Genomic DNA, 144,179 nt, shown 5'->3' with positions numbered 1-144,179 from the left:
GGTGATCGTCGAGGGGACACTGAATAGTGCACGGTACATCCAAACCGTCATCAAACCCATCGTTCTACCATTCCTAGACCGGCAAGGGAACTTGCTGTTCCAACAGGACAATGCACGTCCGCATGTATCCCGTGCCACCCAACGTCCTCTAGAAGGTGTAAGTCAACTACCCTGGCCAGCAAGACCTCCGGATCTGTCCCCCATTGAGCATATTTGGGACTGGATGAAGCGTCGTCTCACGCGGTCTGCACGTCCAGCACGAACGCTGGTCCAACTGAGGCGCCAGGTGGAAATGGCATGGCAAGCCGTTCCACAGGACTACATCCAGCATCTCTACGATCGTCTCCATGGGAAAAGAGTGGAGGGGTGATGTTTCTGTCGTCGTGTTGATAGCGGCGCGTTGTGTTGTTTCCTCTTCTGCCGAATGCTATTTCTACATCTACATCTACATTTATACTCCGCAAGCCACCCAACGGTGTGTGGCAGAGGGCACATTACGTGCCACTATCATTACCTTCCTTTCCTGTTCTATTCGCATATGGTTCGCGAGAAGATCGACTGCCAGAAAGCCTCCGTGCGCGCTCGAATCTCTCTAATTTTACATTCGTGATCTCCTCGGGAGGTATAAGTAGGGGGAAGCAATATATTCGATAACTCATCCAGAAACGCACCCTCTTGAAACCAGGCGATCTACATGGCGGTGCAGAGCGACTCTCTTGCAGAGTCTGCCACTTGAGTTTGTTAAACATCTCCGTAGCGCTATCACGCTTACCAAATAACCCTGTGACGAAACGCGCCACTCCTCTTTGGATCTTCTCTATCTCCTCCGTCAACCCGATCTGGTACAAATCCCACAGTGATGAGCAATACTCAAGTATAGGTCGAACGAGTGTTTTGTAAGCCACCTCCTTTGTTGATAGACTACATTTTCTAAGGACTCTCCCAATGAATCTCAAGCTGGTACCCGCATTACCAACAATTAGTTTGGTATGATCATTCCACTTCAGATCGTTCCATACGCACACTCCCAGATATTTTACAGAAGTAACTGCTACCAGTGTTTGTTCTGCTATCATATAATCATACAATAAAGGATCCTTCTTTCTATGTATTCGCAGTACATTACATTTGTCTATGTTAAGGGTCAGTTGGCACTCCCTGTACCAAGTGCCTATCCGCAGCAGATCTTCCTGCATTTCGCTACAATTTTCTAATGCTGCAACTTCTCTGTATACTACAGCATCATCCGCGAAAAGCCGCATGGAACTTCCAACACTATCTACTAGGTGATTTATATTTATTGTGAAAAGCAATGGTCCCACAACACTCCCCTGTGGCACGCCAAAGGTTACTTTAACGTCTGTAGACGTCTCTCCATTGATAACAACATGCTGTGTTCTGTTTGCTAAAGACAGTTGGAAGCAACCTTGGCACCACTACTACTTGTCACTGTGTGTGACAGATTTCATCACCTCCAGACAGTTGTATGGAAGCGTTCGTCAATGTTACAGAGTCGTCCTATAAACATAGGCTGCGATGCCCTACACATTTTTTTTTTAATTTTTCCCCACCAATAAGACAAAAGGACCTCTTTTTATATCTACTACCTCACACATGCTGTGAACAGAACCTTCCGAATATAGTCAACACTGGAACAGTAATCATTCACATGAGTGGAAAATGGGAGAACAATTCTCTTTGAAATAGAGCACAGAAACACTCGTTACCCTGTCACTGTGGAGTATGAGATTAACTGTACCGGTCTTCAACTGTGGATAGCTATTGGAAACGCTCTGCATCACAAACTCCACCACTTACACTATGCAGTGGTTAGTGCACTGGACTCGCCGTCGGGAGGATGGCGGTTCAATCCCGCGTCCGGCCATCCTGATTTAGGTTTTCCGTGGTTTCCCTAAATCGCTCCAGGCAAATGCCGGGATGGTTCCTTAGAAAGGGTACGGCCGACTTCCTTCCCCTGTCCTTCCCGAATCTGATGAGACCGATGACCTCGCTGTTTGGTCTCTTCCTCCAAACAACCCAACCCAGCAACCCAACTCAAAACTCCTCAACCCAGCAGTTACCCTATGTTGTGATATCATCTACATTTTTGTCAATAGTAAACATCGCCTTTGTGTTTTAATTCTACAGACTAGTTTTTTTGTGGGGGCTGTGTAGTTCATACCATGTGATGTTCAACTTTCTGTGAGAGCCAAAGGATCGAAACGTGTTAATGTCAGTTTAGCAGCTGACACTGAAATCGAAGTCACGGTACAAAAACGAAGCGTATGGTGGTGTACAAAGCTGTAGTAATACTGCTTGGATGTGTTACAACCGAATAAACAATGAGTTAAACTGCTTATGAAGGACCAATACAGGAAACCTCTCTGGTGATTGATAGTCTGTTGGATGTGGTCTTCGTCCAGTACAGTCGACAATACTTTGCACGTGTCTGTGCAAGTGACCTTGAGCACTGACCACCTGCTGCATTGGAGCGATGTACATGTAATATGCTCGATGTCAACACAGAGACAGTAGTTGTTTTTGGTATGTGAGAAGAGAGAGACTTGGTACAATCTTGTAGGAGGTTCTGTCACAAGGAGTGGTGTGACCAGTTAAAGTATGCAGATAGTTCTCCCGAAACTACATCGATTTTGCTCATAAAACTAGTAGAAAGTGGATGTACGTGTTCTCGTGGAGTGATGACTGTTTTTATTATTACCGTTATGTTTGCATCTTTACAAAACTGATGTTACCAGAAGTTGTGTGTTATTTCATACTTCATAACCTCTAATTATAAAGCAGGCACCACTTGAATTATAGCTCATTGTGGAACCTAGAAGTGATAGTGTTTTATCCCGACATGTGTGTAGATTTCATGAAAAAGTCTGTGATAGTCAAACTGCTTACAAAACTCGAACTCAAGAATCTGCTGTATGATAGAAACTTTACTGACATGTCAGCAGAGGTGAGCTGTGCTTCAAAAATATCAAATGTAAGCATGCAGACTGTAACTGGTTTTGATGTAGTGGGACAGAGAGAGAGAGAGACACACACACAGTAAAATTTTATAGTAGGTTCTATTAAAAGACAGGCTCCCACGATTTGTTCGGCAACCGCCAGTCTGGTCTAGCACTGCATTGGTAAAACAGGACTTGACTTAGTGTACAAAACAGCAATGTCCTCTTGTTGTTGTCGAACATAAAATGATTGTGTTTCTTCCTGTATCTGAGATAATGACGTGAAAGATTGTATTCCCTCATATTTTTCCATGTGTCATAAGTGTTTGTAAATCATATGTGCATGCTAGTTTACTTACAGACACTGATTTGAACGCGAGAGATGCTCTCAGGTCACGTAGTTTGTCCATGAAGCAGAAAGAAATTGCTTAACATAGACTGTTTTTCCTTGGAGTTTAATTCCTTGCTTTTTCTTTACATCAATGATTGTTTGGAAATAATGAACACATTCTGCAGTGGTTGATAGTCATCGGAAATAATGAACACATTCTGCAGTGGTTGATAGTCATCACAATGACCAGTCATGTGGGAGGATCTCGATGTTACTGGAGCCTCTCACACCTGCCTATACTCGTAATGTTATTGGTGCCTCGCTAGTAACAACTGTGCACGACATAGGCCCGACAACACACGTCAGTTGCGTCCGTTTATCCTTACCGGGTCCATCTCCTGTGCGCTGTACCCTGACGTCACATTCCCGTGCAGAGACATGATGTTGCTCAGTTGTCAGTCTACAAAAATTAGTGGGGCCTAACTGAAGTAGAGCAGTGCTTCAGCACATTATCGGAGCTGTTGGCACTTAGGAAGATGTTAACAGAGCCTCCTCGTTCGTCAATGAGCAAATCCACATTTGCTTAATGACATTATATTTCCTCAATGATATGGCCATCTTCAACACATAAATAGTTCTCCTGATACTGTCCATTTACAGACGTCCGCTCTTACTCATAACTATCCATCTTCCTACTGCATCGTATCCGTCTCGCAATACATCGTTACTTCAAAAATGCTACAATGTCCGACTGACTACTCGCAAAATAAGTGTTGTTTATAAAGGATACTTTAACTGGTGTACGATTCCACACATACAAACATCAAACAAAATCTGTATACGATTATTTACGAAACATTACATAAAGGGCTAACAGATGAGACCACAAGCTTGTCAAGTAACGCACGTGCACAGTCAGTACAGACGTGTAGTTCGAAAGAAAAAATAATATATACGTGAATAGCCCAAGTACTACAAAATCTCTTTTTTGTGAGAATGTGTATGTGACTGTTATTGATAATATGTTACCGAAAATTCATAAGTCTCTCCTTGCAATTTACCATTGTATGTAAGTCATGACAGGAATAGAGCATTATTCGGTTATGAGGTCTGTGTGAAAAAATACCTTAACGCCTTTATGTTTGTTTAATATGGCAGTTACCGCTTATAGACTTCTCCAATTTGTATTTATAGCAATGGAAATTCCTCCTCATTTGCAAGCAAATACTACAAAGTCGGATGATCCATATTCTAAATTGGAATCGCACATCAAATTTGCCTTTCTAAAACCCCACAAGCATAGGCAAACAAACTACCAAAAATGTTATTACAGTTCTCTCCGGTTTTCAAATTGAGATCATATCCACTTATCAGGAAAGTCTTCTCACCTCTTGTCACATTAAGTCTTACATATGTCGTTTAGTATGTCAATAAAAATAACTGTCTATTCTTCAGAATATACAGCGTGATTATATTTAAAGTTAAACTCTCAGTAGAAATATCACTACTGGTCAGAATGACGTCAAATTGCAACGGAATATTATCGGAGAAGCGGGAAAAAGTATGGCAGAAGAAAAATAAATAGTTACAAGATGTAGCAATAGATGGCGCTGTAAGCATCATAATTTAATAGTCGTCGACTACAAATGACAAATGAATCATAGAATAAGGTATAAGGTGTACGTCTGACGTTAAGCAAACTGTACTACTCAGTGTGCATGGATGTACAGGTGTGATACTGTTAGTTACGTACGCCCATCCACCATGGCAAGGTCATATCACATCGGATGGGAAAAAGTGGTTTTTAATTGTCCTGAGGCCAAAAAACGCATAAAAAGCATCAATAACATTGGTTTTTAACTATCCTGAGACCAAAAACGGCATAAAAAGCATCGGTCACATCGGTTTGGTCCTGAGGCCAAAAACCGCATAAAAAGCATCAATCAAAATCAAATCGGATTATCAATTTCCGTGTGACTAGCGCAAAACATGTTCAACATGCTATCCACCGTTTTCTGCAACAAGTTAAAATGGAGACACAGCATGTTCCACAACTGATCGAAGTGTTTCTGGGGTCACGTCAGAATGTGTTGCGCAATGCGTACCTTCAGTGCAGCTAAGTTTGTAATCGGAACACTGAACACAACATCTTTCAGATAGCCCCACTGCCAGAGGTCACACGGATTAAAATCAGGTGATCGGGACGGCCAGGCTGTAAGGAAATGGCGGCTGATAATTCGAGCATTTCTAAAATGGCGCTTCAGCAGCTGCTTAACTGGATTTGCAATGTGCGGAGGTGCACCATCTTGCATAAAAATGATCCTATCCACACATCCATGCTGTTGGAGAGCTGTAATGACGTGGTTGCGCAAAAGACACTCATAGCGCTTACCAGTGACGGTACAGGTAACAGTACTGGAATCACCTGTCTCTTCGAAAAAATATGGCCCTATGATAAATGATGCCGTAAACCCGCACCACACACTGACCGTTTCAGGATGAAGTGGTTCTGGTTGATTTGTGTGTGGATTTTCCATTGGCCATTGTACTGTATCTCCTGGGGTGGTCATGAATTTGAAGTTTGTGAATGCCATGTACTGATAATTATTGTATGCCAAAGAGTAAACAAATGCTAACACAATCATCCGTCGGTTCTTGGTAGAACAACATTATAATAAATGAAAAGTACCAGTTTGCTTTTGTTCCACAATACTACTTTTATTGTGTTAACCGGTTTTCGGCTTACAAGGCCATCTTAAGACATTTACTGAGTCTGAAGATGGCCTTGTAAACCGAAAACCGATTAACACAATAAAAGTAAAATTGTAGAACAAAAGCAAACGTGTGCTTTTCATTTATTGTAAACAAATGCATTGTGTTGCAGTGTATGCCTTGATGAATATTCCATGGACATTCGAGATACTGTGTCTGAACTTTCTATTCTAGTTGAATTCTTCTGTTGTTGGACTCGAAGAAGAAAGAACGATTGTCTAAGGTTCATCTTGCTGTAACAGTATATGTAAGTTGTAAACGAAACCAAAACTATAGTTGTTCATGACTTCAAACTTGTGTATGGTACATAATTATTTGTAAATCTTAACCTTGCTTGTCCTGAGTAGACGTGGTCCTAACGGAATATTGACCACTATTAGGGGCAGTAGGTACTGGGAGATGAAGCAGCTTGCACAGGATAGAGTGGCATGGAGAGCTGCATCAAACCAGTCTCAGGACTGAAGACCACAACAACAACAACTAGAAAATAATTAGTAATTTTCTTTCAGCTCATCTTCGAGTCATGCCGCCATTTAGGACACTAAACTTTCTTTCAGATTGCACAAGCTATGCGGCGGCTACGAATTATTCAATGTATTTCACTTTCAGATTTTCTGAAGGTTGCGGGATAACATCCTAGGCAGATAGGCCCGGTCACAGGATTCTAGTTTTAGTATAAGATTTCATCTGCGAAAGATTATGCTTGGTATCTGATATTGGTATTCTAGACGAAACCACGATCTGGAGTTACGGGTCTTATTACTTAACACTGAACTGACCTACGCAATATTATTTGGTGCTGTAAACACATAAATTTTTACTTTACTTTTGGCATATGTTGAGGGATATCTGTGATAAGGCAAGAGAGAGACAATTAATTATTTATGATCTCGTAACCACCCTGAGTATTGAGCTAGTCTACTGATTGCTGACCAGCGTCGGACTAATGATAATGTTGCGTTATTAATCATTGAGAGGCAGAGTGCATAATTATTTAACAGAACAGTAATCATAGTTTTATTAGAGTTATTTATCTTCTGTTTCTACGTTACTTTATTAAAGGTTATCAAAGCACATTTACAATTTCAAGTCAAAGTGCTTAGGGAGTTAACTGTCATTCACATTACAAAACTAATTTCAAAGGCAACATATATTTAATTGGTAATTCGTACATCTAGCCTCTCTGGCAAAGAAAGAATTACCGCTATTAATATTCAAAATAATAATTATTGCTATATAATTTTTGAATTATGATTAAATTTCACAACACCATATTCGACAACTCTTATGTGTTGACATGTCCTGTCAGATGGACCTGGGCTTCATCTGTCCACAAAATCTTCCACGGTCAATCACTGTCCACTTCCATGTTGTTGTTGTTGTCTTCAGTCCTGAGACTGGTTTGATGCAGCTCTCCATGCTACTCTATCCTGTGCAAGCTGCTTCATCTCCCAGTACCTACTGCAACCTACATCCTTCTGAATCTGCTTAGTGTACTCATCTCTCGGTCTCCCTCTACGATTTTTACCCTCCACGCTGCCCTCCAACGCTAAATTTGTGATCCCTTGATGCCTCAAAACATGTCCTACCAACCGATCCCTTCTTCTAGTCAGTCCACTTCCATGTGAGCAAGAAATTCTAAAGCAAAGGTCTCTCATGCTGGCAGTTCAACAGGAAGTACTCATGCAGATGAGTAATTTTGAATGGATAGCTAAGAAGGATGTTTCGTACGATTTTACGCACCTTGCTCACTGGTATGTCCAATGTTCGGGCAATTCTCTGTGCACTACGCGTTTGCACACCACCACTCGTCTCCTCCTGTATTGCTGTGGCCACTTCTTCCACTGGCGTCGAATCAATTCGTTTCCTCCCTCTACCTGGCTGCACACCAAACGAATCCGTCATTTCGAATTTCCGAATCATTTTCTCCAGACCAACGACAGTCATCGGACCAACACCTTTTTTAAAATCCTTAAGTGTCCGGAACTTTTGCAGAGCGACGTGTGCATAGCCATCATTCTTGTAATACAGTTTTACAAGCAGAGCGCGATCCTGCATTGAGATAGTCGGAGATACCTGCATGGCTGTCTGTGTATCTGGAGTTAGGACATATTTTCGCTACTTTCTACAGGGAAAGGATTTAGAAGTCCAAAAATGCGCTGAAGATACTCATTCATTCTCGATTCGACAAAATTAACAGAAGAAAGTTTGCTTTAGACGTGGGACAAGGACTTTCATTCGAATCAGACGTGTAAACTGGAAAGCCAAGGCGGTGGCTACTAAGAACTGTGCAAGAAGAAGATACCAACTCGAGCTTGGTCTGTTTTATCGCATACAGATTAAACGTCTTACTCTAATACTGTTTATACCAACAGTTTTTTTATTCAGAATATCAGAGGTGAAGAATGTTATGTGGTGGACATGACGTTTATGTTGGTCTGAGAATTATTTTAATCGGTAAACATACCCAAGTACCTGCGATGATAAAGATGTCTGTGCAACGTCCTGCTAATCTCAATAGTCTAATCGTATTTTCAACTATGTTGGTGTACAGCATTTCCAGATTTACTAATTAGGACACTCGTTGTTTTAAAATGTACCAGAGCTTAAAAAATATAATTGTTTACGATTGGTACGAAAAATAACCCAGAAACAACATCACGGTTACTGCTTAGCGCAATGGGGAACTGAAGTCCACAGGACTACTGCCTCCCCACTGACGCCAGGAAGTGCAGACCAGTGACAGCATACTAGCCACGAGTGACCTACATGTTAAATTTCTATCTACTTCAGGTGCATCCTTGGCAGCGCTTTACCTTTCAGTTCTTCGACATGTTGGCGCCATATTAGACACTTGTCAAAATTGACACTTAAGGTCTTGAGTGTACTTGCTGATTGTACAACTCCATCCAGAACGTCAATTCGCCTCAGCTACACTGGGACTCGGCGTCTCATCGCAACGAGAGCTTCGAATTTTCCTACATGGAGACCAGCGGTCATTACGATGCCTGACCACGACAACAGGTTGTCTTGTGAACGAGCGAGATCTCGAGATCTCGCCGAGGACAAGACACTCAAATCTTGCTTTCACATCAGTCTGACCAGCAATGAATAGAAGACTGTGAGAAGGCGGCGGCGTCGTGTTCCAGGTCAGAGTACCGGGTGATGCGCTATCCTGTGGGGCAGCAGGTGGTGGCCGCGGGGAAGGCTGACGTGCTGCTGCAGCCCACCGTCATCACCAGCTCCGACCTCAACGAGATGACTTTCTCCAGGCACATTCTCTCCATCTGGTAAGGAAAGCGTTCTCCGCCGTCCTGTTGTAATTTTCTTGCTCCGAATTCCATCGCATAGCCGGGAATATCAATTATTTTATTTACTTGTTCGTTTGTTCCTGAACTGTCCTCTAGAGCTGAACCGTCCATTAACTCATTTCATTGTCGTTATAAGGATGACAATATTTCTATTGCTACTACCTTTGAAACTATACGTTGTGATTCTAGGCTTATTTCGATAAGAGTATTTCTCTAAAATTCGCTGGAACAAGTGACTACCACTGTCACAGAATTTTATTTTTCGATCTCTGTACTTTCTGGGGAACTAGACGTACAGCTATGTTTCTGTTTCGTTCTTGTATAAACTTTCTATATCCGCTCCATGCTATATGCCAAAAAATATGTCAGATTATCCGACGCTAAGGTTAATTAATCTGTTGAAGCGCCTCCATGCACCCAAATACTTTAATTTAATGAAAGAAATATGGGACGTCAGGCAATGACACGTTCATGTTCGCGTTACATGAACTGAACCATTGAAAATAAGCCTAAGCAAAGTGATAAAAACTCTACAATGTTAAAATGTTCCTACCACCTATTAACAGTGCAAAAAACACTACAGTGTAGTAGCGGAAATCAATATTCATCATCATTGGATTGGTTTTGACTGTATAGCCCTCCATGTTTCTCTGTCTTCTGCGTTCCTCTTCATTCTTTGGTACCCTCATCTGGAACCTTCTTCTGCCCTTCCTACTCTTTCCCGGAACGAAACGTTCAATTGCCTCTACTAGAAGGCAATCTCTTCTTAGATTGTGGCCTATCCAGTTTAGTTTCCTGTTCTTCATCGTCAGCAGCATCCTCCGTTCTTCTCCAACTCTCCGCAGCATTCCTGACTTTAGCAGCCCAGTTGATCTTCTCCACTTTACGCCATATCCACATTTCACAAGTTTCAATTCTCTTCACATCCTGCTTTCTCAAGTCCACGTTTCTGCTCCATAACTGTGCAGCTGGTCCCGGTGGAGGTTCCAGTCCTCCCTCGGGCATGGGTGTGTGTGCTTGTCCGTAGGATAATTTAGGTTAAGTAGTATGTAAGCTTAGAGACTGATGACCTTAGCAGTTAAGTCCCATATGATTTCACACATTTTTCTGCTCTATAGAAGACCACGCTCCATAGTAAGCACCTAACCAGTCGCTTCCTTAATTCCTTGTTTAAAGAACTAGTTAGGAGTCTTCTCTGCTTCTGAGATGCCTCTTTCGCCAGAGCTATTCTTATTTTGATATCTTGCTGGCAATCCATGTCTTCTTTAATCCAACTTCCCATATACTTGAATGCTCTTACCTGTCCTATGATTTCTGACCCCAACTTAACTTGCACTTTTCTTTTCTTTAGGCCTATGACCATGTTTTTGGTTTTCTTTTTATTAATTTTCATACCATATGCTGCACAGGCCCCATTCAGGTCGTTTAGCATTTGAGTCAGTGCCTCTCGATTTTCTGAGAGGATCGCCATGCCATCTGAAAATCTTGTACATTCAATTTTCCACTCACCTACCCTGACGCCTCTTTTCCCATCCAAACAGCTTTCCAGTACTTCCTCCAGATAGATGTTAAATAGGATCGGCGAGAGACAGTAGCCCTGTCCAACACCTCTCCGAGTCTTGCTGTCTTCAGAGATCCCATTGTCTATTCGTACCCGAGCTTTCTGATTCAGGTACAGATTTGCGATCAATCTTCCACTTTACTCTCCGTCCACTCAATATTAAGGCATGGGGAATTAACATATTCGAATGGAACAGTTGCGCACAGTGTATATGCAATAGTATGAAATCCAGTAAACGACAAACGCAATCGAGCTATATCGCATTCGATGTCACTAATAGCGTGTATAACAAGACATCAACGATTCAGGTGGTAGAGGGTGGATCTTAGTTTAAAGGCAGTCGGTTCTTGCTGTGCTAATCAGTTAACCAGTGAGTACGTGCTTTTACTGTAGATAGGAAACAGACACCATTAGTGACAATCCGTGTTGTCTACGTAGACCACGATTGTGACAATGGCACTTAGAAAACAGTTATCATGTGGTGAAAGAGCAAAAATCGTTGCGTGCAAGAAAATGGTGCTTCCTAATCGTCAAATCTCCCAGACGTTTGACCGTTCAAGTACAACGATTGGTAATTTCGTTAGACTGGACGCACGGTGTGCACAGAACACAAAGCAAAGGCAAGATAGAAAGCTACCTGAGGCATCGAAACAATTAATTCTACGCAATGCAATGGCCACAGCTTGCTGCTGATTTACTGTTGCCAGTGACTGTCAGACATGTAAGACAAATTCAGTCAGATGACAAACATCTTGCAGTCAAGAAACGAGTGCAGGAAAATGCGTTAAAACCCAAACATAACATTCTAGTTAGGAATTTGCTGAAACACGTATGTCCTGTACGTCAAAATGGGGTTAAGTGCTCGTCAGTGACGAGAAGAAATTTAATTTAGATGGGCTGAATGGATTTCTGTATTAAATTATTGGTGGTGTGTAGCAGAGCCACGGTCTCCAAGCATGTCTTTGTTCGACAAAATCGCAGGTTTCAGTGTTATTGACTTGATCTGTGAAGAGAGCAGGACTACTATATACGCGTTTTGAAGGTCAAGCCTTCATTTTCAGAATTATTCTACGAGAAATTTCATAGGGCTACTAATATAAAACGTAAACAAGAGCATTAAAAATAATAAAATAACGTGGCTATTTCCTACACAGCCGGGTCTTGTTTGTCAAGACGTACGTCCACATGGCCGTCAACTGATAAAATAGATTAAAATGCCATAGCATACTTTGTTCAAACACAAAAACGTGAGGGAGCTCTTCGTGACTGTAAACACGAAATTAAAGTGCTACTGAAAAAACAAAGATGATGTATAACCATATTGGATAGTCTGGAAATTCAAATTCCGCCATGAACATGAAGCTAACAGTTTGCATCGCCTGTAAGTTATTCATTTAATGTATTATGATTCCTCACGCCGTGTGTGGTAATCTCTACTTGTTCTAATACATTCATCTTCTTGCTCCCTTCTTGTATATGCGAAATTACGAGTTCTTCATCTACTCCCAACATGGGGTGCATGGCAGTTAAGCCGAAAAGCATCACTCTGTGCTTCACACCTTAACTTGCAGGACCTACTAGTTGGACCAACGTAGCTCACATCGCACTTGCTACATTGACCTTTGTAGGCCCCAGTCCTCTTGTATTTGTCGAATTAATGTTGTAACTTCTTCCTCGTTGTTGGTCTTAAATACGGCATCTACTTCATAAGAGTTGAAAATATTTGCCACTTTCCGATGAAGATTACCAAGGTATGGAATTGCTACTATTTTAGTATTTTACACGGCATTCTGCTTTACATTCAAGCATATTTCTTGCGCATTAATGTATCCACGGTGTTTTCGTGATAACCGCTAGCTCTTGCTACGTGTTTTATATGTCTAGCTAAGCATTACTGTCCCAGTTAATATATCTTATCATTGGCACTCTCCCCTATTTTGCGGGAATACTAAACGAGCTGCCCTTCTTTGATATTTTTTGATGTCCACCTCCACTCCTCTCAGATGCAGATCCCACGCATCACAGCAATACTCCAGCAATAGTGTAAGCAGTCTCCTTAGTAGACTTGTCGCATTTCCTTTCTGGCAGTAAATAGCCGTCTTTGGTTTGCTTTTCCCACACTCTATGTGATCGCCCCGAATTTATTCGTGATTGTCATCACTGAGTATCTAGTTGAATTTATAGATTTCAGATTTCTGTGATTTACTAAGTAACAGTGTCAGAAGCGTTTTGAAAATCTAGAAATTGGAATCGGCATGATATTCCTTGTTGACATCATTCATTAGCTCACGTAAATAAGGAACCAGTTGTGCTTTCTGAACCGATACTGGCTGTGTGTCAGTAGATCATTTTCTTCGAGGTATTTCACAATGTTTAAGAGCAGTGTATGTCCCAACGTCCCACTGCAAATTGACGTCAGTTATATAGGTGTACAATTCAGCGGATTATTTCTATTTCCTCGCTTATGTAATTGTGTGACCAATGTAAATTTCCATCTTTAGATATGGAGGTATCATCTCGTGCGTGGTTGCGTACTTACATATGGAGTTATCTCCTGAGTGAACTCGGAAAGGACCATAATTTGTATGTAGTCTGGACTGGAGGACTTGGCTTCATTAAATGAGATAAGTTGATTCGCTGTAATGAGGGTATCTACAATACTGGACATTAAAATTGCTACAACAAGAAGAAATGCAGATGATAAACGGGTATTCATTGGGCAGATCTATAATACTAGAACTGAAATGTAATTACAATTTCACGCAGTTTGGGTGCATAAATCCTGAGAAATCAGTACCCAGAACAACCACCTCTGGCCGTATAACACCACAGTTCATCAAGAATAGTGACTGGCGTATTGTGACGAGTCAGTTGCTCGGACACAATTGACCAGACGCTTCAATTGGTGAGAGATCTGGAGAATGTGCTGGCCACGCCAGCAGTCGAACATTTTCTGTATCCAGAAAGGCCCGTACAGGACCTGCAACATGCGGTCGTGCATTATCCTGCTGAAATGTAGGGTTTTGCAGGTATCGAATGAAAGGTAGAGCCACGGGTGGTATCACATCAAGAAATGTACGTCCACTGTTCAAAGTGCCGTCAATGCGAACAAGAGGTGACTGAGACGTGTAACAAATGGCACCCCATATCGTCACGCCAGGAGATACGCTAGTACGGCGATGACGAATACACGCTTTCAATGTGCGTTCACCGCCATGTCGCCAAACACGGATGCGACCATCATGATGCTGTAAACAGAACCTGACGTTTTGCCATTCGTGCACCCACGTTCGTCTCTGTCTGTGATGCAGAGTCTAGGGTAGCCGCATTCATGGTCTCCGAGCTAATAGTCCATGGTGCTGCAAACGTTGTCGAACTCTTCGTGCAGATGGTTGTTGTCTTGCAAACGTCCCCATCTGTTGAGTCAAGGATCGAGACGTGGCTGCACGATCCGCTACAGCCATTCGGATAAGATGCCTGTCATCTCGACTGCTAGTGTTACGAGGCCGTAGGGATCCAGCACGGCGTTCCGTATTGCCCTCCTGAACCCACCGATTCCATATTCTGCTAACTGTCACTGGATCTCGACCAACGCGAGAAGCTATGTGGCGATACGATAAACAGCAATCGCTATAGGCTACAATCCGACCTTTATCAAAGTCGTAAACGTGATGGTACGCATTTCTCCTCCTTACACGAGGCATCTCAACAACGTTTCACCAGGCAACGCCGGTCAGCTGCTGTATGTGTATGAGAAATCGGTTGGAAACTTTCCTCATGTCAGCACGTTGTAGGAGTCGCCACCGGCGCCAACCGTGTGTGAATTCTCTGATAAGCTAATCATTTGCATATCATAGCTTCTTCTTTCTGTCAGTTAAATTTCGCGTCTGTAGCACGTCATCTTCGTGGTGTAGCAGATTTAATGGCCGGTAATTTAGTTCCAAATTGCTCCTGCCGTTGCAAGGACAAAGTGACACGGACACGGCGCGTGGTTCACGGAGTGCGTCTGTTGTGGTAGGTACGAGCTGTACGTGAAAGCGGCGGAGACCCAGGAGACGTGGCAGGCGTACGTCGGCGCGTGCTCCAGCGGGGCGTGGCTGGCCGCGGCGGCCACTCTGCTGCTGCTGATGCTGGCTCGCCGGCTGTGTCCGCAGGCCGGCGGCGACCGCTCGCTGGGCAGCTGCTTCGTCTCCGTCGTGGGCAGCGTCACGTCGCAAGGTGCGTCTCCCGCTCGCTCACTCACTAGTCACTAGCTCGCTGGTGCTTGGACACTGAAGCGCCAGAGAAACTGCTATTGTCAAATACAGAGATAGCGAAATAGGCAGAATACGGCGCTGCGGTCGGCAACGCCCATTTAAGACAACAAGTGTCTGGTGCCGTTGTTAGATCGGTTACTGCTACCACAGTGGCAGGTTATCAAGATTCAAGTCAGTTTTAATGTGGTGTTATCGTCGTGACACGAGTGATGGGACACAGCATCTCCGAGGTGGCGATGAAACGGGGATTTTTCCAGTACAACCACTTCACAAGCGTGCCGTGAATATCAGGAATCCGGTAAAACATCAAATCTCCGACATCGCTGCTGCCGTAAAAAGATCTGGTAAGAACGGGATCGACGAAGACTGAAGAGAATCGTTCGACGTGACAGAAGTGCAATCCTTCCGCAACAAGTATCAGCGTGCGAAACATTCAAACAAATATCATCAATATCTGCTTGGGGAGCCGAAGGTCCACTAGTGTACCCTTGATGACTGCAGGACACAAGGCTTTATGCCTCGTCTGGGCCTGTCAACAAAAATTGTTCAAATGGCTTTGAGCACTATGGGACTTAACTGCTGTGGTCATCAGTCCCCTAGAACTTAGAACTACTTAAACCTAACTAACCTAAGGACATCACACACATCCATGCCCGAGGCACGACTCGAACCTGCGACCGTAGCGGTTGCGCGGTTCCAGACGCAGGCCGGTGGCCTGTCAACACCTACATCTACATCTGCAACTACATTTATACTCCGCAAGCCACCAAACGGTGTTTGGCGGAAGACACTTTACATGCCACTGTCATTACCTCCCTTTCCTGTTCCAGTCGCGTATGGTTCGCGGGAAGAACGACTGTCGGAAGGCTTCCGTGCGCGCTCGAATCTCTTTCCTTCGTAGGTAAAAGTAGGGGGAAGCAATGTATTCGATACCTCATCCAGGGACGCACCCTCTCGAAATCTGGACAGCAAGCTACATAGCGATGCAGAGCGCCTCTCTTGCAGAGTCTGACACTCGAGTTTGCTAAACATCTCCGTAACGCTATCAGGCTTACCAAATAACCCTGTGACGAAACGCGCCGCTCTTCTTTGGATCTTCTCTATCTCCTCTCTCAACCCCACCTGGTACGAACCCCACACTGATGACCAATACTCAAGTATTGGTCGAGCGAGTGTTTTGTAAGCCACATTTTCTAAAAACTCTCCCAATGAACCTCAACCTTGCACCCGCCTTACCAACAATTATTTTTATATGATCATTCGACTTCAAATCGTTCCGTACGCATACTGCCAGATATTTTACAGAAGTAACTGCTACTAGTGTTTGTTCCGCTATCATATAATCATACAATAAAGGATCCTTCTTTCTATGTATTCGCAATACGTTACATTTGTCTATGCCACTCCCTCAACCAAGTACCTATTCGCCACAGATCTTCCTGCATTTCGCCGCAATTTTCTAATGGTGCAGCTTCTCTGTATACTACAACATCATCCGCGAAAAGCCGCATGGAACTTCCGACACTATCTACTAGAACATTTATATATATTGTGAAAAGCAATGGCCCCATAACACTCCCTTGTGGCACGCCAGAAGTTACTTTAACGTCTGTAGACGTCTCTCCATTGATAACAACATGCTGTGTTCTGTTTGCTAAAAACTCTTCAATCCAGCCACACAGCTGGTCTGATGTTCCGTAGGCTCTTACTTTGTTTATCAGGCGACAGTGCGGAACTGTATCGAACGCCTTCCGGAAGTCAAGGAAAATAGCATCTACCTGGGAGCCTGTATCTAATATTTTCTGCGTCTCATGAACAAATAAAGCGAGTTGGGTCTCACACGATCGCTGTTTCCGAAATCCATGTTGATCCCTATAGAGTATATTCTGGGTTTCCAAAAACGACATGATACGCGAGCAAGAAACATGTTCTAAAATTCTACAACAGATCGACGTCAGAGATATAGGTCTATAGTTTTGCGCATCTGCTCGACGACCCTTCTTGAAGGTTGGGACTACCTTTGGTATTTTCCAATAATTTGGAACCTTCCGTTCCTCTAGAGGCTTGCGGTACACGGCTCTTAGAAGGGGGCCAAGTTCTTTCGCGTACTCTGTGTGGAGTCGAATTGGTATCCCGTCAGGTCCAGTGGACTTTCCTCTGTTCAGTGATTCCAGTTGCTTTTCTATTCCTTGGACACTTATTTCGATGTCAGCCATTTTTTCGTTTGTGCCAGGATTTAGAGAAGGAACTGCAGTGCGGTCTTCCTCTGTGAAACAGCTTTGGAAAAACGTGTTTAGTATTTCAGCTTTACGCGTGTCGTCGTCTGTTTCAGTGCCATCATCATCCCGGAGTGTCTGGATATGCTGTTTCGATCCACTTACTGATTTAACGTAAGACCAGAACTTCCTATGATTTTCTGTCAAGTCGGTGCATAGAATTTTACTTTCGAATTCACTGAACGCTTCACGCATAGCCCTCCTTACGCTAACTTTGACATCGTTTAGGTTCTGTTTGTCTGAGAGGTTTTGGCTGCGTTTAAACTTGCAGTGAAGCTCTCTTTGCTTTCGCAGTAGTTTCCTAACTTTGTTGTTGAACTACAATGGGTTTTTCTCGTCCCTCGCTGTCAAATTTTATCAAGCGGATGGACGTGTACGGGTATGGACACATCTTGAAGCCATGGACCCTGCATGACAGCAGGGGACTGTTCAAGCTTATAGAGGCTATACAGAGGGGTCCAACAAATGTATCCACTGTTTAAAAGTCCATAACTGGCAAAACTAATTAACGGAGTTTTCTCGTCTTTGGTACTGTAATAGTTTGTAGTTTGGGCAATCGCCACACAAGCGTTGTATGGCGTTGTTTTGTTTTGTCATATGACAGTCGCCAGATAGTCAGTATAGTCCAGCGAACTCCCGTCGTGTGTTACAATTCACTCGCTCACCACAGAAGTCTGTGACACAGTGTGCCCGTGAAAATGGAGTGAGTCGCTCAAGTGTTCGGCGAATTTTGAAGACAGCAAAGTGGAAGTGCTACATCCCACGATTGCTACACGCAATGAACGAGGATGACCCAGATCGTAGGATGCAGTACTATGAGTGGTTTACTAATATGGTGAATAACGATGAAGAGTTTGCAGAGATGATTGTGTGGCCTGATGAGGCACAGTTCAAAAAAAAAAATCCGAACGTCCATGTAGACAAAGCCGGAAATTTGCCAGAAGTAAATGTGTGGTGTGTGTTGTCTTACCGGGTCTTGATTGGGCCATTTATCTTTGACGGCACAGTTACCGGTGAGGTGTACCTTCAGAAGCTTTAGACATCCATTTTACGTGCCGTCCGAGACTTGTACCGAGACGGAAGAGTTTACTTTCAACAAGATGGAGCCCCAGCCCACTACCAAAATCGTGTTAGGCTGTATCTCGATGAAAATCTACCAGGAAGATGGATAGGCAGTAGAGGTGCTGTGGAGTATCCAACACGTTCCCCAGACTTAACTCTTCTAGACTTTTACCTGTGGGGAACACTAAAGGACATCGTTTATCGACAAAAGCCACGCATATTGGATGAACTTCGAGAATCCATCGTACATTCATGTCCAAATATCCAACTGAACACTTTGCAGACAGTAGTTTGTGCTGCAGTTCGGCGACATCGTTTGTGTGTGGATGTTAATGGTGACCAGTTCGAACACCTACAGTTGGACTTTAAGCTACACTTTCACCAAAAATGAGACAACTCCGTCCATAAGTTTGCAAGTTATGGACTTTTAAACAGTGGATACATTTTTTTGGGCCCCTCTGTATAATTGTGTGGGGCGTGTGAAGTTGTATGGGACTCCTGGTAAGTCTAGATACGACTTTGACAGGTGACATGTACGCAGCATCCTGTCTGATCACCTGCTTCCACTCATATCCATTGTGGATATCCGGCGGTGTGGGCAATTCTAGCAGGACAATGAGACACATGTCCAGAATTGCTACAGAGTGGCTCCAAGAACAATCTTCTCAGTTTAAACACTTCTGCAGGCCACCAAATTCCCCATATATGACAATTATTGAGCATATCTGTGATGCCCTACAATGTGCTATTCAGAAGAATTCTCCACCCCCTCGTATTCTTAATGTTTTATGGACAACCCAGCACTACTTCAGAAATTAGTCGAGTCCATGCCAAGTTGCGTTGAGACGTTTCTGCCTGCTCGTGGGGGAACTACACGGAATTAGGCTAGTGTACCCGTTTCTTTGGCTCTTAAGTGTCTGCCATCGTTTCCGTATGGCTGTGGGCAGCGTACTACTGCGAAACGATGTATCAGCGTTTCTTTTGCTGTTGTAAGTGGCTCCCAGAAGGAATGACAAAATACTGGGGCAATGGAACTCAAATACACTATCATCACTCTTGCCTCTATAGTATCTTAAAAGAGAAGTATGAGGAGTAAAGTTGTACGTATCACCTGTAAAAATTCAAAATGCGACCTTGAAACTTGATGACCTCTGAGTCTTTCTATATATTTTTACCCTTCAATACAACACAGTTTCCAACTGAACAAGGCGTAATGGGTGTAACTGCAGATATTTCTGTTGATGTAGGGCAGCGTACTGATAAGCATCAAAGCAGTGAAATTTCCTGGAAGACTGTTTGCAGGATCGAGACTCGAATTCGGGACCATTTTCTTTCTGGAAGCATTCTTCAGGCTGTGGCTAAGCCATGTCTCCGCAATATCCTTTCTTCTAGAAGTAGTCTTCCAACTTTCGCAGCAAAGCATCTGTCAAATTCGGAAGGTAGGAGACGAGCTACTGGTGGAAGCAAAGTTGTGAGTTGGAGACCTGAGTCGAGCTTAGGTAGTCACAAGGTAGAGCGCTTCCCCGTGAAAGGCAAAGTCCCGAGCTCGAATCGCGGTCCAGTACACATTTTAATGTGCTGGGAAGTTTCATACCAGCGCATGGACCACAGCAGAGTTAAAATTTCACTTTGGAAATATTATATCAGTGTTTAAATTATTTGCAGATTAATAATTATAGATATTACAAGTCGTTAAGGTTGGGTATTTCCTCCAAGTACATGTCGCAAAAGCAAGCCATTAATGCTTATTTTCCTTTGGTCGACAGGTCAGGTGTTCTAGTGTGGATGCGTCGACGCAAAAGGGTTAGTCTACACCGGCAGACGTTGTCCATTTAGTCAGGCAAAACAGATTAGATCGTAAAGTTTCTGACGTTTTGGTGGGAAGATGTGTTCGAAAAACATCCAACACATTGATGTGTGTACATATTAAGGTACCACATACAAAAAGATCTGCACTTAGACCCGTTACATCCTTGTATGACTTGGGGCAGACTTTTGTCATAGAAATATGCGTTTTGGCTGTTCAGGAAACGTTTCATCTCGAAAATCACGTCGTAGTCAGTCAAGAAATGCCTGCCACGCAATGATTTCTTCATCCAAGGAAAGAGGAAATATCACAGGGTGTCATATAAGGAAATATGGGAGTGGGCCGTAATTTGAAAGCTAAGAAAAGCACATTATGTGGCTGAGACCTGTTCAAAATAAGCTTAGGCGTTTGTGATAGTGCACGTGGTTCTCTCTTCGTATTTCATTAATTACAATAGTATGAACTCTAAATCCCACTGTAATCAGACAGCTCAGATGGATGATGTAGTCATCTGAAAATTTCTGGAAATTGCAGTAACTCCCGTCGTCTCTGTACTTCCAAGCGTCCTCAGGCGTTTTCCCTAATAAACAAAGGAGCTAGTGGGATGGCAGCTAACTGAGCGTAATCTACTCTTTAGAGTGTTAGTCCTTAACTCACGAGATGTAGTCACTCAGCCTGTGTGAAAATTTTCGAATTCACTCTCCAACGTCAGTTGTTGCAGAATGCTTTGTAACGTGCGCGTGGGGCACACAATACTCCTTAAAGCCTGTACTATGGTAAGTAAACGGGCTTCACCTTATGAGAAAGGATTTCCGTATAGATATGGACCGCGTGTACCTGAATGGCGGCAAATCGGACTCACACCCACTCTGTAATAACAATGATCCGTCAAGAAAGTCCGAAATGCAATCACACGTAAGGATGGACCAAAAACAACAATGAAGATACTACCAATTTGATAATAATACGGTCGCCAGCCTAATTAGGCATTAACTGAGTTTCTTCCCTGTACAAGTTGGTGTATATTAATGCAAAACAACACGTAGTAACACTGCATAATATAGTAGAATTTTAGAAACAGAAAATCTATTGTACTGATAGTTTTACGTTCTGTACTGATATAGAAAAACCATGAATGCGTAACACCCCACTATATGTATACTACAAAACTTTATACTGTATATTAATCTGATTAAAATCGGGCATATGTTACCCTAGAAATAGCACTTTTGAGTCACACATAAAATGTCAATTTTGATAAAGATAAAACACTGATAAATTTTGGCTTTTATATTGACTTTAAGAGGGGCAGCAGCCTTTTCAGTAGTTGCAGGGGCAACAATCTGCATGACTGACTGATCTGGCCTTGTAACAATAACCAAAACGGCCTTGCTGTGCTGGTACTGCGAACGGCTGAAAGCAAGGGGAAACTACGGCCGTAATCTTTCCCGAGGGCATGCAGCTTCTCTGTATGATTAAATGATGATGGCGTCCTCTTGGGTAAAATAATCCGGAGGTAAAATAGTCCCCCATTCGGATCTCCGGGCGGGGACTACTCAAGAGGATGTCGTTATCAGGAGAAAGAAAACTGGCGTTCTACGGATCGGAGCGTGGAATGTCAGATCCCTTAATAGGGCAGGTAGGTTAGAAAATTTAAAAAGGGAAATGAACAGGTTAAAGTTAGATATAGTGGGAATTAGTGAAGTTTGGTGGCAGGAGTAACAAGACCTCTGGTCAGGTGACTACAGGGTTATAAACACAGAATCAAATAGGGGTAATGCAGGAGTAGGTTTAATAATGAATAGGAAAATAGGAATGCGGGTAAGCTACTACAAACAGCATAGTGAACGCATTATTGTGGCCAAGATAGATACGAAGCCCACACCTACTACAGTAGTACAAGTTTATATGCCAACTAGCTCTGCAGATGACGAAGAAATTGAAGAAATGTATGATCAAATAAAATAAATTATTCAGATAGTGAAGGGTGACGAAAATTTAATAGTGATGGGGACTGGAATTCGGTAGTAGGAAAAGGGAGAAAAGGAAACGTAGTAGGTAAATATGGACTGGGGCAAATAAATGAAAGAGGAAGCTGCCTGGTAGAATTTTGCACAGAGCACAACTTAATTCAAGAATCATAAAAGAAGGCTGTATACATGGAAGAATCCCGGAGATACTGACAGGTTTCAGATAGATTATATAATGGTACGACAAAGATTTAGGAACCAGGTTTTAAATTGTAAGACATTTCCAGGGGCAGATGTGGACTCTGACCACAATTTATTGGTTATGACATGTAGATTAAAACTAAAGAAACTGCTAAAAGGTGGGAATTTAAGGAGATGGGACCTGGATAAACTAAAAGAACCAGAGGTTGTGCAGAGTTTCAGGGAGAGCATAAGGGAGCAATTGACAGGAATGGGGGAAAGAAATACAGTAGAAGAAGAATGGGAAGCTATGAGGAATGAAGTAGTGAAGGCAGCAGAGGATCAAGTAGGTAAAGACGAGGGCTAGTAGAAATCCTTGGGTAACAGAAGAAATATTGAATTTAATTGATGAAAGGAGAAAATATAAAAATGCAGTAAATTAAGCAGGCAAAAAGGAATACAGATGTCTCAAAAATGAGATCGACAGGAAGTGCAAAATGGCTAAGCAGGGATGGCTAGAGGACAAATGTAAGGATGTAGAGGCTTATCTCACTAGGGGTAATGTAGATGCAGCCTACGGGATAATTAAAGAGACCTTTGGAGATAAGAGAACCACTTGCATGAACATCAAGCGCTCAGATGGAAACCCAGGTCTAAGCAAAGAAGGGAAAGCAGAAAGATGGAAGGAGTACATAGAGGGTCTATACAAGGCCTAGGTACTTGAGGACAATATTTTGGAAATGGAAGAGGATGTAGATGAAGATGAAATGGGAGATACGATACTGCGTGAAGAGTTTGACAGAGCACTGAAAGACCTGAGTCGAAACAAGGCCCCGGGAGTAGACAATATTCCATTGGAACTACTGACGGCCTTGGGAGAGCCAGTCCTAACAAAACTCTACCATCTGGTGAGCAAGATGTATGAGACAGGCGAAATACCCTAAGACTTCAAGAAGAATGTAATAATTCCAATCACAAGGAATGCAGGTGCTGACAGATGTGAAAATTACCGAACTTTCAGTTCAATAAGTGACAGCTGCAAAATACTAACGCGAATTCTGTAATTCTTTACAGACGAATGGATAAACTAGTAGAAGCCGACCTCGGGGAAGATCAGTTTGGATTCCGTCGAAATGTTGGAACACGTGAGGCAATACTGACCCTACGACTTATCTTAGAAGCTAGATTAAGAAAGCGTAAACCTACCTTTCTAGCATTTGTAGACTTAAAGAAAGCTTTTGACAATGTTGATTGGAATACTCTCTTTCAAATTCTGAAGGTAGCAGGGGTAAAATACAGGGAGCGAAAGGCTATTTACAATTTGTACAGAAACCAGATGGCAGTTATAAGAGTCGAGGGACATGAAAGGGAAGCAGTGGTTAGGAAGGGAGTGAGACAGGTTTGTAGTCTCTCCCCGATGTTATTCAATCTGTATATTGAGCAAGCAGTGAAGGAAACAAAAGAAAAATTCGGAGTACGTATTAAAATCCATGGAGAAGAAATCAAAATGTTGAGGTTCTCCGATGACATCGTAATTCTGTCAGAGAAAGCAAAGGACTTGGAAGAGCAGTTAAACGGAATGGATAGTGTCTTGAAAGGAGGATATAAGATGAACATCCACAAAAGCAAAACGAGGATAATGGAATGTGGTCTAATTAAGTCGGTTGATGCTGGGGGAATTAGATTAGGAAATGAGACACTTAAAGTAGTAAATGAGTTTTGCTATTTGGGGAGCAAAATAGCTGATGATGAACGAAGTAGAGAGGATATAAAATGTAGACTGGCAATGGCAAAGAAAGCGTTTCAGAAGAAGAGAAATTTGCTAACATCGAGTATAGATTTAAGTGTCAGAAAGTCATTTCTGAAAGTATTTGTATGGACTGTAGCCATGTATGGAAGTGAAACATGGACGATAAATAGTTTGGACAAGAAAAGAATAGAAGCTTTCGTAAAGTGGTGCTACAGAAGAATGCTGAAGATTAGATGCGTAGATCACATAACTAATGAGGAAGTATTGAACAGGATTGGGGAGAAGAGAAGTTTGTGGCACAACTTGACCAGAAGAAGGGATCGGTTGGTAGGACATGTTCTGAGGCATCAAGGGATCACCAATTTAGTATTGGAGGGCAGCGTGGAGGGTAAAAATCGTAGAGGGAGACCAAGGGATGACCACACTAAGTATATTCAGAAGGATGTAGTTTGCAGTAGGTACTGGGAGATGAAGATGCTTGCACAAGTTAGAGTAGCATTGAGAGCTGCATCAAACCAGTCTCAGGACTGAAGACCACAACAACATTGACTTTAACTTTTGCTGGTCAAACCAATTTAGAACACTTCAGAATTCAAATGAATAAAAGGGGGGGAGGACACTGAAGCTGTATAAAAAAATTTATTACTAAAATTATTATGCGTTCAAGATTTTTCAGTATATGAGTTACTACTCTTTTTTTATTTACTTTTCATTTAAATACCTTTATATCTGTCTCGAAATAATTAAACTTCATTACTATATCAATATTAAAGTGAGCTTTCAACTTCGTTAGACCTTCGTTATTTATTTACTGGTTCATTAACAAAACAGTTCTTTAAACACCATTCTAACATAACTAGGTCTGCAAGTAATTATTATTAACACAAAATTTAATTTTTCATTTCGGGACACTCGGATTGCATAACGTTTGGACAGGACTCTGTCTAGGTTCGTTGTGAGGATAATTAAATGAGGGGAAAGTTCTGGTAAAATTTAGGTTATTATTGAACAGTTCACTCTATGGTCCATACGAATACATTACTAAAACTTTTAACCTGCTGGTATCGTTGCGGCGGTTGGCGGGCGGCGAGATGTCGAGGCACACAGGACACATACAACCACAGCTATGGCTCTTGACGTATCGGCACTTTATTTCTTCTTAGCGTCCCAATACGTTTGCATTTAGTGCCTATGGAATTTTGTCATACTGTGTGGGCGTTGGAACGGCATACCCGAGGCTCAGTGAAGCTACGTTTTCCAGGAGAGCCTCCTCGCTCCAGAAGGTGTTGCTCAAATCAGTGCCAAACTCCAACTACTACTGCTGAGCCCGTTGTTCCGTGCAGTGCCCGCGTGCATTTTCCCGCGCTCGCCTGCCATCCACCTTTTGCCGCTCCCTGACAGGCCGGGTATTCACCCGAGGTTTTACATTCTACATATCCTAACACATTGCTTTCGTATGGACCAGACACACAGTTACAATTTTAAACATCTTACAACAGTCTCAACATTTGTTACATTTCAATTCTATTACAATATTGCGTGACATTTGACATAAACATTGATATTCACATTGAAACATCTTTACAGTTTTCTTAACACAATGACATGAAACAAAAAAAGAAATGAAATCAGAACATCAATTACACTAATTTATCGAAAAATCAGATGGAAAAAAATTACTTATATGTACAATAGTACAACGTCGTTGTTGTTACAGCTTTCATACCATCCTCTACCCTCCTTACATCGACAATCTTACAATGTTTTACTGTCGGTTGTATTATAGCTTTCTTTGTTTGTTGTTGACACGTGTTTTTGTGTTGGGGTTTCCTACGCTGCACCTCGTGAACTACATATCTGTTTTCATTGGTGTAGCAGAAAATTTTTTCGGAGGAATTTGTCGGTTTTCACTATCCTACGATTGATGAAATTGTTAGGAAGATGTCAGCGATTTTTTTGAGTTATCAGTCTCTGGTTTGACGCAGCCCGCAACGAATTCCTCTCTTGTGCCAACCTCTTCATCTCAGAGTAGCACTTGCAACATACTTTCTCAATTATTTGTTGAATGTGCTACAATGTCTTTCTCGTCAACAGTGTTTGCCGTCTACAGCTATTTCTAGTGTTATGGAAGTCATTCTCTGATGTCTTAACAGACGTCCTATCATTCTGTCGCTTCTCAATGTAAGGGTTTTCCATATATCCCTTTCCTCTCCTTACCTTATCAGTTCACCTAATTTTCAACATTCGTCTGTAGCACCACATCTGAAATGCTTCGATTCTCTTGTGTTTCGGTTTTCCAACACTCCATGTTTCATTACCATAAAATGCTGTGCTCCAAGCGTACATTCTCAAAAATTTCCTCCCCAGTTCAAGGCCTATATTTGATACTAGTAGACCTCTCTTCGCCAGGAATGCCCTTTTTACCAGTACTAGTCTACTCCGTCCGTTATTGGCTATTTTGCTGTCTAGGTAATAGAATTCCTTAAATTCATCTACTCTGTGACCATCAACCCTGATATTAAGTTTCTCGCTGTTCTCATTTCTGCTGTTTTCATTACTTCCATGTTTCTTCGATCTATATAGACACTGACAGAGATCGAGAAATAGACAAAAAAGACTACAATTTTTCAGTAGCGAGTGATAACGGTTCTACTACTAAACAAAACGATTAGTGTGAGGAAAATCTGTAGGACAACGGAGATGGGGATCTTTCTGTTTCTGGAATAAATGACTCAGTGTTAGATCAAATCAATTATTTTCAGAGTTTTGGTAAAGAAAATTGTAAATCCCAGCACTGAATGTCAGAGTTGCCGACTTTCTTTTACACCTATCGAGTGCATTTTTTTATGTGCAAGTTTAAAGTCTGGAATTACTTCTACGTGAAAATATACTTGCTACAGGGACGGTATAGTTTTTCGGAACGTGCACGCCACTTCTCTACCCGTTAGTTTATGGGTACTGTTCAAGGAAACCGCACTAAAGTATGCGATTTAGACTGATAAAATGTAAAATACTGAAAGCATACAACCAACAATGGCACTTAAACAACACATAAATAACTGTAAAAATAAATGATATTCTGAAACAAACTCTTCAAAAATGCATAACGCGTTCAAATTCTATACAGCAGTTGTTCATACGATAACACAACACAGTTCTACCCACAGTACTGACATTCAAAGCCAGCATTCAACATAGCAGTATGAACAGACCAAGAATATGCAATTTATGTTAACAAAATTCTTTTAATCTCTAGCCTTGAAATGAATTTCTGTAAACAAGATGTATAATTAAAGTTTCTTATTATGAAAAGAATCCGCTCACGAGGCGGCAGTGCACTTTGACATTACATACGAAACAGATTATAAGATTTACAGCGGTCCAGCTACTCGACAAAATTTATAATCCTAAATCGAGTGAGCAAATTCTTCTTAAGTCCGCCGTGTAGCAAACTGAAAAACGTTCTGACTTCACACACGTTTTCGAAGCAGAGTGCAGACTAGCGCTATGATGGGATATTCCTTTGTACCACCACTACTTAGTTCTGGCCGGCTAGGAGCACGTCCTTCATCTGGTGGTGCGGGCGTCAGACGGTGTCGCCACACGGCCCTCAACTCGCTAGTGAGTGCCAGCTTACATCCCAAGCAAAATTCCGTCCATCCATCCAGCGAAGTCTCTCGTAGCGTTCACATCCGTGTTTATGCAATCTCTTTGCAATTTTTTAAAATTCCGCGATCTTTTCCAGTGTGAAATCCAGCGGAAAGTATCAGTCTAGTCTGCAAAACAAGGGCACAGCGATATATACACACATCAAAAAAATTTTCGCATCACTTCGCTTCCGAGAGTTCAGTAACATGCACAGAAATTTGGAATGGAGATCAACATAAACCTCATTTTTGACCTCTTTATTGCTCATGAGAACCACAAATTGCATGTTGTGCTACCATACAGCGAGACCTCCAGAGATGGTGGTCCAGATTGCTGTACACACCAGTACCTCTGATACCCAGCAGCACATCCTCTTGCATTGATGGATGCCTGTATTCGTTGTGGCATCTGTCCACAAGTTCATCAAGGTACTGTTTGTCCAGATTGTCCCATTCCCCAACGGCGATTCGGCGTAGATCCGTCAGAGTGATTGGTGGATCCCGTCGTCCATCAACAGTCCTTTTCAATCTATCCAAGGCATGTTCGATAGGGTTAATGTCTGGAGAACATTCTGCCCACACTAGATATCCTGAAGGAAGCCATTCACAAGATGTGCACGACGGGGGCACGAATTGTCGCCCATGAAGACGAATGCCTCGCCAATATGGTTACACTATCGGCCGGTGGACGGCGTTCACGTACCGTTCAGGCGCCTGCCATGACCATCAGCGGCGTTTGTCGACTCCACATAATGCCACTCCAAAACAGCAGGGAACCTCCACTTTGCTGCACTCGCTGGGCAGTGTGTTCAAGAAGTTTAGCCTGACCAGGTTGCCTCCAAACATGTCTCCGACGATTGCCTGCTTGAAGGCACATGCGTGATTCCATTCCTAAGCGGTCCATTCGATATGTTGTTGGGCCCTTCTGCACCGCGTTGCATGGTGTCATGGATGCAAAGATGGTCATCGCCATCGACGTCGGGAGTGAAGTTGCGCATCATGTACCCTACTGCGCACAGTTCGAGTCTTAGCTCGACGTCCTGTGGCTGCACGAAAAGCATTATTCAGCAGGCGTTGCTGTCAGGGTTCCTCCGAGTCATAATCCGTAGATAGCGGTCATCCACTGTAGTAGTAGCCCTTGGGTGGCCTGAGCGAGGCATGTCATCGACAGTTTCTGTCTTTGCATCTCCTCCATGTCCGAACAACATCGCTTTGTAATTAAATATACATAATTAAAAAACAGTCCGATTAAAAGAAATCTGCGATAAAGACTGTTTTTTAATTATATATGTTTAATTATAATATATAAGATCACTGATAATATTTAAAAAAATTATTTTAGCATCGCTTTGGTTTACTCCGAGACGCCTGGACACTTCCCTTGCTGAGAGCCCTTCCAGGCACAAACTGACATTGCAGAGTTGATCGAAGAGCGGTATTGACCGTCTAGGCATGGTTGAACTACAGGCAACACGAGCCGTGTACATCCTTCCTGGTGGAATGACTGGAACTGATCGGCCGTCGGACCGCCTCCTGAGCTGAACATCTTGGGCGGGTTTAGTGACATCTCTGAACAGTCTAAGGGACTGTGTCTGTGATACAATATCCACAGTCAATGTCTATCTTCAGGAGTTCTGGAAACCGGCGCGATGAAAAACTTTTTTTGATGTGTGTTTCAAAGATGTGACATGTCGGCTCTGGGCTCTGAAAGATATCATGAAGAATTCATTTTTGCTGGAATAGTAACTGTACAGTGCTTGAAAACCACAAATCCCTACGAATTTCTATAGAGTATTACATATCAAAATATCTGTACTTGGTGGCTTAAAACGAAGGGTAGTTAATCTAAACAGATCATAATAGTGAAATCATATTTTCAGAATAACTTGATCAAATTGAATGATACGTCTTCGTGGGCAGGGGGAATGCTTGCTGTACATGATATACACGTTGCTGTTGAATTATAACTAACACCATTTCCTAGCTCCCTTGAATATTTTTAATTTTGAAAAAAAAACTTTGCAACAACAGGCCTCCTTCGTATGCGTTCACCATATCACATGACGCGTGCTCAAAAGAAAAAGGTGTGAATCAACACTGTGGGTATAATTGAATTCTTTATTAACTAATCGCCAGACGGAAGGGCACAACTGCCCTACTATTTCAGGAGCCGAAGGTTTCCCTGTTCACAGAATTCCTGTATCTCAAGGCGGTCCTATATAGTGTCCTTCAGTTCGTTCAAAAAAATGCTTCAAATGGCTCTGAGCACTATGGAACTTAACATCTGAGGTTGTCAGTCCCCTAGAACTTAGAACTACTTAAACCTAACTAACCTAAGAACATCATACACACCGATGCCCGAGGCAGGATTCGAACCTGCCACCATAGCAGCCCCGCGTTTCCGGACTGAAGCGTCTAGAACCGCTCGGCCACCGCTGCCAGCCCATTCAGTTGGTCATCCTAATTGAAGAGCTTCCCTTTGAGATGATTTTTAACGGACCAAATACATGAAGTCGCAGGGCGACATGCCTGGGCTGTAAGAAGCTCAAGCTGTTCCCACTTGAACTTTGTGTGACTCTGGAGGGAGTGGAGAAGCATTAACGTGGAGCAGAACCACTCGTTCAGTGTTCATCCCAGTCTGTTTGCTCTTCATGGACTTGATTAGGCTGCAGAGTGTCTCTCACTACATTTCACTGTTAATGGTATTTCCGTACTCGAGGAATTCGATGAGTTTCGAAGTTTGGGCGCCGAAAACGACGGCGAACACCTATCTGCTTAGGGCACAGCTTTGAACTTTTTATTTGGAAGCGTCTATGCATTCCTCCTTTATATTCTGTCCCGCTTTGCCTCTCTCTCGAAGGGATGGCACTAGCTCTCGTCACCGGTGGCGGTCCACTCCAGGAAAGCAGGTTCTTCATCACGTATTGCAGTGCTAGCCCTATTTGCAGTTTCTTTTGCAGTTCGCTGAGCTTCTTCGGAACTCAGTGCGCGTATACGTTCCAGTAACATATCGTGACGTGCACAATTGTCCATACTGTCCCAACACTGTCCCCCCCCCCCCCCCCAACGTCATTAATGAGAACATTGGTATTGTGACACGCCGATTACATCTCACCAGGTCGTTCACCTTGTCGATGAATTTTGCCGTGATTACTGTGTTTGCCTGACCAGGTCTCAGGTCATCACGAATACACTCCCGGCCTCCACGAAAAGAGGCCCTCACTTTCTCACCCACTTCTGCGACACGATGGCCACCATTTGGCGATGAATATCGACCGGTTGAACCTCCTCCGCAGTCAGAAGTCTGCATAGCAGTCGAATTGTGCATTGTGAAGACCATCATGTCCTTACACGCACTGCCGCGTCATATGGGTGGAAAACGCAACTGCCTACTTCTCTCCTGCATCACGCGCCCGCACACGTGCACAACCACGGCAGACACTACATCTGTATCCCTAGAGGTCTCACTGCAATATCCCAAAGCAGCGCATGCAAATTTCAACCTGTTTGGATGTTCATTTCGCACCTTTACATTTGAATACTCCTTATATGTAGTACAGAACCTTCCTTTAGCGGCTTTAAAAAGGGTGCACAACATGTCCGGACGTCACCGCTACGCTCTTGGCGCCAATGCTTGACAGAAAGGTTAGTTGTCTATCTAAAAAGTGATGATGGATGGGGTAAATCCCACTTGCTTGCCCACAGGTTGTCGTGGTTCAAAAACGCCCCCTGGACAGCTTTCCGTGACTCTTCGTCCTCAAATCATTCCATAACATCGTGAAGAGTTTTCGGAAATCCGCTCCTGTGTCGAGTGTGATCAGTTAGCAACAAACCGCGGCAGTCTCAAAAAGTACTCACAATTTTACTTGATAACGGTTGGTTCCTGGCCTTCTTCCGCTAATGGTGAATCGAAGCGATTCTATTGCTTACTCCGCTCCTTTGTCTCTGGGTCATTATTATACATGCAACCTTCATCCCTGGTCATGAGACGGCTAGGAAGTAATTTGGGCTGGCATGACACAGCTGCAAAATTTCCGCTGTTGCCTACATTCGGCGGTGTTTTTGAACTGGTGTGAAGGTATCGCAAGACAAAGACCGAGCGGCTCGTATCAAGTTCAGAATTTTGTGCAAGATGTCGAAAACTGAACTGTGGAGTAATTTTTCCTTTTTCCACTTTAGTGTTGGTTGTGATGAACTGGTCTTCTAACACCATGACTTTCACTTTCTCTGTTCTCCACAGAGAAATGATCTGCTTCTTCATACACTGCTGGCCATTAAAATTGCTACACCACGAAGATGACGTGTTACAGATGCGAAATTTAACCGACAGGAAGAAGATGCAGTGATATGAAAATGACTAGCTTTTCAGAACATTCACACAATGTTGGCGCCGGTGGCGACACCTCCAACGTATTGACATGAGGAATGTTTCCAACCGATTTCTCATACACAAACAGCAGTTGACCGGCGTTGCCTGGTGAAACGTTGCTGTGATGCCTCGTGTAAGGAGGAGAAATGCGTACCATCACGTTTCCGACTCTGATAAAGGTCGGATTGTAGCCTATCGCGACTGTGGTTTATCGTATAGCGACATTGCTGCTCGCGTTGGGCGAGATCCAATGACTGTTAGCAGAATATGGAATCGGTGGGTTCAGGAGGGTAATACGGAACGCCCTGCTGGATCCCAACGGCTTCGTATCACTAGTCTAAGTCGAGATGACAGGCATCTTATCCGCATGGCTGTAACGGATCGTACTGCCACGTCTCGATCACTGAGTCAACAGATGTGGACGTTTGCAAGACAACAACCATCTGCACGAACAGATCGACGACGTTTGCAGCAGCACGGATTATCAGCTCGGAGACCATGGCTGCGGTTACCCTTGACGCTGCATCACAGACAGGAGCGCCTGCTATGGTGTACTCAACTACGAACCTGGGTGCACGAATGGCAAAACGTCATTTTTTCGGACGAATCCAGGTTCTGTTTACAGCATCATGATGGTCGAATCCGTGTTTGGCGACATCACGGTGAGCGCACATTGGAAGCGTATATGTGTCATCGCCATACTGGCGTATTACCCGGCGTGATGGTGTGGAGTGCTATTGGTTAGACGTCTCTGTAACGGCACTTTAAACAGTGGACGTTACATTTCAGATGTGTTACGACTCGTGGCTCTACCTTCATTCGATCCCTGCGAAACCCTACATTTCAGCAGGATAATGCACGACCGCATGTTGCAGGTCATGTACGGGCCTTTCTGGATACAGAAAATGTTCGACTGCTACCCTGGCCAGCACATTCTCCAGATCTCTCACGATTTGAAAAAGTTTGTCCATTGGAGGCCGAGCAACTGACTCGTCACAATACGCCACTTGTGATGAACTGTGGTATCGTGTTGAAGCTGCATGGGCAACTGTACCTGTATACGCCATCCGAGCTCTGTGTGACACAATGTCCAGGCGTATGAAGGCCCTTATTACGGCCAGAGTTGGTTGTTCTGGGTACTGATTTCTCAGGATCTATGCACCCAAATTACGTGAAAGTGTAATCACATGTCAGTTCTAGTATAATATATTTGTCCAATGATTGCCCGTTTATCATCTGCATTTCTTCTTGGTGAAGCAATGGACAATAGTGTACAATGTGTGCTCACCACGGGCGGCACTACGTACTCTGCCACACTTTCTCAAAGTGGCCACAAGTCTGGTAAATAGCTTTTGTGGTAGAGCGTTCCATTGCTCCACCAGCACGATTGACAACTGTTAGATGATCTTTGGTGCATGTTGATGTGCAGCAATATATCCCCCCAACGCATTCTACACTTGTTCGACGGGATTTAAGTTGGGGCAACGGGCAGCCTAGTCCATTTGTGGAATATGCTCTCGTTCAGAGAGCTCCGGCACCGGCGATGTTCGTTGCGATCGCGCATTATCATCAATATAAATGTAGTCAGGGCCGAATGGAACGGTGTGACGATATCGTTGACGGATTAGCGTACTGTGTTGAAAGATTTGTAGGTCATTGAGTCCTTGCAAGATTATAATTCCCCACATAATAACACCTTCTAACTGTAACGTCCCCATAGAAAAATTTATGAATTACTGTGCTGGTAAACCCCTTACGTTACTTGATTTTCAAACAACTGAGCAAAACTGAACGTACTCTGACATTTCTCTCTTTATTTATTCTGACAATCACTAAACTCACACACAATATTTTGTTTAGCGCAACGCAATCTGACCTTCAATAATTCCTACAAAAGAATGGCCCTGACTAACAATAACCTATACCTTTTATGAATCACCTCACAAAAATCTTCGTTACTCAAACTACTGAAATACAGCGTGCGCCAATACTGCCAGCTGAATAAAAGATTCGAACTACTGAAGGCACAAGGCACAAGGCACTAACTACTTACAGGCATAGTTAGCAAATGAAAGATTTTAATAGAGAACAATCAACGTATTTACCTTAATAATGTTCAAAAGTCATCATATTTATATCAGTTCATGATATCCAATACTACAAATTTACTCTTTCTGATGTACACATGTCCAGATCGTCCGCCCTCAAAATTCTGCCATCTCTCTCCCCACATCCACCACAGCTGGTGGCTCACCTCCAACTGCGCAACGCTACGCGCTGTTGACATCCAACTGCACAACACTACAATAGCGAACATTCCAACAATGCCAACCAGCCACAGACTGCACTCAGCACAGCCAGTGATTTTCATACAGAGCGCTACGTGGCGTTACCAACATAAAAACCTAAACAGCCCACTTACAACATGTCCCACTAGAAAGATCATGTTCGACTGTTAAGCGTACCGTCGTATAACACTGTCGAACATGGTCACTTTGGCGGTCAACGTGTACTATGTCGTAGCAGTTTTATCGATCCATACTATATGGCAGTGGCTCACAATGCGAAAATTACTTTTTAAGTTGCGCATGGGGCAAAGTTGTTCACTGGTGAACCCAGGTGGCATATTATTTCGGCAAGCTATAGTGTTGGCACTATCAGTCGATTTTGTACCACAAGAAACATCATAATGTTCAGTAGTGTATACATTCTAGAGCACTTATTTGCCATTTCACCACATTTTGTAGTCACTGTTGAATAAATTGATGTGGTTTTTTTTTTTTTTTTTTTTTTTTTTTTTTTTTTTTTTTTTTTTTTTTTTTTTTTACGAAGGTAGAAATTCCTCTCCTATCCGGGTGCATGAAGGACTTTGACTTCTGATCTAGATGAACTAGAAGTGGCCTGTTACTAGACGGTAACATCTCCAATCTTATCTGCTGTATCGGGGTGTAAAACGGCTACGCTACTGAGGTGCTTCCTACTTGGGTAACAGAAGCCACTGACAGGGGGTAACACCTTCACCCAACGAAACGCGGAAACGCGACTGCAGGTATAGCTACAAGGGTGTCCTAGGTTAGCGGCAACAGTGTCACTGTTTGTCCTCCGTCGTAAATGGAGTTTCACTTCAAAAGTTTTCGAAACTCATCACAGCAGCACACGTGACGGCAACTGCAACAAAGAGGGTTTTGAGACTTCTTGACAAAGCATTAGAGCGCTTGTGGTGGCTGAAAGAAAATATTTATTGTATGAGTTTAAGGAACTATGCAGTAAAAAAAATGTTTTTGCATCTTACAGCTTTATATTTTTGTTTGATGAGGGACTGAATATCTTTACATTATTCGTTACAGTTATTGTAATGCATTAAGATAAAGTAACACTTCGCACAGAATACACATTACATAGAGTTTGAGCTTAATTCGTTTCATACATTGTTGCGTATGAAATGTAGAGAAAGTATCGAAATTGTATTTTACGATAGAGCTGAACTTTATCTATTTCCGCTCTCGAAATATTGGATGGTATGTCTGTCAGATGAGTTGAGAGCAGTTCACATAATTTCATCCATGTGCTTTGGAAATCTTATGGTCATAACAATCGTTGTGTTCTATAAATGGTTCAATATATCTTCAAATTTTTTGGTCAAATGTCCTAGCGTTGCAGAAACTAAACTATCTATAAATTACACAATGGCTCTCTGTTGAGGGTTTTGGCCAACTGAAGAGCGGGAAATGGACAAATGAGCTATCAAATTCATCAGCGTGAGGTATAGTTTAGCAAAACAATATATAGGTAGAATGAGATTTTCACTCTGCAGCGGAGTGTGCGCTGATATGAAACATCCTGGCAGATTAAAACTGTGTGCCCGACTGAGACTCGAATTCGGGACGTTTGCCTTTCGCGGGCAAGTGCTTTTAATATATAAGTAATTGAAGGTATTAAGGGTATTTACGATAAAGTTTATTAGTGATTTGAGGGAAGATTGATATATTCCATGGGCAGCTGCTATGTAAATGAAATGCGAAGATCATCTCTTCAACGGCTATTTTTTTTTTTTGCATAAAAAGTTATGTTGATGTGATATTTAATTGTCAAAAAAGCTTTGAGCCAATTAGTTTGGGAGATTTCGAGAACAGAAGAATGTAGGAAGGCAAATGAAATAACAATTATTTCATGCTTTCTGAATAAACCTTGAAGGAAAATGTTAAAAAAAAAACGATTAATTTTCCTGTGAAACAATTTGTCTTTAAGTGAAAAATAAAGCAGATTAGAGAAGCATTTGTGACGCCCTTGACTGATGCTTGAAATCATACACAGAAAAGAAGCCATATCACATGTTTCTCTAACCGGTTATACTTTTTACTTTTAGACAAATCGTTTCACAAAACATTTTACCAATGTCTTAAACGATTCTTTTAATCTAGATTAGTTGAAACGCTTTACTGGTTTTATGACTTAGCGGCCACGTAAGGAATACTCATCTTTCATCCAGTGATGAGACAGTCAAACGGATCAGTGCTTATCCTCAAATGTTCGACGAACTTGGCAAATGAGCTTCGTAGTTAATGATATAAATTATTATATTTTCCATGATGGTTCCTCCCTTTGCAAATTTCATGGACAGTGCTTTTTTTTCGCGTTTATTTAGCCGCCGCATTCCGAGAAACAGCATTCTATGGTTTATGGGTGACATTATAAGAAACCCTTCCCCATGAACCATGGACCTTGCCGTTTGTGGGGAGGCTTGCGTGCCTCAGCGATACAGAGGGCCGAACCATAGGTGCAACCACAAAGGAGGGGTATCTGTTGAGAGGCCAGACAAACGTGTGCTTCCTGAAGAGTGGCAGCAGCATTTTCAGCAGTTGCACGGGCGACAGTCTGGATGATTGACTGACTTGGCCTTGCAACATTAACCAAAACGACCTTGCTGTGCTGGTACTGCAAAAGGGCTGAAAGCAAGAGGAAACTACGGCCGTAATTTCTCCCGAGGGCATGCAGCTTTACTGTATGGATAAATGATGATGGCGTCTTCTTGAGTAAAATATTCCGGAGGTAAAATAGTCCCCCTTTTGGATCTCCGGGCGGGGACTACTCAAGAGGACGTCGTTATCAGGAAAAAGAAAACTGGCGTTCTACGAATCGGAGCGTGGAATGTCAGATCCCTTAATCGGGCAGGTAGGTTAGAAAATTTAAAAAGGGAAATGGATAGGGTAAAGCTAGATATAGTGGGAATTAGTGAAGTTCGGTGGCAGGAGGAACAAGACTTTTGGTCAGGTGAATACAGGGTTATAAACACAAAATCCAATAGGGGTAATGCAGGAGTAGGTTTAGTAATGAATAAAGAAATAGGAGTGCGGGTAAACTACTACAAACAGCATAGTGAACGCATTATTGTGGCCAAGATAGACACGAAGCCAACGCCTACTACAGTAGTACAAGTTTATATGCCAACTAGCTCTGCAGATGATGCAGAAATTGATGAAATGTATGATGAGATAAGAGAAATTATTCAGGTAGTGAAGGGGGATGAAAATTTAATAGTCATGGGTGACTGGAATTAGTCAGTAGGAAAAGGGAGAGAAGGAACATAGTAGCTGAATATGGATTAGGGCTAAGAAATGAAGCCGCCTGGTAGAGTTTTGCACAGAGCATAACTTAATCATAGCTAGCACTTGGTTCAAGAGTCATGAAAGAAGGCTGTATACGTGGAAGAATCCTGGAGACACTAGAGGGTATCAGATAGATTATATAATGATAAGACAGAGATTTAGGTATCAGGTTTTAAATTGTAGGACATTTCCAGGGGCAGATGTGGACTCTGACCACAACCTATTGGTTATGAACTGTAGATTAAAATTGAAGATACTGCAAAAAAATGGGAATTTAAGAAGGTGAGACCTGGATAAACTGAAGGAACCAGAGGTTGTACAGAGTTTCAGGGAGAGCATAAGGGAACAATTGACAGGAAAGGGGGAAAGAGTTACAGTAGAAGAAGAATGGGTAACTCTGAGGGTAATGAAGGCAGCAGAGGATCAAGTAGGTAAAAAGACGAGCGCTAGTAGAACTCCTTGGGTAACAGAAGAAATATTGAACTTAAGTGACGAAAGGAGAAAATATAAAAAGGCACTAAATGAAGCAGGCAGAAAGGAATACAGACGTCTCAAAAATGAGATCGACAGGAAGTGCAAAATGGCTAAGCAGGGATGGCGAGAGGACAAATGTAAGGATGTAGAGGCTTATCGCACTAGGGGTAAGATAGATGCTGCCTACAGGAAAATTAAAGAGACCTTTGGAGAAAAGAGAACCACTTGTATGAATATCAAGAGCTCATATGGAAACCCAGTTCTAGGCAAAGAAGGGAAAGCAGAAAGGTGGAAGGAGTATATAGAGGGTCTATACAAGGGCGATGTTCTTGAGGACAATATTATGGAAATTGAAGAGGATGTAGATGAAGATGAAATGGGAGATAAATACTGCCTGAAGAGTTTGACAGAGCACTGAAACACCTGAGTCAAAACAAGGCCCGGGAGTGGACAATGTTCCATTAGAACTACTGATGGCCTTGGGAGAGCCAGGCTTGTCAAAACTCTACCATCTGGTGAGCAAGATGTATGAGACAGGCGAAATACCCTCAGACTTCAAGAAGAATATAGTAATTCCAATCACAAAGAAAGCAGGTGTTGACAGATGTAAAAATTACCGAACTATTAGTTTAATAAGTCACAGCTGCAAATACTAACGCGAATTCTTTACAGACGAGTGGAAAAACTGGTAGAAGCCGACCTCGGGGAAGATCAGTTTGGATTCTGTAGAAATATTGGAACACGTGAGGCAATACTGACCTTACGACTTATCTTAGAAGGGAGATTAAGGAAAGGCAAACCTACGTTTCTAGCAATTGTAGACTTACAGAAAGCCTTTCTTAATGTTGACTGGAATACTCTCTTTCAAATTCTAAAGGTGGCAGGGGTATAATACAGGGAGCGAAAGACTGTTTACAATTTGTACAGAAACCAGATGGCAGTTATAAGAGTCGAGGGGCATGAAAGAGAAGCAGTGGCTGGGAAGGGAGTGAGAGAGGGTTGTAGCATATCCCCGATGTTATTCAATCTGTATATTTAGCAAGCAGTACAGGAAACAAAAGAAAAATACGCAGTAGACATTAAAATCCATGGAGAAGAAATAAAAACTTTTAGGTTCGCCGATGACATTGTAATTCTGTGAGAGAGAGCAAGGGACCTGGAAGAGCAGTTGAACGGAATGGACAGTGTCTTGAAAGGAGGATATAAGATGAACATTGACAAAAGCAAAACGAGGATAATGTAATGTAGTCGAATTAAGTCGGGTGATGCTGAGGGAATTATATTAGGAAATGAGACACTTAAAGTAGTAAAGGAGTTTTGCTATTTGGGGAGCAAAATAACTGATGATGATCGAAGTAGAGAAGATATAAATTATAGACTGGCAATGGCAAGGAAAGCGTTTCTGAAGAAGAGTAATTTGTTAACATCGAGTATAGATTTAAGTGTCAGGAAGTCGTTTCTGAAAGTATTTGTATGGAGTGTAGCCATGTATGGTAGTGAAACATGGAAGATAAATAGTTTGGACAAGAAGAGAATAGAAGCTTTCGAAATGTGGTGCTACAGAAGAAAGCTGAAGATTAGATGGGTAGATCACATAACTAATGATGAGAAGAGGAGATGAGGAGATGAGGAGAAGAGATGTATGTGGCACAACTTGAAAAAAGAAGGGACCGATTAGTAGTGAAACGCCCCTTAGAAAAATTATACACGACTGTGCTTAAACTGACACACAATATTTTTAGCGCAGCGCAATCTGACTTCCAAAAATCCGTACAAAAGAATGGCCCTGGCTAACATTAACCTATACGTTTCACAAATCACTTACCTCACAAAAATCTTCGTTACTCAAACTACTGCAATACTGCGAGCGCCACTACTGCCAGCTAGATAAAAGATTCAAACTACGGAAGGCACTAACTACTGATAGCTATAGTTAGCAAATGAAAGATTTTAATAGAGACCAAACAATGTATTTACGTTAGTAGTCATAATATATATATATATATATATATATATATATATATATATATATATATATATATATCAGTTCATGACACCAATTCTTACAAATTTCATAACTCCGCCATCTCTCTCCCCACGTCCACCACTGCTGGCGGCTCACCACTGCTGTTAGCATCCAGCTGCCGCTGCCCAACACTACAATGGCAGACAACAATGCAAACCAGCCACAGACTGCACACGGCACAGCCAGTGATTTTTATACAGAGCGCTACGTGGCGGCGGCGTTACCAATAAAAAAACCTAAACAGCCTACTTACAGTAGGAGATGTTTTGAGGTATCAAGAGATCACAAATTTAGCATTGGAGGGCAGCGTGGAGGGTAAAAATCATAGAGGGAGACCAAGATATGAATTAACTAAGCAGATTCAGGCTAACGTGGGTTGCATTATATACTGGGAGATGAAGAAGCTTGCACAGGATAGGGTTGCATGGAGAGCTGCATCAAACCAGTTTCAGGACTGAAGACCACAACAACAACATAATATAAGAAACATTTTGTTGGCTCTTGCAGCGGAACTTCGTTGCAAACATAACGGGCAACGGAGTATGTCGCACGAAGCTATGTATGTGTGAGAGGAACTAGGAGGCGATTTTTCATTTTTTTTTATTGTTGTTTGGTTGTTGATCACCTGAATTCTGAGTTTTTGTCCAACCAAAGGCATTACTTTTGATGCAAGTAGACTTTAAATGTACAAACGTAAGAAAATCTATGTAATTATTATTGTTATTTTGTAGCTGAAAATGTTCAAATGTGCGTGAATTCCTAAGGAGCCAAAGTGCTGAGGTCATCGCTCCCTGGATTTACGCACTACTTAAACTAACTTACGCTAAGGACAACACACATATCCATGCCCGAGACAGGACTCCAACCTCCGGCGGGAGGGGCAACGCAATCCGTGACATGGTGCCTCAAACCGCGCAGTCACTCCGCGTGTCTTATTTTGTAGTCAACACACCGTTCTTCATCATGATCAATGACAAGAATTCCCTGTTATTATTAATAAATGCGTAAGTTGTTTCTGAATAACAGAAATATGTTCTTTAGCGCTATATGTTAAAGCTGTTTTTGTTTTTACTACAATATCCCTCTGTTTCACGTTACAGATCATTGATTTTCGAATAAAACCTGAATTAAGCATCGAAAACTTCAATTTTTCTATAAATACAGTTTATTTTTAAGTAACAGACAGGAGGATAACTTTGTACAATAAGAAAGTTCCACAACTTACGCAGCTCGTTATATATCATCACGTAGTTTCCAGACGGTTCATCACTCCAAGTTTCTAGTGGAATCAAGGGAAACACTGATCGCATACGTGGACAAAGCGACTGATATGAAGTAAATCCCGATAGGGATGCAACACGCCTAGTGTATAGATAACACAAGCATGTTCATAAAGGCAACTGTAGGAAAAAATTGGGAAAAAATTCGAATTTCCTTTATTGCGTAATGTAGTAGATTGATTCCTTAGGAATAACATCGCAAAGTTTCATAATCCAGTTCTCGCTAGATATATATTAAAAGTTTGCAATGCTCCTCATTTCTATGCTGTGATCCACATCTTCTCTGTGCTGGAAGTTTTTTGTGCGTTAATTTTTCTTTCACACAATCAAAACGAAGTGTAGATGAGTCTAGACGACCGTGAGGAAGATTATCTTTGCTTGTTCCTTTGTTTACAACGTGTTTTTTAATACCATGTGCTACAAACTTATTTCAGTTTTGCATATACCAACTTGTTTTGCTGGAAACGGGTCTTAACAGCGGAAAAGCTATCAGGGGTAACTTAAGTGTGAAAACAATGCAGCAAGCCGTGTGGGCAGTATTTTTTCACAAATTTTCCACAGGTGGTAATCCTCAACGTTCTCTTTGTGACATACCGTGGTGCAAATATCTTCAGGCAGAAGCCAGTGGAAAGGCATACAACAACAAACATAGTTTGCGAATTGTTGTTTTAGAAATTATAAACCCAATTTTCAGGTACCTAGCCCATCCTGTACTGCTGCAAGAATGTGTACATGGGAAAACACAGAATACAAATGAGAGCTACAATGACCTTATGTGTATGCGTTGTCCAAAATAGTATTTGTTTCCTCAATTACTGTAAAAAAAAAGCTGTATGTGATGCCTGTCTAGTGTTCGATAGTGGCAAAGGAGGTAGGATATAGTGCCTGCGGGGACTAGGCTTCCATTCAAGTGCATTCACACTGAAGATACTAAGAAGCCTTGATGAAGCGCGCCTGGACAAAGCTCAGCCAACAGAAGAAAAAAAAATGCAAAAGTGTGCTAGTCAAAGGAAGCAGGAGAAAAGATTACTTCAGGGAGACGAGGAAGAGAATAGAGGTTATGGATGTGGACAGTATTAGAGGTAGATCAATATTGTCAAAAGCTGAAATGAAAACTTCAAATGCGAATTGTTGTAAATGGATTTTTTGGACTGTAATGTACCTTTTCTCAGGAACTTTAAATGCTAAGATCCTGAAATGTGGCAGAGTACTAATTGAATAATCCTGTGCACCACTTTTCTGTTACCTTTTCTCTGAGAAAAGTTCTCCATTAAGCTTTTGGGAAATATAGAGCAGTCCTGGGTAACACAAAACTGAAAAATTAATTTCAAAGTAACTATGACCATAAACAAAAATCTGTTCTACATGTTATATTAGCCTGTTATACTGATGTAAACTGTGATATGCCAGTTATATTGCTTGATTAGTTTACGAGAAAAGGTACAGTATAAAAACAGTGGTAATTAAAAGTTCAAATCTTTGTAAAAGGCAGGTCGATGCACATTTTCAAACAATAATTGCACAGACTATCGATCATTACGTTGTACATAACAGTCTCAAGTTTTACGAGGGTCACTCCAAAAGAAACGCACACAATTTTTTTTAATTCATCTCTTATTCTACATGTTTGAAAGTTTTACAGTGTGTAGATACGTCCTTTAGGAACAATATTGTCATTTCTCCACATAATGTGCATCCCTCTCAACTGCCTTACGCCATCTTGGAATCAGCGCCTGTATATCCGCATGGTAAAATTCTCGAACAACCTGTTTGAGTCACTGTTTGGCAGCGTGCACAAGGGAGTCATCATCTTCAAACCTTGTTCCACAAAGAGAGTCTTTCAGTTTCCCAAAGAGATGATAGTCACAGGGAGCCAGGTCAGGACTGTAAGGCGGGTGTTTCAGTGTCGTCCACCCGAGTTTTGTGATCGATTCCATGGTTTTTTGACTGACATATGGCCGTGCAACAGCAAAACATCCCGCTTTTGCCGATGTGGTCGAACACGACTCAGTCGAGCTGGAAGATTTTTCAGTGTTATCACGTATAGATCAGAATTTATGGTGGTTCCACTTGGCATGATGTCCACAAGCAAGAGTCCTTCAGAATCGAAAAACACCGTAGCCATAACGTTTCCAGCAGTGTGGTTTTGAATTTTTTTTTCTTGGGTGAATTTGCATGATGCCACTCCATTCATTGTCTCTTCGTCTCTGGTGAAACATGATGGAGCCATGTTTTGTCACCTGTCACAATTATCGAAGAAGTTCATTTCCACCATTCTTGTCATGTTCCAAAAGTTCGCTGCATACCGTTTTTCTTTTTTCTTTGTGAGCCAGTATCAACATCCTGGGAACCCACCGGGTACAAACCTTTTATAACGCCAACACTTTCAGTATTCTGCAAACACTTCCTTCCCCTATCCCAACGTAGCGTGACAATTCGTTCGTTGTGATGTGTCTGTCAGCAGTCACCAATTCGTTAACTCTCCGCACATTGTCTGGAGTGTGTGCAGTACGAGGGCTGCCGCTGCGAAGACAATCCTCAATATTGCCGTGCCCGCTTTCGTCACGTAACCTGCTTGCCCACCGACTAACTGTACAGCAGCATCTCCATACACCTTTCTCAACGTCTTGTGGATGTTTTGTTGTGGTTGGCAGGAGAGCCAACCGTGTTACTAAAGGAGGCCGAAATGCACGGGTTTTAACTCACGCAGGCTGGCGTGAGGTCTGGAACATGACAAGGGAATAAGAATTGAGAAAAACGGACGTACCTGGTGGAATACTTAACTTTAATCCATTAATGATTAACGTCGGTCTGGACGGTATATATTTCATAATATCAATAGTACGGATACTGGCGCCTTGCTAGGTCGTAGCAATTAACGCAGCTGAAGGCTGTGCTAATTGTCGTCTCGGTAAATGAGAGCGTAGAAGTCAGTGAACCATCTCTAGCAAAGTCGGCTGTACAACTGGGGCGAGTGCTAGGAAGTCTCTCTAGACCTGCCGTGTGGCGGCGCTCGGTCTGCAGTCACTGATAGTGGCGACACGCCGATCCGACGTATACTACCGGACCGCGGCCGATTTAAAGGTTACCACCTAGCAAGTGTGGTGTCTGGCGGTGACACCACATGTTTCCCACTGTCTCGTTTTCAAGGCACAGGAATTCTATGACAGCGCGTTGCTTCTGACGAACGTCAAGTGTAGCAGCCATCTTGAAGACATGCTGTGGCGGCGCCACTCACGGGAACAGGTTGAACTAAGTTTGAAAACAAGCGGGAAGGATGTATCTACACACTATAAAACTTTCACACATGCAGAATGGAAACTGTATTTTTACAATAATAGTGTGCATTTCTTTCGCAGTGACCCTCGTGCTATTTTAGCAGTAATTTTTTTTTGAGGTTTATATGTTTAAGTGCAGAATACATTTTGCCCTACCTCTGTCCTTAACTGACCGAGGCTACTTGGAAAACTAGGGTAGTCGACGCTTACTTACGATAGTCTTCAGCAGCCTAGGGTAGTTTTACAACTCAAGTTGCTCATGACGTTGACTTAAGTGAAGCCCCAGGTCGCCAGCAGTGGCTTGCTACTTGGTGGCTACATGTCCTACTTTACCTCAAGGCGTCATTTGTATAAAAGACTGAAGCTTCTGTTGGAGGTGCCTGCAAGTGGCCCGCTGCTGGCTTGACGCGCCTGCCCCTCGGCTGCTGGATTTTCTGACCGGCCCTGTGAACGGTGCCGGCAGGGCTGCAGGGCCGCGGCGGCGGGGGCGGGGGCGGCGGCGGGGGCGCCGCGTCGCGGCTGCTGTCTCTGCTGACGCTGGGGGCGGGCCTGCTCCTGAGCGGCGCCTACTCGGCCGTTCTGACCAGCCGCCTCACCGTGATCGTCGCGCCGCTGCCCTTCCGCTCGCTGCACGACCTGCCCGACACCGGCAGCCACGCGCTCTGCGTGCGCAAGAACAACTACGCCTACCTCATGTTCAAGGTCAGTGCGCTCCGCAAGACTAACAGACTGAAGGTAGGACCGCTCTGTGCGAAACTACACTCCAGATGAGCGGCGCGACACGACGGTTGCCAAATACAGGCCGTACGAAATCGTATGAGGCAGAGCGCACTTCGCGGCAACGGTACTGTGTGGCTCAGCACTGCAGGGCAAAGCTGACCAAATGGTCAACTACACTGAAGGGCCAAAGAAACTGGTACAGGCATGCGTACTCAAATACAGAGATATGTAAACAGGCAGAATACGGCGCTTCAGTCGGCATTGCCTATTCAGGGTGGTTCATTGATAGTGACTGGGCCAAATGTCTCACGAAATAAGCGTCAAACGAAAAAACTACAAAGAACGAAACTCGTCTAGTTTGAAGGGGGAAACCAGATGGCGCTATGGTTGGCCCGCTAGATGGCGCAGCCATAGGTCAAACGGATATCAACTGCGTTTTTTTTAGAACGTAAAGAAATATGAATGTTTAAGTCGGACCACTTTTTCCGCTTTGTGATAGATGGCGCTGTAATAGTCACAAACGTGTAAGTACGTGGTATCACGTAACATTCCTCCAATGCGGACGGTATTTGCTTCGTGATACATTACCCGTGTTAAAATGGACCGTTAACCAATTGCGGAAAAGGTCGATATCGTGTTGATGTCTGGCTATTGTGATCAAAATGCCCAAAATGCGTGTGCTATGTATGCTGCTCAGTATCCTGTGTCCGGACCGATCGGCGAATAGTTACGTTATTCAGCCACATCTGAAACGTCAACCACGACCTGCAAAAAATGATGACGCCCAAGTAGGTGTTTTAGCTGGTGTCGCGGATAATCCGCACATCAGTAGCAGACAAATTGCGCGAGAATCGGGAATCTCAAAAACGTCGGTGTTGAGAATGCTAAATCAACATCGATTGCACCCGTACCGTATTTCTATGCACCAGGAATTGCATGGCGACGACTTTGAAAGTCGTGTACAGTTCTGCCACTGGGCACAAGAGAAATTAAGGGACGATGACAGATTTCTTGCACGCGTTCTATTTAGCGACGAAGTGTCATTCACCAACAGCGGTAACTTAAACTAGCATAATATGCACTATTGAGCAACGGAAAATCCATGATGGCTGCGACAAGTGGAACATCAGCGACCTTGGCGGGTTAATGTACGATAAGAAGGATAATTGGCCCCCATTTTATCGATGGCAATCTAAATGGTGCAATGTATGCTGATTTCCTACGTAATGTTCTACCGACGTTACTACAAGAAGTTTCACTGCTTGACAGAATGGCGATGTACTTCCAACATGATGGAAGTCCGGTACATAGCTCGCGTGCGGTTGGAGCGGTATTGAATAGCATATTTCATGACAAGTGGATTGGTCGTCGAAACACCATACTATGGCCAGCACGTTCACCGGATCTGACATCCCCGGATTTATTTCTGTGGGAAAGTTGAAGGATATTTGCTATCGTGATCCACCGACAACGCCTGAAAACAAGCGTCAGCACATTGTCAATGTATGTGCGAACATTACGGAAGGCGAACTACTCGCTGTTGAGAGGAATGTCGTTACACGTATTGCCAAATGTATTGAGGTTGACGGACATCATTTTGACCATTTATTGCATTAATGTGGTATTTACAGGTAATCACGCTGTAACAGCATGCGTTCTCAGAAATGGTAAGTTCACAAAGGTACTTGTATCACACTGGAACAACCGAAATAAAATGTTCAAACGTACCTGCGTTCTGTATTTTAATTTAAAAAACCTACTTGTTACCAACTGTTCGTCTAAAATTGTTAGCCGTATGTTTGTGACTATTACAGAGGCATCTATCACAAAGCGAAAAAGTGGTCCAACTAAAACGAGTGAGTTTGAACGTGATGTTATAGTCGGCGCACAAGCGATGGGAAACAGCATTTCCAAGGTAGCAATGAAGTTGGGATTTTACCGTACGAAAATTTCACTACCGTCCTGCGAATATCAGGAATCCGGTAAAATATCAAATCTCTGATATCGCTACGGCCGGAAAAAGATCCTGCAAGAAAGGGACCAACGACGACTGAAGAGAACCATTCAACGTCACAGAAGTGCCACCGTACCGCAAATCGCTGCAGGTTTCAATGCAGGGTAATCAGCAAGTGTCATCGTGCGAACCATTCAACGAAACATCACCGATGTGGGATTTCGAAGCAGAAGGCCCACTCATGTAGCCTTGATAGTTGCACGACACAAAGCTTTACGCCAACATTGACACTGGGCTATTGATGACTGAAACACATTGCCTGGTCGGACGAGTCTCGTTTCAAATTGTAGAGAGCGGATGGACTGTACGGGTATGGAGACAACCTCATGAATCGATGGACTTTCGATGTCAACAGAGGACCGTTTAGGCTCATGGAGGCTCTCTAATGATGTGTGGCGTGCGCATTTGGACTGATGTGGGACTTCTGAAACGTCTAGATGCGACTCTGACAGGTGACACGTACGTAAGCATCCTGTCTGCACACCAGCATCCTTTCCTGTCCACCGTGCATTCCGATGGACTTCGACAATTCCAGCAGAGCAATGCGACACCCCACATGACCAGAATTGCTGCTGAGTAGCTCCAGGAACACTCTTCTACCGCTGGTCACCAAACTCCCCAGGTATGAACGTCATTGACCATATCTGGGATGTATTGCAATGTGCTGTTCAGAAGAGATCTCAACCCTCTCGTATTCTTACGAATTTATGGACAGCCCTGCAGCAATATTTCGGACAGTAGTCGAGTCCATGCCACATCGTGCTGCGGCACTTCAGCGTGCTCGTGGGGGCTCTACACGATATTAGGCAAGTGTAACAGACTTGATGCTTATTGTTACAGTTTTACTACTTACTGTTTACCATTTCGTTCTGCCAGACCAAACGACCTTGTGCGGAATTGGAACAAACTTTGAGTCCATGTCTTATCTGGCTAGCATTATTCCCATATGAGGAAGGTCTCGAACTGTAACTTTTCAGTCTCTTCATTCTCAGACAACACTGTATTTGTCTGAGAAAACTGTGCAAGGCAAAAGAGACAGATCTTGCGATAGTAAATTCTAAATTCTTGGTACAGTATTCCAACTTCTTCTTCTGAAATTCTATGGGCTCTGTTACGACTGCAGCTGTATACATTCTTTGAGTGGTCATCCAGTTGGGTATCAGAATCACGTCTCATCAAATAGGCTTTGACCGGGAAAACATCGTCTCTTCCTAATTCTTTTGGGTGTGATGTGTTCAAGGTACCTATTTCCAGCTTCGTTCACAAATCTGATCATGGAAAGATACCCGCATCGCTGTTGCCCTGCCTAATAGCCGGCGACGCGTCTTGGAAAGGAAGCACTGAGGCCTAGGCAGGTCGCTGGAGGCAGTTGGCACCACGTCTGCAGCTAATTCCTATACATTTCGGGGAGGGGGTAATGAGCTCTGACGCCACGTTCAATCACATTCCAAATGTGTTCGATCGGGTCCAGATCTGGCGAGTTGGGGGAGGGGGCAACACATCAATCGGACCTCGCCACTGTGTTCCTCGAACCACACCATCACACTCCTGGCCTTGTGACATAACGCATTATCTTCTTGAAAAATGCCATTGCCGTCGGAAGACATGATCATCATAAAGGGGTGTACGTAGTCTGCAACCCGTGTACGGTACTCCTTGACCGTCATGGTGCCTTCCACGAGCTCCACTGGACCCATGGAAGCCTTCGTGAATGCTCCTCAAAGCATAACGGAGCTGCCGCCAGCTTGACCCCTGGAAGACGACATGATGAAGAAGGTTTCGGGATTCACCAGAGCATGTAACAATCTGCCACTGCACCAACGTCGGAATTGCCGACGTCGTGGTGTTAACATTGACGCATGCGAGTGCTGTCGGCTGCGGAGGCTCGCCGTTAGGAGTGTTCGGTGCACTATGTATTCAGAAACACTTGTAATACTCTGCCCAGCATTAGAGTCTGATGTTGTTGCCGCCGAAATTCGCCATATGTACTGTTTTACCACTCTGCGCAACCCACGTCGTCCGACATCTGTAAAGAGGGTTGGCCACACAACCCCACAACATCTGCACGTGGTTTCACCTCCATCCGTCACGTGTTGAAGACCATCACCACTGCACACCTCGAACACCCGACAAGTGACGTGGTTCCCTACATGTTTGTGCCGAGCTTCGGGGCCATCACAGTCTACCCATCGCGCGATCTACACACAGATCTACACACGGACAGTACGGTCACTGATTCTATATGCACCGTGCTTGTGATTTTCAGTGATTCCTTGTCATGTGTCGATGCTGCAGCTGCGATGGCTTTATATCGGTAGTGGGTCGATGGTCATAATGTTCTCGCCGATCAGTATACATAAACTAATAGTCTTCCTCTTCCTCGCATAGCAAAGAAATTGTCACAGCCTTGTGACTCCCATCCAATTTGCACGTAGGTTGCCGGAGGACCTAAAAACCAAATTTGCTAAGCATTGTCGCCCCGTTGCTGCTCATACGCGGCACACTAAACAGAACCACGCAGTACCGCGCCGCTGTGCAAATTCAGCTCAGTGCGATCTTACCTTAAAACTGTCACTATGTCCCACTTGCATGTTGCCTATCTAACAACTTCCACGGACAAGAAAAGTTTTATTTTGAGTATTTCATACAATATTGTACAAATTAAAGCTTCGTAATGTGCTCATTAAGAGATATGATATCACGTTAAAAGTTTAACATTTTAAGTCAATTATTAACGTTAGAATCTGGCGCGAAAATTTTCCAGACTGTTTCCTTACAGTACTTTAGAATGACAATACTTAACGATTCCAACAACTTCTACACGTAAATTCAAACCCTTTCGAAACAGTTTCTATCAAACACCCATATAAAACAATGGCAGGAAAAAGAGAAACTTATTGTTTACTCCACTGAGCTTTCATGTAGTAAAGACTCAGTATTATGCCTAATATGTTATTTGTTACTCAGCTACTGGGAACTCTTATGCGCAGTGCGTTTTCCAGACGGTACCCACATATGAGGGTGAGAGGACTTGACTGATCACGTGACAGAAGTGTCGAAAGAGAAGTGATAGGGGAATCAGAAGTTAAAACATATTTTTATGATTGAAGAGGAACTAAGGCTGATGGGATGGATAACATAACCATCGTAATATGTTAAATCATCGGGAGAAGTCGCGAAAAATCCACTGTCCACGTTGGTTTATATAATGTGAGAGACGGCGACATATCATCAGATTATCGGAAAAAACATCAACCACACAGTTCAGGAAAATGCTAGAGCCGACAAGTGCGAGGATTATGGTAGAATCAGCTTATCAGCTGATGTATCTAAGTTGCTTACAAGAATAACATGCAGAGAAACAGAAAGGGAAACTGAGGCTCTGTTAGATGACATGAAGCAGAGGGTTGATAAGATTGAACAAAAATTAAGATTATGGACATTTTTTAAGACATCAGAGAATAGCTTCCATTGCACTAGACGGAGCTGTAGAAAGTAAAAACTATAGAGGAACACGGAGATTGGAATACATCCAGTAGATGTGACGGACCATTCCAGACCAGTCAGAAGTCTGATGGCCCTCCCCCACCTCCTCAAAAAAATTTATAAATTCTTACCACTGAATGTACCTGTAAAATTGTATCTTTCTACAACATACAGTTGAGTACATACTACGTCGTAGACATTGGGTGAATATCTGGCTTAGGATGTTAACTACTTTGTGAAGTATTCATACATATGAGGGTTTTTTATACCTGTGAGTTCGACTCTTTAAGGAATCCTGAGTTGAGGGGAAGGGGCGGGGTTATTGATGCGGCAATTTGCCGATGTTTTCAGCACCGTCAGAAACTTCTCCGCTTACTGACAGAAACACGCGCCATGTACTTCACCCTGAGAAGTGACAGAACTGAACCACTCCTAAATTCATTCAAATCGTAATATCACCACAAGAAGAACACTGAGATATACCCAATTCGAAATGATTCACTTGTTTCTTTAAGACTAAGAGTTTTTCGTGAAACAAGACACAAATGGGGGTAAATTTTGCTAGTAGTACTTATTTTCTTTTTTCTCCCTTGCCTTTATCCGTAGCGCCGGCATGCTGATTATGGAATGTGGCTTTGAACACGTTAGTGGGCAACCGTATGTCCCGTCTGTCGCCATCTCTGTACGTTCGCCCCCCCCCCCCCCCCTGGCCCTCTAAGGCCGAATTTAGCACCTCGGCTGTCTGTCAAAGAGTGCGAACGGTGTCTAAACCTTTGCGAATCGTGTAACTGATGCAGCAGATGAGTACCAAACCGGTATTTACAGAGTGGTATGTGGGAAGCCCTCTAAAAACCACATCCAAGCTGGCCAGCATACCGGCCTTGTTGCTGTTCTGCCGGGATGATTCGATCCAGGGATGTGCGACTCTCCGAATCCCGGAAGCGGCATGTTACCACCCACGGCTATCCAGGGAGTAAATTTTGATACATCAAAGCTTTAATTTCCGAACTAAATATCTTATATAACAACGATATATATGCATCACCAGCAACGCCCGAGCTACGTTAAAGATTAATTTTTCCATTTACGTTTCGTAGATGTTCAGTATGCCCTCCATCATTACAAACATTCTAATGACAATTAAAGGTGTTCCATTGTTCTGCGAGCACATCAGCAGATAATAAATTCACTTCCACTGCTGTGCAGCGTTACAAAAAATTAAGCAAATGGCTCTGAGCACTATGGGACTTAACTTCTGAGGTCATCAGTCCCCTAGAATTTGTTGTTGTTGTCGTGGTCTTCAGTCCTGGGACTGGTTTGATGCAGCTCTCCATGCTACTCTATCCTGTGCAAGCTTCTTCATCTCCCAGTACTTACTGCAACCTACATCCTTCTGAATATGCTTAGTGTATTCATATCTTGCTCTCCCTCTACGAATTTTACCCTCCATGCTGCCCTCCAATGCTAAATATATGATCCCTTGATGTACTACTAACCGGTCCCTCCTTTTTGTCAAGTTGTGCCACATACTCCTCTTCTCCCCAATTCTGTTCAGTACTTCATCATTAGTTATGTGATCTACCCATCTAATCTTCAGCATTCCTCTGTAGCACCACAATTTTCTCTTCTTCAGAAACGCTTTCCTTGCCATTGCAAGTCTATATTTTATATCCATTCTACTTCGACCATCATCAGTTATTTTACTCCCTAAATAGCAAAACTCCTTTACTACTTTAAGTGTCTCATTTCCCAATCTCATTCCCTCAGCATCACCCGACTTAATTCGGCTACATTCCATTATCCTCATTTTGCTTTTGTTGATGTTAATCTTATATCCTCCTTTCAAGACACTGTCCATTCCGATCAACTGCTCTTCCAAGTCCTTTGCTGTCTCTGACAGAATTACAATGTATCGGCGAACCTCAAAGTTTTTATTTCTTCTCCATGGATTTTAATACCTACTCCGAATTTTTCTTTTGTTCCCTTTACTGCTTGCTCAATATACAGATTGAATAACTTCGGGGAGAGGCTACAACCCTGTCTCTCTCCCTTCCCAACCACTGCTTCCCTTTCATGCCCCTCGATTCTTATAACTGCCACCTGGTAGCAGTACAAATTGTTAATAGCCATTCGCTCCCCGTATTTTACCCTTGCCACCTTTAGAATTTGAAAGAGAGTATTCCAATTAACATTTTCAAAAACCTTCTATAAGTCTACAAATGCTAGAAACGTAGGATTGCCTTTCCTTAATCTTTCTTCTAAGATAAGTCGTAAGGTCAGTATTGCCTCACGTGTTCCAATATTTCTACGGAATCCAAACTGATCTTCCCAGAGGTCGGCTTCTACCAGTTTTTCCATTCGTCTCTAAAGAATTCGCGTTAGTATTTTGCAACTGTGACTTATTAAACTGATTTCTTTGGAATTGGAATTATTATATGAACCATGGACCTTGCCGTTGGTGAGGAGGCTTGCGTGCCTCAGCGATACAGATAGCCGTACCGTAGGTGCAACCACAACGGAGGGGTATCTGTTGAGAGGCCAGACAAACATGTGGTTCTTGAAGAGGGGCAGCAGCCTCTTCAGTACTTGCAGAGGCAATAGTCTGGATGATTGACTGATCTGGCTTAGCAACATTAACCGAAACGGCCTTGCTGTGCTGGTACTGCGAACGGCTGAAAGCAAGGGGAAACTTCAGCCGTAATTTTTCCCGAGGACATGCAGCTTTACTGTATGATTAAATGATGATGGCGTCCTCTTGGGTAAAATATTCCTGAGGTAAAATAGTCCCCCATTCGAATCTCCTGGCGGGGACTATTTAGGAGGATGTCGATATCAGAAGAAAGAAAACTGGCGTTCTACGGATCGGAGCGTGGAATGTCAGATCCCTTAATCGGGCAGGTAGTTTAGAAAATTTAAAAAGGGAAATGGATACGTTAAAGTTAGATATAGTAGGAATTAGTGAAGCTCGGTGGCAGGAGGAACAAGACTTATGGTCAGGTGAATGCAGGGTTATAAATACAAAATCAAATAGGGGTAATGCAGGAGTAGGTTTAATAATGAATAAAAAAAATAGGAGTGCGGGTAAGCTACTACAAACAGCATAGTGAACGCATTACTGTGGCCAAGATAGACACAAAGCCCATGCCTACTACAGTAGTACAAGTTTATATGCCAACTAGCTCTGGAGATGATGAAGAAATTGATGAAATGTATGATGAGATAAAAGAAATTATTCAGGTAGTGAAGGGAGACGAAAATTTAATAGTCATGGGTGACTGGAATTCGTCAGTAGGAAAAGGGAGAGAAGGAAACATAGTAGGTGATTATGGATTGGGGCTTAAAAATGAAAGAGGAAGCCGTCTGGTGGAATTTTGCACAGAGCATAACTTAATCATAGCTAACACTTGGCTCAAGAAGCATAAAAGGAGGTTGTATACATGGAAGAATCCTGGAGATACTAAAAGGTATCAGGTAGATTATATAATGGTAAGACAGAGATTTAGGTATCAGGTTTTAAATTGTAGGACATTTCCAGGGGCAGATGTGGACTCTGACCACAATCTATTGGTTATGACCTGTAGGTTAAAACTGAAGGAACTGCAAAAAGGTGGGAACTTAAGAACATCGGATCTGGATAAGCTGAAAGAACCATAGGTTGTACAGAGTTTCAATTAGAGCATAAGGGATCAATTGACAGCAATGGGGGAAAGAAACACAGTAGAAGAAGAATGGGTAGCACTGAGGGATGAAGTAGTGAAGGCAGCAGAGGATCAAGTAGGTAAAAATACGAGGGCTAGTAGAACTCCTTGGGTAACAGAAGAAATATTGAACTTAACTGACGAAAGGAGAAAATATAAAAATGTACTAAATGAAGCAGGCAGAAAGGGATACAGACGTCTCAAAAATGAGATCGACAGGAAGTGCAAAATGGCTAAGCAGGGATGGCTAGAGGACAAATGTAAAGATGTAGAAGCTTATCTCACTAGGGGTAAGATAGATACAGCCTACAGGAAAATTAAAGAGACCTTTGGAGAGAAGAGAACCACGTGTATGAATATCAAGAGCTCAGATGGCAACCCAGTTGTAAGCAAAGAAGGGAAGGCAGAAAGGTGGAAAGAGTATATAGAAGGTTTATACAAGGGCGATGTGCTTGAGGACAATATTATGGAAATGTAAGAGGATATAGATGAAGACGAAATGGGAGGTAAGATACTGCGTGAAGAGTTTGACAGAGCACTAAAAGACCTGAGTCGAAACAAGGACCCCGGAGTAGAGAACATTCCATTAGAACTACTGACGGCCTTGGGAGAGCCAGTCATGAGAAAACTCTACCAGCTGGTGAGCAAGATGTATGAGACAGGTGAAATACCCTCAGACTTGAAGAAGAATATAACAATTCCAATCCCAAAGAAAGCAGGTGCTGACATATGTGAAAATTACCGAACTATCAGTTTAATAAGTCACAGCTGCAAAATACTAACGCGAATTCTTTACAGACAAATGGAAAAACTGGTAGGTGCGGACCTCGTGGAGGATCAGTTTGGATTCCGTAGAAATGTTGGAACACGTGAGGCAATACTGGCCTTACGACTTATCTTAGAAGAAAGATTAAGAAAAGGCAAACCTACGTTTCTAGCATTTGTAGACTTAGAGAAAGCTTTTGACAATGCTGACTGGAATACTCTCTTTCAAATTCTGAAGGTGGCAGGGGTAAAATACAGGGAGCGAAAGGCTATTTACAATTTGGACAGAAACCAGATGGCAGTCATAAGAGTCGAGAGGCATGAAAGGGAAGCAGTGGTTGGGAAAGGAGTGAGACAGGGTTGTAGCCTCTCCTCGATGTTATTCAATTTGTATATTGAGCAAGCAGTAAAGGAAACAAAAGAAAAATTTGGAGTAGGTATTAAAATTCATGGAGAAGAAGTAAAAACTTTGAGGTTCGCCGATGGCATTTTAATTCTGTCAGGGACGGCAAAGGACTTGGAAGAGCAGTTTAACGGAATGGACAGTGTCTTGAAAAGAGGATATAAGATGAACATCAACAAAAGCAAAACGAGAATAATGGAATGCAGTCAAATGAAACCGGGTGATGCTGAGGGAATTAGATTAGGAAATGAGACACTTAAAGTAGTAAAGGAGTTTTGCTGTTTAGGAAGTAAAATAACTGATGATGGTCGAAGCAGAGACGATATAAAATGTAGACTGGCAATGGCAAGGAAAGCGTTCCTGAAGAAGAGAAAATTGTTAACATCGAATATAGATTTATGTATCAGGAAGTCGTTTCTGAAAGTATTTGTTTGGAGTGTAGCCATGTATGGAAGTGAAACATGGACGATAACTAGTTTGGACAAGAAGAGAATAGAAGCTTTCGAAATGTGGTGCTACAGAAGAATGCTGAGGATTAGATGGGTAGCTCACGTAAGTAATGAGGAGGTATTGAATAGGATTGGGGAGAAGAGCAGGTTCAGAAGGATGTAAGTTGCAGTAGGTACTGGGAGATGAAGCGGCTTGCACAGGATAGAGTAGCATGGAGAGCTGCATCAAACCAGTCTCAGGACTGAAGACAACAACAACAACAACATATTTTTCTGGAAGTCTGAGGGTATTTTTCCTGTTTCATACATCTTGATCACCAGATGGTAGAGTTTTGTCGGGATGGCTCTCCCAAGGCCATCAGTAGTTATGATGGAATGTTGTCTACTCCCAGGGCCCTGTTTCGACCCAGCCCTTTCAGTGCTCTGTCAGACTCTTCGTGCAGTATCGTATCTCCCATTTCATCTTCATCTACATCCTCTTCCATTTCCATAATATTGTCCTCAAGTACATCGCCCTCGTATAGACCCTCGATATACTCCTTCTACCTTTCTGCTTTCCCTTCTTTGCTTAGAACTGGGTTTCCATCTGAGCCCCCTTGAACTTAGAACTACTTAAACCTAACTAACTTAAGGACATCACACACATCCATGCCAGAGACAGAATTCGAACCTGCGACCGTAGCGGTCGCGCCGTTGCAGACTGTAGCGCCTAGAACCGCTCGGCCACTCCGGCCAGCGTAGCGTTACAGTTCGTCATTTTTTTGGAAGGGAAGGCACATCTTTCTCAAATCCCCCCCCCCCCCCCCCCCGAAAAAAATTGCGAAATCAGATGACGTTTGAGGTCAGTGTCGCTCTTTAAGGCCGAACCGTCATTGAGTCAGTTGATTGTTAAATATCAGTGCTGACGTACTCCAAGCTGTCGAAAAATTCAATTCTTTCGGAATGTCGTTGCGGTTGTAGAAAGAGCAAGTTCTCAGTCTGATGCAAGTACGTGATTCCTGTAACCGTCTTTTCCACAGCAGGAAACGGACTGTAAATCTGTTCTGAGCAAAATGAGTAAAACAAGAGCATCTTCATAAGGACATTCACATCCTCGACTATGTCTAGTAGTTATTGTGTTTCCCACATTCTTACTTATTTCCACTGTTGTGTTAAAATCAACTGTTTGTGTGGCTATCGTATTACCCATACCTTTATGTTGCGGCGGTTCAGTTTTCCACTAAAATGTACCATGTTTTGTGGCAGTTATATTTACCATACTTTTATCTTGTGGTGGTTCGCTTTTCCACTAAAATGGAACATTGCCGCATCACTGAACGCTAAAAGTTTAAGGAAACAGTTATATGAGACCTCCATGCCAAAAATGATATCAGAAGGAACTATACGTTGATCATAAAAGAATGGTGAACGTTTATACCTAGTGAAACGTATTTGTATTGAAACACAAACATTGCCAACAAACATGCCAGGTCGACCTATCAGGAATGGGTAACTCTTGAATGGCACAATGTGTTAACTTCAGCGGACTATGTGCAGAACGCTGAACCACAACACGAGGGCGGTTTGCGTATTTCCCCTTATATAAACTACAAGTGTCTCGTAACTGCTAGCGCCCTCGTCGATTCTTTCAGCTGTAGGAGGTCCAGTGCCAGAACCTCAAACAATATCACCTAAAGCAGTCGTAACTGAAATGAACCTGTTTAAACGAAGAAGACAAAACGCCATGTGTTTCTGCCTTTTGACAATGTCAAATGTACGCTCATTAGATTGCGAACGAGCGAGCGATGTAGCCGCACACCGGCGACTTCTATCGACAACTGCACAAACAGACAAAAAAATGGTTCAAATGGCTCTGAGCACTATGGGAATTAACTACTGAGTTCATCAGTCCCCTAAAACGTAGAACTACTTAAACCTAACCAACCTAAGGACATTACTCACATCCATGCCCAAGGCAGGATTCGAACCTGCGACCGTAGCCATCGCGCGGTTCCAGACTGAAACGCCTAGAACCTCTCGGTCACTCTGTCCGGCTCAAACAGCCAGTTTTTAACTTAGTCCAATGGTTTCAACGCTTATGTTAAAATGTAGTCGGTCCTTCTGTTTTCATTCATGTAAAAGAAGTCATCTTGTAAAATCAGATGAAATTTTATGAAATTTTTCTGTACTGCCACGGGCATTCAATAACTAATGTAATACTTCTTTTTCAACGGTCGGTTTCGGTTGAAAAAAATACGGAATTATTTGTGGGACATCGTGGAATATTTCCACTGTAGCTCCTATAGTTTCATGAAGTTGCGCTGTAAATGACCTGCAAATTAACGTCTGTCACGGAGATTCGTTCCAAGCAGGGAGCTTTCATGAAGTTTCTTTTAGCGGTAAACGAGAGCATCGCAGATATCCAGAGGCGCTGGTCGAACGTCTGTGGAGACCTGGCAGTGAATTAAAGTACTGTGCGTCGTTGGGAAAGGAGTCTATCACCATTGCGAAAAGGTAGTACAAACCTGTCATTTCTTCCATGTGCCATGCGGCTGCACACGGCTGTGACTTTTGCTAAACACAGCATTCGCGGTGATCGCTGCACAGCTGGATGTCTCTGTTGGTAGTGCTGACATACGCCAGGGGAGCTCACGAAACTTCGTTGGACTCCTCTTCCTCATCCATCTTACAGCCTGGATCTCGCACCTTGAGACATCCATCTATTTGGCCCAATGAAGGATGCACTCCACGGGAAGCACTTCGTGGATGATAGTGGATGATGTGGGTGGGGGACCCTAAACTGTTTTCTATTCTGTTTTTCTAGACTGTGCGCCCTGTCCATACGACGTACCTGATAATCCCGCGGCGGTCGTACTGTTCTGCTCCACACTGCTGTTGGCTTGCCTGAGATTATCTCTCGAAATAAGCAAGCGGGTTTAGGGGAGCCACTCAACGACAAGTACAACACTGTCCTACGTCTGTTATGAACATCTGTATTCTGAGACGATAAAAGAAAATCGCAGGTTGCACTGTTTACACTCTAAGTCGTAAATGTTTATCCCAATTAACAATCTTCATGATTATCTGTCCACAATATCACTGAGACGAGCGTACGCGTAACCGACACGACGCGGGTGATTGTTGATGATGCGCAAGCCGAATGATCGCACGAAAGTTCTTACGCTCGTCACACATAACAGATATCTGGTAATAGTCCTCCTTGTCACTAGTAGTGATATAACACTGTTCGTAAAGTTAATTTTTCAGTTCTCAGTTCTCACTTGTACGAGCGTGCGCGTAACCGTCGCGGCGCGGCTGATTGTTGATAAATGCGGAAACGCGATGACCGAACGCACGTTCTCACGCTCACAACAAGACACTGGCACTTGACTGCACACTTTTGTGGTAACTAATTTTTTTCTGACTACATTAGTTCATTCTGGGCGACCGAACACGGCGCGGATGATTGATGCTTTACGGTACGACACGCAACGAGAGGATACACAAACACGTTTATCAGCAGCACTGCTCATTTTTACATTACTTCTTGACGCTCTTTGCTCTGAATCATTTGCTTATTTTATCACTTTACTGTAATAACACTTGTAGCAACACTTCAACCTGAATACTAACAATACCTCTGACATGCAGAGCTACACACTACACAACATAACAGTTCCCTGTCCCGTGCTCGACTCTACAGACTCGACTGCCCGCAAAGACACTCCATACGTGTAAACTGTCGTCCTTCTCCCCCCCCCCCCCCCACCTGCCCCCCCCCAAGTAAGGTGGCATAAGGCCTTCACACTGAATGCAGATTATTTTGGAAATCAAGGTTTTGTAGGCAAACCAATGAGGGATAATACGGTGTACTGGAATCCTCAAGAAAACCAGCCTGCTTTCAAAAAAAGGTGTTGCATTACTTAGTGTACACACCTTAAACGTACCGGTAGAAGTAAACTTGTGTCACCCACTTCATACGCAGAAGAACATAGCGCACACTCCGCTGCAGAGTGAAAATCTCACTCTGGATAGCTGATTCAATCATAAGTACATAATACAGGCAATGGAGAGATGCTGACAAATCAAAATTTTACTTTTGCGGCGCCAAAAGTCGCTAAATAGTGGAGCCGCTGATCTGTACTGACACACCAGCTGCACACATACTTCGAAATCAGTGATCTAGTTCGTCCTGAAGGCTTTAGGTAAAAGGTTAAGAAAAAGCTGTCAATTTTGCAGGTCCTAGCGAAACAGTACCTACGTACATACTTTGCTGAAGTACATGACAGCAGCACTAGGGTTTCTTCCCATTGTAGTAGCATATGGACGAAGTAAGGAATGACGGTCTAAACACCTCCAAGTGTGCTGTAAGTAGCCTAGTGTTTTTTCGCTATTAACAATGATGTGACACTAAGGGGGTGAAGTATATTTCAACAATGAGCAGCACAATTAAAGGTTGAGATTTTTGAATATCCATAACTGTCTCCCATTGTAGCGCGCAAGTCTGAAATTTGGCTCTGTAATGGCGCAATATCTTAATGTCCTGTGAAGTAACCCTCGAGTTCGGTGACGTTCCAAACAGCCAGGTGTCGATACATGGGAAAAAAAGCCAGAGCTCAGAGTATCATGTGAGTAGTAAGGTGGGGTAACTTTGTCACATTGATACCACATTTCACTATAATTGTGCCCAACGCCATCGCAGATGTGTCACATGGTGATAAGGTAATCACACTCCCTCTTACCCCGTATTCACCCCTTCCTAAGCGATGGAGTCAGTACCACGACGCCTGCTGTGGAAATCTTATGCGTGACCAAGGAAAATATTTCGGACATCGCACCACACCGAATATACACAAAACTGCCTCCCTAGGTGGCATAAAGCCCCTTCCCTAAAGGTGTTTATTTTCCCACATTTCGGTATTAAAACTGGCAGTTTGTTGAGCTATGTACAACAGGACGGCGTTATTGACAAAGTTTGCCACTGCTGACACCTTCCGGGTGATTCAACGCATTTCTAACGACATTGCGAGGCTGCAAACGTACTGAACGTAACCTCCACCCGGCTCGTGAATTTTTTACATGTCCCTGCACAGAAACCGCTTCCATAGCCAGTGGGTCCGTGTTTTTTTTTTTTGGACGTGAGGCAGTAAGAAACCATCTAGTGAGTGGGCTTAGGCTCTCGATGCTGCAAAATGAGAAATTCAGTTCGAAAGTGGGATGACAACGGCTTCTACGAGGACCTGCTGAAAAGTACTGGCTCCGAATTTTTATGGCACAAGTGTTAAGCATTTTTAAATTAAATAAATTTTATCAACATTATACATCTTTATTCATCACGTCTACATATTTATTTCCCAACATAGTCACCCTGGCGGCGAACACATTTCTCCCAACGAGAGATCAGTTTATTAATACCGTCACTGTAGAATGTTTGACTTAGTTGACGGAGCCAGAACCTCACATCTGCTTACACCACATCATCACTATCAAAGTGAATCCCTCGCAAGGGTTCTTTAAGTTTTAGAGACAAATGAAAATCGGATGATGCCAAGTTGGGATTATATGGAGAATGATTAACGACAGCGAACCGGAGGTATCGGTGTTGCTGCAGCTGTCACAGATCTCGTGTTTGTTCTGGAATTGTCATGCTGAAGGACAGGGCATTCCATGTGTGGACGAACTCGTCGGATCCGAAACGTGATTTCAACTCGCTTTTTCTCTAGCACCGACATGATTACGTTACAGACCGCCATGTCACAGGCCACAAACTGGAGCCGTCTAGCGGCGGTGCTCTGGAAATATGTAGACATGAAGAATACAGATGTAGAATGTTTCTATGTTTGTTAGGTTTAACAAGCGTTAAAAGTTTTCACATAAAAAATTCACTGACCTTCGTTTTCAGCACATCTTAATATTTCAGCTTTGATGAAACAGTACATTAGTGACTTGGCTGGGTACGAGTCGTGGGCTCAGGAAGATGTGTGGCTGCTCCAGGTGAGCTCAGATACCAAAGCAGTCAGTGTGGGGCTGGAGAGGGGTAACTCTAGAGAAGGGAACTTGGCGGTTGCTTGCATGCCTTCAGCTTAGAGGATATACCAGTAATGACGACGTTTAAGGAAGCCTAAAAATATAGCTACACACAACACTTAGAAATTCAATAATAAATGATGTTTTCATGGTAGAGCAAATCTAAATACATCTACTATCTCAGGAGATTGAGGTACATCCGATGAATCACTAATATTTACTATATCTAAGAAACTAAAATAGTTAATAATTTTTATTGACTGAATATTTCCAAAATGAAGCTTAATAATGTATCTTCTAAACACTTCAGAATTTCAACAAACAATGTCACAATTGATAACATTGCACTGTGGCTACCATTCCTGAAAGCGGCACATCTGTATCTATTTTATGTATCGATTTATTACGTTTTTTAACCCGTTTCACTATGAAAATGTTGGTCAGAACATTGTGTTATCCACAGTAACACAGCAACTGAATGCAGCATGGCGTGGCTCATATGTTGTCCTACTTGTGTAATTAACTAATGAATATCTTATTACTTTTTGCCAGTAACTTTATTTAAATGTTGATTATGACTGATATGAAAAATCATTGTATTTTAGAATTGGTCAGTCCCATGTACAAACTGACACCACCAGTGAATAGAACGCAAAAAACGCTTCAACAAAGGAGGACAAAGTTATTGTTTAACGAATATTTAACAAGATTTTACTATCGTTTAAAGTAAATTCGCATGCCTCAGTATTTTGTATTATTTATTTATGACCAAACAATTCTTTACATACATTGTAAATGGTCTGTATGGGACTCAATGTTAATAAGGCTCCATTTATTAAACACTGTAACGATGCATTAGGTTTTTAACACAGAAGGTGGTCAAGCTAAGTAAAGACAAGTCCTTAAAACTCAACAATTCTGTGTATTTTGATGGGAATATACTTTGGCCAATAAGAATCAGGTAGTGCCAGAACGAGACTGAAGTACAGCGCTGAACAGGTTGCTGAAGACGGGCACTTAGTTCTGCGACCTGGAAGAAGGCAGACATGCCTGAGGTAACTTCTGATATTCAGTCGTGAAGATGCTAGATTTTTTGCGTTAAACGGCAGCTTGAGTACTCTAATTTTTGCGGACTTTAACTTCTATCAGTTGTAAATGTGTTCCAGTGGCGAATTTTTGTTTTCTTTACGATTTCATTAGGGAACTAAGAATGGACAGAGCATGAGTTTCTACTCTTAATCTCACATATGTAGACCATACTGAAAACTAAATTATTTTGTGCTGGCGAATATTTCGTGTTTTATGTTCACGGACTGGGGCTTAGTTTTTAAGCATCTTTGATAACTATTTACCTTTTGGGGATTATGCTACCATTTTTCCACCACAGGTAACAGAAATGAACTGCTTTTGAACTAGGTTTTACTTCTCTTGATACAATAATTGTAACTTTCCATATATTTCTATTGTCTAATGGTGTAAACCATCAATTATTGAACATAATCTTCAGGAGTAGCCTACATCAATTTCAGACATTACAATGAATTCCTTTTAATTTATTAATTATTTTATATATATAGTGTGTGTGTACTATATATATATATATATATATATATATATATATATATATATATATAAGAACTTAGTATCTAAAACATACCCATCTCAGATTTCTACATTATGTCAAAATTCCAAAATGATTGATGAAGAACTTTTGGTGATTAACGATATTGAACAAACTAACATTCACATTTTTATAATGTGTCCCCTTTCATTACACTTGTATTACATATATACCATATGCCATTCCAGTAAATACATAAGAACACATGAGTATTGCAATGCACAGTTGAGTCAATATTTCAAAACAACCTTGGAAGAACTTTTTAGAGATTTGAGATTTTGAAGGAAAAAAATCTACATTTTTACATATAGAGAAAATAATTGTTCCTAATCACAAATCTCCAAACGTTTTTGAGCAAATGATTTGAAATTATGACACACCATTGCATTTCAGAAGTATGTCTTTTTATGTAATTATTTTTAATATATGTAGTATATTATTTTTTTATAAATTTATTATTTTAAAATGTTACAAAAATTCAAACACCCCTGTGTTAGAATGCAACATTGCACCAAAATTTCAAAGCAATTGTTCGAGAACTTTAGGAGCTTAGCAATTTTGAACAAATGAACATCTATAATATTATTTATATAGATTCTTTCTCGCTCTGCTGATTTGTGATCTCTTTTCCTAATGGTTGTAGCATGTGGTGCTCCTGGGTAACCATTCAAAACGTTTTAATTAGTTTCAGTTCATTATTTGGCACAACTTGCAGTCTTTTACAAACAAACAAAAATGCAGTGAAGCATCCCCTGTTACCTTATTTTCTAAATAGGGGAACTCTTATTCTTCTTACTCTTCTGAGATACTTCCATTGTTATTAATGTATTAGTTTCTTATTTCTACCATCACAAATTTCGTCATAACAATGCTCACCTGTAATCCATATTCTGTGCTAACAATGTTAAATATTCCATTCCACAGGTTTAATTATCTCTCATAATTGTTATGAATGTTGTGCATTGAGTTTTATTTCTCTTGCACTTTTACTCTTCTCTCGAAATTTTCTTTTATTTCTTTTGCTTTGATTGCTCTTTCGGAAGCACAAACTGAGAGAAAATTGTAATAAACTACAACAATACTGTACATCCTTTTCAAAACGATGTAGACTTTCTTTACATTAATTGCATGTCTTTTAGTCCCACTTGACAAAAGATAGTGGTTGTCATAATGACCTTACGATAGAGATTGATTTCATCATGTCAGTAAATGCTAGGAAGGAATCGCAACATTTTATTATTCTTCATAAAAGCGAACTCAAAAATATGATTGTTAACTTCCCAAGCGGAATTCAGTCATGATGTAATTTGTGGATGAATGGCTGGACGTCATGGTCACATTGGCACAATGCTGGCAGGCCACCACGTCGTCGTTATCAATTGTGGTGACTACCTAGGAGCTGGTGCAGAGCTTGTATCTTCTCCACACATCACATGCGTTCTGTACTCGGTTTGTTCCCAGGCATGGGGGTGCGTCCAGTGTCTCCTCCACCCTCTCCCTCCCAACCCCCGACGGCCATTCCTACCACCAGCACGTCGCTCCCACCGAGGTTCGTGCTCAGAGATGCGTGCTAGCACAGCAGAAAACAGCTGAGACGCCACCAACACGTGTCCCAGAGCGTGAATCTCGGAGGGGGCGACGTATTGGTGGTAGGAAGGTGTGGAGCAAGAGAGGCGGAGTGGAGGAGATGCCAAATGCACGCTCTTGACAAGGCGTACGAAGCGCCATGTCGGTGGACAGAGGGAGGAGCGAGCTCTTGGGCGATCTATTTTCAGTGAGTTCTATGAATACTATGTGGTTGCTTAGCGCGAAAGTGTGGCTGTTTGTCACTGACATCCAAGTGCGAAATTACTAGTCCTTTACAACTGCTCTAACCTGGTTTAATTGGCTGCAGAGGATATATATATATATATATATATATATATATATATATATATATATATATATATGTGTGTGTGTGTGTGTGCACCTGTCCTTTTTTCCCCCTAAGGTAAGTCTTTCAGCTCCTGGGATTGGAACGACTCCTTACCCTCTCACTTAAAACCCACATCCTTTTGTCTTTCCCCCTCCTTCCCTCTGATATGATGAAATCGTTGGTTGCAAAAGCATGAATTTTGTGTGTATGTTTTTTTGTCTATCGACCTGCCAGCCCTTGCGTTTGGTATATATATGTGTGTGTTGGTGTGTAATATAAAGACGGAAAATATTGTTACCAAAACTGTCAAAATGTAGCTTCCTAATTTACTTCAGATTTTTAACAGTTACTCTGTTAAATGTTTAGAAATGTACAGAATATATATATATATATATAATTATATATATATATATATATATATATATATATATATATATATAATTTTACAACTTATTTACTTTACTTCAAGTGGAAAAGCTAAACCTAAAGGAATTAATGTTAGAGTAAGTAATGACCAGTTACAAAGTATTCATATTTTTTTAACTGAATCCAAAATGAGAAAGAGAGATAGAAAACTGTTGGAAATTTACTCACATCATTAGCCACACCTGTTCTGTTAAAATTGTTGAACATCTTATCAAAAAAGAAAATGGTTTCATGAGCACCAAAAGATGAAGGGGGAATTCTTCCTTCGTGGATGACTGAACTACCATATTTAGGTACTGCCAGTACAGTGCTTGGTGGAGTAGCCAAACAGTAAAAATACAACATATGACAAAAATGGCTGTAATGAATTAGAAGAACAAAAAATACATAATTTGTTAATGGGAAAGAAAGAAACTGGAGTAAGAAAATCGAGAATAAAGAAATTTCCAATATTTTAAAAATTTAATAAACTTTTTCAAATTTTTATATAATATCTTGTAAGCAATTACAAATCAAAAATTTTGAGGTATTTTTATGGTTGATGAATTACCAAATATATATGAATTAGATCAAGAAATAGAAATGAAGTTAAACAATTTTGCAAAGAATCACTTAGCATTTTTAAATTAACTAAATATCATATTGATTTTAAAAATAAAAAATTAGCAGGTGTAGATGATTGAATTAATAAAAAAAGATGTAGTGAACAACAATTGTTTAGAAACGTAATTAAATAGTCTTCTTACCACAGCTGAGCAGACACATATTGGAACACAATTTAATGAATATATCAATAATATTGCATAGAAAAAGAACTAAAATATTTCCTTACAAAGACTGAATATAAACTGTTCTGACAGTATTTCATAAAAGAAATAAAAGCTATGAAAGGGCTGTAGAAGATTATCATAAAAAGGTAAACAACATCAATTCATCAGTTAGTTACACTTTAGATGAATGTCATGAAATAGACAATGAGGTTTATGGTAAACAAATAACTTAATTTACATTTATGAGTTATGATGAACAATAAACACATGATTGTGCCTATGTATTTATCTTTCAAAAAGTTGCAGATAAGTATTTATCATTTAATGATATAATAATATAAAACACTCAACAGTAAAAATGAAATCAATACAATTAATTGGAAAATTATTAACAAGTTTCTGCTGTATATAACAGTTAATTATAATATAAAATAGGATATACAATTCTAATTAGAAAACCACAATGAATTTTTGAAAAATCTACTTAGCTAATTGATGAACAGAAATATTTGGAATTGAAAGAATAATTGATTTTAATTCAATAACATTGAAGTGCTTTACATGGAAAGGAAGTTAAAGGTGATTTTTATGAGTGAGATCTACAGGAAACACACTATCCAGAAGTGCATTTTGTTGGATAAGTTTTAAAGAAACAAGAAAATAATGTTCATTTTTAATTCTTGGTTTTAATAATTTGCATAATAGTTGGGTATCAAAAATTAATGTTATAACATAATTCAGAAACTTTAATCTTTTAAACTTTTAATCTTCATACCTGAAAAATTGAGGTTTATCAGTTTTATTCTTTTTCAGTGAATGAGAAAACTATTGAAATCAATATGAACATTATGAAAGTCTAGGTTCATCCAAATCATGCACAATTATACATGAGTTTTTAAGTTATTCAAGTTGATGGTTCAAATTGTTTTAAATTTGATTAAAATGGATTAAAAATAATGGACATCAATGCTATAAAATTATTTGACTTATAATTATAGTAAAGGAAACAATATTTTATTAAAAATCCTTCCATTTCTTCGGTAGTTTTATTAAATATAATCTCATATCATTCTGATAAAAATCATATGGATGGTCATATGTGTAATAACGGTAAAATAAAAAGTAAAGAACCAAATTACTTTATGCTTTAGAAGAATTAAGAGTTTTTTTAAAGATTATAAACAAGCAAACATGGAAAGGAAGTTTATTCATAATTTTTACTCTTAGCTCAAGTTCAAATGATAGTATTTTTTGTTGGTCTGACAAAAATGATGCTGGTGGCGAATTAAAGATACTACCAAGGGCAGAAAAACCGTTAGGCAAATACTGAGATTATAGTATATATAGCTAAATATGAAACTGATTATGAATATGAATTAGAATGACAAAGATATAAAAATCCTGAAGTACCAATATCTTTCTATGATTGACAATGTATAGAGTTCACTCAGTTGACCAGTAAAAATAAGTTTCACTTAGATGTAACAAATCCGTATAATTCAGCAGAGTATGTATACAATATTTTATTATTGTTGTTTCTGTAACAAAGCTAAAAAGAATTAGTTGATTGATTCTTCATTATTTGATAATGTTAAATTCCAGAATATTTATGGAAAAAATACAAGGAATGTAATTTTCCCTCAAGAGATACTTTTTAAGAAGTATATGCTTCATTACATAATTATACATGTGTAACACAAATCAAAGGACATATTGAAATAAAACCATACATTTGCACTACAGAGTATCCTACATGTGTGTTAGAAGTATGATTCATAGATAAAAAGATTATCACAATGTAAAAAACCAGTCTCAAATTATTTGGTACATTCAACCACAAAATTTCTGATGATTATTTAACTTTCACCATTTTTATGGGAACTAGCATCTAACTTATGATATTCAGTATAGAATTTTAACAGTAATTTTTTAAAATATTTATATTATTGTTCATTCAGTGAGAAGTGACATAATAGGTTTTATATTTTTCTTCATTCTCCACAATATCTGAAGAAATCATTGAATAAAAAAAAATCCAGTTTCTCCAGTTATTGGTTGAGAAACGTTTAAAAATATGGTATCAAAAGTAAAACTTTCCCTTCTTGTATTAATGGGTAATTAGAGAAAAGGGAAGAAAATGCCATATGAAAATAGGTGGAGAGGAAATAGAGCCAGTGAATAACTTCAGTTGCTTGGGATATGTAATAATGAATGATATCTTTAATCAACTGAAATTAGGAAAAGAATTGCAATGGCAAAAGAAGGGTTCAAGAGGAAACAGAAATTACTTTGAGGGCTACTAAATAAAGATCTGAGGAAAGGACTTGTATGGTTCCAAGACCTGGACATTGAGAAAGGAAGATGAAAGAAGATGGGAGGCATTAGAGATGTGAATATGGAGAAGAATGGAGAAAGTGAAATGGGAAGACCGAGTAAGTAATGAAGAAGTATTAAGAAGAGTTGGAGGAAAAGAACATGCTGAAAGTCATTAGAAAGAGAAAATGGAGCTGGACTGGACATTGTTTGAGGGACTATTTACTGAAGGAAGGAATGGCGGAGGGAAAAAGGGCAAGAGGAAAAAGGAGATATCAAATGCTGGGCAATGTCCAAGGAGACAAATATTTAGAAATGAAAAGACCGGCTATGGACAGATCAGAGTGGAAGATGCTGCCAGAAGACAGAATACCTACTACAACTACTAATCAATTAATGAGGGAGAAACTTATTAAAATACTATATAAGCACAAATATAATCTTTAAATATTTTTGGAAATAATGAAATTCAGAATTCTTCACTATATATGTTTCCTCATAATTATAATAATATGCTGTATTTCTTACAATCATAGATAAGAGAAAGTTTGATTTTTAATTCCTCTGCAAATATATATTTTTTTCTTTATAAAATTCTGCTATTTCTTTAAGTCATAATAAAAGAGAATTTGTTTTCTTAGTTGCTTCCCAAATATCTATATCTGTTTCTACATGACTAAAAAAATCCCTTATATAAATTCTTTTCCACACATTTACAAAAATCTTAATACCCTCATTATGTATTACACTTCCAAAATCGTCCCATAATTAAAGAGAGTTGAAAAGAAAATTTGCAGACATTAAATTCAACTTGTATCCCTCTTTATTTATTACTTCTTTCAAGAAAAACTTCTTTGTTAAATTTAAATTTGTCCCCCACATTAGCCAAATTTATTATTTCTAATTTACAAGAAAGGAAAATATCACATTTAAAAGAATAGAAAAAGCTTGTGGATATTTGAATACTACATTTGTGGATGAGCTAATATACAATATTAAAATTAATTTGTTTAAAAAAAATGTGAAGTTTATATAATGTGTGAATATTTGAATATTACATTAATGGGAAAGATCATTTATAATGTAAAAATTATTTTTATAAAATTAAAAAAACAAAAATTCAACATTTATTACCATTTTAAAAACCGAATTTATATTTTTTAGTTTAAATACTCTATACCCTAAAACTATTTATTATTATATGTTTCCTTTATAATTTAGTTTCATATTTCCTTCTTCAAAACAAAATCGTGTTTATTAATTAAGTTATTATTTATCTTTGGCAAAATAATTGTAAATTTATTATTAAGCTTCATACAGAACTTTTCACCAAATCTAGTTTTCAAATGGTAAAATCAGCAATATTAAATAAAAAATTTAATTCTAACTCATTAATTTTTTGAAAGAATTAGAATTGTTGAACTTCTTAATAAATGAATCCATTGATATAAAGAAAAATCTTTGAATTTATAAATATTTTATCTATTTATTCCCAAAATTTTATTTTTTGTGCATGGATTTTTTATTCAATATAACATTTAAATTTAATTCATATCCAATCATTCTTTTACTTGCATTATAAATGTTTACTTAAGTAATTTTCAAATCAATTTATATGAAGTTAAATTTATAGTTTTCCTTTTTTATTTAGTTTTTTTCATTGTATTACATTAAATAAATCTTTTTAAAGGAGGTAGGAATGGTTGGTTTGGGTAGAAAAAAGAACGGTAGTGGTTCTTGTTTGACTGAAGCTCGTAACTTCAGTGAATGAAACTTGGAACTTGGATGAGGACTTTTAATGGGTTTCGCAATGAAACTGTGTTGAAAGCTGATAGGAAATCTAAAGAGATTTTCACCAACTGTGACATGGTTATGTATTCAAACAGTGATCCAATACTGTCAAATGTTTTTTATTTCACCCTTGATCACAATATGAATTCTTTAGTTAATGACCACTTTCAGTCCGTATGAGTTGACGATGCCTTTACGGCCTTCTCACTTTAGGACATGGTGTAAAAGAGATCTGAGGATGGTGATAACGGACTGAAACCAGCCATCATCTAAAGAATTCATATTGTGATCAAAGACTATAATAAAAAACATTTAAAGAGATTTTGGTGTGTAGGTAAAGTACACCAGTGGAAAGACAATACCTTCACTGTGCAGTACTAATGCTAGTACTGCCCATGAAACGCCACTAAAACAGTGTTATGAAACACAGTCCTCTGAAATTCCTTCACCAAAGAAGACAAGGTAAATATTCCAGAATTCGAATAAAGAACAGCTGCGAACGTATGTAATTTGGAAGCAGGCAAGCCTTTTGGTCCAAATAATACACCATTTACGTTCCTTTCAGACTAGGGTGATCAATAGCCTCGTACTTAGCAGTTGTGTGCAACTGATCGCTCATCGAAAGATGCACATCGAAAGGCTGGAGAGTTCTACAGGTCACATCAGAGTTCAAGAAAGAAAATAGAAGTAATCTGATGAATTACAGACCAATGTCGTTCACGTCGGTTTATGGCAGGGTTTTGGAACGTCTACCATGTTCATACATTACAAACTACCTCAAAGGTAAGAGTGTGCTGAAACATAGCAAGGATTCGGAAATTTTCTTTCTTGTGAAACACAGATAGATTTTTGTTTGGAAAAAGTAATGAGTGTCACCCACAGGGTATCCCAAATTGATTTTATATTTCTGTGTTTCCAAAAGGCTTTTGACACCACTCCTCACAAGAGACTTCTAATCAAATTTTATGCAAGTGGAGCATCGCTTCAGTTGTGCGACTGAATTTGTGATTTTCTACCAGAAACGTCGCAGTAAGTAGTAATCGATGCAAGGTCATCGATTAATATACGAACGATATATGGCGTTCCACAAGGAAGTTTTATTGGCCCTCTGCTGTTAATAATATATACAAACGATTTAGGAGAAAATGTGAACAGCCTTCTTGCGCTGTTTGCAGATGATGCTGTCATTTACCATCTACTAAAGTCATTATAAGATCAAAAACAACTACAAAATCTTTTAGACACAATATCTGTATGGTGCGAAAAGTGGCAAATGTCTCTGAATACTGTGAGGTCATCCACAATGTACGAAAAGAAATCCATTACATTTCGTTAACGCAACACATCATATAAATTTAAGTGCTGGCAACAAAATTAAATATCAAGGAATAAGAATTAAGATGAACTTATAATGGAACGATCACATAGCTAATATTGTGGGGTAGGCAAACCAAAGACTGTATTTTATTAGAAGAACTCTTAAAAGATGCAACAGTTCTACTAACGAGACTGCCTATTGTTCCATTATCTGTCCACTGCTAGTGTGTTGCTGTGTTGTATAGGAGCCATCAGTCTTCTGACTAATTTGATGAGGCTCACCATGACTTCTTCTAGTGTGCCAACACTTTCATTTCAGAGTAACAGTTGCAATTTACATTCTCAATTATTTGTTAGATGAATTCACTTGAAACTTCCTTTTATTTCTGTCATCGCTCCTCCGGTGTACAGACTAGTATGGGTGAAATTGTAGCTCCCGTTCTTACATCGTTTTTATTCCGAGCACTTCTTTCTTCGACCTCTACTCCTATTGTTCCCTCTTGGTTCTTGTATATATTGTATATTACCAAACTTTTCCTATACCTTGCCCCCATTTTCCTCATATTTTCAACATCTTACAACATCAGTCTTGCTTCCATTATCAAACGAAACGTCAGAATTGCCTTTCCGGTGCGTTTACTTCCCCTAAAGCCAAATTGTTCGGTATCTTACAGTTCCTCAGTTTTCGTTTCCATTCTCTTGTGTATTATTCTTGACAGTAGCTTGGACGCCTCACCTGCTAAGTTGATTGTGAGGTAATTCACGCACTTTTCGGCTCTTGCTGTCTTATGAATCGTGTGGGTGAAGTTTTTCCAAAATAAATTCTACACGCCAGCAGCTGCTTTGTTGCCAGTTTCCCCAATAACTTTAGAAATTCTGATGGAATATTATCCCTTATGTCTTACTTGATCTCAAGTCGTCGAAAGCTCCTTTAAATTCTGATTCTAATACTGGATCACATATCTCTTCCCTGTCGATGCCTTTTTCTTCTTTGATCACGTCATCATACAAGTCTTCCCCCTCATATAGGCCTTCATTGCACACTCTGGAATAATCCCATCTCTCCGCTGGTTTTAACAGTGAGATTCGCACTGTGCTCTTTATTTTACTACCCTTACTTTTAATTTTACCGAAGGTTATTTTGACTTTTCTATGTGCTGAGTCCTTCCGACAATTGATAGTTGCTCGATTTCTTTAGATTTTCCTTGCAGCCATTTTGCCTTAACTTCCCTGCATTTCCTATTTGTTTCAGTAATATGTGACTTGTATTTCTGTTTTCCTGAGCTGCCCTGAATGTCTTTGTACTTCTGTCTTTCATCAGCTGAAGTACTTCTTCTATTACCCATGGTTTCTTTGCAGTTCCCTTCCCTGTATCTACGTTTTTCCCTCCAACTGCTTTGACCGCCCTTTTTAGAGATGTACAGGGTGATTACAATTAAAATTGAACTTTCAAAACGCTGTAGAAATAACACCACTGGCCAGAATATTATCGGAGAAGATGGAAAATAAAAATCAGAAGAAGAAAAATAGTGTGGAAATTGATCAATAACTGGCGCTGTATGTGTCAGAATACGCAAATGAGGACAAATATTATGCGCTCGACCCATTGAAGTTGGTATAAACACGCTGGGCATACTGCTTATCCTCTTTTTGCGTCTGCGACGTCCACCATGACTATCTCAATGCAGGATCACGCTCTGCCTGTAAAGCCTTATTACAAGAATGATGACAGTGCACACATCGCTCTGCAGAAGTTTCGGACACTGTAAGGTTTGTAAAAAGGCGCTGGTCCGATGACTGTCATGGGTCTGGAAAAAATGATTCGGAAATTCGAAAAGACGGGTTCTTTTGCTGTGCAATCTGGTGGAGGAAGGAAACGAATTGATTCAACGTCAGTGGAAGCAGAGGCCACAGCACTGCAGGAGGAGACGAGTGGTGGTGTGCAAACGTTGACTGCACGGAGATTTACCCTAACGCTGCGCATATCCGTGAGCAACGGGCGTAAAATGCTTCTTTGCTATCCATTCAAAATTACCCACGTGCACGAACTGCTTCCTGTTGACCTATCAGCAAGAAAGACCTTTGATTTAGAATTTCTTGCTCGCATGGAAGTGGACAATGATTGGCCGTGGAAGATTTTGTGGACAAGCGAGTCCCACTTCCATATGACAGGATATGTCAATATACAGAGTTGTCGAATATGGGCAACAGAAAATCCACAGGCAAATCAACCAGAACCATTTCACCCTTAAAGATCACTGTGTGATGCCGGTTTACGCCGTCATTTTTCATAGGGCCATATTTTTTTGAAGAATGTAAATACTCTTAATTAAATCAGAGAGTTGTCTTCTATTTTTTGTCCTATGTTTAATTAGACTGGCTGGGTGAGATTAAAATATGTGGACACAAAATAAGCAGTCTTGCATATGCGGATGACTTAGTTGTGATGGCAGATTCGATTGAAAGTTTGCAGAGTAATATTTCAGAGCTAGATCAGAAATTTAAGGACTATGGTATGAAGATAAGCATCTCCAAAACTAAAGTAATGTCAGTGGGAAAGAAATATAAACGGATTGAGTGCGAAATAGGAGAAACAAAATTAGAGCAGGTGGACGGTTTCAAGTACTTAGGATGCATATTCTCACAGGATGGCAACATAGTGAAAGAACCGGAAGGGAGGTGTAGCAAAGCTAATGCAGTAAGCGCTCAGCTACGATCTACTCTCTTCTGCAAGAAGGAAGTCAGTACCAAGACTAAGTTATCCGTGCACCGTTCAATCTTTCGACCAACTTTGTTGTATGGGAGCGAAAGCTGGGTGGATTCAGGTTACCTTACCAACAAGGTTGAGGTTACGGATATGAAAGTAGCTAGGATGATTGCAGGTACTAGCAGATGGGAACAATGACAAGAGGGTGTCCACAATGAGGAAATCAAAGAAAAACTGGCAATGAGCTCTATAGATGTAGCAGTCAGGGCGAACAGGCTTAGATGGTGGGGTCATGTTACACGCATGGGAGAAGCAAGGTTACCCAAGAGACTCATGGGTTCAGCAGTAGAGGGTAGGAGGAGTCGGGGCAGACGAAGGAGAAGGTACCTGGATTCGGTTACGAATTATTTTGAAGTAATAGATTTAACATCAGAAGAGGCACCAATGTTAGCACTGCATAGGGGATCATGGAGGAATTTTATAAGGAGGGCTATGCTCCAGACTGAACGCTGAAAGGCATAATCAGTCTTAAATGATGATGATGCTGATGATGATGGTGCTTCTGGACCGGTTACCTGAACCGTCACTCGTAAGGTCTATCAGTGTCTTGGAAAATGGTACTGAAATGCACGAGGATCCGCAACGAACTGACGCATGGTGCAGGGAATGGCAATTGAATCTCAATGTAGAAAAGTGTAAAGTGCTGCGAATACATAGAGAGAAAGATCCTTTATCATTTAGCTACAATATAGCAGGTCAGCAACTGGAAGCAGTTAATTCCATAAATTATCTGGGAGTAGGCAGTAGGAGCGATTTAAAATGGAATGATCATATAAAGTTGATCGTCGGTAAAGCTGATGCCAGACTGAGATTCATTGGAAGAATCCTAAGGAAATGCAATCCGAAAAGAAAGGAAGTAGGTTACAGTATACTTGTTCGCCCATTACTTGAATATTGCTCACCTGTGTGGGATCCATACCAGATAGTGCTGATGGATCATTTAGTAATCGCAAAAGCGTTACGGAGATGATAGATAAACTCCAGTGGAAGACTCTGCAGGGGAGACGCTCAGTAGCTCGGTACGGGCTTTTGTCAAACTTTCGATAACATACCTTCACCGAGGAGTCAAGCAGTATATTGGTCCCTCCTACGTATATCTCGCGGAGACACCATGAGGATAAAATCAGAGAGACTAGAGCCCACACAGAGGCATATCGACAACCTTTCTTTCCACGAACAATAAGAGACTGGAATAGAAGGGAGAACCGATAGAGGTACTCAAAGTACCCTCCGCCACACACCGTCAGGTGGCTTGCTGAGTATGGATGTAGATGTAGATGTAGAAACACTTCGATTAGTTGTGGAACATGCTTCACGGTTTCAACGTGTTGCAGAAAATGGTGGACAGCATATTGAACATGTTTTCCGCCAGTCAAACGGAAATTATTAATCCGATTTGATTTTGATTGATGTTTTTTATGCCGTTTTTGGCCTCTGGGCAATTAAAAAACGATGTGATTGATGATTTGTATGCGGTTTTTGGCCTCAGGACAATTACAAACCGATTTTTACCATCCTTTGTGATATGACCTACCCATGGTGGATGGGCTTACGTAACTAACAGTATCACATCTGTACACCCATCCACACTGAGTAGGAGAGTTTCTTTAACTTCAAACGTACACTTTAGGTATTGTTGTATGATTAATTTGTCATTTTCATTCAACAAATCTTAAATTATGATGCTTACAACGCCATCTATTGGTACATTTTGTAACTATTTATTTCTCTTCTGCCATACTTTTTCTCCTTCTCAGATAATATTCCGTTGCAATTTGACGTCATTCTGACCAGTGGTGTTATTTCTACCGTGGTTTGGAAGTTTAATTATAATCAACCAGTAGATTCCTCTTCAACTGAACTGTCTACTCAGCTATTCATTATCACGACATTATAGCCTCAGAGAATTTCAAGCGTATTTCTTCGTTCCTTAGTACTTCGGTGTTATTTCTACAGTGGTTTGGAAGTTTAATTATAATCAACCAGTAGATTCCTCTTCAACTGAACTGTCTACTCAGCTATTCATTATCACGACATTATAGCCTCAGAGAATTTCAAGCGTATTTCTTCGTTCCTTAGTACTTCGGTATCCCACCTCTTTGCTCACTGATTGTTCCTGACTAGTCACTGAAACGTCAGCCTACTCTCCATCATTGCTAAATTGTGATCTGAGTCTATGACTGTAGTAACAGATGCAGTAGAAAAAAACATTGGGAAAAAAACAAGTGTCGGAGATCAGTGGAAAAGAGGTAAGAAGCCAGGATGCTGTGGCTGCATAATAAGAAGAGTGAGGACAGGCGGTTAGAAGACAAACAGCGAGAGTTCTACGAACAGAGAAAAGGGCGCATATAACTGGAGTCCTAGAATCTATAGAAGTGGAAAGCAGGAATGGAATGTCAAAGAAGTTGTTTCAGTATAAAAAGAAAAGGAATATAGGTTATCAAAGTGTAAACCTATTCATAAAAGACAAAAATCAAAATGGAAAGAGTATTTCTCAGAAATGTTAAATTCCACTGATCCGCACATAACCTTCAATTACGCAATGTCTGAGAGTCAGAGCGTTAATAATGACCCATGTAAAGCCACAGAACAGGAAGTGATCCAGACCATTCAAAAGCTGAAAAACAAGGCAGTAGGTGAGGACCAGATATCGGCAGAGATGTTAAAAGAAGGCAGAAGCAAACTACACTAAGAAATTGATAACCTTATCACAGTGATAGGGGAAACTGAAACACTGCCTGAAGATTGGAAAAATGCAATAATTTGCCCCACGCACAAGAAAGGAAACAGAATAGAATGTGAAAATTACAGAGGAATCAGTTTGCTGTACATAACATACAAAATCCTATCAATGATAATTCTGGGAAAACTTAAACCTTACGCAGAAAACATTATTCAAGATTACCAGGCTGGGTTTCGAACAAACCGTTCCACAACTGATAATTTGTTTACTATACGACAGATTTTTGAGAAATACTGGGAATTGAACAAAAACAACCACTCTATCTTCATTGAATTCCAGCGAGCCTATAACACCATCCACAGAAGTAGCCCCTACAACACGTAACAAGAATTTAGTATACCCAGTAAAATCATTAGAATGATACCACTGTGCATGGATGGCTACCAGGCAGCAGTGGAGTTCAGAGGATCCATATTCCCCGCCTTTCCAATTAAAACAGGCATAGGACAAGGAGACACTCTTTCATGTGCCCTCTTAAACCTTTCATTAGAGGAAGTGGTTTGGGAGAGTAATTTACATCTATACAACGGTCTCCGATTCGAACACAGTGAAGTAAAACTCCTGGCTTATGCAGATGATATAGTGTTACTGAGTGAAATTGTAGAACAACTGAAAGACATGTACAGATCTCTCAGGCACAATGTCAGCAAAATGGGGATTTTGATTAAGCAAGAGAAAACAGAATATATGGAATCAGGTCGAGTCATAAACCCAAATCCTCACTTTGAAATTGACCAACGTTCTAAATTCAGAAAAGTTCTTCAGTTTAAATACCTTGGATCACGTTTCAACAGTAAAAATATCATAAAAATGGATAGAAACGAAAGAATACCCTCAGGGTCAAGATGTCTATACTCACTAAGCAAACCTACTCAGACGTAAAGCTTTCTTAACCACCTCAAAGATGAAGATACACAACACTATCATCTGCCCCACAGTACTGTACGGTTCAGAAAGCTGGACGCTTACAAAGAATGAAAAAGAAAAACTGGGAAAAGTTATGGGAAAAATCTGGAAACCTGTGTTGTAGAATAGTGTATGGAGAATTCGAAAGAACAATGAACTTTATCAGCTAATGAAGCAACCCACTATCATCCAGAAATTAAAAAGTAGGAGACTACAATGAGCTGGACATGTGGCTAGAATGGAAAACAACAGAATCACCAAAAAGCATATGAAGGAACTCTCCAGGCAACAAGACCATTGGACCGACCTCGTATAAGGTGGAAAAATGACATCGCAGCATTAGGAATTTCCGCAGGGTGGAGAGAGACTGCGAGAGATAGAAGGCGGTAGAAGCAAATAGTTGATGCAGCACGTGGTCTACAGGGTCTGTGAGGGCTGAGGAGAAGAAGAAGAAAAAGAAGAAGAGTTTATGGGTATTGATATCGTATTCTCCTCTAACCAGAAATCTTTGTTTACTTTCCAGTTCACTTAAAAAAAAAAGTTCAAATGTGTGTGAAATAGTATGGGACTTAACTGCTAAGGTCATCAGTCCCTAAGCTTACACACTACTTAACCTAAATTATCCTCAGGACAAACACACACACCCATACCCAAGAGAGGTCTCGAACCTCAGCCGGTCTCAGTTGCACAGTGCATGACTGCAGAGCCTTAGACCGCTCGGCTAATCCTGCGCGGCAGTTCACTTCATTCACCTCCTCTATATATATATATGGGGTATTAGTATTTCCGCTTCCAGATTTTTTATCTTCCCTACCCCATTGACACGCTTTACATTTCACGTCCCGACTCAAAGAACATTTCCCATTCATTGTTACTCAATGTTTTTCTCGTGGTCACCTCCCCTTTGGCAGTCCCCTTCCGGAGACCCGAATAGGGGACTAGTAGGAAACCTTTTGCCAATGAAGAGATCATCGCGACACTTTTTCAGCTGCAGGCCACCTGTACTGTAGGCACATCATTGGTCTTTAACACATTGCCTTCTGCATTTTCACGCCGTTGGTGATTCCTGATTCGTCCGTCTGTTAGGGTCAGTTTCGACCCCAAGCGCAAGAGAGTGCCCTGAAACACAGCCTACTCCTCCACTCTCTCTGAGAAGGGTGTCGGCAGAACGAGTGTCTTCTCATGACGTAAGTCTTCAGCCGCCAAAGATGTTTATTTTCAATAAAAAATAAGTAGCGCTGAGTTTCGATGCCGGGACCAAGGACGTTTTCATCAATAGTCAAAAACTGTAAGCCCAGGCCATAAATTGAACCTGCAGCCTCAACCAGGATGTGGGCTTGTCTGATGACGCGATTGTAGAAGGCACAAGAGTTGATCGGGAAGAGACAGGAGATCCAGTGTTAGAACCAGAATTTAAAACGTCTTTGGAACACTTAATATCAAGAATAGATAATATTCCATTAGAATTGATAAAATCAATTGGAGGAATCGCAACAAAACGACTGTTGTCTTTGCTGTGTAGAATCTATGAGAGTGGCGATATTCCATCAGACGTCATTTACAAAATCATCCAGATTGCAAGAACCGACAAGTGCGATAACTATCGCATAATTAGCTTAACAGCTCCTGTATCCAACCTACCAAGAATAATACACCGAATATAGAAAAGAAAACTGAGAATCTGTGCCGGCCGGGCTGGCCCAGCGGCTCGAGGCGCTACAGTCTGGAACCGTGCGACCGCTACGGCCGCAGATTCAAATTCTGCCTCGGGCATGGGTGTGTGTGATGTCTTTAGGTTAGTTAGGTTTAAGTAGTTCGAAGTTCTAGGGGACTGATGACCTCAGAAGTTAAGTCGCATAGTGCTCAGAGCCATTTGGACCATTTTTTTGAGAATCTGTTAGATGACAACTTGTTACGCTTTAGGAAAGGTAAAGGCACCCGATGTTCGAAATCCTGAGAACAATAGGGGTACGCTGTAGGGAAAGTCGGGTGATAGACAGGTACCAAGAGGGAATAATAAGAGTAGAAGACCAAGAACGACTTGCGCGGATTTAGAATGATGTAATCTTTCACCCTACTGTTTAACCTAGATGTCAAAACAATGCCTAGATGTTAAAACAATGATGGAAATTAAAGAAAGGTTGAAAAATGAGATTAAAATTTAAGGTGAAAGGATATCAGTGGCAAGATTCGCTAATTAGATTGCTATCCACAGTTAGAGTGAAAAAGAATGAGAGAATCTGATGAACGGAATGAACAGTGTAACGAATACAGAACATAGAATATGAGTAAATCGAAGAGACGAAAATAATTAGAAGTAGTACAAATGAGAACAGCGAGAAACTTAACATTTGAATTGGTAATCAAGACGTAGATGACGTTAAGGAATTCTGCTACTTAAGCATCACGGGTAAAAAGGGCTTTCCTGGTCAAGAGAAGTCTACTGGTATAGAACGTAGACCTTAGTTTTAGAAAGAAATTTCGGAAAATATATTGTTGGAGCACAGCTTTGAATGCTAGTGAAAGATGTGCTGAGGGCAAAGTGGAACAGAAGAGAATCCAAGCATTTGAGATGTGGTGGTACAGAAAAATGTTGAAAATTAGGTGGACTGATAAGTAAGAAATAAGGATGTTCTCCGGAAAATGGGCAAGGAAATGAATTATGGAATGATGGAAAGCACTGACAAGAAGAGGGGACAGGATGGTGGGATATGTGTTGAGACTTCAGGGAATCACCTCGGTGGCACTAGAGGTGTGGAGGGTAAGGACTGTAGAGGAAGACAGAGATTGGAATAGGTCCAGCAAATAGTCGAGGACCTACGCTGCCAGTTCTACTCTGAGACGAAAAGTTTGCATTGTGGAGGAATCCGTGGAAGCCCACATCAAACCAGTTATAAGACAGATGAGTCAGAAAAAAAGGTTTATATGGTTCAGTGCTCTTAGATTAAGTCTTCAGTTAGAAATTATGGAATTACCGACGTATTTAAAATGAGATTATAGAGATAGAACGATGCAAGAAGTCATGTAAAAAGATGCCCAGAGACTCTATAAAATGCAATGCACCTGAAGACGGAATTTCAAGGTTCATAATGCCATAGTGCGTTATTTTAGAAAATGACATTGGTGGCTAAATGTGTGATTCACATGTACTCGTAGATTTATCACAAACAACTTGTTCAGATACTGACTTTCGAAAAACTTTTTCCGTGCGTGGACAGTATATCACAAGCAGAATTGTACCAAGTAATTTGACGTTTGAACTGCTCGGTGACGTTAATCGCATGATTTACTTAGTAGAGAATGGCCCGACAAGTCGTCCTGTTTAGGCACTCATTGTAAGTTGTTTTGAGTTTTTATTCCTTACATACATTACGTATTGACTGAAAGTAATATGTGGTCATTGACTGTATTGCAGCTGTAGTTTAGTATTCCTTAGAAATGACACTATAATTCCAGCCACACTGTTGACGAAATCTACTGCTGCACAAATACACGAACAGTAAGGCATACAGGAGTCAAGAGTGGCAGCAGTTAACGGTTTCCTAAGTGGGAAAGCGTGAGAATCCCTCTTTCATCAAGAGTGATTACAGTCTGCTTTTATCTTATAATGTCAAACCGATAAGGAAGTTTAGAGCGCAAAATATTGATGTGATTTCGATGAGAAGTATTAAGGTAAGCGTTATCAAATTTCCATCTAAAATAATCTACGTTTTCAGCCAAACACTCATCTGAATTATTTATTTATTGAGTATGCACCTGCACTAGGACTTCATCGTTACCGTAGCTCCTTTCGGTATACGCAGGTTCTCTGTGAACAAATCGAGGAAACTGTACTCTCTAAAACTTAACACAATAGACAACGTACTGCTTCCAGTAACTGAACTCTGTGCTTTGTGTACGTTCCGTTTAGCGATCTGTAACAATATCATATCGCGTAGTTTAATGCCTGTAATGCAGTAAGCACGATCCTGATAGGCATATGCGACTCACATTATTGATTGTTGACCGGGTGGAATGTTCGTTGTGATGTGATTCATCAGCTTAACGCCACGTAGGTAGTGGAACGTAAGATAAGTTCATCTCCCTTTTAAGACTTCTGCCATATGTCTCTTACGTGTCATGGGTAAATAAAATGAAATACTAACCTCAGCGGACACAATACTGGTGACTTCATGGAGTGTATTGTTGTCGCTTTTTGAGAGCCTTAGGTGGCGTAGAACCACTGCCATCCTGTCATGTGACCCTCCACGGTCTCGTAGGACATGACAGTGACGTGTGTATGTGTCAGATAGCAGAATGGAAAATATTGTGTTTGGCCGTATTTATGTCCTCGCCGTGAAAGAAGCTACTCGATTTGTTCACGTATCAGCGCAGTATGTCCAACATCCCTCCAAGAAATAGTACACCACTTGCACCCAGGTAACACGGCATAAGAGTAATGATCGTTAAAATATGTTACCTGACCGGGACCGGAGACGAATGTCAACAACGGTTTCAAACCCGATAGGAATTTCCGTGATGACAGTCTCGTGAACAGGCATGATGACGGCAGGCTACTTTTATAACGCCTTCCGGATAGCAGTTTGTGTTGAGTACAAAACTTGGCACTTTAGTCTGATGTACCACCTACATGTTAGAGCCAAGCACCATTTCAGTTAGCCAAGAATGAGAGAAGGAACTGACAGAGTATTTGTCGCAGAATTGTTTGCAGTAACTGCTTAAAATCATTTACAGAATCCTCGAAATACATCAAACTGGATAGATGGGTTTTGAACTGTTCTCCCCACGAGTATGGTTCCACCGCCTTAAGCAGTATACTCTCTCGCTAGCCTTGGATCTAAACTGTTCCATTCTGACAACATGATTCTTCATAGTTAATGTCACTGAACTTGTGGTGCAAATATTCTTCGCCTGTAGGTCCTTGTCTGATGACAATGATTGGATAATGCTCGTCAGTCTGGGATCCTTACCAGGTGCAACACACAGATATAGATCCAAAGGAGAACAGCGCGTTTCTTCAGGGGTTCGTTTACCAAATAAGGAAGCATCATAAAGATGCTCAGGAAACGTCAGTGATGGACGCTGCTATAAGAGAGGCGTTTGCATCATTAAGAGCTTTACGTTCGAAGAAGACTCTGACAACACAATACTTCGTCCAAGGTCCATGTCGTTAAATGATCCTGAGACGCCTGGCTTAACCCACAGGACAGGACCAGTAGTTTAAATCGTGGAAAGGGGCCAAAATAAGGGGATGTTAGATACATTTGAACATACAACTTTATTATTTGATCAAAGATTACAAGAACCCCAAAAAATCTTTTTCTTAAACATACAGCTTTAATTTTTGGGATTTAATTACTGGCTGAAAGCCACTTTAATTTAAAAGAAGCTGAAGGCTACTAAGCATAAACAGAAATTTAAAAGGCAAGTCTTATCCTACAACATTTCTTTATTTAGGCTGAAGGCCCAAAGAATCTGAGATTTTCAGAGCAAAAAATTGAAATTCAAAGTCAGCTGAAAGCCCAACACTTAAGGAAACACAACATTAAATTAAAAAAAAAACGGCTGTACATAAGACAGTTCTTAATTGGGCAACACTCAGCCAAAACATAAATTTAAAAGGCAAAGCCTTATCTTAAAACAGTTCTTTAGTTAGAGTAGATGATGGTGGGAACATGTGCCATGCATGGCTCAGGGTTTACTTGGCCTATTTTTTGTTTGTATATCCCTGCAGTGATAATCAAGCATGGCCAACGCTCGAACAGGGAAGCACTTGTGGCTTGTACACTCGAATCACAGCTGGTCTTCAGTGTTGTGCCACAGTGGCGCACTGTGATGGAACAGCCTCTGTGTGCCAAGGTGGGACTTGACGAGGGCTTGGGACTTGTCACGAGTGAGGAACATGTGGTACTACTGGAGGTGGAAGCAGTGGCAGTGTGCACCGTTCTTCTCATGGCAGCATCTACTTCCTCTCCTGTTGCAGATACAGCACTTCCGCAGGGGTTGGAGATTACCTCTGAAGAGGCACCACAGTGGCGCACCTGCTGGAAAGCTGTTCCTGTACAAATGTGTGGCTGTTTGAGGACATTATACAAACCATGTGCGAGGAACACATGCTGTCTGCTCCTTTTTGACTTTCCTCTCTGTGAGGAAGTTCAAGTGGAAGTTTGTGCCCTATTTGGCCTTTAATCCCCTGAAAATCTTTTGATGCTTCTTTCGTGGACTGTATTATTATATTTGGAACTGGCAAGGAGTCCCGATAATGTATTTCTTGCTCTTGTCGATGTGACGCTTTTTCTTTTTCTTCTTACTGGTGACTGAGGACTGTTCCTTGGTGTTGGCTTGATACGTAACGCATTCTGTCTTCAGTTGTTCTCTATAAACCAGAGAAATGGTTACACAATGCAATTGCAAAGTAGTGAAGATAGGGTAGGAATTAATCAGCTCATAATCCTCCCTGGAAAGTCCTATAAGGCCTTCTGGATAGCTAACTGGTTGATCTGGGGGTAGCGATTTTGGATGGTTTGCTGGTACAAAAGGATAGGGATTTTCGTGGTGGGGGTATGTACCATCGCGAAGCGAACTAGCAATCTTCTTCAGTATCGCACTTGCGCTGTACAAGTCCGGAATGGGAGGAATGGTGCTTCTTCCCACTCTTCTTCCTCTTGTGCAGCTGCTTTGCTGTCCTTTTGCTGTATCGTCTCCTCTTCTGCAGGCTCGTCGGTTTGCATGGCCACTGTTGCGAACTCCTTCTCTCGTGCAGGAGTTCTCTGGGTGGCGGTGTCTTCTCTGGTGGCGGAGTCTTCTTTGACTGAGCGAAGTTCCTGCCTCAGCACACCAATATGAAGCCGAGCCTCGCCCAGTTCCGCCAACATGGCCGCCGTCTCTTCCACCATGGCAGATTTTAAGGCAGACATGGGTTCTTGTACAGCATCCTTTAGACGCCTGGAGACAAAGTCTTCTATACAAGAGACCACCTCTTCATGTGTGGTGGTCACTTGCATCTGCGTCTTCTTCTTGTCGATCCGCGCCAATTCCTCTTGTAAGGGCAGGAACGGGCGTTCGCCGCTTGTGTGCCGCCACAGTTGACGCAGGTACAAGGGGTATCCTTCTCCTTCTTGCAGTCGCGTGTGTCATGTGCTTGCGCACACTTCAAACACGCGACTGCGCCACTGCAGTGTTTGGCGACGTGGCCAAGCTTTTGGTAGCGAAAGGTCTGCGCTGCAGCCCTCTTCTTCTTGCTGCCGCACGTTCCTGCTAGCGTGAGGAGCAACTCCGCTAGGGCTGCAGCTTTGCGTCCCCTTCCGCGTCCTGACATCTCCAGCAGCAACAGTGACACCAGGAACCCGTACCTCTCCGCAGCCTGAGCGGGAATGAGGAACACATGGCGCTGCTGGAGGAGGAGGCGGTGGCGGCGCGCTCCATGCTGCTCAGGGCTGCCAACAGCTCTTTCTCTAGCTGCCACTTACGACCTGTCTACAGGAGTCGGAGCTGGCCTCCCAGGCGGTGCCGCGGTGGCGTGCAGTGCTGGAGCGCCGTCCTTGCGCCAATGTGTGGCGGGACGAGGACGTGGCGCGGGTCATGTGCGAGGAGCACGTGGCTCTACTCGAGGTGGAGGCGGTGGCGGCGCGCGCCATGCTGCTCAGGGCTGCCAACCACTCCCTCTCTCTGCCCAGCTGCCGCCTGCGGCGTGTCGACTCGTTGCGGTACGCGCAGTCCAGTGCCGCGTTTCAGATGCGACGCGGCTTCCGTCTGGCCCCACTCATCAACAACAGGTCCGTTCAGAGGGACGGCGCTTTCCTTAATGTCGAATTAAGTTGTTCTAAGCGAGATGAATTTAACAAACGCTACAGTAATTTCGGTAATACACACAGGAAGTGTTGTAGGGTCGTTACTGTTCACAATATATTGCAATATATACCGTGTATCACGTTTAATAACGACAGCTGACACAAAATCGAAGTATACAGTAATAGAAGCTAGAATATTCCAGTAATCAGGGGATCACTGGTGAGGCATTTCAAGATGTGTTGTTATATCACGACACTGGCGTCAGTATGAAGTACTGGCCTAGTCAGCACATATATTTGAAACATAAACTTCTCAGATAACTCCTAATCTAACTGGACAGAAATTTCACTCATGGTCGATGCGTGGGGAATAGGTCACTTGCATTAGCGAGCGCCACCCCTGATGGTGCACTGTGGGCTACGCACAGATTTGGGATATCCAATGGATGAATGGCGGTGTTCGCAGCTCGTACTCGTACATGTCACTGGATGCCCCACATTCCCACATCATGCAGTTTACTGCTGAAGACGTCTTAAGCCTCTATGTTGGTCAAAATGGGTAGTTATCCCAGAACAAAGCCTGTCATCAGGCTCCAAGATTTTTCTTTTTCTTTTTTCAGTCTTCTGGCTGGTCTGAGATGGTCCGCCACTAATTCCTCTCCTGTGCTAACGTTTTCGTCGCAGAGTACCACCTCCAGCATGCATTCTCAATTATTTACTCGCCTCAGCCTACAATTTCCAGCCTGGGGCTGCACAGAAAGTAAAGTGTACAGTACTCCATTTGATGAGGTCGAAGAACTGAAGCAGCAAATTATATAGTTTTGTGAAGAACAGATCGTATCCCCCTGATAAGACGAGAAATGGAACCTCTCCTTTGACAGATACGAATTTATAGTAAATTTTAATGTGCAATGTGCTGCACTACTACGGTATTTCCAGTTAAGGTAGTCCATGGGGGTTGACCCCAATTAGATGGGGGATAAAAGGAGAAAGATGATGTTTCATACACATTTGTACTAACTAGGATATTACTTCATACTGAAGTCAGTGAGCCGGCCAGAGTGGCCGAGCAGTTCTAGATCTACAGTCTGGAACCGCGTGACTGCTACGGTCGCAGGTTCGAATCCTGCCTCGGGCATGGATGTGTGTGATGTCCTTAGATTAGTTAGGTTTAAGTAGTTCTATGTTCTAGGGGACTGATGACCTCAGAAGGTAAGTCCCATAGTGCTCAGAGCCATTTGAAGCATTTTTTTTTTTTTTTTTTTTTTTTTTTTTTGTAGTCAGCGATTCCTCACAACCACACAGAGACCGTTATCCCTCAAATATCAAAGAAACCGGTTTACTTGAATGTTATTGCTTCCAATACCGTATATTCTCACCAGTCTCAGTTTTCGTTTTACCCCAAAAGGTGGAACACCCAGCAAAGACGATGCAGAATGTAATGGAACCCACTGCATGCAAGACACGTAATGTGTATCCACAGGACATGTGTCTTGTAATTGAGAAAGTATGATGATGATCTCTCCATTGGCAAAAAGATTCCGGACTAGTCCCCAGTTTGGATCTTCGGAGGAAACCGCCTTGGGAGAGGTGACCATGAGAAAACTACTGAGAAACCAATGCCAGGATTACGTTCAGCGAGGTTCAAATGGTTCATATGGCTCTAAGCACTATGGGACTTAACATCTAAGGTCATCAGTTCCCTAGACTTAGAACTACATAAACCTAACTAACCTAAGGACATCACACACATCTATGCCCGAGGCAGGATTCGAACCTGCGACCGTAGCTTCAACGCGGTTCCAGACTGAAGCGCCTAGAACCGCTTGGCTACTGCGGCCAGCGCCCTGGACGTGGAATGTCAAAAGTCTGAAGATCGTAGGGGTTAAAAAGGGAAAACGTTTAAATGAGGCTTCTACGAAGAAACACCGATCACAAGAAATGCCATGTGATACGAGCCTGTATTGCGATAAGTCCAGCTCAAATTCATCGTGCAGTACTGTATGCCAGAAGCCGCTTAATAGCATGTGTCAGTGCTCAAGGTCATCGTTTTGAACACTTGGTAAGATAGTCATAACAGTGATCACATGCATCGTATCTGAGTTTAGTGATCGCTTACGTTTGATCCAGTAGTGCTGAAATTTGTGATACCTCTTCTCCTGATGGTGGGACAGTGGTTCGTGGCGCTGTTAGCTTGTTACTATTACATCAAGTTCCAAGGTGCTATTGTTGCATAGTGTTTCGGTGGGGTGCGATTTGGGCTATGTGCTATGCAATTGCGGACACAATTTTGCCAGGAATTTTTTAAACATGGCATAGTTTTCTTTGCGACGGAGCAATGATACCATAACTAAACTTGTAAATATGGTTCTTGGGCAAGACCGACATCTTCAAATGCGGCGCATCTGAATATGTGGGTCAGTTGCGCCGTCGAAATATTGTGGTATTTTCACAGTGACATCCGACCTCTCACCCGAGAACCATGTTTACACCTAGTTCGTCGGGAAAGCCTCAGGCAACACGTAATAGAACTTAATTTACAGCTCAACACAATTCTTGAGAGAAGAACTCAACAAGTGAATTACAACATACAAGACATTTAAAACAATGAAAACGAAATTCATATCGACTTTACCCAGCACATAGGAGGGGATCAATAATAAGTTCCAATAATAGTTTACCATACCTGGCTGGTGGTCACAGACAACAGAATGACAAATTAGCTGTAATTAACCATAAAAAACTAAACTTCGTCCAAACAGGCCATGGAGGCTCAACGGTACCGACCGGGCGCCGTGTCACCCTCAGTCGACAGGCGTCAACTCTTTGAGATATTGACGATGGCTCTGAGCACTATGGGACTTAACTGCTGAGGTAATCAGTCCCCTAGAACTTAGAACTACTTAAACCTAACTAACCTAAGGACATCACACACATCCATGCCCGAGGCAGGATTCGAACCTGCGACCGTAGCAGCATCTCGGTTCCAGACTATAGCGCCTAGAACCGCTCGGCCACTCTGGCCGGCCGCAGATATGGAAGGGCTTGTGGTCAGGCCACCGCTCTCCCGGCCGTATGTCAGTTTACGGAGCCGCTACTTGTTAATCCAGTTGCTCCTCAGTTTTCCTCACAAATACTGAGTGCACCCTGCTTGCCAACAGCGCTCATCAGAACAGATGGTCATACATACAAGTGTCAGCCCAACCCGACAACGCTTAACTTCGGTGATGACAGGAACCGGTATTACCACTGCGGCAAGGACGTTGGCTTGTAACTAAACATCATCATCATTATCATCATCATCACCATCATCATTTAATACTGATTATGCCTTTCAGCGTTCAGTCTGGAGCATAGCTCCCGTTATAAAATTCTTCCATGATCCCCTATTCAGTGCTAACATTGGTTCCTCTTCTGATGTTAAACCTATTACTTCAAAATCATTCTTAACCGAATCCAGGTACCTTCTCCTTCGTCTGCCCCGACTCCTCCTACCCTCTACTGCTGAACCCATGAGTATTTTGGGTAACCTTGCTTCTCCCATGCGTGTAACATGACCCCACCATCTAAGCCTGTTCGCCCTGACTGCTACATCTATAGAGTTCATTCCCAGTTTTTCTTTGATTTCCTCATTGTGGACACCCTCTTGCCATTGTTCCCATCTGCTAGTACCTGCAATCATCCTAGCTATTTTCATATCCGTAACCTCAACCTTATTGATAAGATAACCTGAATCCACCCAGCTTTCGCTCCCATACATAAAAGTTGGTCGAAAGATTCTAGCAGAAGAGAGTAGATCGTAGCGGAGCGCTCACTGCATTAGCTTTGCTACACCTCGCTTCCAGTTCTTTCACTATGTTGCCGTCCTGTGAGAATATGCATCCTAAGTACTTGAAACCGTCCACCTGTTCTAACTTTGTTCCTCCTATTTGGCACTCAATCCGTTTATATTTCTTTCCCACTGACATTACTTTCGTTTTGGAGATGCTAATCTTCATACCATAGTCCTTACATTTCTGATATAGCTCTGAAATATTACTCTGCAAACTTTCAATCGAATCTGCCGTCACAACTAAGTCATCCGAATATGCTAGACTGCTTATTTTGTGTTCACATATATTAATCTCACCCAGCCAGTTTAATTAAACATAGGACAAAAAAATAGAAGACAACTCTCTGATTTAATTAAGAGTATTTACATTAGCACTTAACTACACTCCTGGAAATTGAAATAAGAACACCGTGAATTCATTGTCCCAGGAAGGGGAAACTTTATTGACGCATTCCTGGGGTCAGATACATCACATGATCACACTGACAGAACCACAGGCACATAGACACCGGCAACAGAGCATGCACAATGTCGGCACTAGTACAGTGTATATACACCTTTCGCAGCAATGCAGGCTGCTATTCTCCCATGGAGACGATCGTAGAGATGCTGGATGTAGTCCTGTGGAACGGCTTGCCATGCCATTTCCACCTGGCGCCTCAGTTGGACCAGCGTTCGTGCTGGATGTGCAGACCGCGTGAGACGACGCTTCATCCAGTCCCAAACATGCTCAATGGGGGACAGATCCGGAGATCTTGCTGGCCAGGGTAGTTGACTTACACCTTCTAGAGCACGTTGGGTGGCACGGGATACCTGCGGACGTGCATTGTCCTGTTGGAACAGCAAGTTCCCTTGCCGGTCTAGGAATGGTAGAACGATGGGTTCGATGACGGTTTGGATGTACCGTGCACTATTCAGTGTCCCCTCGACGATCACCAGAGGTGTACGGCCAGTGTAGGAGATCGCTCCCCACACCATGATGCCGGGTGTTGGCCCTGTGTGCCTCAGTCGTATGCAGTCCTGATTGTGGCGCTCACCTGCACGGCGCCAAACACGCATACGACCATCATTGGCACCAAGGCAGAAGCGACTCTCATCGATGAAGACGACACGTCTCCATTCGTCCCTCCATTCACGCCTGTCGCGACACCACTGGAGGCGGGCTGCACGATGTTGGGGCGTGAGCGGAAGACGGCCTAACGGTGTGCGGGACCGTAGCCCAGCTTCATGGAGACGGTTGCGAATGGTCCTCGCCGATACCCCAGGAGCAACAGTGTCCCTAATTTGCTGGGAAGCGGCGGTGCGGTCCTCTACGGCACTGCGTAGGATCCTACGGTCTTGGCGTGCATCCGTGCGTCGCTGCGGTCCGGTCCCAGGTCGACGGGCACGTGCACCTTCCGCCGACCACTGGCGACAACATCGATGTACTGTGGAGACCTCACGCTCCACGTGTTGAGCAATTCGGCGGTACGTCCATCCGGCCTCCCGCATGCCCACTATACGCCTTCGCTCAAAGTCCGTCAACTGCACATACGGTTCACGTCCACGCTGTCGCGGCATGCTACCAGTGTTAAACACTGCGATGGAGCTCCGTATGCCACGGCAAACTGGCTGACACTGATGGCGGCGGTGCACAAATGCTGCGCAGCTAGCGCCATTCGACGGCCAACACCGCGGTTCCTGGTGTGTCCGCTGTGCCGTGCGTGTGATCATTGCCTGTACAGCCCTCTCGCAGTGTCCGGGGCAAGTATGGTGGGTCTGTCACACCGGTGTCAATGTGTTCTTTTTTCCATTTCCAGGAGTGTAAATACGGATTTACGACCAGTCCCGTCACGAACTGGTAACTAAAGCAAAGCTACTATCAACCATCTACAGTACTACCTATGAAAATTTCTCAGTACAATTTTCTGTACAACACGACATACAAAAACAAGATTGATACCACGGCATAAACAAAGTTAGTGACGCTCACACTGTAATAATAACAAGATTACCTTCTGCACATACTAATGAATGAAGCTCACTGTGTATCAATAAGAAACTCAATATCGTTCTCGCTTTTGGAGAAACCATCCGGAATACCAAGCCTGCAAGCACAAAAGAGACGTAAGACGCTGCGCTGTAGCAATCGACCACCCATATATTAAACTAACTGATCATGGAATAAACTCATTGCACATACTCTACACTGTACACTACGCTGCGTCTTTCTAGCGGCGGAAATACTACCAATAACCAAGCAGCGGAAAAACCATGATTTGTGTCCTTGAAAGAAAATCAGAGTTGGATACTATATTGTAATGTCTTAACTCCTTCTGTTACGAAATGGCCAGAATCACGTAATTGGTTACTTGAAGTAGATTTCCAGTTCCTCGGACTCTGGTGTTCTTGGAATGTAATGCTAAACCCTCTGCAGTCTCCCCCACATATCTGGCAGAACAGCTGCGTCAACTGATGCAGTATACACCAGTAGCATCATATTTTCCAGAAGCTACCTTCTCTCCATGAGCAAGTCTTTGGCCAAGATGCTATGGAATAAAAAATGCTGGAGTTCTCTTTTTTCTCCTTACCTTTTTGCCTACGTTTTGTGAAATGGTGCCAAAGTATGATATACTATGTTAACCTATCTCGTATGTACAGTTTAAAGCAGTTTTTTACTAAACATGATTACCCTCAACAAAAAACTATTAGGACCATTATTATTTTGGGAAATTTGGGAAACTAATAATATTCTTGCACACTAGTGGCTTGGTATTTCTCTTACTCGTTCTATGTCCCTCGAAACCAATTGTTAGTGGAAGAAGTTTATTCCTGTAATTAGCAAACAACTCGACTCTTTGCTTCCAGTGCCATCAAACGAGGACTTGATGAGGAACAGTTGTAGCTGTGTTTCATACTTTCTATAAAGCAGGAAAGATATTATTTAGTGTCTTTGAGACATTAATATTGTTTGAGGGTAATCATTAGCTATAACTCTGCTAGGTACATAAGTGTGATTTACAGAGTATCCATCTAGATGCAGATGTACTACGAAACGATAGATAAAGAATACAGCCATTGATCCATGGAAGAAGCCATCCGGGAATCTATATCAAAATACGGAGAAAGTAAGATGAAAATTCTTGGTATAAGGCCTCTCCTGCAAGTGAAAAGTCTGTCGCATTTCTCTGTGTGTGGCATAAAGTGACGCAATATATGGCCTTCACGCACGCTGGTCACCAGATTATTTCACAAGCAGCGTCCTGTTTACGGAAGTGTTGTGTATGCTTAATTGTCACTGTTGAGTGCCAAGTGTCAGCTGATCTGTAGTATAAATTCTGAGAGATATTATCATATGTTTTGTTTGGCGATAAGGGGATAACAAGATATTGGCGCTTTGTATTTGCTGCATGCTATATACGCCTAGAGAGAGAGGGGGGAGGGGGGAGGGGAGAGTACCTAATGGTAACTGAAATTCTGAGGGTCAAGGCCGTGCACAGAACCAAGTGGTAATGTATTCCCAACTTATCATAGTTCCTTTGAAATTTGGTGCAAACGTAATTGTATTTTCTTTCATTAGTATTTTCGTTAACTCGATGCCAAAAGTGTTGAACTCACATTAGCGCTTGTGCCCAACGTCCTCAGTTATTTATTCTCTATTATCCAATCACTGTTTCCCTCAACTTACTACCTCCAGAACAATACAAATTATTCACTAGTGTCATAACACATGTCCTCACTTTGTTCCCCATTTGTCACGTGACCAAAAAATGATCATCAGTCTACAACATTTGAACAACCGGTTAGGAATGGAAGCTGATCATAACGTTAGCTGCCAAGAATATGTCACTTTTGGAAAGAACTAGCGTGTGGACTGCAGACGATGCGACAAGTATCTGCAGTTCACAACGGTCGTGACGGTGGGCAGTAACACGTGACGTCACCTAGTATAATCCTCGATTTTTATCCCGCATAAAATTACAAAAACGACTCTGCACGACGAAACATGTACAGCAAGTCTGGATCATCTTTAGTTACGTTGTGCTATAGATGCGTTAGCTGATTGCTTTAAATCTGTTGTGTAACATTCGAATCGCCATTACAGTTCAAATATCTATGGCTAAAAAGGACTGAAAGGAATTGACAGTGTCTTGAAAGGAGGATATAAGATGAACACACAACAAAAGCAAAACGAGGATAATGGAATGTAGTCGAATTAAGTAGTAAAAGAGTTTTGCTATTTGGGGAGCAAAATAACTGATGATGGTCGAAATAGAGAGGATATAGAATATAGACTGGCAATGGCAAGGAAAGCGTTTCTGAAGAAGAGAAATTTGTTGAAATCGAGTGTAGATTTAAGTGTCAGGAAGTCGTTTGTGAAATTATTTGTATGGAGTGTAGCCATATATGGAAGTGAAACGTGGACGATAAATAGTTTGGACAAGAAGAGAAAAGAAGCTTTCGAAATGAGGTGCTACAGAAGAATGCTGAAGGTTAGATGGGTAGATCATATCACTAATGAGGAGCTACTGAATAGAATTGGAGAGAAGAGAAATTTGTGGCACAGCTTGACTAGAAGAAGGGATCGGTTGGTAGAGCATAGTCTGAGGCATCAAGGGATCACCAATTTAGTATTAGAGGGCAGCATGAAGGGTAAAAATCGTAGAGCGAGACCGAGAGATGAATACACAAAACAGACTCAGAAGGATGTAGGTTGCAGTAGGTACAGGGAAATGAAGAATCTTGCACAAGATAGAGTGGCATGGAGAGCTGCATGAAACCAGTCTCTGGACTGAAGACCACAACAACAACAATGAGGATGTATATTTGTCATAAGTAAGGATTCATCAGGAGAAGCATACATGGAAATGCCGCCAGCACGGTTATCTTCTCAGCTGCCTTGATATCCCTCATGTTTTCCTAAGCTACTCGTAAGCTTTTCTGCAACCACTGCAGGATCCTTTTCAAGGAGGTTAAGAATACTGTAGAAATCTGAGTACCTACAGTCTGCCAGCAGCGCGCCTTCTACAGTAGCATCACGTGCGACTGCTTATCGAGTTTCGATATGTCAGCTGTCAAATGCGACTGAGCACCTGCCTGCCTGCCATAGATAGTTCGTTGTGTTTCACGTTATCCTCCATAGCACGTTATATTGCTCACAGTCAATTTCTATGACATGAGCTAGTGATTAATTTTGTGTTACCTAGATGGTCAGTGGTGACAGGCATTCGACAAAATCTCCGTGGAGTGTAGAGAGGTGATAAAGAGGTAACTGAGGCTAGAAGTTTCGCGACAACCTGGATTGGTTGGACTAGGACAAGGAGCAGTTGCAAACAGAGTCATTCTCCACCCATAGAGTGAGAGATATTCGATTTCCTGTATTGCCTCTCTATTTGGGAATCATACCAATTGCATCTACATGTCATTTATTATTTATTTGTATAACTTATATGGCAATTAAAGACATGCTCATACTCCTTATAATAACAGTCTTTCACACAAAGTTTGGCAGCTGGCCGGCAACTACAGATGCAAACTCGGATTTGTGCACTTAAAGGCGGCAATAAAACTGGCCGTTCAACAGAATTCCAAGTCCAGCCATCAGCACGAACTAGCAACGCTGCTGGATGTTGAAGTTAACTGGAGGAACTATTGTCTTTCACTCGAGGTGTTCTGGTAGTGTACATGCTTCAGCTTCAGTGAAAAATATCGCTCAGTGTATACGAAAAGTCGAAAGTCTATGCCCAGACATTCCCTTACTTTTAAATAGCATTTCACCTGTTCGCCACAGTCACTAGATTAATGGAATATTAAAAACCATATGTTTCACTTGCTAAGTCACCAGTACTAGCAAAAACAAAAAAAATCATTTCTGCGATAATTCTTGTGGCTGACTGTCCAAGTAGAAAAAATTATGGTCAAGGGTTTCCTCTCGATTCAATGGAAACCTTCCACCCCGTCCAATGACTCGTCATACCTTGAGCATGTTTCTGTACTTGCAATGGCGAGCAGGAAATTATTTATTATTGCAGTTTAATTTTCTATATTAAATACTTTTGATAAGAGAGTGAGCATTGCGCTGTAACCACATTGGTGTATTCATTGCTCATGCTGGAAACGACATGGCAAATACTGAAGTATTTAATCTACAATTACTGCAGCCAGTAGTTAACTAAAAATCGTCTTGGTGCATAAGTTCGTGGCGTTTTTATTGGACGTGTTGTTAAGAAGCTTGCTATGAGAGATCAACTGGCCTTTTAAATTTGAGATTATAGTATTGTTCTTGCAGTGACGTACTGATGGCTGTATAGTTGAAGGAAAAGTCGGGCGTTATTTAAGCTGTAAAAAACTGACTATGACATGCAAAAGATCACTTCTGATTTAAAATATGAATGATGGCAACGGAAGCAGCTTATAACGCCACAGCCATCGAAGGCAAACCATCAGAAATAGTTTTCTTTTTGATCTGAACTATTTGCCATATTCACGAAGACCAACGGGCTTCGTTGAAGAACGTTTAAACCCTTTATTCAACGATGGTTCGCGTAGTGTGCCACGTCATTGGCAAAGGTGAAGAACGGGAACCCGCTTAACCCTCGTGCGACATTTGTATTCAATGGGAAAGCTTTAAAAAGTTTGTTACAGGGGCATCACACTCTCCCATTCAAAGAGGAGTAGGCGAATACTGAAGATAATATTTTGCACTGACGACATAAGATGGGTGTTGTGCACGAGGAATAGTTCCCCAGTGGTGTTTCCTTATCACCTGCCTTTTGTTACCAACAACTGAAACGTATTTTGGAAAACGATCGAGATGACTGAGTCAAGCGTTGGGCAATGCTACTTTGAAAAATATAGCTGTCCAGCAACTAAGTATGAAGATCACCCCTCACCAAAATTTTTCTCCTGATCTTGCGCTCTCAAATACTTTCATTTTTCGCGCTTTCTTGAACTACCATTGTTTTCGGGACGAAAATCCTTTGATGACTTCTTTAACTCGAAGTAGATTAACACAGTCATGTAAGACTATTGCTGGATAATATTTTGTTGGTGCCCTTACGATGATAGAATATTTTCATAAAACAAGAGAAATCATGAGCCTTCCGAAAACTTCAAGCTTTAGTAATCAATCAAACAGTGCGTTCACAAAAAACTGAAATTTATGTCGGCAGAAGCAGAAAGATTAACAAGTCAGTGATTTTGCAGTTTCATAATTTTTCCACCGTCACACTTTTACGTAAGGGATAGAGTTTGTATGGTGACTAACAGCGGAGAAGATTTGCTAAGAACATTTGCAGTTACGACAGCAAAAAGCAAAGAGCTACCTATGTATCTAGCTTCTCTGCAAAAATGCGCCGGCCGATGTGGCCGAGCTTTTCTAGGTGCTTCAGTCTGGAACCGCGCGATCGTTACGGTCGCAGGTTCGAATCCTACCTCGGGGATGTATGTATGTGATGTCCTTAGGTTAGTTATATTTAAGTACTTCTAATTTCTATGGGACTGATGACCTCACATGTTTAGTCCCATAGTGAGCAGACCAGTTTGAACCATTTTTGAAAAAATGCAACTAACAGTTCAAAATGGTTCAAATGGCTCTGAGCACTATGGGACTTAACATCTGTGGTCATCAGTCCCCTAGAACTTAGAACTACTTAAACATAACTAACCTAAGCACATCACATACATCCTTGCCCGAGGCAGGATTCGAACCTTGCGATCTTAGTGTTAGCGCAGTGGTTAGTGAATAACCTTGTCATGTTAAGGGTCGAATGTTCGAATCTCTTCACATGCCATGTAATTCTTATATTCCCAAATCTAATCAAAAGAGTTTAATTATTTTTTATTTAATTAATTGACTGAAATTTATTTTTGTTTCTAATTTTCATTTTCTTCATCCCATTGATTTATTTATTTGCTGTCATTTTTCTACCTATCGCCATTTTCCCGTCGGGAGTCTGCTTGCGTAATCTATACTCTGCAACCAAATGCCATTGAGGACTGGTCGTCGGTTGGTAACGCGGCAGCTCGTGTAGACAGTGAGAGGACAGTCGTAGGTAACCAACGATACCAAGAAACTCAAGAAATTGCAGTTTTCTTTTAGCGCTGAAACTGAACTTTCCCGTCTTGTGTTTATTCCTAGAGGTCAGCTTTAATAGCTATGAACGAAGCTTTGGTGATTTTATTTCTGCCGTATATTGTTGACCGCCGTTTTCTCAGAACACGAGGTTGTGGCTAGCTTACTACATAAGTTTAAATCAGGGCTACAAGACTCGTCTCCTGCCGCAGTTCAGTCATTGGTCAGTTAAAATGGGCTGTCGACACAGCATCTCACATTGCCGACATATCGTTTCGCGGCCACTTCCAACATTTATCCGCTTTACACACTAACAGCATTTTTTAAGTGACATGCTGTATTTGTGTGTTACCTACAATCGAGAAGTAGTCAGCGGCCAATGTCGCAACACCCTAGTGACAAATGACAGACGTCAGCTATCAAGTAATTTTAAACGGACTGAAGTTATGTAGGGTTCATTCTGCTGAAGGGCTCAGTGACATCAAATTCTTAAAGCAATATTCTTATAGAAATAAGTGTACATTGTGCGTGCCGCTAAAACAGAAACGAGTCCCAGTACGATCAAGGGAGCTGTATGGTGTGGTGGCTTTCTACCCACAATCCATGAGCAAGGTTCATGTCTTCACCTGAAGGGCGTGCTTTTCAACAAACAGTTTTAATCTGCCAGGAAGTTTCATATCAGCGCACACTCCGCTGCAGAGTGAAAATCTCATTCTGGAAACATCCCCCAGGCTGTGGCTAAGCCATGTCTCCGCAATATCCTTTCTTTCAGGAGTGCTAGTTCTGCAAGTTTCGCAGGAGAGCTTCTGTAAAGTTTGGAAGGTAGGAGACGGATACTGGCAGAAGTAAAGCTGTGAGTACCGGGCGTGAGTCGTGCTTCGGTGGCTCAGATGGTAGAGCACTTGCCCGCGAAAGGCAAAGCTCCCGAGTTCGAGTCTCGGTCGGGCACACAGTTTTAATCTGTCAGGAAGTTTCATATCAGCGCACACTCCGCTGCAGAGTGAAAATCTCATTCTGGAAGAATTGGGAAGTTTCGCCCTATAGAAATTTCTACAACATTTCAGGACATTCGACAATATTCAACAACATTACGAAAATTCGAGTGTATTCGAGAGAATTCCGCAACAATGAATGTTCCGGAACGCTCTACAATGATTCGGGATGTTCTGAAATGTTCGGGAATAGTTTGGAACATTCGGGAAGATTCCAGAATGTTTGGGAACATCTCCGAACATCCTAGATCGTTGTGCAATATTCCATAAAACTCTCGAATGTTGTGGAATGTTCTGGAACACTGTAGACCATTCGAAGCATTTTTGGTGTGTTCTTATATCTGCCACTGTTTGGAGTACCTGTTGGTAGGGGTATAATGCAAGACCCGTCGTGGGGACGAAAATCAGTTTTTTATCAGTGACGAAGGGAGGAAGCGAAAAAGTAGTGCAGTGAGTAAATAAAGACAAACAGTGAAATGTGAGTAGTCAAAGTAATACAGTGATTGAATATAAATCAAAAACAAAGTGTGTACAGTGTGTAAAGTGTACTTAGTGTCAGTCAATACAAAAATTGATTTGATTTACATTTTAGACAATGCCAGTTCTGAAACAAAACAGCGAAAACAAAAAGAACAGTCGGAAAACGAAACAGATGAAGAGAGCGAAGCACGTTTAAGTCCTTTCACTCCCGGGTTCCCGGGTTCGATTCCCGGCGGAGTCAGGGATTTTCTCTCCCTCGTGTGCCGGTCGGGCTGGCCGAGCGGCGCGAGGCGCTACAGTCTGGAACCGCGCGACCGCTACGGCCGCAGATTCGATTCCTGCCTCGGGCATGGGTGTTGTGTGCTGTCCTTAGGTTAGTTAGGTTTAAGTAGTTCGAAGTTCTAGGTGACTGACGACCTCAGAAGTTAAGTCGCATAGTGCTCAGAGCCATTTGAACCATTTTTTTGAAGAATCCATAATTTTGACACAGTCTTTTAATAACACACTGCGAACTCAAGTCAGCCGTGATAATATTGCCCTCCGAGAAGCGCGGACGAGGACCAGTAAACAGCACAACCTAGCAAATGAAGCATCCAAATAGGACCCGACGAAAGAATATAACAAACACAAAGACGTCTTGTTCGTAGAAATGGATAAAATCTACCAATTTTGCAACGCGGCAAAGTTCAGTAGAGAAACACCAGGATTCTGCTGCATGAATGGAAAAATTCTACTACCACCACTCGAAGCACCTGTGCAGAAATTTTTATATTACGTAACCAAGGAAACTCCAGAATCAAAACACTTTCCGCTTCCGAATAACTGTTTTCGGTGTCACTTCGATCAAGATAACAGAGATGAAATAGATTATGTTTTTTTGCATCCAAGCACAAATCTATCACAACATAGGATAATTACTACCACTACAGAAAGAAAACCGTAAATTTCTGCAAGCATATTTAATCGGAAATGAAGAAACAGTACTTGATCAACGATGCACAAATAACAATGGATTGAGACGAGAAGTAGTCTGAGCTGTATAGAGGACCTTACACGACACAGTCAACTGATTCACATACTCAAAACGGCACTAGACAGAATGATTTCTGATGATTATAAAATTCGAGCCGACAAAAGACCACATGGAGAACATGAACGTCAATTTAATGCACCTCAAAGAGATGAAGTCGGCATTACAATTGTGGACAGTGAAAACACAAGCCGTGACTTAATTGTACAACGAAGAGGCGAAGGACTACAATGCATTGTAGAGACATACAGTACATCAGGTGCCCTCCAATATCCATTAATAGTTTTGCATGGGGAGAATGCATATCAATTTAATTTCACACAAAGCCAACCTGAAACAGGCGTAGAAATGAACAAAAAAGTTACATCCAAGGAGTTCTATGCTATGCACTTGATGATCAGCGACAATGAAACGTACAATGACATTCCCAACACTCGTCGTTTATTCCAGCAGTTGCTGACAGATAAGTATGCAAAAATAGAAGGGGAACGGTGACTGATTTACATAAGAATGAATCAGAGGAAACTACTCACGGAAGAATATATCCACCTTCGAGACACAATCGTAAATGACGGTAACATTGACTATACTGGAACAATGGTAATCTTACCCTCATCATACATAGGAAGTCCGAGACACATGCACGAATACACTCTAGGTGCCATGACCTACAAAAGAAACTATGGAAGATCTAACATCTTCATAACATTCACAGGCAACTCGTCGTGGCCAGAAATCAAACAACATCTAAGATACGGACAAGTCCCCATACGTCGCCACGACAAGATAGCCCAAGTTTTCCGATAAAGAAAAAGACATTTATTAAAGTAATCACAAAATAACACTTCTTTGGAAACGTTATATGTTGGATGGACACAATCGAACGCCAAAAACGACGACAGTTTCACGCACACAGTCTCTTATATAGCTACAGGACGCAATACACTTCAAGGATATTGACAAAAACATCCAAGCAGAATTTCCCAGTTCACAGGAAGATCGGGAACTGCACGATATATTAGTGACAAACATGATTCACTGACCATGCAGGTCATTAAACTGCAGTTCGCCATGTATGAGAGATAGGAAACAGAGAAAAATACCCAAAACCATATTTCGACGGCACAAGATCCAGCGTTGATTGCTATCCCAAATACAGAAGACGATCACCCAAAAACGGTGGCTTCATGGCAGAAATCGAATATGAGGCAGCGACGAACTGAAAATAGATAATCAATGGATAGTACCAGATAACAGAATACTTTCCAAAATGTTCCAAGCTCACATAAACGTAGAATACTGCAGTTCAGGGAAATCCATCAAATATGTCTGTACGTATGTGAACAAAGGCGGTGGCATGGTACTATTTCAAACAGTCAAATGCAGCGATAAGAGAACTGATCGACGAGATCCTTGTGTACCAAATGGGAAGATGCATTAACAGTAAGGAAGCAGTGTGGTGGATCTTTGGTTTTCCCATACACGAAAACGAACCAACTGTGCAACATCTTGCAGTACATTTGGGGAATGGACAGAGATATTACTTCACAAAAGACACAGCCAGAAAAACTGAAACAAAACCTCCTCAGAACACAACACTGACAGCTTTTTACCAACTGTGCCAAACGGATCCATTTGCGAAAACATTACTACATGAGTACCTCCCTACCTATTATACGTGGAACACTACAAGAAAAGCTTTCCAACGGCGAAAACAAGGAATTCCAGTAGAACATCATCCAGGAATCTTGAAAACTGGCGCTTTAGGCCGAACAAAGCCGAATGTCTCTGTCTCCGGATGTTGCTGCGCGAAATATGGCGACCAACAAGTTTTACAGATCTCAAGACTGTTGACGATTACCTATGCTAGGCGTATATAGAATCATGCCAATGATCAGGACTACGGGAAAACTATAACCACTAGGAATTAACACGACAAGACTCTTCACACACAGCGTCAGCTGAACAAATGAGAGACTTATTCGCCATAATTTTAACAACATGTAATCCATCCAATCCAAAACAGCTATGGGACTCCTTCAAAGAGATTATGAGTGATGTGATACTGTACCGTATTCGACAACCTCATCCTCAACTGACCATCGAATTCAACAACGTCTTCTTCAATGAAACACTCATCCGCCTAGAAGATAAATGTTTAGCAATAAACAACAAGTCCTTAGTACAACATGGGATGCAAGCACCACGAAAAAATGCTATCACTGTTTTAAACTTCGAAATTAAAAAGGAAAATAGCTACAACATCAACGAACCACTTCAATCAACAAACCACTCCTCAAAGGTTATCATGGATCGGATCGACAACAATACTGGCAGAATTACACTCCTGGAAATGGAAAAAAGAACACATTGACATCGGTGTGTCAGACCCACCATACTTGCTCCGGACACTGCGAGAGGGCTGTACAAGCAATGATCAAACGCACGGCACAGAAGACACACCAGGAACCGCGGTGTTGGCCGTCGAATGGCGCTAGCTGCGCAGCATTTGTGCACCGCCGCCATCAGTGTCAGCCAGTTTGCCGTGGCATACGGAGCTCCATCGCAGTCTTTAACACTGGTAGCATACCGCGACAGCGTGGACGTGAACCATATGTGCAGTTGACGGACTTTGAGCGAGGGCGTACAGTGGGCATGCGGGAGGCCGGGTGGACGTACCGCCGAATTGCTCAACAGGTGGGGCGAGAGGTCTCCACAGTACATCGATGTTGTCGCCAGAGGTCGGCGGAAGGTGCACGTGCCCGTCGACCTGGGACCGGACCGCAGCGACGCACGGATGCACGCCAAGACCGTAGGATCCTACGCAGTGCCGTAGGAGACCGCACCACCACTTCCCAGCAAATTAGGGACACTGTTGCTCCTGGGGTATCGGAGAGGACCATTCGCAACCGTCTCCATGAAGCTGGGCTACGGTCCCGCACACCGTTAGGCCGTCTTCCGCTCACGCCCCAACATCGTGCAGCCCGCCTCCAGTGGTGTCGCGACAGGCGTGAATGGAGGGGCGAATGGAGACGTGTCGTCTTCAGCGATGAGAGTCGCTTCTGCCTTGGTGCCAATGATGGTCGTATGCGTGTTTGGCGCCGTGCAGGTGAGCGCCACAATCAGGACTGCATACGACCGAGGCACACAGGGCCAACACCCGGCATCATGGTGTGGGGAGCGATCTCCTACACTGGCCGTACACTTCTGGTGATCGTCGAGGGGACACTGAATAGAGCACGGTACATCCAAACCGTCATCGAACCCATCGTTCTACCATTCCTAGACCGGCAAGGGAACTTGCTGTTCCAACAGGACAATGCACGTCCGCATGTATCCCGTGCCACCCAACGTGCTCTAGAAGGTGTAAGTCAACTACCCTGGCCAGCAAGATCTCCGGATCTGTCCCCCATTGAGCATGTTTGGGACTGGATGAAGCGTCGTCTCACGCGGTATGCACGTCCAGCACGAACGCTGGTCCAACTGAGGCGCCAGGTGGAAATGGCATGGCAAGCCGTTCCACAGGACTACATCCCGCATCTCTACGATCGTCTCCATGGGAGAATAGCAGCCTGCATTGCTGCGAAAGGTGTATATACACTGTACTAGTGCCGACATTGTGCATGCTCTGTTGCCTGTGTCTATGTGCCTGTGGTTCTGTCAGTGTGATCATGTGATGTATCTGACCCCAGGAATGTCTCAATAAAGTTTCCCCTTCCTGGGACAATGAATTCACGGTGTTCTTATTTCAATTTCCAGGAGTGTATTTACTTCGAGGCACCAGGCGGTACCGGGAAATCGCGTCTAATAAATATGTTGCTGGCGTAAATAACTGTTAGAAAACACATCACACTAGCACTGTCATCTCCCGGCATTGCAGCAACACTTACGGAGGGAGAATGAACTGCTCATTCCGCCTTACAATTACCGTTGAATGTAGCCGAATAACAATTCCCGGTATGTAATATCTCAGGAGCGTCAGGACGGGGTGAACTTCTGAAGCAAGTTAAAATTATTTTCTGGGACGAATGCACAATGGCACATAAAAAAAAACCGCTCGAAGCCACGAACAGAACATCACAAGACTCGCGATGAAACTCTGAAGTGATGGGTGCTTTACTCATACTCTCAGGACATTTTCGACAGATACTCCTAGCTATCAGCTATCGCTAAGTCAACACCAGCAGATGGAATCAATGCACGCTTAAAAAAATAACATCTCTGGCCACACATACAAATACTGCGACAAAAAACAATATGAGAGTGGAACTGTCGAAAGACGAAACAACACCACATTTTGCTCAACAGCTTTTACAAATAGGCTAAGGCTCATAACCTACTTATCAGACTACCTGCCTCATTAAGTTCAACAGTGATTTCTGAAACAAAGCCACTGCTAATAACGAACTCATCGACAAAATTTATTCAAACATTGTTTACGACTGTATCACTCCTGAGTGTTTGTACTTTTGGCAACTAAAATTAATATTGTCGACATTATCAGCTTTAATATTCAAAAGAAAGTTCCAGTTGAAGAGAGAATATACAGACGGTTCGGCTAGATGGTAAACGTGGAAAGAGTGTGAACTTCTCTACAAAATTTCTCTACAAAAAACTCTTTGCAAGTACCAGGAATACCATTACAATGCCTTCGACTTAAAATTAGATCTGCGATCGTACTACTCACAAATCTCAACTCATAAAAACTATGTAGTGGAATAAGGATGATCACTGAACAGCTTTCAAATAACATAATCGAAGCCTAGCTTATGACTGGAAAGTACAAAGGACATACAGTATTTATCCCCAGAATACCACTGATCTCTACTGAACTGTCATTCCAATTTAATATGCTGCTGTTTCCAATCAAATTAGCCTACAGTTTTACAGCTGACAAAACGAAAGGACAAACTTTAAAATATTTCGGGATTAACCTCAAAGACTCCTGCTTCTCTCACGTCCAGCTGTACGTAACTTGCTGTGGGGTAGGAAGTTCGAAAAATTTATGCATATGTAGCCCAGATAACAAAGTGAAAAATGTTGTTTATGAACGAGTATAGTAAATAGTTAGTATCCGATTTCAATAAAACATTTAACCTCTTATGCTTTAACAAGTATTGTAAATGGTTAGAATATTTTTTCAATAAATATTTATCGTTTTATTCCAACTACCACACAACTTCATATCGATTCCCTGAGCGAAGCTGGGTCCCCAGCTAGTATACAAAATGTGTTACTTATTGCTTGGAGTGGCGTTTACACACAGTGCCCTACAGTGTCAACTGAGAGTACTAATACAATGGTACAGATGGGCAGACAGTGCTGGAATGTGCGGAGACTATCCAGATGATGCTTATTCATTATGCGAAGTTTCCACTACTCTTTAACAATGGTTGCTGTCAGCCGGAATGTAACCGAAACATAATTTCTGCGAGTGAAAAGCAGTGCGTGAAGAGCATCAGATCCATCATATGCTAGATAATCACAGCAATATTCCCTATGATTTATCACTTCTAGAGACGATTTAGTTTCTTCTTCAGTAGACCGTCATCTCCTTGTGGTGGCAATAAAATGGCTCTGAGCACTATGGGACTCAACTGCTGTGGTCATCAGTCCCCTAGAACTTAGAACTACTTAAACCTAACTAACCTAAGGACATCACACACATCCATGTCCGAGGCAGGATTCGAACCTGCGACCGTAGCAGTCGCACGGTTCCGGACTGCGCGCCTAGAACCGCGAGACCACCGCGGCCGGCTGGTGGCAATAAAGAAAGATTAACAGACTATCTTACCATAATGTAGATCCACTAGCCCAGCATCTGCACCCCTACTTTGAATTTCTCATAAATTAAAACACCTGGTGAAAAATGCTGTTGTCATACGTATGTCCCAGTGTCTTTCCATGCCATCAGTAATTTCGCCAAAAATGTACAACAATAACAGAAAAAGCAGGGAATTTTTACGCCTTTTGCAACTGCATAAAACGAATCATTTTATCAGGTTTTATTCCATGATGAAGCAGTTGTGCCAAGCGACGTTATTCCTACCAGTAAATAATACAGTAATCAATCGCGAATAATGTTATTGCGTATCCAGATATCGGTTATTGTGTCACCATCTTGAGTGCAGCAAATGCAAGTTAAAACATTAAAACGACCTATATATGCACATTCCATTGGAACTACTGACGGCCTTGGGAGAGCCAGTCCTGACAAAACTCTACCATCTGGTGAGCAAGATGTATGAGACAGGCGAAATGCCCGCAGACTTCAAGAAAAATATAATAATTCCAATCCTAAAGAAAGCAGGTGTTGACAGATGTGAAAATTACCGAACTACCAGTTTAATAAGTCACAGATGCAAAATACTAACGCGAGTTCTTTACAGACGAATGGAAAAACTAGTAGAAGCCGACCTCGGGGAAGATCAGTTTGGATTCCGTAGAAATGTTGGAACACGTGAGGCAATACTGACCCTACGACTTATCTTAGAAGCTAGATTAAGGAAGGGCAAACCTACGGTTCTCGCATTTGTAGACTTAGAGAAAGCTTTTGACAGTGTTGACTGGAATACTCTCTTTCCAATTCTGAAGGTGGCAGGGGTAAAATACAGGGAGCGAAAGGCTATTTATAATTTGTACAGAAACCAGATGGCAGTCATAAGAGTCGAGAGACATGAAAGGGAAGCAGTGGTTGTGAAGGGAGTGAGACAGGGCTGTAGTCTATCCCCGATGTTATTCAATCTGTATATTGAGCAAGCAGTGAAGGAAACAAAAGAAAAATTCGGAGTAGGTATTAAAGTCCACGGAGAAGAAATAAAAACTTTGTGGTTCGCCGATGACATCGTAATTCTGTCAGAGACGGCAAAGGACTTGGAAGAGCAGTTGAACGGAATGCATAGTGTCTTGAAAGGAGGATATAAGATGACCATCAACAAAAGCAAAACGAGGATAATGGAATGTAGTCGAATTAAGTCGGGTGATGTTGAGGGAATTAGATTAGGAAGTGAGACACTTAAAGTAGTAAAGGAGTTTTGCTATTTGGGGAGCAAAATAACTGATGATGGTCGAAGTAGAGAGGATATAAAATGTAGAGTGGCAATGGCAAGGAAAGCGTTTCTGAAGAAGAGAAATTTGTTAACATCGAGTATAGATTTAAGTGTCAGGGAGCCGTTTCTGAAAGTATTTGTATGGAGTGTAGCCGTGTATGGAAGTGAATCATGGACGATAAATATGATTGGACAATAAAAGAGAATAGAAGCTTTCGAAATGTGGTGCTACAGAAGAATGCTGAAGATTAGATGGGTAGATCACATAACTAATAAGGAAGTATTGAATCGGATTGGGGAGAAGTTTGTGGCACAACTTGACCAGAAGAAGGGATCGGTTGGTAGGACATATTCTGAGGCATCAAGGGATCACCAATTTAGTATTGGAGGGCAGTGTGGAGGGTAAAAATCGTAGAGGGATACCAAGAGATGACTACACTAAGCAGATTCAGAAGGATGTAGGTTGCAGTAGGTACTGGGAAAAGAAGAAGCTTGCACAGGATAGAGTAGCATGGAGAGCTGCATCAAACCAGTCTCAGGACTGAAGACCACAACAACAATATATATGCACATAGTCCCAGCTGGACTATTAATATCAAAATCTGATTTAAAAAAACTTATTTCGCATAGCGTTTCAGACTGTGTGGAGCTCTCCCCTATTTTTGCTCCTATTGTTTCGCATCTGACCGTTTGTGAAACACGGTCACATGCATATTGAGTAAAAGGACAATTTTTCATTTACACGTAATCTCTACCGGAGAACCCACTTTGCTGGAACAGTAGACTGAAAAAAAAGTAGTAGTGTTCAATGTTAGCTAATAAGTGGTAACGCTATGGAGAAGCTCCGGTACTCGCTAAACCAAAGGCATTCAGGTGCAAGGGAATTTTCATTGTCCAAGGAAGGACATAAAAATAACTTAAAATGCCTTCTAAAATGTATTTTCATTTTTGTCCACAGTCTTTTTGCTTCATTAAGTTGCGAATCTTTTTGTATACTGTAGGTGCAGCATAAAACGTTTGCATTTTATGTGAAGTAGTGTAATGTGAATTTGCGTTGTATACGAGACGATTTTGTACTATATTATGCATACTTATTTGTTGCTTATATGTATCAAAGTATGTACATGTGTCGAATTATGCGCCGGCCGTGGTGGCCGAGCGGTTCTAGGCGCTTCAGTCCAGAACCGCGCTACTGCTATTGTCGCAGGTTCGAATCCTGCCTCTGGCATGGATGTGTGTATGTCGTTAGGTTTAAGAAGTTCTAAGTTTAGGGGACTGATGATCTCAGCTGTTAAGTCCGATAGTGCTAAGAGCCATTTTGTTGTCGAATTATGCAAATGTACTGTTAAAACTTTACTTACCTATAGAATCCGCTTTGTATTAGCAGAACATCTTGCTTCAATAGGGAAGAGAAGGGTACCAGGTGAAAAATTTTCTTGTCGGATCACAAAAGGATGAACACGCTCCTCTTTAGAAGACTCTGACAGAAAAGTAGGCAACCAGCTGCTTCAATCCTCATTCCGCCTCCGTGACCAAAAATTCTGGCATGCGAACATATTCGGACGTCTTGTGCTGAAATAGGGTAGCATAGAGACAGTGCCAGTCGCAGAGAAATAGACATTAGTGATGGGCGAAAGAAAGTGACAGTTAAAAGAGAGAGCTGGATGGAGATTGTAGCACTGGAAGCAAGAGAAAGAGAAGGCATTGGAAACGTGAAAGACAGATGAGTAGAGACCGTACAGTGGCTTGGGACAGGTGGAGTCTGGACCCCATCAGATTGACAAACTTCAAAACGAAAAAAAAAAATTGAGCATTTTTACCCATCCGCTATAACCATTTGTAAAGTTCCACAGTCTAGTTTTCAAAACCCTCAGAAAACCATCCCCAAGGAAATGTCTGGAGAGGAGACAGTGATGGCTGAAGAGAAAGACAGTAGACTGTAAGTGAGAAAGACAGTACCACTGGAAGAGAAAAATTATAGGACAAAGACAATGGCAGTTGGACAAACTGAAGTGAAAGTGGCGGAGTAGCAGACAATGACAAAGAAGAGCAAAAGAAAGAGATCAAGACAGTAGGAAAGACAGTGAGAGAAATAGGAGACAGTGGGACAGCCTGAGAGGCACATGCTGGAATGTGAAGGCTTCGTCACAAAGAGAGACAGGGTAAAAGGATTTCGAATATTCTGTATTTAAAGAGCACATATATGTTTGCATGCCTAAATTTTTCGGGAGGAAGGCCCAATCAGGATTAAGGCAGCTGGCTCCTCACACTCTGTCAGACTTTTTTAAGGAGAAGCATATTCCTCAAGCCGGCCGCTGTGGCCGAGCGGTTGTAGGCACTTCAGTCCTGATCCACACTGCTGCTTCGCTCTCAGGTTCAAATCCTGCCTCGGGCATGGATGTGTATGATGTCCTTAGGTTATTTAGGTTTAAGTAGTTGTACGTCTAGGGCACCGGTGACAGCAGGTCTTAAGTCCCATAGCGTTTAGAGCCATTTGAATCATTTGAACCATATTCGTCTTCTTTTGTGCTCTGACAGCACCATTTTAATGCTGGTTTTAAAAAAAACTTCCGCAATTTTTCGCAGCCATTCCACGAGTAGAAATTGTGGTATTCTTCCATGTTTTGGCACAAAGACTCACAGATCACTTTCCTTTGTAAACCAGTAGCTGATTTACAGCTTCGAATAATATTTATTCGACCCATGTGACTACACCGCAAATCACACCAAGAAAGTTCGGAGATACTTGGGTAAGCATGGGAGAAGTAAGGTATATCTTAGCCCATCTGGTTAGCTGTGCAGCCAAACGCACTGTTTCCGGGCGGTAAGGCGTGCCAGTCCCCGGCACGAATATGTCCGGCGGATTAGTGTTGAAGTCCGACTTGCTGACCAATCTGTGGATGGTTTTTAAGGCGGTTTTTCATCTGCCACAGCGAATGCGGGCTGGTTCCCCTTACTCCGCCTCTGTTACACTATGTCAGTGATTGCTGCGCAAACATTGTCTCCACTTACGCGTAAATCAAAATACTCTACCAAGAAGACATTGGGGTTACACTCGTCTGGTGTGAGACGTTCAGAGGGGCGTCCACTGGGGGCCGAACCATACAGTAACGCTGGGTTTGGTGTGGGGCGGCGGTGGGGTGAGTGGACGGCTGTAGCCTGTTGTGGGGTTGTATACCACTGAAATCTACTGTGAGGACGAAGTGTCTGCGTCGTTTCTACGCTCCCGGTTCAATACAATACACTACAATACAATGTATATCTTGATCCAAAATACCATGTAACTCATGGCCATTTCTCACTATTACTCACTTGTATTTCTTATCGTATGATTCCATTTGTTAACAGTCACCCAAAGGGAACTTGTATTGCTTACGTGCCTGTCACGAGACTGGATACCGTTCCCACTACGGGCAGCTGAATCAACCTTTGTAACCTGTAGCTAAGTTTAATTTTATTTTGTTTATTTATACATTTATTTTAACTGGCAAGATTAGGGCCTTGAGGCCCTCTGTTACAGTTAATACTCAGATAGAACGAATTTCAGTTTTTACTGAACATTATGGACATACCAAGTGTTATACAGTATTAATGTTAAAAAAATAAATAGAGATTATAACAGTAGTACAAGGGTAATTGTAACAATCAAAAAATAATTATAACAATCAAGAATAGTAATAATAATAATAATAATAATAATAATAATAATAATGACTATGTATATGAAAGTATACATATTTTTTTAATTTTATCCATTGTTTTTCAGTGTTTCGTCCACGACTGTTTTACTTTCGTAAAATGAAGAATAAACCGCCTTCAGTCAAAAATTGCGTTTGTTAACTGCACTATGCATTTCGAGCCTTGGAGGCTCATCTTCAGGTGCTTTTTAGTGATTTACGTCAGGTTTTTTAGTTGTTTGCCTGTTGATATTACGTTTTTGTGTTACAAGATGGTATAACGTAGATTATTTATTAACGCTGTTAAACTTATATCTACAATATACCATGTTGTAACACAAAAATGTAATATCAACAAGCGAACAACTAAAAAACCTGATGTTAATCACTAAAAAACACCTGAAGTTGAGCCTCCAGGGCTCGAAATGCATAGTGCAGTAAATAAACGCAACTTGTGACTGAAGGTGGTTTATTCTTCATTTTAATAAACATATTTTTCTTCTATGAATGTCAGTCCTATTGCTAGTTGGGAATTTTATCGTTATATTCTTGCAGCTTGTGAGTTATTCTCATCGAGCAGAGACATAAGACGATAGAATGAGGTGAAAGAGATGTAGAAGAGGTAGACAGGTTATAGGAAGAGAAATAGAATGGTAAATTTCGAAGCTATGATGGAGAGGAGAAAGAAAAAGATGAGAGGGGCACAACAATGGTGGCTATACCGTCCCTAATATGTAAGTTTTGAGTTCCCTCTTGAATGTTGAGTGGTTCTGGATAAGAAGCAGATCACAGGGGAGCGTGTTACGTAGTCATACGGCTGAGATGGAGAATGACAAGGAAAAAGATTTTGTGTTATGTAAAGGTACAGCCAAGATGCTAGACGTATCCGATCTGGTTTTGCGGTTGTGGAATGATGATAGGTGTTTAATGTGAGAAGATAAGTATTGGGGTCACCAGTGACTAAGAAATCGATGAAGTATGCACACTGTGTGGAGATTGCGTACCTTATCGGACCATATCCAACCTAGCTAGGAGTATGAATTTTACCATCAGCCTTTCAATAAACTTCCATGTCGACGGGGTGCAGTAGCCCTATTCTTCTTTCTTCTGGGTGTTATCATAATTTAAATGTCTTAAAAATTGCACTGAGTAGATGGTTTATGAGTGAAGAGGATGACACAACTTTTTTAGTAGTTTATAACGACTAGAGAGTCCGTGTGTGGGGCAGGATCCTGCGCATGCACGAGGCGGGCGTGCTGCGGCTGCTGCACAGCCGGTGGGTGGGCGGGCTGCAGCTGGTGGGTGCCGGCGGCAGCGTGCAGCGGTCGGGCGTGCCCTGGGCGCACTACGCGGCGCTGCTGCGGCTGTACGGCGCCGCGCTGCTGCTCAGCTGCGCCCTCCTGCTGGCAGAGGTCATCGCGCGGCGGGTCGGCTGTGGGCGCCTGCGGCACGGCTCCAAGCCGAGGCGGGCCCTACTGTCGCTGCCGAGTGCAGACCTCAAGAAACCTGACACGAATAGCTCAAACTATTACTGAAGTGTTTCGGAATGCATACAGTAGTGGAATAGATCATGCATCAGAGGCAAATACGCGTGGAGATTAGTAGCGAAAGAATGTAGAAATTCTTGGTCCACAAGTGTGATTTTAACTATGGGTTACAGAAAAGCTGCAAAAGCGAAGCTGTGCCGAAGAGTTTCAACAGCACAAATAAAACACAGCAACTGAAGATACCAGAAGTAAAACAGACCAAGTGCTTTTAACATTATTCTGACACAGACATTTATCCACATTTTCCTCTGTAATATACATATAAGCAATAGATAGTTAAAATAGTAGCCTACTAAAAATAACAAAAATAAAAATAAAGCAAATTGTAGAAATTCTATAGTGCAACATATTTTCATTTCTGAAATTACAAAAATTTTCCCCGTGGCTTCATCCACATACACATTCGACACATACTGAAACATCTCCACTTGCTACTCTCTGTGTACATCTCATCTTCCCTCTGTCTGTCCACTTCATCCTTCCTCATCTATCTATATCATCATCACTCTTTGTTTCTTCATCGCCTCATCCCCCTCTGTGTCCATTTTCGACTCCCCTTCTCCCTCTGACCATATTTTCCTCACCCCACCTTCTGACCATATCCTCCTTTCCCTCACATTTCCATTTCTGTCTCTCGCACTTCCCCTCCCACCAAGCCACCATACACCTTCCACCTGTCTCATGCATCTCCCCCTCCTTCCCTGTCACTATCCATTATCTCTGTCTATCTCCTCCTTTGCCCATCTCAACCTGTCCCCAGCCATGCTCTTCAGTATGTGTAACCTCTACAATGCTGATAAATAAACCACAACATGGCTGTCATGCAGGGCAGCCTACATCACACACTCGAAAAAACACTTTCTTGCCCCTGACAAGTAGGCTGCCCTGCAGAGCAGCATGGTTTAGCAGGCAGATACTGTTCCCATTCACCATTCCTGTCATGTAGGATAGCCTATATGGCAGGAGCTGAAAACTGAGTTTTTTGCCATATCTACATTTATATGGCAGCAAAGACAATATAAAACCAATAATACCTGTGAGATCTGCTGTTTCTGTGCCAAATTTGCTTCAAATCAGCACAGGGGTACACACATATTATGTGCTTTATATGTATCTAACACACACACACACACACACACACACACACACACACACACACACACACACACACACATATTGATGTCTCTCCTAAGAGTCGTGAGGTGCCTTCTCTCTGGTATTTTGGTAGATAATTTCTATTTTGTTCTCACACTATGTTGTGGGGGACAGCCTAAACATTTACTTCTAGTTATGACTTTCATGTGATGGGAAGTGTAAACTAAAAGCGGTGATTTGTTTCCTGTTACAAACAGAATTACTTTTAAATTGGAATTTTACGTGCGCACTTAATAGAGTGGTCCAAAACTGGTCTAGTCCCATATTCGTTTTATGTGTATTAGGAACTCTAAGAAGAATCGGCAATCCAGCTGCGACTCACCTGATGACTCTTAGGGCTGACACTGACATCACATATGGGCGAGCCAGAAGTTATGCAACACAAAATAAAAAAAATTCAAATCTTTATTAATATTCTTATAACAGCACTAGTGAGTGGAAGGGCCATGAGGAAGTGGGTGTGAAATTCTTCTGAACAACTTCTATTTATTACAATTGTAAACACAGAAAAAATTTAAAGTCCCAAGATTATGAGTAAGGGAAATTGTTAATATAATCCTAGACACAATAAATGATAATGATACTAATATTGATACAGAATTTCAAACAGTTGATTCCAGTGACTTGGGTCAGAGGACATAAAATCTCGCCTGAGCCCTGTGATCATTTTTATGTTAATAATTGGCAACCAATGCTGTACAATCGCAATAAAGTCATGAGATGTTCCATTGACTCTTTTATTAGAACATGTCACGCGTTTCGGGATTACACCCATCTTTAGACATCATAAACTTCAACTCCCCGCTAACCAACCAGGCGTACATCCTTGACAACTCAAAGAAAGGGTTCAATATCATATTACTGTAACTGGGTCAACTGAATGTATATTTGAATGAGTTGAACGGCCAAACTAGTACACTGATTAAATGATTTTGAGAGTGCACCACCTTAAATCACGAAAAACTTAACACTCCATTCATGAACAAGACTCCCACAAAACTTCTATTCCCAATGCAGCCCACACTATGTGTTTGTTTACCAAAAGAACAAATCTTCTTGTATTAAACAGCCCCGGTGCTACAACAAGACCCATTTCTCGCTAAATTACATCGGCCAAGTGTTTCAGCAGCGCCCACCATGTTCCACTACCACCAGGAACCACTTGCAAAAACATAAAGTTCTGTGACAGCGGCTCTGACACCGATACCGACCAAAATGTTAACACGGCGGTGCAGCGAGCGGCCTGCTGCAGGAAGGCGAGCAGACGTATCGACCCTTGCAGACGGACATCTGGGTCACAAGAGAGGTCACGATGTGGCCAGCAAGGACCGGCTGCCTGCAGACGGCTCCGCACTCGCACCGCTTCCGGTGCTGCGACTCAGCGAGTCCAGACGAAGAGGTGCGGGAATTCAAGTCGCCGCTAGTGCTGACGTCTTAATGTCGGCACATCCTCCCCCGCCAAACTGAAGCTCACGGGGAACGGTACCTGGTTGAAATTTGCACTTACGAATTACAATAGTAAGTAGCGAGAAAACAGCTCATCTTAGCCTGTAAATTATAAGGTGTTATCTTCAACGAGGGAAAGCAACATCATGGCCTGAACAGTTGGAGCAAGGTACTACATCCAACTACTACGCTGAGCAACAAATAGTTATAACACTAGTTCCATCAGCAGAAGAACACATTCTTATTTTTCTGCATCCATGAGCACATATGGTTTTACTAGATACATATGGGTTCTAAAAATTGTCCTACTTTGGGAGCTCCTGAGAAGCAAGGTGACGGAGGTGAAGAAGCGCCAAGTTCGGGCAGGTCCCACAAATCTGGGCAAAAGCTTTCCCATAATTGTATCTGCCCCTCGACTTGTTGCCCCAAAGTTCTTCACCTACATCTGATGCCCAGGTCTCAGCGAGATCGGCTGTCTTCCAGCATTATAATGATTTTCCATTTATCAATGGGCTATACTCAAGTTGTCACGGTCGCACTTCCAGTGGACGAGGGTATGAGCAGCACCCATCCTCTCCGGCAGAAAATCATTGTGTGAACGCAAATTCGCGAGTGGCGAATTAGGTTTGAATGTAAACATCAAGCCAGCTGGTGTGAACTTGATGGCCTCGTGCATGGCGGTATTAAAGGCGTACCCTAACCAAGATAAGGAACTATCTCACCGGGTATGACCACTATGATGGAAAACGATCAAGGCCGTCCTCAACTTGCGATTCAAACGTTCCGTCGGCAGTAGGGTGGTCTGAGCTACTCCTACATCGATGCAAAAATTACGGAATGCGGCCGATTTCTTATCAGAAACCAGTGTGCGAAGAATCGCAAAGGTACCAAAAATTCCCTTCCTTTCGAGTAGGAAGCAACTTCTCTAACGTGACCAATATGCTGCTGTAAATTCGAACTATAAATTACTAAATCATGAAGATAATAGTGCAAACACTCAAATTTAAGATCAGAGAACCTCCTATCCAGGGTAGCTGACAGGACTGGTGGCCCCGTAGACAGTCCATAGGGAACCATGTTATACTCGCAAAATGCCCAAGCAGTAGCAAATGTCGTGACAGGTTTGGACTCCTTCGCCAAAGGGACCTTTGTCCTTTGACCTTTGAAATCAAGAGAAACATGAATGCAAATCAGGAAGTGGTACAGATTGGAGGACTACCCTTTTCTTAAGGACTTGATTATCAACAACGAGACACACGCCATTCTGTCACTTGTAGCATAGGAGAGGAATATGGGGATTAATAGGGCCTAATAACTCCTTCATGCAGTAATTCCCCAACCGTATGGTTGCAGCCTCAGAGGAATGTTATTCGTGAAGTCGATCTTATTCTCTGCTTCCTTCACTTCACCTAACCTATCACAGAGCACATCACAAAAATCTTCACATAATTTAATAATCAGACGTCTCTGCTCGGGAGACGAAGGTCTAAGATTGTACACGGCAACGTGCGTGTCCACTGAATTAGTTACATACTTGTGACGCACCAACTAACCATTCACTCCATGTTTAAAGAATTTAAAAACATTTTGGCGATCAAATTCAAAATAAAATCTTTCCTTACTCCACCGTGGAACCAACCCCAACTTACAAATAAAATATGTATCTGGGATAGCTGGCACTGTACGATTATGGCCCACTCTTAACGGAAACCTTAATTAAGTCTTATATTTGACTCTAGTAGATTTCTCTTGACCAGGTATGCTATTTTTGCCAGTGCTAGTCTGCTTTCGATGCCCTCTATGCTCCGTCGGTCATTGGTTATTTTGCTGCCTAGATAGTAGAATTCTTTAACATCATCTACTTCGTGATCATCAATCCTGATGTTACGTTTCTCGCTGTTCTCATTACCTCCGTCTTTCTTCGATTTACTCTCAATCCGTATTCTGTACCTATTAGACTCTTCATTCCATTTACCAGTAATGTAATTCATTTTCACTTTCACTCAGGATAGCAATGTCATCTGCGAATGGTATCATTGATATCTCTTCATTTTGAATTTTGATTCCACTCGTGAACCTTTATTTTACTTCCATCATTGCTTTCTCGATAAACAGATTGAACAGTACGGGTGAAAGACTACACCCTTGTCTGATACTCTTTTTAATCCGAACTCTTCGTCCTTGTTCGTCCACTCTTATTATTCCTTCTTGGCTGTTGTAAATACTGTACATTAGTCGTCTCTCCATATGGCTTAACCACACTTTTCTGAGAATTTCGGACAACTTGCGCCGTTTTACATTGTCGAACGCTTTTTTCAGGTCGACAAATCCTGTGAAGATCCCTTGATTTTTCTTTACTCTTACTTCCATTATCAACAGCAACGTCTGAATTGCCCCTCTGGTGACCTCTCCTTTCATAAAGCCACACTGATTGTCATCTAACACGTCCTCAATATGCTTTTCCATTCTTCTTCACAGCAACTTTGATGCATGAACCGTTAAGCTGATTGTGCGATAGTTCTCGTACTTGTTAGCTATTGCAGCCTTCGGAATTGCGTGGATGATATTTTTCCGAACGTTATATGGTATGCCACCAAACTCAATCATTCCACACACCAACGTGAATAGTCGTTTTGTTGCCACATCACCCAATGATTTTAGGAATTCTGATAGAATGTTGTCTATCCCTTCTGCCTCATTTGATCGTAAGTCCTCCAAAGCTGTTTTAAATTCTGATTCTAATAAGATGCCCTATCTCTTCTAAATTGACTGCTCTCTCTTCTTTTATTACATAAGACAAATCATCCTCTTCATAGAGTCCTTGATCGTACTCCTCCCACTTATCCGTTCTCTCCTCTGCATTTTCTCTCTTAATGTTACCATCATTGTTTTAATTTCATCGAAGGCTGATTTGCATTTCCAATATGCTGAGTCAGTCCTAACGACCATCATCTATTTGTCGATTTCACATTTTTCGTTCAGCCATTTCGTCTCAGCTTCCCTTCGCGGTCATTTTCTTCATCCCTCAGTGACTTTTATTTCTTTATTCCTGAATTTCCCTAAATCGTCGATCAACGAAAGTATTTCTTCTGTTACCCGTGGTTTCTTCGCAGTTACCGTCCTTGCAGCTGTGTTTTTCTTTCCCACTTCTGTTATTACCCTTTTTAGAGATGGTAGTTCCTTTTCAACTTAGTTCCTACTGTGCTATTTTTTATTGCGGTATCTAAAAAAACTAAACTTTGTCGGAACAGGCCATGAAGACCAAACGGTACCGACCGGCCGCCGTGTCACCTTCGGCCCACAGACGTCACTGGATGCAAATACAGAGGGGCATGTGGTCAACACACCGCTCTCACGGCCATATGTCAGTTTACAAGAGCCGTTGCCTCTCAGTCAAGTAGCTCCTCAGTTTCCCTCACAAAGGCTGACTGCACTCCGCTTGCCAATAGCGCTTGGTTGGCGGTTGGTCACCCACCCGAGTGCTAGCCCAGCCCGACAGGGCTAAACTTCGGTGATCTGACGGGAACCGGTGTATCCACTGAGGCAAAGCCGCTGGCAGCTCTATGAATAACTTACAGAACTAAAAGTGTACCTCGTCATTCCGTAGTACTTCCGTATCCGATTTCTTTTCATATCTTCTGCATCACTACTACATTGTGATCTGAATCGCTATAACACACAGAAATATTTGACGGCTACAATGTCAGCGATGAGATATGAAATTAAGTACTTCACACTGTTACAAAACCAATCAGATATATGACGTAAAAACTGTGTATATTAACAGCGCTCTAATTTCAAATCGCTTCTAAATGGCAATGCAGCCTCTAACAATACCACCACTTGCAAAGTAGATTAGAAATCAGTTTAATAATGTTGCTCACGCAGCATATGTTCGCTTTATCGGGCAACAACAAAGTTATTGACTGTGGATGGTATCGTCAGAATGGAAATAATGAGGACACTCATCTTGACTGGATTCCCACGTAGATTTCGTGGAAGTCGTTATGGCCCATCTTGTTGATTCTAGGGTGATTCTACTTTGACTCCTAGAAGATCCAGACCTGTATTTTAGCAATATTTGAAGAATCCCAAGCCGTGAACGATGTGTAAGCTGCCACGACATACAAAGTCGCCATCTGCCCGCTGCCATCCAACGTTCCTCTGAACAACTGTCTGTATATCCTCGACTGCATCTGCAGACTAAGTTTCCTGGTCGACTCCGGATCTATGATCAGCAAGGCACCCCACACTTCTGCTTTGCCTACATCTGAACACTATCTAACATGACAGCTGCTAACGCCTCTTCTCTACCTCGGGCAGAGGCGGATGGGTGAGGCTCAACTGCTCTCTGATGGGCTAATGATGCAAGCTTGTAACAATGCTTCCAGTATACACCCAGCAACAGAATGCACCGAGCTGATTTGTAACCTACTGCCACCATCCGACTACCACAACTCCGCCGTTTCGTCAGGATAGTCTATCTCGTACCGTCATCACTTGCCCCATGCCGATACCCTGCAGCTTCCCTTAACAGAGACCCTCGAAGGCAAAAATGCCACAGGCCACAGGAAGTTCATGTGGACCATAGACATGCAGTGCGCCTTCCAAGCGATCAAGTTGGGTCTGATTCAGGAAGCCAACTTAGTGCCCCTGATTCCAGAAGCACCCCTGTCCACCACGACTGACGTTAGCAATTTAGTGACAGGAGCCGTCATTCAGCATGAGGTCAGCGGGTCAATTCAACTTTTGCACTTCTTCTCCTGTAAGGCGACCTAGGCACAGCATACATGGTCAGCTTGCAACCAGGAGCTACTGGAAATTTATGAGACCGAGAGGTACTTCAGGGAGGTTGCAGAAGACACCGTCTTGTCATTTACATGGGCATTTACTGTAACACGCAGTTCACTACAGATGTCTGTTATATGAATGGTACAGACAACTCAGTCGCTGACAACGTGTTACACATCAGCGCCACCTCAGCCACAATCGAATTTTACAAGCTCATGCAGGCTCAGAAGGAAGATCCTAAGATACAGGACCATTTCAATTATACCTTCTCCGCCCTCATCGTTGAGCCAAAGCTGTTCTCCATAATATGTCCCAGTGATACACATGCCCGTTAGTCTCAGGACGGTTTCACAGAATTATTTACAATCTGTTTCACAATCTTGCCCACCTGATGTGAAACCTATAACTCGCCTTATAACTGAGCGGTACGTTTGGTGCCACGTTAAGCGAGACTGCAAGTTGTAGACGAGAGCCTGTATATTGTGCCAGCGATATATAACCACCCAGCAATCTCAGCCCCCACTAGACGCATTCCAGATACTGAAGGGATGCTTCTAAAACATTCATGTGGATTTGGTCAGCCCCCTTGCCTATGAAGCAACTACTGCTACCTTCTCTCCATTGTTTACCTGGTAACACTCTATGTGAATAGACGCTGCCCCATCCAAGACATAATTGGTGAAACATTTTCCAGAGCTCTCGTGTCCACCTTGTTCGCACATTTTGGCTGGCTTGCCTCTATAACCATGGACCAAGGTAGGCAATGCGAATCTTCATTGTCCGCTGAACTGTGTAAACTATGTGGTTTTGTCTGTTGCGGAACTGCTGCCTACCACTTTCTAGCTAATGGGCTTGTCAAAATGTGGCATTGCATCCTAAAGGTCACTCTTATGTGCCATACTGGTGGCTTGTCCAGCGCACTCCTGTGGGTGCTGCTGGTGCCCACACAGTGCATCACAGTGTGTAAGCAAGACCTCAATGCCTCACTACCTGAGACTTTATATGGCGAGAGCCTATCTGTCCTCAGTGATTTCATCTCTTCTGACTGCCCTCTAAACCAACCTCGCTTCCCACCTTGGTTGATTGAGTACGATTTAACACTGAAAACCTTGATGTTTCCACATCCCCCTCCATAACATTCGTTTGCAATGATCCAGATATGTGCCATCACATCATTCTGTATGATGTTACGGTCCATGCTACATTCCAGGCGCGGTTCGCAGGACCACGTAGTGTTATCTGATACATCCCCAATGCATTTTGCTTAATGGCAAGCCAGCCACGGTCTTAATCAACCGATTGAAAGCCTCCTGTTATCGATGAGGTCCCTGATACAGACTCAAGCCTAGCAGTAGCTTCCCACCTATCCCATACCCTCCTTCTCCTGAAACTGTGTCCCCTCCTTTCCAGACACTACTCGACATCTGCCGCTTCCACCTCGAGGATCTTATCCTCACTGTTACAAAGAAGAAGCTGGCAGTCACAGGGGCCCATAAAGACTTCACGGTCCCACCTGAGCCCCAATATACCATATCTGGGAAGTTCTTACCCTACCTGATAACATCAAACACGCCTCTGAGCATGCACATTTCACTGATGAGGGCTGTCTGACCATCTTTACTACTTGCTCACCCCTCCAGACAGGAAGTTCCACATGGACCCATCCTACACACACATACTAGAGTATGAGTCTTCCTCACCTCCCCCTCCCTTGCCCATTCGCACGGGCTGCACTGTCTACACACCCACGCATTTACGTGACTATCATCTCCAGACCCTACACCATACCACCCTCAACCCTGAGCTTCTGCCCCCGTCGTCGTCTCTACACCATGCTCCACACTGCCAGGGATGCTCTATGGGAAGATTAGCATCACTGGGCAGAGAAATGGACTCGCAGACTTATCTATGATGGTTAACGATAGCAGTTCAGTTCGCTCTGTGACTCGAGTGTTTTATGACTTGTATTCTTTCTTGTATGTATCCAGTGTCTATAAAATGAAGTGTGTTGTGTTCTCTGTAGACTGTGTGGTCTATCATTCGTTATCAGTATGTAACAGAGCTCTACAAGCTCTTACACGACGCAGCATTGCACTGTACACACAGTATGCGAACACCTAATCCTCCTCACTAGCGCGTAACAGCTGCTATGTAGGACGATATAAACTTTTCTCTTAACTTTATAACTCTTCAATAAAGCTTCCAAAAACAGCAGCATCCTGATATAATATACATAAAATGTCTTTAGAATAAAAATGTATACAGGGTGTTTCAAAAATGACCGGTATATTTGAAACGGCAATACAAACTAAACGAGCAGCGATAGAAATACACCGTTTGTTGCAATATGCTTGGGACAACAGTACATCTTCAGGCAGACAAACTTTCGAAATTACAGTAGTTACAATTGTCAACAACAGATGGCGCTGCGGTCTGGGAAACTCTGTAGTACATATCCACCATGAGTAGCAATAATATGGTGTAGCCTCTGAATGAAATTACCCGAAACCCTTGACAACGTGTCTGGCGGAATGGCTTCCCATGCAGATGAGATGTACTGCTTCAGCTGTTCAATTGTTTCTGGATTCTGGAGGTACACCTGGTCTTTCAAGTGTCCCCACAGAAAGAAGTCACAGGGGTTCATGTCTGGCGAATAGGGAGGCCAATCCACGCCTCCTCCTATATGTTTCGGATAGCCCAAAGCAATCACACGATCATCGAAATATTCATTCAGGAAATTAAAGACGTCGGCCGTATGATGTGGGGCACCATCTTGCATAAACCACGAGGTGTTCGCAGTGTCGTCTAAGGCAGTTAGTACCGCCACAAATTCACGAAGAATGTCCAGATAGCGTGATTCAGTAATCGTTTCGGATGTGAAAAATGGGCCAATGATTCCTTTGGAAGAAATGGCGGCCCAGACCAGTACTTTTTGAGGATGCAGGGACGATGGGACTGCAACATGGGGCTTTTTGGTTCCCCATATGCGCCAGTTCTGTTTATTGACGAAGCCGTCCAGGTAAAAATTAGCTTCGTCAGTAAACCAAATGCTGCCCACATGCATATCGGCGTCATCAATCCTGTGCACTATATCGTTAGCGAATGTCTCTCGTGCAGCAATGGTAGCGGCGCTGAGGGGTGGCCGCATTTGAATTTTGTATGGATAGAGGTGTAAACTCTGGCGCATGAGACGATACGTGGACATTGGCGTCATTTGGACCCCAGCTGCAACACGACGAACGGAAACCCAAGGCCACTGTTGGATCACCTGCTGCACTAGCTGCGCGTTGCCCTCTGTGGTTGCCATATGCGGTCGCCCTACCTTTCCAGCACGTTCATCCATCACATTCCCAGTCCGTCGAAATTTTTCAAACAGATCCTTTATTGTATCGCTTTTCGGTCCTTTGGTTACATTAAACCTCCGTTGAAAACTTCGTCTTGTTGCAACAACACTGTGTTCTACACGGTGGAGTTCCAACACCAGAAAAATCCTCTGTTCTAAGGAATAAACCATGTTGTCCACAGCACACTTGCACGTTGTGAACAGCACACGCTTACAGCAGAAAGACGACGTACAGAATGGCGCACCCACAGACTGCGTTGTCTTATATATCTTTCACATCACTTGCAGCGCCATCTGTTGTTGAAAATTGTAACTACTGTAATTTCTAAAGATTGTCCGCCTGAAAATGTACTGTTGTCCCAAGCATATTGCAACAAACGATGTATTTCTATCGCTTCTCGTTTAGTTTTTATTGCCGTTTCAAATATACCGGTCATTTTTGAAACACCCTGTATATGTATAACAGAATTTTTATTTACTTTTTCTTTGATTTTTATTTGCATCTGACGTGTACTTGAGGGAGGCAATGATAACAGCTGTTCACGTCATCTTCCATCATAGCTGATATTACCTTGATTTTATTTCGATATTTTGACCCGAGTTCCGCAGTGCAAATTATCAGAGCTATATTGCTTACTGTTATCTCCTATTTCACATTTGTATTTGAAGAACATCGTGACATTACAGTAGAAGGAGTATGTATGCTATTCATAACATATCAACGGACATGTGCTATGGCAGATTCCAGAATCAGGTTTTACCGAGAATTTATCTTAGCGGCAATGAGATGAATGAATATTAGTTAGAAGATCGTAATGTGTCTCTACGAATGGTGCTTGAAGAGACAGGGGGAAAGGTTTGACAGACATTTATTAGGAAAATGACTTCTGAAGAACTCTTGTTGGCACACATTTGAGGACATAATTACTTAACTTAAGGCTAACTGTTGGCCTACACTCCTACTATGTTGCATAATAGTGATGTGAGTATAATGATTTAGCAAACCACTTGACTTGCATGTCGAAGGACACAGATCATTTAACCAAACGTTAATATTTCTTTCGATGCATGTATGCAGGGAGTATGATTGTACGATTGCTGCGCGCACTCTGATTTGGCATTCAAGGTCCCTGTAAGAGTAATACATAGGTGTCTCAAGTGTATTCTTAGATTCTTTCCTTCATACTGGTTCTTGAAATGTCGCAGCGCAATTGGCGGCCGTTTTCATCTTACATGAATTCAGATTTTTTAGCATTTCCGTTAGACTCTCTTTTGAGACAGTCAGTTTTCCATGCTGGCCTTCTTTGTTTATGTTCAAATATCCCCTGCTAATCCTTTTTGGGATGGGCCCAACTTACTAAACCAGTATTCGAAACTGCGATCCGCAAGTGTATTATATGCAGTCAACTTTGTAGACACTGCATTTTATCATCGCCCTACCACTGAGCCAAGGTCTGTCATTTGACCATTCAATTTCTTATCGTTTAAACTGTTGCACATAAGTATTTATATTAATTCACATATTCGAATGACATATTGAAATTATACCTTTGTGGGTTTTAAAGGTGCACAATTTGCGGTTCTGTTGATTTAAATGTAGTTGAAAATCTTTGTTCCACTTGAAATTTCATTAACATCTGTGTGGATATTTGTGCAGCTTTTTTTCAAATAGCAGGTAGCTGCGTCATCTGTAAACTGTCTGCCAGATCCTTATTACCCAGCGTGGGAGGGAGAGCCCAAAACTCTTGCCTGAGGTACGTCTGAAGTTACTTCTCCATCTGCCGATAATTCTTCATTAAAAATGGAAAGATACGTCCTCCCTCCTACGATATCCTAAAACAAGTCACAAAATTTATTTGGTACTTCGAATGATCGTAATTATGCTAATTCACCTTGATGTCCTATTGAGTCAAATGAATTTTGGAAGTCAAGAAATATTTCATCCAGCTGACTGATTTGATCTTTGGCTTCCAGGATGTCATGTGCAAAAAGCGCAAGTTTCGTTTCACGTGATCGATGTTTTGGGAATCCATGCTGGCCGTCTTGGACGAGGAACCTTACGAGATTTGCTTGACACAACATGAATTGGGTTGATTTAAATTGATATAGACAAACTACACATTACTCTGGTGTGAATACTTTTAAAAAAGAACATTGTTGACTAGTGTGTGTTTGTTTTTATCATGGGAAGAAACACAATGCGTAAAATCAATGTAGATGGTAAAAAATATTTCAGATTGCTAGAGGAAAGATCTGAGCTCTCGTCAGTTGGAAGCATCATACGAAAAATATTGTGGAAAAGACAGACCAAAGACAGCATTTAATTGTTAGAACTCTTTGAACAAGCAACTTACCTACTACTGAGATGACCTAAACTTCACCTTTGAGTAATCGTCTGCAGTACTGCTGCACGATATGGGATACTTAACAGGTAGGTCTGATGAAGGACATCGAAAATGTTTACACCGTGGGAGCTAGTTTTATATTATTACGAAATTGGGGCCAGGGTGTCACGGATGTGATAACCGAGTTGGGTTGGCAGTCGTAATAAGATCATTTTTCGTAGTGATGAGATTCCTTTGTGAAATCTCAAAAAAAAAGAACTTTCTCTTACTAATGCCAAGACTTTTTGTTGACTCTCAGCTACATAGGGAGAACTGATCCTCATAATAAAATAAGAGAGATGAGAGCTCCCATGGAAGGACTTAGGTGTTTTTCTCACGAGCTATTCGAGACTGGAACGGTAGAGGAATAATGTGAAAGTGATTCTCTGAACCCTCTGCCAAATAGTCGGGTGTTAATTTCAGAGCAATTATGTAGATGCATTATGTCGTATTTCAACTTACAGAGTTCTCGAAGATCTGAATTACTGCGAGGTGCCGATTTATTTCTGAGGGCGTTTTGACGGCTCGATCATTACATTGACCGCTGAAACTTGCTTGTCACTCCCGCCAAATCTTGAGCCGCATTGATGAAACGTGGTAGATGCAAATGGGTGCGATAGTGCGAAGATGGACAGATGCGGGCTTCCGTGACGATACGAAGATAGCGGACAATGCGTGCTGCTCTCTGAAAGCGCACTCTTGTTGCCGAGGGTAGAGGCAGTGGGCGGAGACCATTAGTCGCTCCGTCTGAAAGAACTCTAATTGCGCCGTAACAGTCAGAGGTGCCTAACGGCCGGCAGAGATTGATTTTGCAATACACTGCTGCTGCTCATTAAACAGACACTACACGAGATACGGCGCTGGACTAGCGCGCTGCCGTTCTGCGTCGTCTACACTCACACTGCCAAAAACGTAACAGTTGTGTGAAGGAGGTTTCGTTACGTAAATGCCTATAAATATTCAGACTGGATTTGCGCCTCTATCGTTCCTTTTGTAACCGTTGTAGTATCAGAAAAGTCAGGCACGGCGTTCGTGTTGTTATGGCTTCAGTAACGTAATAAGTAGAGTAAACAATGTGTGTGTTGTATTATCATTAATTTTCAGAGCATAATATGGGATTTCTCGCTTTGTGTTTTTCTACATTTAATTGTTCAACGAACGATAAGGCCGACCGAAGTTACGAGTTACCGTTACCAAAATTATTTTCTTTATTTTTAAAAAGACTCATTGAAACTGGAAAAATCAAAATCGAACTCTTACAGGAAAACGTCCTTTCAGTATTTTAGTACGAACTTTTTTGCTCACGTCGGTGACAGGAGGAACTGACTAATTAGCAGATGATAACGAAATCAGTGCGGATATGTTGTGGATTACGCGTCTGAGGAAGCTCCGTAACGTTATTCAGTACCAAATCCTCCGAACTAGGATCAAACACAGTCGTATTCGCTGGTTCATACAAGAATGCAGTATGGCAGAAAACCATTACAATAATTCTCCGTTACACAATGTAGAGCGTAATTCGTGCCTGAAAATCAGTTAACTGCGACATTGATCATGTGCACTACCTGACACAAAAACTGAAGCACCCATGATAGGGGAAGGAAAGGAATGAAGCTTCAGAGGTTGAGATGGTAGGTGACGCAATGTCAGTGACTACAGGATCGAGTCAAATGTACAAAGAACGTTGCACCATTTCTATCCTGGATGCATGCAGCGATTTGGTAACAAAGCCGCTGTATCCTCTCCTGAGGCAAGATGGCTCACAAATGTTCGTTATAGCCAGGATATCAGCACTGGAACGGAGTTGACGACACAGTTCGTCCAACATATATTCTAACGGAGACATCTGTGGACCTTGTTGGCCTCGGAAGTATCTCAGCATCACACAGAAAGTTCACAGAGGCGAGCACCCCTCTGCCAAAGAATTGGACCATGATACTGCTGTATGAGAAGGAACGCATGAGGAAACAAGATGCGCGTTACGTACCATTGTGATATCAAAGTTCACTCACTCACTAACAGCCGTGTCCTCAAGTAATATCTGGTAATCAGAATGAGATTTTCTCTCTGCATCGGAGTGTGCGCCGATATGAAACTCCCTGGCTCAAGGACCGAGACTCGAAGTGCTTTACCAACTGAACTGGTAGAGCACAAGTCTGCAAATATGTAGAGAAGAAGAATAAAGATCTAGAAGTTAACAAACGTTTGTCTTACTTAAAAAGTATTAAGAGTTTTTAGATAAAACGTTCGGAGGCAGTATATTTCAGCACGCCTTTGTCTCTTACAGCAACACATTGAGAAACACCAGTCGGCTACCTATGTAATCTGCCTCTTGGCAGGACATCTACAGAAGAGACCTGGATGGTGGACAAGCACGTGTTATCTGTAGTACCACAGAGAAGAGAATACAAAGGAAACTAGTTGCACTGAATATTGACTCTTATTTGCATTTCGTAGCAAAAGGTAGTAAGTTTCATACATTAGCGTTTCCTGTCGTATTGTTTCACCGTAATTAATTCCGGTATTTGTGGAAAACGACTTAAGGAAACCAAGAAAAACCTAAACATGAATGGCCGTAAGTGAATCTGAACCACGCCACACGTTCGCTGTGAAATTTGTAGATCCTGCTGTCACTAAGGATTACTCAACAGTTCATAATGATGGAAATGCAGATACTCACACAGGGCACATCTGCTAGTCAGATTTCGCCAAGAGATTATGCTGAGAAAACGAGATGTCCTAAAACGCAATGTTTCAAATGTCTTTCCCGATGGCAATTCTATGGACCGTTCTTTATCTTCTTTGTATGCGATTGGTTAAATGATGTTCCGCAACGGCTATACCGGCTGGAAGAGACCAAAGGTCATAAAGTGCTTGAAATTGCCTCGATATTCATAGGATATGTAGACATAGGAATTTTAACACAAAATTTGTTTGTCAGTGGACTCAAAGAAAGGCGACAGAAACCGTAGCCGAAACGCCCATTTTGTCAGTGACGGTGACTAAAACATGGCACAGAAGCATATCCAGACATCTTTCCGTTTAGAGACTCGGGCTGCGCAAGTCTACGAACTTATACAAACTTCACGTGGATGCTTATAGCAGATCGCTCATTTTTGTTTTCACCAATGGTTGACAACCCGACTTTACAAATAGGACGGCAGCGGTTGCAGCGTCGATTATTCAGTGCACACCAGGTAACATTACTACATTTAGAGCCCAGCTATCCACTGAATTTATATCACCGGTATGCACCAGATTGTATTCAACCTTCTCAAACGTCGCAGGGTGAAGGTATGAGTTTCTTTATCATTCCATGAGCCAAATTTCAGTGAAAATGGAAGTTGATATGTTGTTGTTGCTGAAGTTGTTACTTGCGGTCTTCAGTCCAAAAACTGATTTGATGCAGCCCTGCATCCTACTCCATCCTGTGTAAGCCTCTTCATCTCCGAAAAACAACTGCAACCTAGATCCTTCTGAATTTGCTTATTGTATTCATTTCTTGATCTTCCTCTACGATTTTTATCCTCCGTCCCTCCCCACACACACAATTCAACCCAGTATTAAATTGGTGATCCCTTGATATCTCAGAATGTCTCCTAGCAACTCATCCCTTCTTTTAGTCAAAAAAATGGTTCAAATGGCTCTGAGCACTATGGGACTCAACTGGTGTGGTCATCAGTCCCCTAGAACGTAGAACTACTTAAACCTAATTAACCTAAGGACATCACACACATCCATGCCCGAGGCAGGATTCGAACCTGCGACCGTAGCAGTTGCACCCTTCTTTTAGTCACGTCGTGCCACCAATTTCTTTTCTCCCTAATTCTATTCAGTACTTTCTCATCAGTTCTGTGATCTACCCATATAATCTTTAAAATTCTTCTGTAGCATCACATTTCAAAAGCTTATATTCTCTTCTTGTCTACATTGTTTATCGTTAATGTCTCACTTCCATACGAGGTAACACTCCATACAAAAATGTTCACAAAATGTTTCCTAACACTTAAATCTACAATCAATGTTAATAAATTTCTCTTCTTCTGAAACGATTTTCTTGCCGTTGCTTGTCTACATTTGATATCCTCTGTATTTCGGCCAGCAGCAGTTGTTTTGGTACCTAAATAACATAACACATATTCTACTGTAAGTATCCCATCGGCAAAGCTCAAAGTTTGTAATTCTTCTCCCTGAACTTCATTTCCCATTCCAATCTTTCATTGGTTTCATTTGCTGCTTGGTCAACGTACAGATTGAACAACATCTCGGATAGGCTACAACCCTGTTCACCTCCTTCTCAGCCACTGTTCCCTTCCACGCTTTTCGACTCTTACCACTGCCGTCTGATTTCTCCAGGACGGGGCTGCCAATGGGAGGTGACCATGAGAATCGGGGAGGGGGGGGGGGGATGGAATATAAGAAGCATAAACGTGGCATGGAAGCTAGAAAATCTGAAAAAGGAAATGCTAATGCTGAACCTAGATATAGTACCAGTTAGTGAAGTTAAATGGAAAGAAGAAAAGGATTTCTGTTCGGATGAGTTTAAAAAAGTGATTCAAAGGGCTCTGAACACTATGTGACTTAACATCTAAGATCATCAGTCCCCTAGACTTAGAACTACTTAAACCTAACTAGCCTAAGGACATCACACACATCGATGCCCGAGGCAGGAGATGAACCTGCGACCGTAGCAGCAGCGCGGTTCCGGACTGAAGTGTCTAGAACCGCTGGGCCACAGCAGCCGGCACCAATCAGATGATTATACGGTAATACCAACAGCAGCAGAAAAAACAGGAGCAGGATTCGTTATTAATAGGAAGGTACGCGGGGAGTGAGTTACCATACGCCAAGTTCAGCGACAGGGTTACTCTTACCGGAATCAAACAGCAAACCAACACCGACAACGACAGTTCAGGTACATCTTTCGACGTCGCAAGTATTCTGTCCAAGGTGATGAATATCTACTTTTGAACTGAACTCAACAATCTCACACCCCACAAATGGTATTATTTTCTCACTGTGCCTAAAGATTACATTTGTTTCGTTCAAGTCTGTCAGCTGTAAGATCAGTTAGTCGCCAGCAGATGAGACAAGATGTAGAGCTCAGGAAATTCAGTTATAGTCAAGTGTGACATGGACATAAATCGTTGATCATGAATTTTGGTCCGACTTCTAAGCATTCTACCAGTGAGAACAAGAGGAATATTCATCCAAGAGAATAGAAGTAATACACGTTGAAGCATCTCCTTTTTTTTCTTCCAGTAACTGACAGAAAAAACTTAACACAAGCTTTAAATACAAATTTTATTCTAGCATTACTGAGGATGAGGAACCGGGGAATATGAATCAGCAACAAGCTTCACTTTAAGTTTGCATTTATTGCAACACCACCAGTTAAAATACCAACAATTACGTGTTGCAATTGATTAGGTAGGTCACAGCTATACTGGTAACAATTTACAGAAAACAGATTAACGCTTGCAAATTAAGAAAATTTAAATTCCACGAAAATTAGGGAATAAACAGTGAAACTGGATAACAACTTGGTTAAGATTTCACTAGTACACACTTTTCGACGAGATAAATCTTAGGACACGGAGAACTAAGCAAATTCATGTGTTACAGGAAGCCGGATCAGTTAGTTTAATTTGAGAGTGATATTTCAGTGGGCTTACGTAAACACTAAATGAGACAGGATAAATCTAGCATCCATTAAAAGGGGCATAACGTTAAATCATGGAAATAGTACAATGAATTTAAAGATATCATAAATACACTCCTGGAAATGGAAAAAAGAACACATTGACACCAGTGTGTCAGACCCACCATACTTGCTCCGGACACTGTGAGAGGGCTGTACAAGCAATGATCACACGCACGGCACAGCGGACACACCAGGAACCAACTATAACCTGGCCTTGTTCCCCCCATCCCTCCCCAGCGCCCTATTTTCTCCACCCCTCGTTCTCCCAGGACGGATTTTCCTCCTTCCTTCACTGAGTCCCTGCACCCCCTCCTTGGCTGTTTTTCTGTCCTGTCCCTTCCCTTCCCAGCCCTCCTTCAGCCTTCCCACCTCATCCCCCTTTCTCTCCCCTCCTCCTCGTTTCCTTGCCCTTCTTCCCATTTTCCTTGTCCCCTCCTCCCATGCAGATTCTCACAGGTTTTTCTTCAGTATCAATGTGCTACGTTAGCGTTGTGTTTCGGTGCCGTTCTACAGTGTCATCTAGTGATGTGGGTTTTAATTGTGTTTCTGACCTGTTTATTGCCCATAACAGTTCCTTGCTACGCCATCCGTCATGTAGTTGTTTTACTTGTTCTACGGACTTTAATGCTCTGGCCCTACTTTTCCTGGTGCCTTTTGATGTAGTATGTTGTGTTTTTTTATGTGACATACTTTTTTAGATTTTATCTTCGATTTACAGTCACCTCTTGTGTTACTTGCTTCTGTTCCGTCTTATTTCTACACTCCTGGAAATGGAAAAAATAACACATTGACACCGGTGTGTCAGACACACCGTACTTGCATCCCGACACTGCGAGATGGCTGTACAAGCAATGATCACACGCACAGCACAGCGGACACACCAGGAACCGCGGTGTTGGCCGTCGAATGGCGCTAGCTGCGCAGCATTTGTGCACCGCCGCCGTCAGTGTCAGCCAGTTTGCCATGGAATACGGAGCTCCATCGCAGTCTTTAACACTGGTAGCATGCCGCGACAGCGTGGACGTGAACCGTATGTGCAGTTGACGGACTTTGAGTGAAGGCGTATAGTGGGGGAGGCCGGGTGGACGTACCACCGAATTGCTCAACACGTGGGGCGTGAGGTCTCCACAGTACATCGATGTTGTCGTCAGTGGTCGGCGGAAGGTGCACGTGCCCGTCGACCTGGAACCGGACCGCAGCAACGCACGGATGCACGCCAAGATCGTAGGATCCTACGCAGTGCCATAGGGGACCACACCGCCACTTCCCAGCAAATTAGGGACACTGTTGCTCCTGGGGTATCGGCGAGGACCGTTCGCAACCGTCTCCATGAAGCTGGGCTACGGTCCCTCACACTGTTAGGCCGTCTTCCACTCACGCCCCAACATCGTGCAGCCCGCCTCCAGTGGTGTCGCGACAGGCGTAAATGGAGGGACGAATGGGGACGTGTCGTCTTCAGCGATGAGAGTCGCTTCTGCCTTGGTGCCAATGATGGTCGTATGCGTGTTTGGCACCGTGCAGGTGAGCGCCACAATCAGGACTGCATACGACCGAGGCACACAGGGCCAACACCCGGCATCATGGTGTGGGGAGCGATCTCCTACACTGGCCGTACACTTCTGGTGATCGTCGAGGGGACACTGAATAGAGCACGGTACATCCAAACCGTCATCGAACCCATCGTTCTACCATTCCTAGACCGGCAAGGGAACTTGCTGTTCCAACAGGACAATGCACGTCCGCATGTATCCCGTGCCACCCAACGTGCTCTAGAAGGTGTAAGTCAACTACCTTGGCCAGCAAGATCTCCGGATCTGTCCCCCATTAAGCATGTTTGGGACTGGATGAAGCGTCGTGTCACGCGGTCTGCACGTCCAGCTTGAACGCTGGTCCAACTGAGGCGCCAGGTGGAAATGGCATGGCAAGCCGTTCCACAAGACTACATCCAGCATCTCTACGATCGTCTCCATGGGAGAATAGCAGCCTGCATTGCTGCGAAAGGTGGATATACACTGTACTAGTGCCGACATTGTGCATGCTCTGTTGCCTGTGTCTATGTGCCCGTGGTTCTGTCAGAGTGATCATGTAGTGTATCTGACCCCAGGAATGTGTCAATAAAGTTTCCCCTTCCTGGGACAATGAATTCTCGGTGTTCTTATTTCAATATCCAGGAGTGTATATATAAACAGGCTTCTAACTCAACTCTGTTTCACACTGAACAATTCAGCATATAAAGGGGTTCCAAACCGCTCTTAAAAGCCATTACTTTGGGATCACATTGACCGTGTAAAACCCACTTAATAAACTCGACTACAATAAGTTGCTCTCTAAGCTATATGAAACTGTATATAAGATCAAAGGGATCCCTAATGGACCAGCGCTAGCCTAAAGATTGAGAGGTTCCTCTTTTTCATGTCGCCTCTCATTTTCATCAATATTATAATGTTCTATGTCATTGCACGGTAGTAACAGACCGAATAAGGTTACTGTAATGAGAGTATTTGTACTGAGAGCTCAAAAAATACTTTTCACTTGATTCCCAAACATGTTGTGTTAGTTCCATGGGTGGCCTGGGCGAGGCGAGTATCGTAGGACGCAGCACACTGCGTTTCCGGTTGGGGGCTGTTCTTCCCTGAATTCTGTGGGGTTCGTACAATAGGCTTAAGCGCCTGGCCGAACGACTGACGTCGGTCGAGTTTCGCCTATTGTATGCAGGGCGAAACGACCTGCAAGACGTCTGAGTGTCGCCGCAGTTTATGTGTTTACCGTTCCGGCGCGTCCGGAACGAAGATTCCTGGCACCGACTGACTGCATTGTCCTCATGATTCTGAGAATACTTGTGGACTGTGATCTGCTGTGTGCGACTATCTGGGGCTGGATGGCCGGTGATCTAGGCAGGTTGTTTTCGTAGCCGGTCAAACGGCAAGTTCAGTGCTCTCAGCTGAATGTCAGACGTAAGATTGGTCAACTTAAACTTAGGCCAGTTGACGTCATAAAGCCCTGCTCGAAATGGGAAGGAACGGTTGCCATTGGCGCGAATGATGTTCTGAGATAGTGTGGGGGAATTTTGGAACAAGAACTACTGATTCGCAATTTTTCGAGGAGAGCAGAGAGAAGAGCAATGTTGGCTTCGCTCTTGCGTTGCACGGACAGACGGGGAATTCGGGATCTGTTCTTCCTCGGAGTCGGACAGGCTTGCGACTTGGTCGCTCGTTTTCAGTAAAACTTAGTCTTCGTGGCCAGGGGTTGACACGAAGTTGCTACCGGTGGAAGTCGGCGCCTACATCAACAGGACGCTGCCTACCGACGACGTGCTGCAGATTTCAGTTCTGGTACAGTATTTTGCGGCTCCGGCATTGTAGGACCTTATCAGTTTTATACTGAATCCCTCAGCAGCACGTGAGCTCGCATTGCTACAAGTCCACCTTGCTTGTTTCTCCAAGTGATCCCATTTGAGCTCTCACTACTAATTGCGTTACTGCTATATACACAGGAGATCTGATTCATTAGGACGTCCAGTCATTATCATCAGTCTATTTCATCACAGAGAGTAGGAGCACCTTGTTCTCGAGCCAACTGTTATTCTCATTCACCCTATCCTTTAATCTACTTTGTGTGTCGACAGTACAGTCATGTGCATTTATGTTCTGATATATAATAAATATCATTGTAATATTTAGTCCATATGTCATTTTGCAGATATAGGCAGAATTCCATTTCCTGTTGTTTATTACGATAAAGTTCTCTTTCTTTGAGTAGATTACGATTTTTGCTAAATTTTTGTGAGTGTGTACACCTTATTTTACCAACTAGCGGAGTCCACCATCATTTCCTTCAGTTACCATTGCGCGCATAATTAATTAGATGGTAGATAAGGAACAGGTCGAGAGCATGTCTCACTCTCATGCAAAATTCATCTGAATTAAAGAGGTACAAACTCTTCTCCATCCCGGCACCTCGCAAGCTAGCCTGAGGAATTAAATCCCTCCCGAAAACTGAGGCAGGTAAAGAAAGGGTGGTAAGGTGGACCTTCCCAAAGTACTGAACTTATTAATTGACCAGAACCCCTCCCCCCCCCCAAAAAAAAAGCAACCACCGCATTTCAAAACCTCATTTCACGGGCGGAGTAAGTCTTAGGTAATTTAAAGAATAAAATAGTTATTTCACAAATTATTTAAAATCTCGTAGAAAACTGGATAAACAAATTTCACAGATGCAAATTTAAGTCACATTTATTTTGGTTGCTTGACGTGCGTCGTCAGTGGTATGGGACGTGTTGGTTGTCGGTTCAGACAAACCTAGGACTCAACCACAAGACAACAAGAATTCGTTTCTAATACATTGGGCTGAATATTAATACTGAAATGAACCAGACAGCACACAGCGGAAGAAACGGAACAGAATACAAAAGCGTCTGACAAGGAACGCTCAACGGTAACCAGGACGAACAGCTTCGGCAAAATGGCCGGGTTACTGGATTACCGTTTTAGCGGAATGTGAATGTCAACCACCGCTGAACAAAGGTGTATGATAGGTCTTACTTTGACTGATGTACACTCCGACGAATAGCTACCGGTATCGAGATACAGTCTTGTTTCCACACCGGTAAAATAGAGGAATCAGAACTGGTAGAATTTCCACAACGTCTTGAATCAGACACCGCTATTTAGACCCAAAGCCAGTAACCTTATCGATGCCACATCCACACTAGACACAGGGTCGACAACCGTCGCACCACTCGCGACCACTCGCCATTCAGGCCTACCCGCTCACCCACAACTGTGCGTGCAACGAGGAACCGCATCGTGCAGAGCACACAGCGCACCCTTGAGATCGCTAGTCAACAAAGATGGTGCGTGGCGGGAATTGAAATTAACACTGCAAGCGACATTAAGAGGCACAGGAATCGATCTGTGAACAACACACAGTTCACACGTATCCTGGATACTACTTCCAGTGAACAATCGATCGAGTGTGACGTACGACTGGACGAGCATTGTATAACAGTTGACACCGACGGAACTTGCGGGGCTAATAACGAATACTGGTGTGCAACGTCTTTGTTTGAAAAGGATGCACTTTGTATATGTCAACTTCTGAAGAGGATACGAAATATGGTGGAAGCGAATAATGTTTAACTATATTCCTGATCAGATGTTACCAAGTCATCAGTATTCCATATATAAAAATAGCATTAGCTACATCCAAAAGTTGGGAAGAAAAACATAGGTACAAAGAAGGTAGCTGCGAAGAAACCATGGGTAACAGAAGAAATACTTCAGTTGATTGATGAAAGGAGGAAGTACAAACATGTTCCGGGAAAATCAGGAATACAGAAATACAAGTCGCTGAGGAATAAAATAAATTGGAAGTGCAGGGAAGCTAAGACGAAATGGCTGCAGGAAAAATGTGAAGACATCGAAAAAGATATGATTGTCGGAAGGACAGACTCAGCATACAGGAAAGTCAAAACAACCTTTGGTGACATTAAAAGCAACGGCGGTAACATTAAGAGTGCAAAGGGAATTCCACTGTTAAATGCAGAGGAGAGAGCAGATAGGTGGAAGGAATACATTGAAAGCTTCTATGAGGGTGAAGATTTGTCTGATGTGATAGAAGAAGAAGCAGGAGTCGATTTAGAAGAGAAGGGGGGTCCAGTATTAGAATCGGAATTTAAAAGAGCTTTGGAGGACTTACGGTCAAATAAGGCAGAAGGGATAGATAACATTCCTTCAGAATTTCTAAAATCATTAGGGGAAGTGGCAACAAAACGACTATTCACGTTGGTGTGTAGAATATATGAGTCTGGCGACATACCATCTGACTTTCGGAAAAACATCATCCACACAATCCCGAAGACGGCAAGAGCTGACAAGTGCGAGAATTATCGCACAATCGGCTTAACAACTCATGCACCGAAGCTGCTGACAAGAATAATATACAGAAGAATGAAAAAGAAAATTGAGAATGAGCTAGGTGACGATCAGTTTGGCTTTAGGAAAAGTAAAGGCACGAGAGAGGCAGTTCTGACGTTACGGCTAATAATGGAAGCAAGGCTAAAGAAAAATCAAGACACGTTCATAGGATTTGTCGACCTGGCACAAGTGTTCGACAATATAAAATGGTGCAAGCTGTTAAAGATTCTGAGAAAAGTAGGGGTAAGCTATAGGGAGAGACGGGTCATATACAATATGTACAACAACCAAGACGGAATAATAAGAGTGGACGATCAAGAACGAAGTGCTCGTATTAAGAAGGGAGTAAGCAAGGCTGTAGCCTTTCGCCCCTACTCTTCACTCTGTACATCGAGGAAGCAATGATGGAAATAAAAGAAAGGGTCAGGAGCGGAATTAAAATACAAGGTGAAAGGATATCAGTGATACTATTCGCTGATGACATTGCTATCCTGAGTGAAAGTGAAGAAGAATTAAATGATCTGCTGAACGGAATGAACAGTCTAAAGAGTAAACAGTATGGTTTGAGAGTAAATCGGAGAAAGACGAAGGTAATAAGAAGTAGTAGAAATGAGAACAGGGAGAAACTTAACATCAGGATTGATGGTCATGAAGTCAATGAAGTGAAGGAATTCTGCTACATAGGCAGTAAAATAACAAATGACGGTCGGAGGAAGGAGGATAACAAAAGCAGACTCGCTATGGCAAAAAAAGGTATTTCTGGCCAAGAGAAGTCTACTAATATCAAATACCGGCCTTAATTTGAGGAAGAAATTTCTGAGGATGTACGTCTGGAGTACAGCATTGTATGGTAGTGAAACATGGACTGTGGGAAAACCGGAACAGAAGAGAATCGAAGCATTTGAGATGTGGTGCTATAGACGAATGTTGAAAATTAGGTGGACTGATAAGGTAAGGAATGAGGAGGTTCTACGCAGAATCGGAGAGGAAAGGAATATGTGGAAAACACTGATAAGGAGAAGGGACAGGATGATAGGATATCTGCTAAGACATGAGGGAATGACTTCCATGGTACTAGAGGGAGCTGTATAGGGCAAAAACTGTAGAGGAAGACAGAGATTGGAATACGTCAAGCAAATAATTGAGGACGTAGGTTGCAAGTGCTACTCTGAGATGAAGAGGTTAGCACAGGAAAGGAATTCGTGGCGGGCCGCATCAAACCAGTCAGTAGACTGATGAAAAAAAAAAAAAAAACTACAGAGATATTTCGCTAGTGCCACTAGTGACAATGATTTATGTGCAATATCTAGCTGATATACGAGTCCTGCGGCGGCGCGGTTCTTTCCGTCCCTTTACGATGGACCTGCTCCCACCTGTCTCAGCAGATCATCAGTAGGGAAGCCGAGCGAAACCTACTGTACTTCGACGTGAACCAGGCTGCAGTTAAAGTCACTAATCTTCGTTTCGGGAGAAAGTCTTCACAAGAAACGAAAGGTTCGAAATTATGTCCTCAATTAATATATTCTGAAACTTAGGTGAACAGGTATTATTGCCAAGCCCGTACTAGTCTTAACACAGTCACTCACAAGCCCTTTCACTCACGTTAACATGTTTATGGTGTGGCATTTCCCGAAAACGTAATAGCTACAAAATTAATGATTGTTTTGGATTGATAATGCTCGCCAAATGTTAAATCTGTCGGTACTAAATGCAGTCATAGTTTATAGCCAACGACCTGCTCAATACGCCACGTGGAATATATTTCTTTCCTCGTCACAAAATTCACTTAAAAATTCCGAAATCTCTACACGCCCATCGGAATAATTATGCCGTTACTTTTCCACACTTTTGATGTATGAAACACTGCTAGATCCGGCAACTTATCGTTTCCATCGGAACTACTACTACACACGTCCGAACTGCTTAATGGCTAGGCCCCCACTCTTCTCTAGAATACTCTAAGTTAGTGGTGGGCAGGAAATCGCGTATCTGTTAGAAATCACAGTGATTGAGAACTCACAGATATCTCGCTCATCTCTGCGACACGCTATCGAGTCTAACTGCGATTTCTGTGACAAGTCGCAACTAAGAGTAGCAAGTAGCAACTAAAAAGCGCAGTTAGCAGTGCCATCTGTTGAGCAAAGCTCATACTATGCTATTCGCTACCGAGTCAAACTGTGATTTCCGTGACAAATCGCAACTAAGAGTCACAAGTAGCAAGTAAAAAGCGCAATTAACATTCCTTTCCTAGTGCCATTTGTTGAACGACGTACGTACTTCGTTATAAGAGCCTTGTGCCTCACGAGGTCGGTGTGCTGTGTGTGCGTCTGAAGGACTTATTACATTAGTGGTACAAGTCCATTTTTGTTCATTTAGAGATACGGAGTCGTAAAGTTAAATGAGCGCTGAAAAATCTACAGTTGAGATACCAGAAATATTCAAGTATATGGCTTCTTGCTAGAAATGAACCTTTATTAATGTTTGTTTGGATCATTAATTTCAGAAGCATTATAGACAGAAAAGTGGAGGTAATGGACTTGTACCACTATTAAAATAAGCCTCTCACATTATATGACGACATGCACATTCAGCACCAGTTATAATTGGTCAAACACAGCTGTGAATCTGAATGTATTATATTAATAAGAATCAACAGTGCCTTTTTCTCCTGAAAATATCAAGTAATGTAACAAATGTGATTCTGCTTCCAATATGACAATTTTGGCTAATACTCCACATGTCTACAGGACTTTGCAATGTTAACACAGCAGAACTCAGACATCTGTATAAGTGTAGTGAAATGAAAACACCATTATTGAGTCATATGAATGCCTCACTTTTATTTAGGCACAGTTCAAGACTCGGAATAAAAGTTTTGCCCCTTGTGTTCTACATGGTAACTTCACACACACGAACTTTTTGCCGACACTACAACCACCTACATAAGTAATCTTTTCCTGTGTTACTTTCAAGTACTGCACTTAAGCTATTCCTGATTTAACTGGAAGATCTGTACTTCCCACTTTCATATCAACTGCCTCAAAATGCATATTCTATACCTTGGGCTATGTTACAGGTCAGTGTGACACCAAGATTGTGGAGGGGACGGCATGTCACTCTTCAACTAGTGTCTACCAGTAAATATGTGGCGGAAAATTACGTGTATAGGACGGCTTAAACATGTGGAAAATTGCCACTGCGTCTTTAGACCGTTTTCGTGAGACGAGAGGTTAGTTTCTAAGTGTATCGATGGACTTAATTACTTCAATGAGATCGTTCTTGCAAATGCGAAATATACCCCATTGAGTGGCTTTCATTGCAGCAAATATTAGCAATCTACTCTGTCAATTATATTGCTTGTAATTAGTGACAGCAAAAATTGTTTAATAATCCTTGTGATTTTGCAGACACAGTTCTGACTCTTGATTACTGGTTGCTGTACGTATCTATCCACATCAAGGCTGCTGAGAGAGACTCGTGAAGATTCAAGACAGCTCTTAGAGGATTATCAGTTTAAAAGTGACATAATTGTGAAATAAGTGTGCAGATGAGTGATTAAACTGTGTTTTATTGAAGTTGTTATGCGATTTTAAAGGAATAATAAATATTAAATACAATGAGTGAATAATGAAAATCTCATTTTCCACATGTTTAAGCCGTCCTATACCAGTAATTTTCCGCCACTTATTTACTGGTAAGCACTAGTTGGAGAGTGACATGCCGCCCCCCCCCCCTCTCCTTCTCCACATTCTTGGTGTGACACTGACCTGTAACATATCACGAAGTCTACAAGATGCATTTTGAGGCTGTTGATATGAAAGTGGGAAGTAGAGATCTTCCAGTTAAATCAGGAATAGCTTAAGTGCAGTACTTGAAAGTAACACAGGAAATGCTTCTGTAGGTGGTAGTGTCGGCAAAAAGTTCGTGTGTGTGAAGTTGCTACGTAGAACACCAGATGTAAAACTTTTATCCCGAGTCTTAAACTGTGAGTAAATAAAAGTGAGGCATTCATATGACTCAATGCTGTTTTCATTTCACTACACTTATACAGATGTCTGAGTTCTGCTGTGTAACATTGCAAAGTCCTGTGGCATGTGGGGTATTAACCAAAATTGTCATATTGGAAGCAGAATCACATTTGTTACATTACTTGATATTTTCAGGAGACAAAAGGCAATGTTGATTCTTATTAATATAATACATTCAGATTCACAGCTGCATTTGACCAATTATAACTGGTGCTGAATGTGCATGTCGTCATATAATGTGAAGGGCTTGTTTCAATAGTGTTACAAGTCCATTACCTCCACTTTTCTGTCTATAATGATTCTGAAATTAATGATCCAAACAAACATTAATAAAGGTTCATTTCTAGCAAGAAGCCATATACTTGAATATTTCTGGTATCTCAACTGTAGATTTTTCAGCGCTCATTTAACTTTACGACTCCGTATCTCTAAATGAACAAAAATGGACTTGTACCACTAATGTAATAAGTCCTTCAGACGCACACACAGCACACCGACCTCGTGAGGCACAAGGCTCTTATAACGAAGTACGTACGTCGTTCAACAGATGGCACTAGGAAAAGAATGTTAACTGCGCTTTTTACTTGCTACTTGTGACTCTTAGTTGCGATTTGTCACGGAAATCGCAGTTTTGACTCGGTAGCGAATAGCATAGTATGAGCTTTGCTCAGCAGATGGTACCGCTAACTGCGCTTTTTAGTTGCTACTTGCGACTCTTAGTTGCGACTTGTCACGGAAATCGCAGTTAGACTCGATAGCGTGTCGCAGAGATGAGCATAGTACGAACTTTGGCCAACAGATGGCACTGTTAACTGCGCTTTTTAGTTGCTACTTGCGACTCTTAGTTGCGATTTGGCACTGAAATTGCAGAAAGCAGTATAGAATTCGGCCAACAGATGGCGCACGGCGTTTAATGTGAAATGCTACTTGCGACTGCTAACTGTGACTGAAATCGCAGTTAGATTTTGTGAAGTTGTTATTGTGATATCTGTGACTTCTCAATCACTGTGATTTCTAACAGATACGCGATTTCCTGCCCACCACTATTTGAGACACATCTCCCACTTAACGACCACCAAGGCACGATCGTTATACGGCGCTACGCCTCAGTCCGTAAAGAAGAAGCAATGAAAACTTATGTCTGGGATATTACTATGTACTGGTATTAAGAAACATCATTGAAGAATACAGCCAAAGAAGCAAAGCCATCAGTTTCACCAAACACATGAAAGCGTTCTAAGGAATCCAGCGAGAAACTCAGCGACTGTTCAAAAATCTTCGGTATCAGGGAAAGCTTTCTAATTACCTGCAAGAGTCTTTATCTAGTCTGCACCTGCTACCTAAAGACTCATTCAGACGACACGTGTTTCTGTATTATCAATACAGGTGTCTGGCAGATGTGTTCTCCGTTCCCCTAGCCATGCTCTTCTGTATGCGGCGGATGGCTGTTGGGACTTACTAAAGTACTGCAGAATGAGATATTGCACGGGTGTTCGTGAAATTGTGAAATGAAGGTGTTCCATCTGTAAAACATTTAGATAGGGTATTTTAATGCAAACCGGTTTATCAACATAGCACAGGCTACGGGCTCCGCGCTTTCTGTGCAACTTTGCTTGCTTTTTCAGGAGACAATTAACAGTTTTTAATTAAAAAAGTAACGCTATTTAGGTTTATCTGTGCATAAATGTACAGTATTGCTAACCACTGGAAATGACAGTTCATTTTCGTATAATTGTGCAATTTAGAATGTTTGGAGAATACATTCGAGGTAATTCTGTTTTATTAAATACACTGTATGCAATCAAAGTCTGTACAACAGTTTTATTTCCAATTTCCGTTCCACTATGATTTCCTGTGCGTCAGTTGGTGTTTTCATCATATTATCATCGACATAGCATTGGCGGCCGAGACTTCCATTCTGCCAAAGGCCTTGTCAAAGA

This window comes from Schistocerca gregaria, chromosome 2, assembly GCF_023897955.1.
Source record: "Schistocerca gregaria isolate iqSchGreg1 chromosome 2, iqSchGreg1.2, whole genome shotgun sequence".
Taxonomy (NCBI): Eukaryota; Metazoa; Arthropoda; class Insecta; order Orthoptera; family Acrididae; genus Schistocerca; species Schistocerca gregaria.
This window is presented reverse-complemented; position numbering follows the sequence as displayed.